The following is a 144,179-nucleotide window of genomic DNA, read 5'->3' on the forward strand; positions in this document are numbered from 1 at the left end:
TTAACTAAAATAATGATGAGCAGTAAAGCCACAAACTAGACTGAATTACAATGGTGAAACTCTAAACCAGTACAGTGTGTGTGTGTGTGTGTGTGTGTGTGTGTGTGTGTGTGTGTGTGTGTGTGTGTGTGTGTATGTGTGTGTGTGATACTTCATGTTGAGTGCCGTTTTAGTTTCTTCATTTCCTCAGAAATCTCAAGTCAGATGGCCTGAAACACGATCGCATCTTATTTCATACAATTGCAGCAAAGCTGAGCATTGTAACATTGGAAATATCTGTTAATGCTGAAGACTGTGATTCATAAATTCAAACAAGCCCTCACATTACCAGTGAATAAATCACTTTAGTAAAAGATGGATGCACAGCATCAGTTGCACTCAACAACTGAGGTTCTGATGCCTCAAAGTTCCATTAAACATCATGGGTTACACAGATCTGTAACATCACCTGTATTGTGCTGCACTTTGATTGGCTGACTGTTCTGTGTCGGCCAATCAGGATGACTCAGATGTGCTCTCAGTGGTGAGCAGCTACTGTGATGTCAGCAGAGGGGAGCGGGGCTTTGAGGACAGCTCCCTCTGGATTGTGAGTCCCGACTGTGACCTCTACCTGTGTGAGGGAGACGATGACCAGAGCTCTGACAGGTAAGACTGGAACTGCATTCAATACATGTTATGTAATGTGAATATTGGATTGATATGTTATGTTAAGATGACAATCAGTTAGTAGATTACATCATTTACATTGTATTATATACTACTTTTTTATATTTGATTGAGTAATTTGGTCTAAGAGTGTTTTGTTTTGCACTTTGTAGGTTGTCATTTTTTTAGTTCAGTTGTGATATCCTATCCTTTTCTTTCTCTCATTCCAGTCAATGTGACGATTCCATATACAGCAGTTCTGTCAGTCCTGAGGAAGATTCCAGCCTCCTTCATCAGCCTTCATCCTGACACAGAATGACCCGTTTGGATCCGCCACCACACCGGACGAGCCCCCGCAGTTGGACAGAGGTAGCCCATGGCCATGATAGTTTTGGGCAGTTCAGTTTTTCTCACGGTAAGGAGAACACTATATCCAGTTACCAATTGAGCAGTTCATGGTGTTTTTCAGATAGTTAGAGTGGTAGTTTGAGGTGTCAGGTAGTGTAGGGTTACACTGGGCTTTTCCAACACTTACAACACACACCTGAGGGTTGTGTCACAGTGCATGAGTGCAGTGTTTTATTTCACATATTAACATTAGACAGTGATCTCATCTCTCTCTGTTCCTAGGCAGCGTTAAAGACAGGAGGGAACGGGAAAGTGGATATTTCTCTCTGGGAAGAGCTGCAGGTAGCAGAGCATTCAGTGATAAAAGCCCTCCTGCTCCTTATCGGCATTCTGAGAGAGGGCACCCCCTACCCAGCAACAAAAGCCTAGAACCCAAAGCCAGCATTCCATTTCGGAACCCGGATTTGGGTGTCCCTTCTGAAAGGAGAACCTCTGAGATTCATAATCCTGAGTTACCCCCTATGAACTATACTCCAGAGCTGCTGGATCTCAATGTAGAGGTGGAAGCCCTTGCTGGTCCCAGGTCCCTGAGTCCCACCCCTTTCAAACAAGCTGAATCGCTGATTACCTCCAGCCGAAGAGGTGGACGAAATGTACACTCATCTCCTACCAGCCAGCCAGGAATGCTCAGCTCTTCTCACAGAGGTTCCAGTCTGCCACGGTCCTCTTCTCCCGGCCTTAGTACTTCACTATTCAGAGGGGCCGAGTCCAGCTCCTCTCTCAACATGGTTGGTTTTCGGCCTAGCAGTGTGTCATCTCCCACCCGTCAGCCAGGAATGCTCAGCTCTTCCCAAAGAGGTCCCAGCCTGGCGCAGTCCTCCTCTCCCAGCCGTAGTACTTCACCGTTCAGACGGGCAGAGTCCAGTTCCTCCCTCAACATGGTTGGTTTTCGGTCTAGCAGTGTCTCACAGGGACAGGCATCGAGCACTCCATCAAGGAACAGTTACTCTGGAGGTATGCAGAAAAACTTCAGATCATTTGCAAGCACCATGGGCACAGTCAGTAGTGTCAGTAAGTCACTGTCCCACATGGATCTGAGAGGCACTTTATGGAAATCTGAGGCCAACAGCTCTCTCATTGGGTCTATAGAAAACCGCAGTAGCACCTCAACTTCCAGGTGTGGTTATGATAGCCCTGGTCAAAATGCTGTTTGGAAAACGGAAACAAAAAGCCCTCCATACGAGCGCAGTCATAACAGACAGAGTTCATCCCCCTCAAGGAGGTGCTATGACACAAGAAGCCAGTCCCCAATGGGTAGGATGGAGACTAGTAGATCAGAGAGACAGATTCAAGAGGGTCGACGCAGTGCATCTCCAGTCAGGAAAGGCTATAGAACCCCAAGCCAATCAGAGATAAGATCCATGTCAAATGGGTGGAGTCATGACAGAAAAAGTCCTTCACCATCCAGGAAAGGCTATGAAGCTCAAAACCAACCGGGACTAAAGAAATCAGAAGCAAAGAGCTCCCTTCACAGCCACAACCGAGACAGCCAACACTCCTCTCCAAGTAGAGTTCTTTACCAAAACTCTGGACAATCATTGATACGTAAAACCGAAACAAGGCAATCCTCCTCAAGCCATGGACTCAAGAGCCACAGTCCCTCCTCCTTAAGGTGGGGAAATGATGCCCCTAGCCAATCTCTTCCACGCAAGTCAGAAAGTGGGCGAAACTCCTCTGTGTCTACACTGAGGCATGACCCTGCATGCCACACCCCTCTGAGGAGCACTATGAGTGACAGAACTGACTCCATCTCTTATGTAAGAAACACTATGAGTAACCAATCACACCGGGATTCAAATCCTTCATCAGGTCACTGGAGGGGCTCCACACACTCTCTCCTCAACCAATCAGTCTCACGTATTTCCTCCCCCTCACACCACAGCACTGAGAAGAAACAATTCAGCTCTTCTCAGAAATCCGCCCCTGTTATCCGGGAAACGTCACAAATCGGAAGCAGGAGGAGTAGTGTAAAGCAGGGCCAAGAGGTTCAAAACACCACCCCTAAAAACCACCGATCACTGACCCAAAATAGAAGCCCCTCCCCTCCATTGCAAAGACAGACCTCCTCTCAAAGCTCCATGGACACTGAGTCAAGTCATCTCTCAACTGGGTCTTCAGGTCTGAACCAGGAGGAATACACCATGATGGCAGATCTTCCTAAGGTCAAAACAGTCTTCCAAAGGGAGGATCAGAGTCACCTGGGAAGAATCGAGAGCCGACAGAGACGAGAACCTCTTTACAAACCGGCCAGGTAGAAAAAAATCTGATCACTGCTAGTTCAAAAGTTAGCATATCATCTCAGAATCAAAGTCTAAAGAAGAGTAACTAGATTTTTACAAATAAAAATGTGAGTGGTGCTTACCTGTGCAGAACCAATTCTGGGCTGTCAGAGAGGACAATCAAGCATTTTCCACCATCGTTAATTCAGCAATTATATCTTCAGAGCAGATGGGGATTACATGAGCAGGTAAAAAAAAAAACATTAACTGAAACTGTGTGTTTGTGTGTGTGTGTTTCCAGTCACTCTCAGACCAAAGCTCCTCACTCAGACTGGGATGAAGCAGAGGATGAAAGAGACAGTGGTACACTCTCAAGAGCTCACTCCTCCAGCTCCCTACATACACAGGTTAATAAACAATTAAACAGTTATAGTTAGTCACCATGAACAGGTTACAGGTCTGCTAGCTCCGTACTGACCAGCTTTTCCTGAAAGGCATCAAAAACCAATAAGCTTCTAACCTCCACCCAAACTGCTGAGACCATCAACATTCAAGAAACAGCTGAAGACACATCTCTTCCACGAGCACTTAACTAGAGCATAACCATCAACAAAGGCATTTCTCATTTTAAAACCCTGTTCTCTCTTTTCTCTTCTTTTCTGCATATCTACTTTTTCTCTAGCTTCTGTACTACTCAGGCTCACTCCTGAAACTTGGCAGTGCGATACTGCACATATTGTTGCTTTTGTATGATAAATTGCTTGTGATATTCCTCATTTGTAAGTCGCTTTTAAATAAAAGCGTCTGCTAAATGATTAAATGTATATATTAATGAATTATTTTTCCAGTTGAATCATCATGACCCTCCACCCCCAAACACAGAAACACACACACACACATCAGTAAGGGTAATTGGGATTGAGAGCTTATTAACCTGTGTAAACACTGCTGATGTACTGTATTTCAGTGGATATCTAGATTATCTTTATTATTATTTGTCAAGACAAACTTTGATGTTGGCTTAACAAAGCCTTGTCAAAAAAGTTTAAATTAGTTTTAAATGTAGAAGTTTGATGGTTATACAGACATTACAGTAAGACAAATCGCCAGCTAGCTAGCTAGACTGATAGTCAGACAGACTGTCACATTAGCCGTTTTTCCACTGTTGGGCTGAATGGTTCTGAGCACGGTACGGAACGGTTACAGTAGCATTCCCACTAGAGCACGGTTCAGCACGGCATGATTATAAACCGTTCTCAGCCCAGAATTCTCAGCATGGTTAGCTAACTGTACTCAACCGCGCTCAGCCGTGCTGGTAGAATGGGTTTAGAAGGCTACATGGCAACTCGTTTAGTGTGTCTTCATGATTTTATGATGATGTTTTTACTAGTATTGCAGCCTACACTTATTTTTCTACATGCATTTTTCATCAGGGAATTCAATTTCTAGCTCATTATATAACTCTAAATATATCAATATATTCTTAAATACTGTTTTCATATAATGTTTGGTCAATAAATATCCTTTTTAGGTAGTCTGGGAACTTTCTGCATGTTCGTGTCCGGTGGCAAACACAAGCCCTCACAAATGATAGTAAACCTCTCTCCTTTTTCTCTTTACATTTTTGCGACATGGTCCCTGTCTTTGCTGTTTGTTAACAAAGTAAAACCAGGGGAAAAAACTGTCCTAAAAACTGGAATATGTGATCATCCTCCATAGCATGCCACACTCAGTCCAGTGTTTACCTCTCACGCCACAGCACCACGGTGGAAAAAGAAACCTTAATCGTGCCAGCTGGCCCGGATCGGCACGGAACTGTACGATTTTGCTATGAGAACTGTTCAGCCCAGTGGTGGAAAAGCGGCTATAGATAATCAGATAAACCATCAGAAAGACAGACAGACAACAACTTAAAGCAGATCAAGGGCCTTTTGAGGGTTTGTTTACATTTAAATTTTTTGCCAGTTGGAGTTTCAATTTACGAACATTCCGTTGGTCCATTTGAACATTCTGTCAATGTACGTCTATGGGATTTTTCTTGATATTTGATCGTCCGCTGTGCGAAAACCATAATTCAGATCAGTTAGAAAAGTCAGAGCACACTATTCCAGAAACCTCTGAAGGTCTGTACCAAGTTTGGTGGATGTAGCTTGAAAGCTGTAGGAAGAGTTAGTGTTAGAAATGTTGGTCCTGGGGCCTGGGTAGCTCAGCGAGTACTGACGCTGACTATCACCCCTGGAGTCGCGAATTCAAATCCAGGGTGTGCTGAGTGACTCCAGCCAGGTCTCCTAAGCAACCAAATTGGCCCGGTTGCTAGTGAGTGTATAGTCACATGGGGTAACCTCCCCGTGGTCATGATTAGTGGTTCTCGCTCTCAATGGGGTGCGTGGTAAGTTGTGCATGGATCGGGAAGAGTAGCATGAGCCTCCACATGCTGTGAGTCTCTGCGGTGTCATGCACAACGAGTCACGTGATAAGATGCACGGATTGACGGTCTCAGAAGCGGAGGCAACTGAGACTTGTCCTCTGCCACCCGGTTTGAGGTGCATAACCGCGCCACCAAGAGGACCTACTAAGTAGTGGGAATTTGCCTTTCCAAATTGTGAGAAAATGGGATAAAAAAAGAGAAAAAGAAATGTTGGCCCTGGTTTTGGGATTTTGAAAAAACCCTAAACCAAGTTTGTAGAAGCCAACAAAATTATTGATGTTTGACATGACAGAGAGCGAGCAGTCCAACCACAGAGAAGATGCACACCTGCAGGAACCTATCCAGAATATCAGGACAGAACCAGGTACAGTAATACAACCTGAGTCTTGTCTGTCCATCTGCCGCTGAAGTGCTTTAGTTTGACCATGAACACTGCTCAACGTGTCTGTTTGTTCTGCAGAAAGCTCATAGACCATCAGTTTATTTCTCCTGCAGTGTGGAACAGACTGATGAAGAATCCATCCAACAGGCATGAACAAGCTAAACACTCACACAACATCTTTAACAAACTTTTATTAAGTAGAATTAGATTTATCTTTTGTTATATGTACTTATTTTTTTTAATCATAAATAATTAGATTGTATATGCCATATTTATTTTTAATTACCATTAATCACCTCTTATTGTCAATATTAGTTTGGCCTTCATCTATTTTATGTTTTACCTTTATGATTATTTAGAAGAGCATCGTCACTTGTTATTAAAGGTGCACTCAGTTATTTATTCCTCATTCCTCATCTTTATTCCTAAAGAAATTAATTGGAATTTGGAAACATATGTATTAAATAATGAGCACTCACTTGACATGAAGACTCCAGTCATATCAGTAACCACATAAAAGCTGTTTTATTCTACATGGAGAGGGTCCCCTCCAGGAGGCTGCCATGTTTGGATCACATGATCAGCCAAAAACTACTCGCTTAATCTCAGTAACAGCCATGTTATTAGACACTTTCACTTATGGATTAAAGATTTTTTTATAATGGCATTGGTAACTAAAAACTATTATTTTTGAATTGTGCTTTATCAAAGTCTTTCTAGCAAGTCAGTCCACTTTCGGCCATGTTTGGAACACTCTCGGGAGGTTATTTCCAGTCATGCCAGTGCAGCTCCTATCTACTTGAATGGGGAAAGATCGATATCTCAAAAACGGTTGGTCAAGATTACGATCAAAGAACATATTTCAAATCAACAATAAAATCTGACAACACTGGAATCATAAATTGTGCTTCTTTACCTCAGATTATGCTAAAAAAAAAAATTTTCCCACCGTGTATAGCTAATGCGCATGCACGTTCTAGAGTAGATGACAGGTGATGTCTGTACCTAAAAGGTGATTGGCTCTTTTACCTGTAAGGCGGGACTTCCGTTCTACATCCGTTGACCGTTGGGCACTTAGAGTTTCTTGGTTGAGCGTTCTAATTTCTCCCATTCATTTAAATAGAAGTGGCCCGTTTCTACCAAATAAATAGTCTCTGGCTTTATCCATGCCCCTAGATGTCAGTGTGAGTCCAAGATGACAAATTCAAAAAATATTGAGTGCACCTTTTAAATAATTATTTTTCCCCCTAATGATTTCAGTAAGGTGTTTGGAAAGTGAGTTTACTTCTATCAACTCTTTTACTATGAGCTGATTTGATTAGTTGTTGTGGTGCTACTGGACGGTTCCGATTGGTTGCTGCAGTGCTACTGGACAGTTCCAATTGGTTGCTGAAGTAATACTGGATGGCTCTGGTTGGTTGCTGTGGTGCTGAATAGGTTTCTGATTGGTTGCTGCGGTGCTACTGGATGGTTCCGATTTGTTGCTGAAGTAATATTGGGTGGCTCTGGTTGGTTGCTGTGGTGCTGATTAGGTTTCTGATTGGTTGCCGTGGTGCTACTGGACTGTTCCAAGTGGTTGCTGAAGTAATATTGGATGGCTCTGGTTGGTTGCTGTGGTGCTGATTAGGTTACTGATTGGTTGCTGTGTTGCTACTGGATGGTTCCAATTGGTTGCTGAAGTGCTACTGGATGGCTCTGGTTGGTTGCTGTGGTGCTGATCAGGTTTCTGATTGGTTGCTGTGGTGCTACTGGATGGCTCTGGTTGGTTGTTGTGGTGCTAAATAGGTTTCTGATTGGTTGCTGTGGTTCTGCTGTGCGGTTGTGATTGGTTGCTGTAGTGCTACTGGATGGCTCTGATTGGTTGCTGTGGTGCTGATCAAGTATCTGATTGGTTGCTGTGGTGCTGATCAAGTATCTGATTGGTTGCTGTGGTGCTGCTGGGCGGTTCTGATTGGCTTCTCGCTTCCGCTGAACTCTGATCGGGATCCGCCCCGGTAACACCGACAACAGCGCGAGCTCCTTCAATCTTTATCTCTGATTGATCGATTAAATATTAACATTATAATTTAATGTGATGATCTTAGTTGAAAGCCTTATCTTTTAAAGATACTCCGAAGTGTTTAACAATATCAAATGGAGTTTATTTGATCTGTGTTTGGCTGGACTCGAACATCATGACGGTGAGTTTCACTTTAATTCACTGTAATACGTGTGGTGTGGCTCTTAGTGTAAACACGATGTTTAAACAAAGTGCATTGATTCAGCGCAAAGTGTTACTTTCAGTGAGTGTTTCTTTGTTGTGTTTGTGTGTTTCTGCGCGCGCGACACACCCCGTACAAGGGCGCATGCGCATTAGTGAGACTGATGGTGATGCATGTTTATGAAAATATAATTATAATTGTGTTATTATTAGTGTGTGTGTGTGTTTGTATCAGACTGCAATATGTTCCTGTTGTGTGTTTGTCTTGTTGTAATGTGTGAAAGTGCTGACACATTCTCTGGTGTTTCCTGTGTTTTTCACATCTATCTGTTCCTGTCATGTTTAGCATGTACAGATGTGTGTTTGCTTTATTCACGAAACAAGCAGAACAGATTTCTGTGTTAAACACATAAATAATGTTGAATTCATTTCTGGGGGAAACATTCACATACAAGGGTCATTGACAAATCAGGTTGTCCCAGGTGCTATAAATGAGAAATCTTTTAGAAATCTAGTTAAAAACATGCATTTAGTTCTTAGAAATGTCATATTTGAGTCATGTTGGTTTTTATAATAAAATAAAAATACAAACATTATTGGCTATAAACATGTCAAGTAGTATAACCATCAAGTAAAAGGATTAAAATTAGGGATGGGCATTTTCGAGTAATTTTGTAGTCGAGTACTCTAACCCACAAAAAACGAGTACCCGATTATTTGTAAATTAAATTGCATGTTAAAAAAATAACACGTATGACATTTACGTGAATCTTATATTTTGTTTTATTCACAAACGTTACCAAGAACGGTTTCAAAATAAGGTAACTTCAACAAACTATGCTTGAAAACAAAAAAGATGTGAAAATACCAATTAGTAACAGTAACAGACAGTAGTGTTGTTACGTGCACCACAGCAAAAATATGCAATATTATAATGTGCTATTGAACACACCAGTTTAGTTATTTTTAATTATTTAATAATTATTTTAATATTTTCCAGAACTTTCAAGAACATTTCTTCATTTAATTTAATAATATCATCAAAACGGTGTCTAATCAATAAATTTTTAAACATTTTAATAAGTGAAAATAGAACTTTTCAACATGTCATTACATTTATTATTATTATTATCATTACAGTGAATATTACATTTTACTATACAGTTATTTCTGTCACAATTTCTTCAATTTCAGGCATCTAGATTTTATTTTGAATCGTGCTTTTATTATGACGTGTATTTTGAGGGAAGCTTCACTTTTCCAGATAAACAGTTGGCATCATGGTCCAGTGTGATCATTGAAGAGTTTTAAGTCACGTCTGAAATCTCTTTACACTGAACTTTGAGTCGACAAATGACAAGTAGGTCACCGTTTTGAAGTGTTTGTATTTTAGATTACTGGTGTTTGTGTATGTGGACATTTCAAAATTTTATGTTTTAAATTTTATTACTGTGAAGCACTTTGGTCAACTATGTTGTTTTAAATGAGATATAAATAAAGTTGAGTTGAGATTAAAACACAAATGCTGTGATATAAATATATAGTCTACATGTAATACGCGCTTTACAGTGGATGAGTGCTCTGCTATGTCATCTCGTTCAACATGAATGATTCTCAATGTCTGTGGAGTTTGAGTGGTCAGATTTATACATTAAAGTACACAGCTCATCTACACTAAGACTGCATTTCAGTGTACAAGTAGTAACAGAACATGCACTCAGAATGAGCATTTTAAAGCAGTCCTGTGTCAGTCATACTGCACGCTGGTATCGGATTGAGGCAGTGTTCGGTACTACAGGTACTGCAGAAACATGGGTATCGTTACATCTTTTTTGTTTTAGTATGGACTTGGTACCGAAGTACCGGTGCTTTTTACAACACAAACTGACGGCATGAGTGTATTGCATACTCGAAATGCTCATAGACTACATAAAGGCTATCACATATTTATCATTTCACATGTTATTATTCAGAAAATCAAGTGGTGAAAGTTTGCTTTTGTAAAATGCGCTCTGCCTGTGTTCAGAGATTTCACGCTCCTACACACATACTGGTCTGATCAGCTTCCGAGTTCACGCTGCATTTTGTTTCCACCAATAAAAGCAGATCCTCGTCTGTTGGTTCGCATGACTCCAACAAGAACTGAATACAGAGTAGAATTCAATAAGAATAAAAATATTACAAGTAATGCCTTGTTATATAACTTATGCTTTAGCAGCACCGTCATAGGAGAAAGGTGCCTCCAGCTGTTCCTGGCAGTTCCTTGTGGGGTTAGGGCATCTGCTGCCTGCCAGGAACAAACAGAGGCACCTTTGTACAATGGGCTAAAAGCACAGACACCATTACACGTCGTCTGCTTTTATCCAACACCTCGACAAGACCCCGTATCCACAGCGCCCCCAGTGGATTCCATTGTAACTGCGAGATTTGGTGAGAGATTCAGAGGAGCGCTGCTCACGGCAGGCAAATCAAAAAGGAAAATTCGAGTAGTGTTTTTAATACCCGAGTAGCTGGTGCAGAACGAGTACTCTATTACTCGAGCACATACCGTATTAAAATATTTTCCATGCACTTTGAATACATGAGAGAGTATCATTAATCATTAATTAAAAAAACGTTTTCAAACATTTTTCATGGTTAAAAGTATTTTATACAAATATCAAGGATTTTTTAGTCAATAATATCAAGAATTTTCCTTAAGTTTACAACACATAACCTGAACAAAATGTGCCTTTTCATAAAAACGTTAAAAATGTTGATATTTAGTGATATGACAGAATAATAATTTTTTTTTTCAAACTTCACACAGTCTTGAGGGTCTAAAGGCGCAGTCAGATTTACCTTCGCTTTGCAAAATTCAGCAGGTGAAATACAGTTGTTTCAATGGGAATCTGTGCGATCGTCAGTTTCTTGCGATGGACTTTCAGTGGCAAAAAATGTCCCCTCGCAGATTTGCCGTGGACTTCAATTTTGGTGAACCACGATGATGAACAGAAAGTTGTTTGGTTTGGCGGTGACCTCTGTGTGCTCGGTGCTTCGCACACAGCTTCACTGAATATTCACAATGGACAGTGATATCATTATAGCGTTGAGTTTCTTTTTAACGTAAGCCTAACGTAAGAGTATAAAGTGGAGCATTAAAAAGAGTCTGCTTGGCAATTCATTTTTTGCTGGTTTCACATACGCTCAACGTCCACCCACATCATCTTCGCCCGCTGAATTTTGCCATGCAAAGGTTAATGTGACCGTTCCTAAAAGGGTCTTTTTGTCAGATGACAACAGAATGCCAACCTTCATGTTTGTTACACCACTAGACTTCAATCTGGCGGACAAAAGTTTTTCAAATATTAATCATATTTAGGGGCCTGGGTAGCTTAGTGGTAAAGACGCTGGCTACCACCCCTGGTGTTCGCTAGTTCGAATCCCAGGACGTGCTGAGTGACACTAGCCAGGACTCCTAAGCAACCAAATTGGCCCGGTTGCTAGGGAGGGTAGAGTCACATGGGGTAATCTCCTCATGGTCGCTATAATGTGGTTCTCACTCTAGGTGGGGCGCAGGGTAAGTTGTGCATGGATGCTGCGGTGGATGGCGTGAAGCCTCCACACACGCTATGTCTCCGCGGTAACGCGCTCAACAAGCCACGTGATAAGATGCGCGGGTTGATGGTCTCAGACACGGAGGCAGTGAATATCCTGAATCACTAATGTGTACATGAATGCCAGCTTTAAACTGATGGACTCGTGTTCTCTGTCTGTAGCCTGATCTGCTGAACTTTAAGAAGGGATGGATGTCTAAACTGGATGAGAGTGGAGAGGTGAGAGCACGTCTGTTTGTGTAATCCTGTCAGTGTGTAATGATGATCATGTGTTTTCATTACTGATGGTGTGTGTGTGTGTGTGTGTGTGTGTGTGTGTGTGTGTTCAGTGGAGGAAACACTGGTTTGTGTTGACTGATGCTGGACTGAAGTACTACAGAGATTCAGCAGCAGAGGAGGTAAGACACGCATGAAACACACGTTACACACGATAAATACATAGATGCATCTCCACTTACATATTCCAGGTCATATTTCACCCCAAAAATCAAAAGAAAATCATGTCAAGTCAACCATGTGTTCTTGTTTGAACAGCGAGATGATGTGGACGGAGAGATCGATCTGAAGTCATGTGTGAAGGTGTCTGAGTTTGATGTGGAGAAGAACTACGGCTTCCAGATACAGGTCAGTACTCACTTCCTGTGTGTTCACGTCTGTACTTGCTGCATTCCTCCTGCTGATGGGAAACGAGCACGAGATTCAGATAGCTGATTGAAAGCTCTTCCGTTTGTCCTGTAGACGAGAGAGGCCGTGTTCACTCTGTCTGCCATGACGGCAGGAATCAGGAGGAACTGGATTGAAGTTTTGAGGAAAAGCGTTCGGCCGAACAGCTCTCCAGACCTCACACAGTCAGTCCTACACACACACACACACACACACACACACACACTATCGTACACACACTTCACTGAACACACCCTGATTGTGAATGTGTATTTTTTGTCTGCAGGTTACCAGACTGCAGCGGTGATAAAGAAAACGTTCACCATCGACTACACAGCCAATCAGACGCCTCCTCCACCGCAAACATCCCTCAGCGAAAATTTGACTATGTTGAGCTGTCACCTGTAGCCACGCCTTCCACTCCTGCCTCGGCCAATCAGAGAGAGTCAGGGGAGGGGCAGGTGAAGGAGCACAGCCAGTGGCAGGAGGAGAGGGCGCGTGATGACACTCACAGCCAATGGGAGGCGGTACTGTCACGCAAGGGGACGGGCCAGCTGTCGGAACAGAGACGAATAGAGGAGGAGATTGAGAGGAAATGGGCGGAGTTTGAGCGACTGCCACTCAAAGGGATGAGGTCACTTCCACTGATGGGGGCGCGGTCTGGCCCGTTAGCCAATCAGGCTCTGGAGAGGGAGGTAGTGCGTGAATCACAACTATCTGCTCTCTTGAGAGAAACTCGCTCTGAGTTTTTGAGAACTGAATAGAACACCTTATAAATGACGCTGTAAGCTTAATAAAGAGCTTCTGTACAGTCATTTAGAGTGTTTCTGCCTATGTTTGTGTATCACTAACAGCCTGTGTGTATATATGTGTGTGTGTCACACATCGCCTGCAGAAGGCTTTACTTCTATCCGTCTGTGTTTCCTCACCTGTAGGTGGCGTCTCTAAGGCAGCAGCTGGCGGAGTTGAGGGCGGGGCAGGGGGGAGAGAGGGGTCATGTCGTGGGGCGGAGTCTCGCTGCAGTGAGAGTTTGCAGCAGATAGAGCGCATGCACAGAGAGACGCTGCAGGAGCTGCAGAAACAACATGCTCAACAGATCAGCGCGCTGGAGAGAGAAAGAGATGTGCTGCTGCGTGAGGAGACGGAGGCCACCGCACGCGGTAACACACAGATGAATATGATCCTTTCACGTCTACATGCGCACAGATATTGTGATGTTGTGTATAACTGAGTGTGTTTGTGATGTCAGTGATGGAGGCGTTACAGAAAGCGTACAAAGAAGAACTGGAGAAAACCACACGACTCATAGAGAGACACGGAGTAGATACACACACACTCGACAAACAACAACAGTGAGTACACACACACACACACACTCGACAAACAACAACAGAGAGTACACACACACACACACTTGATAAACAACAACAGTGAGTACACACACACACACACACACTTGACAAACAACAACAGTGAGTACACACACACACACTCGACAAACAACAACAGTGAGTACACACACACACACACACTCGACAAACAACAACAGAGAGTACACACACACACACACTTGATAAACAACAACAGTGAGTACACACACACACACACACACACTCGACAAACAACAACAGTGAGTACACACACACACACACACACACTCGACAAACAACAACAGTGAGTACACACACACACACACTTGATAAACAACAACAGTGAGTACACACACACACACACACTCGACAAACAACAACAGAGAGTACACACACACACACACTTGATAAACAACAACAGTGAGTACACACACACACACACACACTTGACAAACAACAACAGTGAGTACACACACACACACTCGACAAACAACAACAGTGAGTACACACACACACTCGACAAACAACAACAGTGAGTACACACACACACACACACACTTGCTTGTTTAGACAGTGTTTGGAGGATTACAGCATAATTAGTTACTGTATTTTAATTATTTAAAAAAAAAAAAAAGTAGTGTAATGCATTACATTTTAAATTCTTGTAACCAGATTATGGAAATTACTTTTAAGTGCATTACTTGGGTTACACATTCTTCTAAAATAGTATGTTTAATATATTTTAAATATGAGTTCATATGTACATGTGTGTGTAACAGCTGAGTGTCGGTCTACCTGTAATTAGTGACGGGCCTCTGTTTAAAGTAACTTGCGCAACACTTGTGTGTTTGTGTAGGGCAGAGTTGTCGTCTCTGAGGAGAGAGTTGGACTGTTTGTCTGAGCAATACTCTCATAAGTGTCTTGAACTGAATCGGGCTCAACAACACAACACCGAGACAGAGAGACAGATGAGAGAGAGAGACATACAGATAGAGCAGCTCAAGAGAGATAACCAGGTGAGACAGACACATGATACACTGACCACACATGAACAACTGCTGCATTTCATCATCTGTCTGTCTCTCTGTAGGATTTACAGGCTCGTCTCTCAGAGGAGATCAAGGTCATTCAGTCTGTGGTCACAGGTCAGGGGTCAGATGCAGTGAGCGACGGAAGTGACAGGTCGTGGTGTGAGACGCAGGTGATGATTCTACACAAACCTTATGATTGTCTTCATTCACCCCCGTGAATATTTGGGTTAATCAGATCATATTTAAATCAGGTGTCAGGTGGTGTAACCAATGTGCAGATACCCCCCCCCCCCCATAAAACAAAGAAGACCCCTGTACACCTTCATGACTGTGTGTCATGTTTTATAAAATAAACGTACATGTTCACCACCACTTCACAGTTTCATCTGTTAAAGCTTTTAACTGTTGAATGACATGGACTGGTTCAACTAGTTTTTCTGCTATTCAGCCTAGAGATTTCATCAGATCGAAAATCAAAGTCCTGCTTTACATCATCTTAATGCAGTGTCTGTGATGTCACTATCCTTGTGTATTTATTATTGTGTGTGTTGTGTTGTTGTAGGTGCTGTTGCGGTTGAGAGAGAATGAACTGCAGTACTTACATAAAGAAATCAACAGTCTACGAAACCAGCTGCACTTCCTCACCATGGTAACAAACCTGTGTGTGTCAGTCAATGTTTCCCTCAGAATTATGTTTCTGCAGGAGGGGAAACGATCTAAATTGTTAATGCATAACTAATGTTTGCATATTTAGTGTAGATTTAATTCCAATAAAATGTATTGTTTCATTACTAGGGCTGTGTTTAACACTATAATTTAGTGCGATTAATTGTATGAAAAAACAACGTGTTAAAAAACAGAATTAATCATCCCCCTGATCCACACATCAGGTCAGTAACGAGGAATGTTCCTACCATTGGAGCGATGTACCACATTGATGTGTCAGTAAGGGGCAGTCAGCACGTCTCCATCTGTACAGACAAACCAACGAGATCATTAGTCAGCACAGCACAGATGATGTGCTCGACAGCTGGACCGAGCACATTAGAATACAGATCACCAGACATGTTTTTCAAACTTCTTTTGATTAACACAGCATGCTAAAAACACAGCGCTCATGACTAGTGTCGTGTCCGTGTGACACCCGAGGACATAAACCACCATTAAAAATAGCACAGAGGGAGATAGGACAATAATAAGGATATGTGCAATGATATGGAAATAAAATAAACAGCATTTTGACTTCTAAGACACTGTTTACGAGAGGGAAAAAAACGTTTTTTTGTGTGTTGTAGAGAGTGACTCATTAAAAGAATCGGTTCGTAACTGGTTTGTGAATCCGATGAACTGGCTCGTGCTGTTTTTGTCTGCAACCAGGACAACACAGAAAAGATGTGTCTTCTAGTAATTGTCTTTTTATTATTTTGTGGTAGCAAATATTTCTGTCATCACACTTTTGTCATGGTGCAGTGGATTTAACAGGTGTGTGTTCACTAATGGTAATCTCTTGTGTGTTTGTGTGTGTCAGGAGAAGAGCAGTGTGTGTGAGCGTTACCGTGAGGTGAGTGAGGAGTTGAAGGTGATGAAGAGCAGAAGTGAGAGAGAGATCAACACATTGAGAGAACATCTGAGACTGGCACTGAATGCACTGCAGGAAGAACAACACATCGACAACACCCTGCAGCACTGACACACACACACACTCACAGGTGAGACTCACACCGACAACACCCTGCAGCACTGACACACACATGACACACACACAAACTCACAGGTGAGACGACACACCGACAACACCCTGCAGCACTGACACACACATGACACAAACACACACACACTGACAACACCCTGCAGCACTGACACACACGACACAAACACACACACACACTGACAACACCCTGCAGCACTGACACACACATGACACACACACAAACTCACAGGTGAGACTCACACCGACAACACCCTGAAGCACTGACACACACATGACACAAACACACACACACTGACAACACCCTGCAGCACTGACACACACATGACACACACACAAACTCACAGGTGAGACTCACACCGACAACACCCTGAAGCACTGACACACACATGACACAAACACACACACACTGACAACACCCTGCAGCACTGACACACACATGACACACACACAAACTCACAGGTGAGACGACACACCGACAACACCCTGCAGCACTGACACGCACACACACTCACAGGTGAGACTCACACCGACAACACCCTGCAGCACTGACACACACATGACACAAACACACACACACTGACAACACCCTGCAGCAGTGACACACACATGACACACACACAAACTCACAGATGAGACGCACACACACACCGACAACACCCTGCAGCACTGACACACACATGACACAAACACACACATACTGACAACACCCTGCAGCAGTGACACACACGACACACACACAAACTCACAGGTGAGACGCACACACACACCGACAACACCCTACAGCACTGACACACACATGACACAAACACACACACACTGACAACACCCTGCAGCAGTGACACACACATGACACACACACAAACTCACAGGTGAGACGCACACACACACCGACAACACCCTGCAGCACTGACATACACGTGACACAAACACACACACACACTGACAACACCCTGCAGCACTGACACACACATGACACAAACACACACACACTGACAACACCCTGCAGCACTGACACACACATGACACAAACACACACATACTGACAACACCCTGCAGCAGTGACACACACATGACACACACACACAAACTCACAGGTGAGACGCACACACACACCGACAACACCCTGCAGCACTGACATACACGTGACACAAACACACACACACTGAAAACACCCTGCAGCACTGACACACACATGACACAAACACACACACACTGACAACACCCTGCAGCAGTGACACACACATGACACACACACAAACTCACACGCTGACAACACCCTGCAGCACTGACAGACACATGACACACACACAAACTCACAGGTGAGACGCACACACACACCGACAACACCCTGCAGCACTGACACACACATGACACAAACACACACACACTGACAACACCCTGCAGCAGTGACACACACATGACACACACACAAACTCACAGGTGAGACGCACACACACACCGACAACACCCTGCAGCACTGACACACACGTGACACACACGTGACACACACACACTGACAACACCCTGCAGCAGTGACACACACATGACACAAACACAAACTCACAGGTGAGACGCACACACACACCGACAACACCCTGCAGCACTGACACACACGTGACACACACACACTGACAACACCCTGCAGCACTGACACACACATGACACAAACACAAACTCACAGGTGAGACGCACACACACACCGACAACACCCTGCAGCACTGACACACACGTGACACAAACACACACACACTGACAACACCCTGCAGCACTGACACACACATGACACAAACACACACACACTGACAACACCCTGCAGCAGTGACACACACGACACACACACAAACACACACACACTGACAACACCCTGCAGCACTGACAGACACAAAGGTGACACACACACACCGACAACACCCTGCAGCACTGACACACACACACCGACAACACCCTGCAGCACTGACACACACACAGTTGACACACACATCGACAACACCCTGCAGTAGTGACACACACAACAACACCCTGCAGCACTGACACACACACAGGTGACACACACACACCGACAACACCCTGCAGCAGTGACACACACACAGGTGACACACACACACACACACACCGACAACACCCTGCAGCACTGACACACACACAGGTGACACATACACACCTACAACACCCTGCAGCAGTGACACACACACAGGTGACACACACACACACCGACAACACCCTGCAGCAGTGACACACACACAGGTGACACACACACACCGACAACACCCTGCAGCAGTGACACACACACACACACCGACAACACCCTGCAGCAGTGACACACACGACACACACACAAACTCACAGGTGAGACGCACACACACACCGACAACACCCTGCAGCACTGACACACACGTGACACAAACACACACACACTGACAACACCCTGCAGCACTGACACACACATGACACAAACACACACACACTGACAACACCCTGCAGCACTGACACACACGTGACACACACACAAACACACACACGCTGACAACACCCTGCAGCACTGACAGACACAAAGGTGACACACACACACCGACAACACCCTGCAGCACTGACACACACACACCGACAACACCCTGCAGCACTGACACACACACAGGTGACACACACACACCGACAACACCCTGCAGCAGTGACACACACACAGGTGACACACACACACACACACCGACAACACCCTACAGCACTGACACACACACAGGTGACACACACACACCTACAACACCCTGCAGCAGTGACACACACACAGGTGACACACACACACACCGACAACACCCTGCAGCAGTGACACACACACAGGTGACACACACACACACCGACAACACCCTGCAGCAGTGACACACACATGACACACACACAAACTCACAGGTGAGACGCACACACACACACCGACAACACCCTGCAGCACTGACACACACACAGGTGACACACACACACACACACCGACAACACCCTGCAGCACTGACACACACACAGGTGACACACACACACCTACAACACCCTGCAGCAGTGACACACACACAGGTGACACACACACACCGACAACACCCTGCAGCAGTGACACACACACAGGTGACACACACACACACCGACAACACCCTGCAGCAGTGACACACACATGACACACACACAAACTCACAGGTGAGACGCACACACACACACCGACAACACCCTGCAGCACTGACACACACGTGACACAAACACACACACACTGACAACACCCTGCAGCACTGACACACACATGACACAAACACACACACACTGACAACACCCTGCAGCACTGACACACACGACACACACACAAACACACACACACTGACAACACCCTGCAGCACTGACACACACGTGACACACACACAAACACACACACGCTGACAACACCCTGCAGCACTGACAGACACAAAGGTGACACACACACACCGACAACACCCTGCAGCACTGACACACACACACCGACAACACCCTGCAGCACTGACACACACACAGTTGACACACACATCAACAACACCCTGCAGTAGTGACACACACAACAACACCCTGCAGCACTGACACACACACAGGTGACACACACACACACACACCGACAACACCCTGCAGCACTGACACACACACAGTTGACACACACATCAACAACACCCTGCAGTAGTGACACACACAACAACACCCTGCAGCACTGACACACACACAGGTGACACACACACACACACACCGACAACACCCTGCAGCAGTGACACACACACAGGTGACACACACACACACCGACAACACCCTGCAGCAGTGACACACACACAGGTGACACACACACACCGACAACACCCTGCAGCAGTGACACACACACACCGACAACACCCTGCAGCACTGACACACACACAGGTGACACACACACACCTACAACACCCTGCAGCACTGACACACACACACACACACAGAGGTGAGACACACACACCGACAACACCCTGCAGCACTGACACACACACACACACTAATAATACCCTGCAGCACTGACACACATACACACACACACTTATAATACCCTGCAGCACTGACACACACAAGTGTGTTTTATACACACTTATTGTAATACTCTGTCTCTCTGAGCTCCATGAAGTTTTGTGTTTGTGTGTGTGTGTTTAGGGAGGAGGAGCCAGGACAATCATGTGCCTTTCATTTCAAACCAATCAGCAGCAGGGATTCATCTCAGCCAATCAGCTGCAGTACACTGGACTAGAAACGCTTCTGCACTTTTCATGAGTTTATGTGATACGAGTTTAACTTCCTGGGACCAGCTGGAACATTGTACTGTGTTTACTGTCAGAGGACTGATACTGGAGGAGAACTGGACCACAACATGTGTGTTTCTGTGTCACACACACACACACACACACACACACACACACACGGCTCAGCAAATTCACTTTTAAAGAGTCAAGAACATTCAACATGTTTAACACCTTCAGTCAATCAGTGTCTTTCATTTTACTTGCCAAATGATAGAGTTGAATCTGCTGCCCATGTGCCTGTTAAGAGTTTGACCAGATAATGATGACACACCTGTGATGAGTGATTGTTAAACTCTGCTGAAGGGTTTATTCAGAGATGTTTCTGATGTGTTTAACTGCCTTTGTGCCACAAAAATAAGAGAGCTTTGCGTTTATGAGCCAATGTTTTTAAAGATGTTTGTTTTTCTTTTACATATTTAATTGTGGAGTTTAAAGCAGATGTACACTTACTATGTTACAACCAATAAAAGCGGGGTTATTTGGTCTCCGGAGTCTGAATGTTGTAAGTCACTTTTATAATGTCTGGCTTGTAGCTGGGGCAGTATTCAGATGTGATCTTCAGGGGTGGGGCAACTGTGTATCTCTTTGTCGGACCGAGGGTGCTTCTCCTCGATCATTTCACGTGGGTTGGTCCCTCAAGATTCGGTGTTAGTCCAAAGGGCATCAGATTTTCATGTTGGCTTGACATGTCTTTTCTAATTTATTCGAATTATGGGTTCAAAAATCAGAAAAATTCCATAGATTAATGGTGCGTTCACGTCATGTCAGAATTACTGTAATTGTGAGATGACATCTATCTATCTATCTATCTACAGTTGTGCTCAAAAGTTTGCATACTCTTGGAGTATTGGTAATATATGTACCATTTTTAAAGAAAACATGAGTGAGCAGGCAAAACACATTTCTTTTATTTCTTATGGGATTCATATTCAACTGTAGGTTATAACAGAATGGCACAATCATAAAACAAAACATGGCAACAAAGAAAAAAATGAAATGACCCCTGTTCAAAAGTCTGCATACCCTTAGTTCTTAATACTGTGTATTGCCCCCTTTATCATCAATGACAGCATGCAGTCTTTTGTAATAGTTGTCTATGAGGCCCCAAATTCTTGCAGGTGGTATAGCTGCCCATTCGTCTTGGCAAAATGCCTCCAGGACATGCAAAGTCTTTGGTCGTCTTGCATGAACCGCACGTTTGAGATCTCCCCAGAGTGGCTCGATGATATTAAGGTCAGGAGACTGTGATGGCCACTCCAGAACCTTCACCTTTTTCTGCTGTAACCACTGGAGGGTCAATTTGGCCTTGTGCTTGGGGTCATTGTCGTGCTGGAAAGTCCAAGAGTGTCCCATGCGCAGCTTTCGTGCAGAAGAATGCAAATTGTCTGTCAGTATTTTCTGATAACATGCTGCATTCATCTTGCCATCAATTTTCACAAGATTCCCCGTGCCTTTAGAGCTCACACCCCCCCAAAACATCAGTGATCCACCACCATGCTTCACAGTGAGGATGGTATTCTTTTCACTATAGGCCTTGTTGACCCCTCTCCAAACATAGCGCTTATGGTTGTGACCATAAAGCTCTATTTTGATCTCGTCACTCCAAATTACAGTGTGCCAGAAGCTGTGAGGCGTGTCAAGGTGTTGTCGGGCATATTGTAACCGGGCTTTTTTGTGGCATTGGTGCAGTAAAGGCTTCTTTCTGGCAACTCGACCATGCAGCTCATTTTTGTTCAAGTATCGTCGTATTGTGCTCCTTGAAACAACCACACCGTCTTTTTCCAGAGCAGCCTGTATTTCTCCTGAGGTTACCTGTGGGTTTTTCTTTGTATCCTGAACAATTCTTCTGGCAGTTGTGGCTGAAATCTTGATACTTGGCTTGGTATCAAGAGATCCCCGAATTTTCCACTTCTTAATAAGTGATTGAACAGTACTGACTGGCATTTTCAAGGCTTTGGATATCTTTTTATATCCTTTTCCATCTTTATAAAGTTCCATTACCTTGTTACGCAGGTCTTTTGACAGTTCTTTTCTGCTCCCCATGGCTCAGTATCTAGCCTGCTCAGTGCATCCACGTGAGAGCTAACAAACTCATTGACTATTTATACACAGACACTAATTGCAATTTAAAAAGCCACAGGTGTGGGAAATTAACCTTTAATTGCCATTTAAACCTGTGTGTGTCACCTTGTGTGTCTGTAACAAGGCCAAACATTCAAGGGTATGTAAACTTTTGATCAGGGTGATTTGGGTGATTTCTGTTATCATTATGATTTAAAAAGGAGCCAAACAACTATGTGATAATAAATGGCTTCAAATGATCACTATCCTTAAATAAAAGACCATGATCAGTCATATTTTCAAAATCAGTGCCAACATTTCACAATTTCTGCCAGGTTATGCAAACTTTTGAGCACAACTGTATCTATCTATCTATCTATTTATCTATCATCTGTCTATCTGTCTATCTATCTACAGTGCATCCGGAAAGTATTCACAGCGCTTCAATTTTTCCACATTTTGTTATGTTACAGCCTTATTCCAAAATGGATTCAATTAATTATTTTCCTCAAAATTCTACAAACAATACCCCATAATGACAACGTGAAAGAAGTTTGTTTGAAATCTTTGCAAATTTATTAAAAATAAAAAACTAAACAAATCACATGTACATAAGTATTCACAGCCTTTGCCATGACACTCAAAATTGAGCTCAGGTGCATCCTGTTTCCACTGATCATCCTTGAGATGTTTCTACAACTTGATTGGAGTCCACCTGTGGTAAATTCAGTTGATTGGACATGATTTGGAAAGGCACACACCTGTCTATATAAGGTCCCACAGTTAACAGTGCATGTCAGAGCACAAACCAAGCCATGAAGTTCAAGGAATTGTCTGTAGACCTCCGAGACAGGATTGTATCGAGGCACAGATCTGGGGAAGGGTACAGAAAACTTTCTGCAGCATTGAAGATCCCAATGAGCACAGTGGCCTCCATCATCCGTAAATGGAAGAAGTTTGGAACCACCAGGACTCTTCCTAGAGCTGGCCGCCCGGCCAAACTGAGCGATTGGGAGAGAAGGGCCTTAGTCAGGGAGGTGACCAAGAACCCGATGGTCACTCTGACAGAGCTCCAGCATTCCTCTGTGGAGAGAGGAGAACCTTCCAGAAGAACAACCATCTCTGCAGCACTACACCAATCAGGCCTGTATGGTAGAGTGGCCAGACGGAAGCCACTCCTCAGTAAAAGGCACATGACAGCCCGCCTAGAGTTTTCCAAAAGGCACCTGAAGGACTCTCAGACCATGAGAAACAAAGATTGAACTCTTTGGCCTGAATGGCAAGCATCATGTCTGGAGGAAACCAGGCACCGCTCATCACCTGGCCAATACCATCCCTACAGTGAAGCATGGTGGTGGCAGAATCATGCTGTGGGGATGTTTTTCAGCGGCAGGAACTGGGAGACTAGTCAGGATTGAGGGAAAGATGAATGCAGCAATGTACAGAGACATCCTTGATGAAAACCTGCTCCAGAGCGCTCTGGACCTCGGACTGGGGTGAAGGTTCATCTTTCAACAGGACAACGACCCTAAGCACACAGCCAAGATAACAAAGGAGTGGCTCCGGGACAACTCTGTGAATGTCCTTGAGTGGCCCAGCCAGAGCCCAGACCTGAACCTGATTGAACATCTCTGGAGAGATCTGAAAATGACTGTGCACCAACGCTCCCCATCCAACCTGATGGAGGTTGAGAGGTCCTGCAAAGAAGAATGGGAGAAACTGCCCAAAAATAGGTGTGCCAAGCTTGTAGCATCATACTCAAAAAGACTTGAGGCTGTAATTGGTGCCAAAGGTGCTTCAACAAAGTATTGAGCAAAGGCTGTGAATACTTATGTACATGTGATTTTATAAATTTGCAAAGATTTCAAACAAACTTCTTTCACGTTGTCATTATGGGGTATTGTTTGTAGAATTTTGAGGAAAATAATGAATTTAATCCATTTTGGAATAAGGCTGTAACTTTACAGATGCACTGTATCATCTGTCTGTCTATCATTTATCTATTGTCTATCTAACATCTATCTGTCTGTCTGTCTATCTATCTATCCTCTGTCTATCTATTGTTTGTCTGTGTGTCTGTCTGTCTATCTATCTATCTGTCTATCATAGATCTGTCTGCTGTCTATCCATCCTTTTAGAAAGCGGACAGTTGAGAATATTAATAATCACAATTTACTGTAGTGAAATGTGTGGGACTGGAGCCGCTCAGCACATGCTGATTCTTTGTTGTTGTAGTATTTGTGTGTCTGTGGTGTTGAATTGTGTATGATTGTAGGTTTGTTTTGTGTTGCATGGTTGTATTTTGTTGTTGTTGGACTGTAAACGCCTCTGTCAGTTCCGCTCCGCGTCGGCAGGTGGCAGCGGGGTTTTTTAAAAGCAGGTGACGCGCATGCGCAAGGCAGTAGCCGTTCATGATGGCGTCGAGCGCAGCGACTCGTACCGGTGCCACCGCCGTTAAAGTCGCTAAACCGATCTTCAGCCGCGACCTGCTCGAGGCCCGGCGGAGGGTTCGAGAACTGTACCGGGCCTGGTACCGAGAGGTGCCGAACACAGGTACCACACGCGCTTATACACTAAAACACACACACACACACACACACACACACACACTGAACCACGTCAAGGTCAGAAACACTCACAAACACATAAACATGAACATATACACACAAACACACAAGAGAAATACACACAACTGCACAATCACAATGACACACAATGTAAAGTGTTTTCATCATGATCTGTTAATGACGTTCATCTTTGATATCAAAGTTTTGAGAATTGTGTTTTTGTGTTTCAGTTCACGTGTATCAGTTGGATATTTCTGCACGGCAGGGACGAGAGAAAGTGCGAGAAATGTTCGACAAGAACAAACACGTCACAGATACCCGTGTTATTGACATGCTGGTGATCAAGGTAACACAAATACACATATACACACTCACACACACTCATTAACACACTCACATTCACTAACACACACACTCACTCACTGCACACTCATTAACACACACTCATTCACTAACACACACTCACTCACTGCACACTCATTAACACACACTCATTCACTAACACACACTCACTCACTGCACACTCATTAACACACACTCATTCACTAACACACACACTCACTCACTGCACACTCATTAACACACTCACATTCACTAACACACACACTCACTCACTGCACACTCATTAACACACTCACATTCACTAACACACACTCACTCACTGCACACTCATTAACACACACTCATTCACTAACACACACACTCACTCACTGCACACTCATTAACACACACTCATTCACTAACACACACACTCACTCACTGCACACTCATTAACACACTCACATTCACTAACACACACACACACACACACACACTGAGTCGTGTTTGTTGTGAAAGAACACTACTCAGAAATAATAATTGTGGCATTATTTGTGTCAGTGATGTGATGTATATGAAGTTGTTCAAAGAACATTAAAAATGCAATTCATGACTTGAATCTACAACAATGAACATGTTTTCAATTTCCCAGTTCAAAGTCCTTAAAATATTTATTTTTCTGTGACTTAAAGTAAAAATGTCATGTGGTGTAACTGTCCAGTGTCTAATGAAATGTTAAATTGTTGTTATAACTAATTTATAATCATGTTTTAATTCTTACATAAGCAGTGAAACCGTTTTCATAAAAATATTATATTAAAAAAATTAACATGCTGGTAACGAAAGACTGTGTAAAGTAAATAATATATATGCATTATATTCCAAATCTTCTGAAGCCATACCATGACTTTGATAAATGAAGTCATTGATGGAGAACACGTTTGATGAGGTGTGATGTCACTGACGGTCATTCTGTGTCTCAGGGGAAGATGGAGCTGGAGGAGACCATCAACGTCTGGAAACAGAAGACTCACGTCATGCGCTTCTTCCACGAGACCGAGACGCCTCGTCCAACTGACTTCCTGTCCAAATTTTACCTTGGACACGACCCCTGACCCTGTAAATAATGTGTCATATTGCAAATACACTCGTGCTCAAACTCTTCACTCAGTGTGTCTGTCTTCTGTCAGCTGATCACAAGTCCAGCGTCGTAATGACATCATCTCTGCTGTACTGCACATCAGTCCGGAACAATTATTGATCATTTAATGCACACTCGATCATCATGTGACTGTGCATTAAAACATCAATAGACATATTTCATGTTTTCGTCACTTAAATGCTCATGTGTTGAAGTATCGAGCTTTGAAACCGCTGTTATTTGTTCAGAAAGTGTGTTGAAGTGATACTGAACACTAATGCAGTAGTTCAGTATATGAATAAACAGCACTGGATCATGTCCAATCAGAATCAACTATTCAACAACCCTGTGATAACTATATTCAGATCTTTACAGCTTTATCCAGGATGAATGTTCACTCATAAAAGTGCATTAAATGAACTAGTGTTTTCTATCGATGTTAAATGACCCAGCTGACAACGCTGCATATATCCATCTCGCTATCATATATATGAGGCAAAATAAACTCTACAGATGGAAATTATACTAGTTAGTTTTCTGTTGGCACATGTAATTGAACATTGGGGTGAATTATAAATAATTCCACTAGTTTGAGCGGATGTGTAGTGTGCATTGACATTAGTGCACTACACACTCTACTACTACTGCACAGAGAGAATTTATAGTAAAAAGGGCCTAAATATTGTTCTGTTTCTCACCCACACCTATATCACTTCTAAAGACATATATAGTGTTTGTGCTATCTATGTTGCAACACGTACAGTCACATGGACACGACTCTTAAGAAGTGTTTAATTACTGTCCATCACTTTTCTGCCTGTGAAAGCAGTGACATCATCCTCCAGGAAGTGACATCATTTTTGGTGGGAAAACAATGGCACAAACATCAGTATTAGCTATAGATTCGATTAATTCTGTAATGTTTTCTGGCATTAGATAGTTGTCTTGTTTCATATTGCATTCGGTTTGATTAAATCATTTTGATATCAGTATTTAAAAAGATGGTTAAAAATGTCAAAATGAACAGGAAGTGACTGACTTCACCTCTCTGTTTCCATCCTGTTCATTTGAATAATCAAGTTATAATTGTGTCTGAGTTTATAGGAATACTTATTTAAAATGACAACAGACTGCAGCATGACAGAACTGAGATTCTTCCAGTGTTTATTCAGTGCAGTTAGAGCAAACAGAGTCCAGCAGCAGAATCTGTGGGAAAACAAGAGACATTTAACAGAGAGTTTAATGCTGCAGTTAAACAGGTGATGATCTGAAGATGACATACTCACCTGAGATTAATCATCATCATCATCATCTTCAGGCACAAATATATCATGTTCCTCCAGAATAGCTGCAAAGTTTTTACTGATCAGAGTCCCAATATACAGGAATGGAGCCACAACCATCATGATCCGGACAACACCGAAAGATGTCTGTAAAACCCAGATATGATACTAAATATTACTGCACAATATTATTACTATATAAATATATAAACTCAGCAAAAAAAGAAACGTCCTCTCACTTTCAACTGCTTTTATTTTCAGCAAATGTAACGTGTAAATATTTGTATGAACATAAAAAGATTCAACAACTACGACATAAACTGAACAAGTTTCTAACAGAAATGGAATAATGTGTCCCTGAACAAAGGGGGGGTCAAAATCAAAAGTAACAGTCAGTATCTGGTGTGGCCACCAGCTGCATTAAGTACTGCAGTGCATCTCCTCCTCGTGGACTGCACCAGATTTGCCAGTTCTTGCTGTGAGATGTTACCCCACTCTTCCACCAAGGCATTTGCAAGTTCCCGGACATTTCTGGGGGGATTGGCCCTAGCCCTCACCCTCCAATCCAACAGGTCCCAGACGTGCTCAATGGGATTGAGATCCGGGCTCTTCGCCGGCCATGGAAGAACACTGACATTCCTGTCTTGCAGGAAATCACACACAGAACGAGCAGTATGGCTGGTGGCATTGTCATGCTGGAGGGTCATGTCAGGATGAGCCTGCAGGAAGGGTACTACATGAGGGAGGAGGATGTCTTCTCTGTAACGCACAGCACTGAGATTGCCTGCAATGACAACAAGCTCAGTCCGATGATGCTGTGACACATCGTCCCAGACCATGACGGACCCTCCACCTCCAAATCGATCCCGCTCCAGAGTACAGGCCTCGGTGTAACGCTCATTCCTTCAACGATAAACACAAGTCCGATCATCACCCCTGGTGAGACAAAACCGCGACTAGTCAGTGAAGAGCACTTTTGGCCAGTCCTGTCTGGTCCAGTGAAGGTGGGTTTGTGCCCATAAGCGACATTGTTGCCGGTGATGTCTGGTAAGGACCTGCCTTACAACAGGCCTACAAGCCTTCAGTCCAGCCTCTCTCAGCCTATTGCAGACAGTCTGAGCACTGATGGAGGGATTGTGCATTCCTGGTGTAACTCGGGCAGTTGTTGTTGCCATCCTGTACCTGTCCCGCAGGTGTGATATTCAGATGTACCGATCCTGTGCAGGTGTTGTTACACGTGGTCTGCCGCTGCGAGGATGATCGGCTGTCCCTCCTGTCTCCCTGTAGTGCTGTCTTAGGCGTCTCACAGTACAGACACTGCAATTTATTGCCCTGGCCACATCTGCAGTCCTCATGCCTCCATGCAGCATGCCTAAGGCACGTTCACGCAGATGAGCAGAGACCCTGGGCATCTTTCTTTTGGTGTTTTTCAGAGTCAATAGAAAGGTCTCTTTAGTGAACATTGTTTAAACCCTTTACAATAAAGAAATGTAAAGTTATTTGGATTTTTACAAAATTATCTTTAAAATACAGTGTCCTGAAAAAGGGACATTTCTTTTTTGCTGATTGATATATATATATACTGTATATAACAAAAGAAATATAACCATATAAATCACTAATACTAAACATTACTACACATTATTATTACTATATATATATATATATATATATATATGTACTGTATATAACCAAAGAAATATAACCATATATAATACTAAACATTACTGCACATCATTAATATTAAATATTACCATAGATCATTAAGAAAAACTGAAGCGTGTAAACAAACACAGCTGTGACACATTTATATATTTACATCGATTTGTTTGATTTCTAACAGAAGCGCGTGTTGATTATTGATTCAGATGATGATTGTAATAAATGATCGGTGTTTTATTGATGATGTCACTCACGCACTTTCTTGGGTTTGGGCAGAATGGCGCCAGTGGTGGATCTCACTGCGGTCCGGTACTGAGTCCAAACGAACGGAGAGCGAGGAAGCACCGAACCACCACCGACCGAACCGACGAGAGACACGAACCGTCGAACCGACACCGCCGCCATGATCACCGACAACCGCCCCAACACTGACTGACAGACGCGCGTGTGTGTTTGTGTGTGAGTGTGTGTGTGTGTGTAAGTGTTTGTGTGTGAGTGTGTTTGTGCGAGTGTGTGTGTGAGTGTGTGTGTGTGAGTGTTTGTGTGTGTAAGTGTTTGTGTATGTGTTTGTGTGAGAGTGTGTGTTTGAGTGTATGTTTATGTGTGTGTGTGTAAGTGTTTGTGTATGTGTTTGTGTGTGAGAGTGTGTTTGAGTGTATGTTTATGTGTGTGTGTGTATGTGTTTTAGTGTATGTTTGTGTGTGTGAATGTGTATGTGTGAGAGTGTATGTTTATGTGTGTGTGTGTGTAAGTGTTTGTGTGTGAGTGTGTTTGTGCGAGTGTGTGTGTGTGAGTGTGTGTGTGTGAGTGTTTGTGTGTGTAAGTGTTTGTGTATGTGTTTGTGTGTGAGAGTGTGTTTGAGTGTATGTTTATGTGTGTGTGTGTATGTGTTTGAGTGTATGTTTGTGTGTGTGAATGTGTATATGTGAGAGTGTGTGTGTGTGTGACAGCTGTGAAACCTCCCCGTGCAGACACTCAAACGTCCAGAAGTCTTCACTTTGAAGAATGCAGCACATACAGACTATATCTTTATTTAAATCACAGCCTTTTAAAGTTTAATAATCACATTAGGCCATATCACAATTCCTGTTTTTCGGTCCCCAAATGTAAGTATTTATATAAATGATAAATAAGACTTTTCTTATACCATACAAGATATTTAAGACTTTTTATGGTCTTAATTTTGAAAAGTGAATTTAAGACATTTTAAGACCGTTTAAGCACCCGCGGGAACACCGAATTCATATATACTAGATTATTATGGGACAGTAATTATTTCACAGCTCTCTGGAATACTCTGTTCTGATTGGTCAATGGCGCCATCTAGTGGTCTGATGTCTCTGAGTAACAACCGCACATCCATGGGTCAGACCACTCAGCCGGGTATTACGAATCATCTGTCCTGCTTTCCTGATAATAAAATAATTTAAACTCAAATCAATGTTTCATGTGCATTTATTTATTTATTTGGCAAGTCATCTTGTAATAAGCTGGAAAATGAGAAGTCAGACGTTCATTAATTACAGAATAAACCAACAGAAATCAGTCAGACCAAAACGTTTACATGCCATTTTAAAAAGACAAATTATTGGTCTTAAATTTTACTTTAAAAGTGCACGTAAACACTACTATAACAGATTTAACAGAGATCTCATTTATTATTTTCATCTCAGCACACAAATATTGAACATCCAGTATTTCAGTGTTAAGTGGAACGAAGTGTTTATTGTTCAGTGTATTTACATCCGTATTTCAGTCACTTATGCATCAAACACACAACATGTCCATTTCACTTCTATAAATACTGTACAGTGTGAAAGATATCTACAACAAACCCAATGTGTAAAGCTGAAAAACTCACTGTACTGGCCAGAGTGAGAATTAAAATCACAGAACAAGAGTCCCGCACATGTTCATGGAGTTCCTTTGTCTCAGACTTCTAATATCAAGTTTAAATTAAGTTAAAGTTCAAATAGATCAAGTATATACACATATTCCTTCAGTCATATTGAAGTCTTACTGGCCTATTTCTGGGAAAATGAACCTTCATGAACAGAAACAAAAGACATGCATTCAACTTTCAGGAACACAAAATCCACATGAGACTTCCGGCAGCAGCGGCAGGAATGAGGACGTGTCGGCACACGGAGAGGATCCCACAGGAAACAGACGTGTTCAGGTATGAGCGGGACAAACTCACTGCAGAGACAAACACACAACAGCGGCTACATGAACGCAACTCAAAACTGTATGATTTCAGTGACGTGTCCAGAAGTCTCCTTTTGATTTCCTTTCTGGCCCAGCTTGGCATGTTTTCTCAGACCTGTTTAAAGGACAAGCGTCTGAAGAACTTGTTGATGTGGAAAGCGCCGACATCTCTGCTCACGTCTCCCAGCTGGACGATCTGACCGGCCGCAATCGCTGCTTTCATACTGAAACTCTTGAGCAGTCGATTTCCAAGTCCCAGACTGGACGTGGGCCGAGATGACACACTGATGTAAGACGCGTCTTTCTGCTGCGACTGATAACTCACTGACACACAGACAGACACAGACAGACAGACAGACAGACAGACGGACGGTGAGAACAAGTGTGCTTTAATTCAGAATAATGCGCTTCAATTAACACACGTTACCAACACAAAACTAGTCAAAAGCAACTAACGTTGTACTAACGTTGTAAGGTAATGAGTTTAACACTAACAATCCCCCAACACTGATGGTGTCACCTGTTGCCGTGAGAACGGTGTCTGTGGTGCTGCTCAGCTGCAGGAGGATTGTGGGATAGTACGGATGAAGCAGGAAGAGTTTGCGCTGAACCGGTTCGGCTGCGGCCGCCTGTGGAAACACAATCGCACTCACTTCAGCTTCAGCTCTTCACTGAACACAGTAATTCATCATGTCACATCAGCAGAATGCTCTGTTGCCTTGGTAACGTTCTGCGATTGTGTGAGTGGATCTCCCGCCCAGAACAGGAACACCGATTGGCCGGATGTGGTCAGAACGGATGAGTCCTCCACTGCCAGACGAGGACACACAAACTCCGCCTCCCATAAGCTCCGCCCCTGAGTGCCGTCAATGATCTGCACCTGTGATGGACAACGACTGTAAGCGCTGACTCAACTCACTGCATCATGTGATTGTGTTAATGAGATGTTAATATTCACACCTTCCTGATGCCATTGGCAGACTGATCAATGAGCACATCAGGAACACCATCATCATTAAAGTGACCCGACACCGGACGACTGTAAACACACAGAAAAAAGACATTTGTGGAGTGGCGTTTGCAAATCTCTGCCATGATGTTAAGGTGATGTAGGTGGTTGCCTGCTATGTGATTGCTAGGGTGTTTTGGGTGGTTGTGATGGTGTTGCTATGTGGCTGCTAGTGTGTTTGGCATCTGGCTATGTGGTTGCTTGGGTGTTTTAGATGGCTACCATGTTGTTACTATGTGGTTGCTAGGGTGTTTGACATAATTTTTTGCATGTTGTGATGTGGTTACTAAGGTCTTTTAGGTGGTTGCCATGGTGTTTCTATAGTGGTTGCTAGGGTGTTTTGGGCGGTTTTCATTTGTCTATGTGGTTGTTAGGGTGTTTTGGGCAGTTATCATGTGGCTATGTGGTTGCTAGGGTGTTTGGCATGGTTTTTAGCATGTTGCTATGTGGCTGAGTGTTTTGGGTGGTTGCCATGGTTATGCTATGTGGTTGCTTGGGTGTTTTAGATGGCTACCATGTTGTTGCTATGTGGTTGCTAGGGTGTTTGACATGATCTTTGCATGTTGCGATGTGGTTACTAAGGTCTTTTAGGTGATTGCCATAGTGTGGCTATGTGGGTTTTAGGGTGTTTTGAGCAACTGTCATGGTGTTGCTATGTGGTAACTAGGGTGTTTTGGGCAGTTACCATGGTGTTGCTTTGTGGTTGCTAGGGAGTCTTGGACTGTTGGCATGATTTTTTACATGGCACACACACACCTGTGTATTGAAGTGAGGCTGAGCGTCCATGCAGCATGTGTGTCACTCTGTTTCAGTACAGACAGTCTGCTGTTTACTCCACACACCAGGATCCAATCACTGCGACTCGCGTTCAGCACCGACACAGTGTCTAGATTATTGTGATTATGACACAAACCAGCAACAAGAGGAAGCAAGAACTCCACCTGCTCTGCGCCACTGACAGACAGACACACAGACAGACAGAAGGGTTTCAGCAACAGTACACAGCTGTTGTCACTGTGTCAATCATCATGAGTTCTGGAGCGTTCACACCCAGAATGATCATCGAAGGGATTCACTCCTGTATTTACATGCAGTTAGTACTCTGAATGTGTAGTCTGAGTGTGTGTTGTAGTTGTGTGTGTTGTCACCTGCTGATGTGTATGAGTGTTGTGTTGTAGTTTGAGTGTGTGTTGCAGTTGTGTGTGTTGTCACCTGCTGATGTGTATGAGTGTTGTGATGTAGTTTGAATGTGTGTTGTCACCTGCTGATGTGTATGAGTGTTGTGTTGTAGTTTGAGTGTGTGTTGCAGTTGTGTGTTGTCACCTGCTGATGTGTATGAGTGTTGTGTTGTAGTTTGAGTGTGTGTTGCAGTTGTGTGTGTCACCTGCTGATGTGTATGAGTGTTGTGTTGTAGTTTGAGTGTGTATTGTCACCTGCTGATGTGTATGAGTGTTGTGTTGTAGTTTAAATGTGTGTTGTCACCTGCTGATGTGTATGAGTGTTGTGTTGTAGTTTGAGTGTGTATTGTCACCTGCTGATGTGTATGAGTGTTGTGTTGTAGTTTAAATGTGTGTTGTCACCTGCTGATGTGTATGAGTGTTGTGTTGTAGTTTGAATGTGTGTTGTCACCTGCTGATGCGTATGAGTGTTGTGTTGTAGTCTGAGTGTGTGTTGTCACCTGCTGATGTGTATGAGTGTTGTGTTGTAGTTTAAATGTGTGTTGTCACCTGCTGATGTGTATGAGTGTTGTGTTGTAGTCTGAATGTGTGTTGTCACCTGCTGATGTGTATGAGTGTTGTGTTGTAGTCTGAGTGTGTGTTGTCACCTGCTGATGTGTATGAGTGTTGTGTTGTAGTTTGAATGTGTGTTGCAGTTGTGTGTGTTGTCACCTGCTGATGTGTATGAGTGTTGTGTTGTAGTCTGAGTGTGTGTTGCAGTTGTGTGTTGTCACCTGCTGATGTGTATGAGTGTTGTGTTGTAGTTTAAATGTGTGTTGTCACCTGCTGATGTGTATGAGTGTTGTGTTGTAGTTTGAGTGTGTATTGTCACCTGCTGATGTGTATGAGTGTTGTGTTGTAGTTTAAATGTGTGTTGTCACCTGCTGATGTGTATGAGTGTTGTGTTGTAGTTTAAATGTGTGTTGTCACCTGCTGATGTGTATGAGTGTTGTGTTGTAGTTTGAGTGTGTATTGTCACCTGCTGATGTGTATGAGTGTTGTGTTGTAGTTTAAATGTGTGTTGTCACCTGCTGATGTGTATGAGTGTTGTGTTGTAGTTTGAATGTGTGTTGTCACCTGCTGATGCGTATGAGTGTTGTGTTGTAGTCTGAGTGTGTGTTGTCACCTGCTGATGTGTATGAGTGTTGTGTTGTAGTTTAAATGTGTGTTGTCACCTGCTGATGTGTATGAGTGTTGTGTTGTAGTCTGAATGTGTGTTGTCACCTGCTGATGTGTATGAGTGTTGTGTTGTAGTCTGAGTGTGTGTTGTCACCTGCTGATGTGTATGAGTGTTGTGTTGTAGTTTGAATGTGTGTTGTCACCTGCTGATGCGTATGAGTGTTGTGTTGTAGTTTGAGTGTGTGTTGTCACCTGCTGATGCGTATGAGTGTTGTGTTGTAGTTTGAATGTGTGTTGTCACCTGCTGATGCGTATGAGTGTTGTGTTGTAGTCTGAGTGTGTGTTGTAGTTGTGTGTGTTGTCACCTGCTGGTGTGTATGAGTGTTGTGTTGTAGTTTGAGTGTGTGTTGCAGTTGTGTGTGTTGTCACCTGCTGATGTGTATGAGTGTTGTGTTGTAGTCTGAGTGTGTGTTGCAGTTGTGTGTGTTGTCACCTGCTGATGTGTATGAGTGTTGTGTTGTAGTTTGAGTGTGTGTTGCAGTTGTGTGTGTTGTCACCTGCTGATGTGTATGAGTGTTGTGTTGTAGTTTGAGTGTGTGTTGCAGTTGTGTGTGTTGTCACCTGCTGATGTGTATGAGTGTTGTGTTGTAGTTTGAGTGTGTATTGCAGTTGAGTGTGTGTTGTCACCTGCTGATGTGTATGAGTGTTGTGATGTAGTTTGAATGTGTGTTGCAGTTGTGTGTTGTCACCTGCTGATGTGTATGAGTGTTGTGTTGTAGTTTGAATGTGTGTTGCAGTTGTGTGTTGTCACCTGCTGATGTGTATGAGTGTTGTGTTGTAGTTTGAGTGTGTGTTGCAGTTGTGTGTGTTGTCACCTGCTGATGTGTATGAGTGTTGTGTTGTTCTTTCTTAGTCGTTCCCAGTTGGGGTCCTTCAGTCGGACTCTAGACGAGGCTGTCCTGCCAGTGGCCTGACTATAAATATAACTGAGAGACACGGCCTCCACAGTGCCTGCACACACACACGCACACACACACACACACACACACACACACACACTAATTCAAACCTGATGCAGCATTTGTAAACTGAACCTATGAAGTAATAAAAGCGTGACACTCACCCAGTCCAAACAGGATGTAATACGCTCCAGTCGCCGTCTCGTGCAGCAGCGGACCAATCAGCTTCCCCTGTGCAGTGAGGTTAAAGTTCACCGGCCGGCCAATCAGAGCTCCAGACCTCCCCGAGATCAAGACGAGAGCGAGATCAGACACCTGCAGAGATCATCAGTGACAGTAATTCTTGAATTACTAAAAACCGTTCATGTCGACATTATGACAGTAGTGACGTCATGTAAAGACTAAAATCTCTTAATTACAGTCAGTGTTTCTGAATTCTTTAATGTTTTGCAGGAGAATTCGAGCTGAATGAAAGTCAAGTATCTTCCTGTCACTGACAACAAACCTGTTGCCATAGAAACAGATAATCTGTGAGTGTGAGCAGGTGAAGGTCAGAGGTCAGTGTGTATGACCTGGTCAGCTGGTAGTGTTGTGATCAGTAGTTCTGGAAATGCGTCTCCCTGCAGATCCGGCAGCAGAACAGCATGAGACTCCACGTTACCCACAGCTGCGGTCCAGAACGTCCTGCCTGTAACACACACAGCTTTCTGAATACGCCCCCTGTCTGCCGTTGGTCAAACAAAGAGACAGTCTAGGATGCAGTGTTTACAGTTTTCAAGTAAAGGAATCTATGAATAATAAAATATAATGCAAGTGAATGGTGACCAGAACTTTGAAGCTCCAAAAATCACATAAAGGCAGCATAAAAGTAATCCATAAAACTCCAGTGGTTTAATCCATGTCTTCTGAAGTCCTTTTTTCCTCTAAATGAAGCACCGAACACAAGATGAATGTCACTGGATCAGTGTGTGTGTGTGTTTGACCTGTAGATGCATTAACACTGATGATGTGACTGGAGCTGATCAGGATGCAAGCAGACGTCTCCAGTTCCCTGTAGTGAGGATCAGCACTTCCTGTCTGTAGTCCACACTGCAGTGAGATGAGCGGTTCTCTGAGCACCCGCCTCCACAACACCTGCCCACTGATGCCACTCACTGCCATCACACTGTATTCTACACACACACACACATGGTCAAGTCAGAAGAGTCACAGATGTTAATATTTTCATATAAAGTCCGAAACGCACTCAACGCAAGTACATGCGCGCAGATGTGAGCGCTTGGCTAACGCGCAGTCCGGTTATGTTATTGCGTTACAGTGCTGTTAACAAACCTCAGTCCTCAAGGGGGCGACAGAGTTCCCTTCAAACGTCAGTGCCGTTAAACTGGATGTGTTTTTATTATGGTGAGTTGATATAAATATTTTGACCTGATTTTGTCTGTCATTATGACTGTTGTGTGATGTCACTTTTAAAATCATCACTTTTGATTGGCCAGGCACTGATTGTTCTGGTCACGTGTTCTCTGTCGTGCGCTCACCTTTACTCTGAGAGCTCATTGGCTGACTGTCATTGGAGATGTTCGTGACACCAATCAAAACGTCGTCCAGTCCGTCTCCATCAACATCCCACAATGCAACAGGAGGTGATGTCACACCTGAGAGGAAGAGCACATTTAGAAGCTGGTCGATCAGTGAGATTATTTATGTGTTTGAGTGTCACTCACCGCCCACATCTCCGAGCTCTGTCTCCCACCGCGGTGTGTTGTGTAACGCCCCCTGCGGGCAAGGAATGAGAAATGCACACAGCAGCACCAGCACGGCAGCGCAGCTCAGCGGCAGCAGGAATGCAGCAGTCTGCACCGCCCCTCGCACACGCACCGCCTTCTCCTCAGAGTCTCCGCCCTGGCCCCGCCCTAACCCCGTCCCCTCTGGCTCAAGCCCCACCCTCTCTCTCTGGGGCTGCTGGCCCTGAACTCTCCACTCATCTTCATCAAACTCCTCTTCATCCACACACTGACGGCCCCTCAGCTCCGGACTCAGACCGTTACGAGGATAATTGAGAACCAGATCATCTTCTTCGATTTCGTCTTCACTGTCGGCCTGCGTCAGAGGATCATACTCGCCCAGATCTGTACCCTTCTTACCTACTCAAACACACACAAACACAGAGTTCTATAAACACTTAGTAAACAAAAACAAACTGAGACTAATCTTAGTGTATGAGCGACATTGTTTGATTCACCAACAAAACTCATTTTAATGGTCAGTTCAGGAAGAAATCGCTCCTTTTCACAGTGTAGCCATTTGAGAAAATGATTAAAGAACCATGAAAAAAACTATTGTGGTTATATTATGCTACTTTGACTTGTACTATGTTATTGATTGATTAACATATTCATATACTATAGCACTACAAAGCCTCAAAGAATACCATGATATTAACATAGTGTCTACAAAACATGATATTAACATAGTTTCTATAAAATATTATATTAAAATGGTGTCTATAAAACATCATATTAACATGGTAAGTGTCTATAAAATATTATATTAACATAGTGTATATAAAATATGATATTAACATAATGACTATAAAATATATTAACATAGTGTCTATAAAATATTATACTAAAATGGTGTCTATAAAACATGATATTAACATAGTAAGTGTCTATAAAATATATTAACATGGTACGTGTCTATAAAACATGATATTAACATGGTAGGTGTCTATAAAATATATTAACATGGTAGGTGTCTATAAAATATATTAACATGGTAGGTGTCTATAAATCATGATATTAACATAGTAAGTGTCTACAAAATATGATATTAACATAGTGTCTTTAAAATATGATATTAACATAGTAAGTGACTATAAAATATATTAACATGGTAGATGTCTATAAAACGTGATATTAATGGTACGTGTCTATAAAACAGGATATTAACATAGTAAGTGTCTATAAAATATGATATTAACATGGTAGGTGTCTATAAAACATGATATTAACATAGTAAGTGTCTATAAAATATGATATTAACATGGTAGGAGTCTATAAAACGTGATATTAATGGTACGTGTCTATAAAACATGATATTAACATAGTAAGTGTCTATAAAATATGCTATTAACATGGTAGATGTCTATAAAATATGATATTAATGGTAGGTGTCTATAAAATATGATATTAACATGGTAGATGTCTATAAAATATGATATTAATGGTAGGTGTCTATAAAATATGATAATAACATGGTAGATGTCTATAAAACATGATATTAACATGGTAGGTGTCTATAAAACATGATATTAACATGGTAGGTGTCTATAAAATATATTAACATGGTAGGTGTCTATAAAACATGATATTAACATAGTAAGTGTCTATAAAATATGATATTAACATGGTAGGTGTCTATAAAACGTGATATTAATGGTACGTGTCTATAAAACATGATATTAACATAGTAAGTGTCTATAAAATATATTAACATGGTAGATGTCTATAAAACGTGATATTAACATAGTAAGTGTCTATAAAATATGATATTAACATGGTAGGTGTCTATAAAACGTGATATTAATGGTACGTGTCTATAAATCATGATATTAACATAGTAAGTGTCTATAAAATATGATATTAACATGGTAGATGTCTATAAAACGTGATATTAATGGTACGTGTCTATAAAACATGATATTAACATAGTAAGTGTCTATAAAATATATTAACATGGTAGATGTCTATAAAACGTGATATTAATGGTACGTGTCTATAAATCATGATATTAACATAGTAAGTGTCTATAAAATATGATATTAACATGGAAGGTGTCTATAAAACATGATATTAACATAGTAAGTGTCTATAAAATATGATATTAACATGGTAGATGTCTATAAAACGTGATATTAATGGTACGTGTCTATAAAACATGATATTAACATAGTAAGTGTCTATAAAATATGCTATTAACATGGTAGATGTCTATAAAATATGATATTAATGGTAGGTGTCTATAAAATATGATATTAACATGGTAGATGTCTATAAAATATGATATTAATGGTAGGTGTCTATAAAATATGATAATAACATGGTAGATGTCTATAAAACATGATATTAACATGGTAGGTGTCTATAAAACATGATATTAACATGGTAGGTGTCTATAAAATATATTAACATGGTAGGTGTCTATAAAACATGATATTAACATAGTAAGTGTCTATAAAATATGATATTAACATGGTAGGTGTCTATAAAACGTGATATTAATGGTACGTGTCTATAAAACATGATATTAACATAGTAAGTGTCTATAAAATATATTAACATGGTAGATGTCTATAAAACGTGATATTAACATAGTAAGTGTCTATAAAATATGATATTAACATGGTAGGTGTCTATAAAACGTGATATTAATGGTACGTGTCTATAAATCATGATATTAACATAGTAAGTGTCTATAAAATATGATATTAACATGGTAGATGTCTATAAAACGTGATATTAATGGTACGTGTCTATAAAACATGATATTAACATAGTAAGTGTCTATAAAATATATTAACATGGTAGATGTCTATAAAACGTGATATTAATGGTACGTGTCTATAAATCATGATATTAACATAGTAAGTGTCTATAAAATATGATATTAACATGGAAGGTGTCTATAAAACATGATATTAACATAGTAAGTGTCTATAAAATATGATATTAACATGGTAGATGTCTATAAAACGTGATATTAATGGTACGTGTCTATAAAACATGATATTAACATAGTAAGTGTCTATAAAATATATTAACATGATAGATGTCTATAAAACGTGATATTAATGGTACGTGTCTATAAATCATGATATTAAAATAGTAAGTGTCTATAAAATATATTAACATGGTAGGTGTCTATAAATCATGATATTAACATAGTAAGTGTCTATAAAATATGATATTAACATGGTAGGTGTCTATAAAACGTGATATTAATGGTACGTGTCTATAAAACATGATATTAACATAGTAAGTGTCTATAAAATATATTAACATGGTAGGTGTCTATAAAACGTGATATTAATGGTACGTGTCTATAAAACATGATATTAACATAGTAAGTGTCTATAAAATATATTAACATGGTAGGTGTCTATAAAACGTGATATTAATGGTACGTGTCTATAAAACATGATATTAACATAGTAAGTGTCTATAAAATATATTAACATGGTAGATGTCTATAAAACGTGATATTAATGGTACGTGTCTATAAATCATGATATTAACATAGTAAGTGTCTATAAAATATGATATTAACATGGTAGATGTCTATAAAACGTGATATTAATGGTACGTGTCTATAAAACAGGATATTAACATAGTAAGTGTCTATAAAATATATTAACATGGTAGATGTCTATAAAACGTGATATTAATGGTATGTGTCTATAAATCATGATATTAACATAGTAAGTGTCTATAAAATATGATATTAACATGGTAGGTGTCTATAAAACGTGATATTAATGGTACGTGTCTATAAAACATGATATTAACATAGTAAGTGTCTATAAAATATATTAACATGGTAGGTGTCTATAAATCATGATATTAACATAGTAAGTGTCTATAAAACATGATATTAACATGGTACGTGTCTATAAAACATGATATTAACATAGTAAGTGTCTATAAAATATATTAACATAGTAGGTGTCTATAAATCATGATATTAACATAGTAAGTGTCTATAAAATATGATATTAACATGGTAGGTGTCTATAAAACGTGATATTAATGGTACGTGTCTATAAAACATGATATTAACATAGTAAGTGTCTATAAAATATGATATTAACATGGTAGATGTCTATAAAACGTGATATTAATGGTACGTGTCTATAAATCATGATATTAACATAGTAAGTGTCTACAAAATATGATATTAACATGGTAGATGTCTATAAAACGTGATATTAATGGTACGTGTCTATAAAACATGATATTAACATAGTAAGTGTCTATAAAATATATTAACATGGTAGATGTCTATAAAACGTGATATTAATGGTACGTGTCTATAAATCATGATATTAACATAGTAAGTGTCTACAAAATATGATATTAACATGGTAGATGTCTATAAAACGTGATATTAATGGTACGTGTCTATAAAACATGATATTAACATAGTAAGTGTCTATAAAATATGATATTAACATGGTAGTTGTCTATAAAACATGATATTAACATAGTAAGTGTTTATAAAATAGGATATTACCATGGTAGGTGTCTATAAACTGTGATATTAATGGTACGTGTCTATAAAACATGATATTAACATAGTAAGTGACTATAAAATATATTAACATGGTAGGTGTCTATAAATCATGATATTAACATGGTAGGTGTCTATAAAATATGATATTAACATGGTAGGTGTCTATAAAATATGATATTAACATAGTGTCTTTAAAATATGATATTAACATGGTAGGTGTCTATAAAACATGATATTAACATAGTAAGTGTCTATAAAACATGATATTAACATGGTAGGTGTCTATAAAACATGATATTAATGGTAGATGTCTATAAAACATGATATTAACATGGTAGATGTCTATAAAACGTGATATTAATGGTACGTGTCTATAAAACATGATATTAACATAGTAAGTGTCTATAAAATATGATATTAACATGGTAGATGTCTATAAAACATGATATTAACATGGTAGATGTCTATAAAACGTGATATTAATGGTAGGTGTCTATAAATCATGATATTAACATAGTAAGTGTCTATAAAATATGATATTAACATGGTAGGTGTCTATAAAACATGATATTAACATAGTAAGTGTCTATAAAATATGATATTAACATGGTAGATGTCTATAAAACGTGATATTAATGGTAGGTGTCTATAAATCATGATATTAACATAGTAAGTGTCTATAAAATATGATATTAACATGGTAGGTGTCTATAAAACATGATATTAACATAGTAAGTGTCTATAAAATATGATATTAACATGGTAGATGTCTATAAAACGTGATATTAATGGTAGGTGTCTATAAATCATGATATTAACATAGTAAGTGTCTATAAAATATATTAACATGGTAGATGTCTATAAAACATGATATTAATGGTACGTGTCTATAAAACATGATATTAACATAGTAAGTGTCTATAAAATATATTAACATGGTAGATGTCTATAAAACGTGATATTAACATAGTAAGTGTCTATAAAATATGATATTAACATGGTAGGTGTCTATAAAACGTGATATTAATGGTAAGTGTCTATAAAACATGATATTAACATAGTAAGTGTCTATAAAATATGATATTAACATGGTAGGTGTCTATAAAACGTGATATTAACATAGTAAGTGTCTATAAAACGTGATATTAACATAGTAAGTGTCTATAAAATATATTAACATGGTAGGTGTCTATAAATCATGATATTAACATAGTAAGTGTCTATAAAACATGATATTAACATGGTACGTGTCTATAAAACATGATATTAACATAGTAAGTGTCTATAAAACATGATATTAACATGGTAGGTGTCTATAAAACATGATATTAATGGTAGATGTCTATAAAACATGATATTAACATAGTAAGTGTCTATAAAATATGATATTAACATGGTAGATGTCTATAAAACGTGATATTAATGGTACGTGTCTATAAAACATGATATTAACATAGTAAGTGTCTATAAAATATGATATTAACATGGTAGATGTCTATAAAACATGATATTAACATGGTAGATGTCTATAAAACGTGATATTAATGGTAGGTGTCTATAAATCATGATATTAACATAGTAAGTGTCTATAAAATATGATATTAACATGGTAGGTGTCTATAAAACGTGATATTAATGGTACGTGTCTATAAAACATGATATTAACATAGTAAGTGTCTATAAAATATATTAACATGGTAGATGTCTATAAAACGTGATATTAATGGTACGTGTCTATAAATCATGATATTAACATAGTAAGTGTCTATAAAATATGATATTAACATGGTAGGTGTCTATAAAACATGATATTAACATAGTAAGTGTCTATAAAATATGATATTAACATGGTAGGTGTCTATAAAACGTGATATTAATGGTAAGTGTCTATAAAACATGATATTAACATAGTAAGTGTCTATAAAATATGATATTAACATGGTAGGTGTCTATAAAACGTGATATTAACATAGTAAGTGTCTATAAAACGTGATATTAACATAGTAAGTGTCTATAAAATATATTAACATGGTAGGTGTCTATAAATCATGATATTAACATAGTAAGTGTCTATAAAACATGATATTAACATGGTACGTGTCTATAAAACATGATATTAACATAGTAAGTGTCTATAAAATATATTAACATGGTAGGTGTCTATAAATCATGATATTAACATAGTAAGTGTCTATAAAACATGATATTAACATGGTACGTGTCTATAAAACATGATATTAACATAGTAAGTGTCTATAAAATATATTAACATGGTAGATGTCTATAAAACGTGATATTAATGGTATGTGTCTATAAATCATGATATTAACATAGTAAGTGTCTATAAAATATGATATTAACATGGTAGGTGTCTATAAAACGTGATATTAACATAGTAAGTGTCTATAAAATATGATATTAACATGGTAGGTGTCTATAAAACATGATATTAATGGTACGTGTCTATAAAACATGATATTAACATAGTAAGTGTCTATAAAATATATTAACATGGTAGATGTCTATAAAACGTGATATTAATGGTACGTGTCTATAAATCATGATATTAACATAGTAAGTGTCTATAAAATATATTAACATGGTAGATGTCTATAAAACGTGATATTAACATAGTAAGTGTCTATAAAATATGATATTAACATGGTAGGTGTCTATAAAACGTGATATTAATGGTACGTGTCTATAAATCATGATATTAACATAGTAAGTGTCTATAAAATATGATATTAACATGGTAGGTGTCTATAAAACATGATATTAACATAGTGTCTATAAAATATGATATTAACATAGTGTCTTTAAAATATATTAACATGGTAGGTGTCTATAAAACTTGATATTAATGGTAGGTGTCTATAAAACATGATATTAACATGGTAGATGTCTATAAAACGTGATATTAATGGTACGTGTCTATAAAACATGATATTAACATAGTAAGTGTCTATAAAATATGATATTAACATGGTAGGTGTCTATAAAACGTGATATTAACATAGTAAGTGTCTATAAAATATGATATTAACATGGTAGGTGTCTATAAAACGTGATATTAATGGTACGTGTCTATAAAACATGATATTAACATAGTAAGTGTCTATAAAATATGATATTAACATGGTAGGTGTCTATAAAACGTGATATTAATGGTACGTGTCTATAAAACATGATATTAACATAGTAAGTGTCTATAAAATATATTAACATGGTAGATGTCTATAAAACGTGATATTAATGGTACGTGTCTATAAATCATGATATTAACATAGTAAGTGTCTATAAAATATGATATTAACATGGTAGGTGTCTATAAAACGTGATATTAATGGTAGGTGTCTATAAAACATGATATTAACATAGTAAGTGTCTATAAAATATATTAACATGGTAGATGTCTATAAAACGTGATATTAATGGTACGTGTCTATAAATCATGAAATTAACATAGTAAGTGTCTATAAAATATGATATTAACATGGTAGGTGTCTATAAAACATGATATTAACATAGTAAGTGTCTATAAAATATGATATTAACATGGTAGATGTCTATAAAACGTGATATTAATGGTACGTGTCTATAAAACATGATATTAACATAGTAAGTGTCTATAAAATATGATATTAACATGGTAGGTGTCTATAAAACGTGATATTAATGGTACGTGTCTATAAAACATGATATTAACATAGTAAGTGTCTATAAAAATGATATTAACATGGTAGATGTCTATAAAACGTGATATTAATGGTACGTGTCTATAAATCATGATATTAACATAGTAAGTGTCTATAAAATATATTAACATGGTAGATGTCTATAAAACGTGATATTAACATAGTAAGTGTCTATAAAACGTGATATTAACATAGTAAGTGTCTATAAAACGTGATATTAATGGTACGTGTCTATAAAACATGATATTAACATAGTAAGTGTCTATAAAATATGATATTAACATGGTAGATGTCTATAAAACGTGATATTAATGGTACGTGTCTATAAAACATGATATTAACATAGTAAGTGTCTATAAAATATGATATTAACATGGTAGGTGTCTATAAAACATGATATTAACATAGTAAGTGTCTATAAAATATGATATTAACATGGTAGATGTCTATAAAACGTGATATTAATGGTACGTGTCTATAAAACATGATATTAACATAGTAAGTGTCTATAAAACATGATATTAACATGGTAGATGTCTATAAAACATGATATTAATGGTACGTGTCTATAAAACATGATATTAACATAGTAAGTGTCTATAAAATATGATATTAACATGGTAGGTGTCTATAAAACGTGATATTAATGGTAGGTGTCTATAAAACATGATATTAACATAGTAAGTGTCTATAAAACATGATATTAACATGGTAGATGTCTATAAAACGTGATATTAATGGTACGTGTCTATAAATCATGATATTAACATAGTAAGTGTCTATAAAATATGATATTAACATGGTAGGTGTCTATAAAACATGATATTAACATAGTAAGTGTCTATAAAATATGATATTAACATGGTAGGTGTCTATAAAACGTGATATTAATGGTACGTGTCTATAAAACATGATATTAACATAGTAAGTGTCTATAAAATATGATATTAACATGGTAGGTGTCTATAAAACGTGATATTAATGGTACGTGTCTATAAAACATGATATTAACATAGTAAGTGTCTATAAAATATATTAACATGGTAGATGTCTATAAAACGTGATATTAATGGTACGTGTCTATAAATCATGATATTAACATAGTAAGTGTCTATAAAATATGATATTAACATGGTAGATGTCTATAAAACGTGATATTAATGGTAGGTGTCTATAAAACATGATATTAACATGGTAGATGTCTATAAAACGTGATATTAATGGTACGTGTCTATAAAACATGATATTAACATAGTAAGTGTCTATAAAATATGATATTAACATGGTAGGTGTCTATAAAACATGATATTAACATAGTAAGTGTCTATAAAATATGATATTAACATGGTAGGTGTCTATAAAACGTGATATTAATGGTACGTGTCTATAAAACATGATATTAACATAGTAAGTGTCTATAAAATATGATATTAACATGGTAGATGTCTATAAAACGTGATATTAATGGTACGTGTCTATAAAACATGATATTAACATAGTAAGTGTCTATAAAATATATTAACATGGTAGATGTCTATAAAACGTGATATTAATGGTACGTGTCTATAAATCATGATATTAACATAGTAAGTGTCTATAAAATATGATATTAACATGGTAGGTGTCTATAAAACGTGATATTAATGGTAGGTGTCTATAAAACGTGATATTAACATAGTAAGTGTCTATAAAATATGATATTAACATGGTAGATGTCTATAAAACGTGATATTAATGGTACGTGTCTATAAATCATGATATTAACATAGTAAGTGTCTATAAAATATGATATTAACATGGTAGGTGTCTATAAAACATGATATTAACATAGTAAGTGTCTATAAAATATGATATTAACATGGTAGGTGTCTATAAAACGTGATATTAATGGTACGTGTCTATAAAACATGATATTAACATAGTAAGTGTCTATAAAATATGATATTAACATGGTAGGTGTCTATAAAACGTGATATTAATGGTACGTGTCTATAAAACATGATATTAACATAGTAAGTGTCTATAAAATATGATATTAACATGGTAGATGTCTATAAAACATGATATTAACATGGTAGATGTCTATAAAACGTGATATTAACATAGTAAGTGTCTATAAAATATGATATTAACATGGTAGGTGTCTATAAAACATGATATTAACATAGTAAGTGTCTATAAAACATGATATTAACATAGTAAGTGTCTATAAAATATGATATTAACATGGTAGGTGTCTATAAAACGTGATATTAATGGTACGTGTCTATAAAACATGATATTAACATAGTAAGTGTCTATAAAATATGATATTAACATGGTAGGTGTCTATAAAACATGATATTAACATAGTAAGTGTCTATAAAATATGATATTAACATGGTAGGTGTCTATAAAACGTGATCTTAATGGTACGTGTCTATAAAACATGATATTAACATAGTAAGTGTCTATAAAATATATTAACATGGTAGATGTCTATAAAACGTGATATTAATGGTACGTGTCTATAAATCATGATATTAACATAGTAAGTGTCTATAAAATATGATATTAACATGGTAGGTGTCTATAAAACGTGATATTAATGGTACGTGTCTATAAAACATGATATTAACATAGTAAGTGTCTATAAAATATATTAACATGGTAGATGTCTATAAAACGTGATATTAATGGTACGTGTCTATAAATCATGATATTAACATAGTAAGTGTCTATAAAATATGATATTAACATGGTAGGTGTCTATAAATCATGATATTAACATAGTAAGTGTCTATAAAATATGATATTAACATGGTAGGTGTCTATAAAACGTGATATTAATGGTACGTGTCTATAAAACATGATATTAACATAGTAAGTGTCTATAAAATATGATATTAACATGGTAGGTGTCTATAAAACGTGATATTAATGGTACGTGTCTATAAAACATGATATTAACATAGTAAGTGTCTATAAAATATATTAACATGGTAGATGTCTATAAAACGTGATATTAATGGTACGTGTCTATAAATCATGATATTAACATAGTAAGTGTCTATAAAATATGATATTAACATGGTAGATGTCTATAAAACGTGATATTAATGGTACGTGTCTATAAATCATGATATTAACATAGTAAGTGTCTATAAAATATGATATTAACATGGTAGGTGTCTATAAAACGTGATATTAACATAGTAAGTGTCTATAAAATATGATATTAACATGGTAGGTGTCTATAAAACGTGATATTAATGGTACGTGTCTATAAAACATGATATTAACATAGTAAGTGTCTATAAAATATGATATTAACATGGTAGGTGTCTATAAAACGTGATATTAATGGTACGTGTCTATAAAACATGATATTAACATAGTAAGTGTCTATAAAATATATTAACATGGTAGATGTCTATAAAACGTGATATTAATGGTACGTGTCTATAAATCATGATATTAACATAGTAAGTGTCTATAAAATATGATATTAACATGGTAGGTGTCTATAAAACGTGATATTAATGGTAGATGTCTATAAAACATGATATTAACATGGTAGGTGTCTATAAAACGTGATATTAATGGTACGTGTCTATAAAACATGATATTAACATAGTAAGTGTCTATAAAATATATTAACATGGTAGGTGTCTATAAATCATGATATTAACATACTAAGTGTCTATAAAATATGATATTAACATGGTAGGTGTCTATAAAACGTGATATTAATGGTACGTGTCTATAAAACATGATATTAACATAGTAAGTGTCTATAAAATATGATATTAACATGGTAGGTGTCTATAAAACGTGATATTAATGGTACGTGTCTATAAAACATGATATTAACATAGTAAGTGTCTATAAAACATGATATTAACATGGTAGGTGTCTATAAAACATGATATTAATGGTAGATGTCTATAAAACATGATATTAACATGGTAGATGTCTATAAAACGTGATATTAATGGTACGTGTCTATAAAACATGATATTAACATAGTAAGTGTCTATAAAATATGATATTAACATGGTAGATGTCTATAAAACATGATATTAACATGGTAGATGTCTATAAAACGTGATATTAATGGTAGGTGTCTATAAATCATGATATTAACATAGTAAGTGTCTATAAAATATGATATTAACATGGTAGGTGTCTATAAAACATGATATTAACATAGTAAGTGTCTATAAAATATGATATTAACATGGTAGATGTCTATAAAACGTGATATTAATGGTAGGTGTCTATAAATCATGATATTAACATAGTAAGTGTCTATAAAATATGATATTAACATGGTAGGTGTCTATAAAACGTGATATTAATGGTACGTGTCTATAAAACATGATATTAACATAGTAAGTGTCTATAAAATATATTAACATGGTAGATGTCTATAAAACGTGATATTAATGGTACGTGTCTATAAATCATGATATTAACATAGTAAGTGTCTATAAAATATGATATTAACATGGTAGGTGTCTATAAAACGTGATATTAATGGTACGTGTCTATAAAACATGATATTAACATAGTAAGTGTCTATAAAATGATATTAACATGGTAGATGTCTATAAAACGTGATATTAATGGTACGTGTCTATAAATCATGATATTAACATAGTAAGTGTCTATAAAATATGATATTAACATGGTAGGTGTCTATAAAACGTGATATTAACATAGTAAGTGTCTATAAAATATGATATTAACATGGTAGGTGTCTATAAAACGTGATATTAATGGTACGTGTCTATAAAACATGATATTAACATAGTAAGTGTCTATAAAATATGATATTAACATGGTAGGTGTCTATAAAACGTGATATTAATGGTACGTGTCTATAAAACATGATATTAACATAGTAAGTGTCTATAAAATATATTAACATGGTAGATGTCTATAAAACGTGATATTAATGGTACGTGTCTATAAATCATGATATTAACATAGTAAGTGTCTATAAAATATGATATTAACATGGTAGGTGTCTATAAAACGTGATATTAACATGGTAGATGTCTATAAAACGTGATATTAACATAGTAAGTGTCTATAAAACGTGATATTAATGGTACGTGTCTATAAAACATGATATTAACATAGTAAGTGTCTATAAAATATATTAACATGGTAGGTGTCTATAAATCATGATATTAACATAGTAAGTGTCTATAAAATATGATATTAACATGGTAGGTGTCTATAAACTGTGATATTAATGGTACGTGTCTATAAAATATGATATTAACATAGTAAGTGTTTATAAAATAGGATATTACCATGGTAGGTGTCTATAAAACGTGATATTAATGGTACGTGTCTATAAAACATGATATTAACATAGTAAGTGTCTATAAAACATGATATTAACATGGTAGGTGTCTATAAAACATGATATTAATGGTAGATGTCTATAAAACATGATATTAACATGGTAGATGTCTATAAAACGTGATATTAATGGTACGTGTCTATAAAACATGATATTAACATAGTAAGTGTCTATAAAATATGATATTAACATGGTAGATGTCTATAAAACATGATATTAACATGGTAGATGTCTATAAAACGTGATATTAATGGTACGTGTCTATAAATCATGATATTAACATAGTAAGTGTCTATAAAATATGATATTAACATGGTAGGTGTCTATAAAACGTGATATTAACATAGTAAGTGTCTATAAAATATGATATTAACATGGTAGGTGTCTATAAAACGTGATATTAATGGTACGTGTCTATAAAACATGATATTAACATAGTAAGTGTCTATAAAATATGATATTAACATGGTAGGTGTCTATAAAACGTGATATTAATGGTACGTGTCTATAAAACATGATATTAACATAGTAAGTGTCTATAAAATATGATATTAACATGGTAGGTGTCTATAAAACGTGATATTAATGGTACGTGTCTATAAAACATGATATTAACATAGTAGAGTGTCTATAAAACATGATATTAACATGGTAGGTGTCTATAAAACGTGATATTAACATGGTACGTGTCTATAAAACATGATATTAACATAGTAAGTGTCTATAAAACATGATATTAACATGGTAGATGTCTATAAAACGTGATATTAATGGTACGTGTCTATAAATCATGATATTAACATAGTAAGTGTCTATAAAATATGATATTAACATGGTAGGTGTCTATAAAACGTGATATTAATGGTAGATGTCTATAAAACATGATATTAACATGGTAGGTGTCTATAAAACGTGATATTAATGGTACGTGTCTATAAAACATGATATTAACATAGTAAGTGTCTATAAAATATGATATTAACATGGTAGGTGTCTATAAAATCATGATATTAACATAGTAAGTGTCTATAAAATATGATATTAACATGGTAGGTGTCTATAAAACGTGATATTAATGGTACGTGTCTATAAAACATGATATTAACATAGTAAGTGTCTATAAAATATGATATTAACATGGTAGGTGTCTATAAAACGTGATATTAATGGTACGTGTCTATAAAACATGATATTAACATAGTAAGTGTCTATAAAATATGATATTAACATGGTAGGTGTCTATAAAACAGTGATATTAACATGAGTACGAGTGTCTATAAAACATGATATTAACATGGTAGGTGTCTATAAAACGTGATCTTAATGGTACGTGTCTATAAAACATGATATTAACATAGTAAGTGTCTATAAAATATGATATTAACATGGTAGATGTCTATAAAACATGATATTAACATAGTAAGTGTCTATAAAACGTGATATTAATGGTACGTGTCTATAAAACATGATATTAACATAGTAAGTGTCTATAAAATATGATATTAACATGGTAGATGTCTATAAAACATGATATTAACATAGTAAGTGTCTATAAAATATGATATTAACATGGTAGATGTCTATAAAACATGATATTAACATGGTAGGTGTCTATAAAACGTGATATTAACATAGTAAGTGTCTATAAAATATGATATTAACATGGTAGGTGTCTATAAATCATGATATTAACATAGTAAGTGTCTATAAAATATGATATTAACATGGTAGGTGTCTATAAAACGTGATATTAATGGTACGTGTCTATAAAACATGATATTAACATAGTAAGTGTCTATAAAATATGATATTAACATGGTAGGTGTCTATAAAACGTGATATTAATGGTACGTGTCTATAAAACATGATATTAACATAGTAAGTGTCTATAAAACATGATATTAACATGGTAGGTGTCTATAAAACATGATATTAATGGTAGATGTCTATAAAACATGATATTAACATGGTAGGTGTCTATAAAACGTGATATTAATGGTACGTGTCTATAAAACATGATATTAACATAGTAAGTGTCTATAAAATATGATATTAACATGGTAGGTGTCTATAAAACATGATATTAACATGGTAGGTGTCTATAAAACGTGATATTAATGGTACGTGTCTATAAATCATGATATTAACATAGTAAGTGTCTATAAAATATGATATTAACATGGTAGGTGTCTATAAAACATGATATTAACATAGTAAGATGTCTATAAAATATGATATTAACATGGTAGGTGTCTATAAAACGTGATATTAATGGTACGTGTCTATAAAACATGATATTAACATAGTAAGTGTCTATAAAATGTGATATTAACATGGTAGGTGTCTATAAAACATGATATTAACATAGTAAGTGTCTATAAAATATGATATTAACATGGTAGGTGTCTATAAAACGTGATATTAATGGTACGTGTCTATAAAACATGATATTAACATAGTAAGTGTCTATAAAATATGATATTAACATGGTAGGTGTCTATAAAACGTGATCTTAATGGTACGTGTCTATAAAACATGATATTAACATAGTAAGTGTCTATAAAATATGATATTAACATGGTAGGTGTCTATAAAACGTGATATTAATGGTACGTGTCTATAAAACATGATATTAACATAGTAAGTGTCTATAAAATATATTAACATGGTAGATGTCTATAAAACGTGATATTAATGGTACGTGTCTATAAATCATGATATTAACATAGTAAGTGTCTATAAAATATGATATTAACATGGTAGGTGTCTATAAAACGTGATATTAATGGTAGGTGTCTATAAAACATGATATTAACATAGTAAGTGTCTATAAAATATATTAACATGGTAGATGTCTATAAAACGTGATATTAATGGTACGTGTCTATAAATCATGAAATTAACATAGTAAGTGTCTATAAAATATGATATTAACATGGTAGGTGTCTATAAAACGTGATATTAACATAGTAAGTGTCTATAAAATATGATATTAACATGGTAGGTGTCTATAAAACGTGATATTAATGGTACGTGTCTATAAAACATGATATTAACATAGTAAGTGTCTATAAAATATGATATTAACATGGTAGGTGTCTATAAAACGTGATATTAATGGTACGTGTCTATAAAACATGATATTAACATAGTAAGTGTCTATAAAATATATTAACATGGTAGATGTCTATAAAACGTGATATTAATGGTACGTGTCTATAAATCATGATATTAACATAGTAAGTGTCTATAAAATATGATATTAACATGGTAGGTGTCTATAAAACGTGATATTAATGGTAGATGTCTATAAAACATGATATTAACATGGTAGGTGTCTATAAAACGTGATATTAATGGTAGATGTCTATAAAATATGATATTAACATGGTAGATGTCTATAAAACGTGATATTAATGGTACGTGTCTATAAAACATGATATTAACATAGTAAGTGTCTATAAAATATATTAACATGGTAGGTGTCTATAAAACATGATATTAACATAGTAAGTGTCTATAAAATATATTAACATGGTAGATGTCTATAAAACGTGATATTAATGGTACGTGTCTATAAATCATGATATTAACATAGTAAGTGTCTATAAAATATGATATTAACATGGTAGGTGTCTATAAAACGTGATATTAATGGTACGTGTCTATAAATCATGATATTAACATAGTAAGTGTCTATAAAATATGATATTAACATGGTAGGTGTCTATAAAACGTGATATTAACATAGTAAGTGTCTATAAAATATGATATTAACATGGTAGATGTCTATAAAACGTGATATTAATGGTACGTGTCTATAAAACATGATATTAACATAGTAAGTGTCTATAAAATATGATATTAACATGGTAGATGTCTATAAAACGTGATATTAATGGTACGTGTCTATAAAACATGATATTAACATAGTAAGTGTCTATAAAATATATTAACATGGTAGGTGTCTATAAATCATGATATTAACATAGTAAGTGTCTATAAAATATGATATTAACATGGTAGGTGTCTATAAAACGTGATATTAATGGTAGATGTCTATAAAACATGATATTAACATGGTAGGTGTCTATAAAACGTGATATTAATGGTACGTGTCTATAAAACATGATATTAACATAGTAAGTGTCTATAAAATATATTAACATGGTAGGTGTCTATAAAACATGATATTAACATGGTAGGTGTCTATAAAACGTGATATTAATGGTACGTGTCTATAAAACATGATATTAACATAGTAAGTGTCTATAAAATATATTAACATGGTAGGTGTCTATAAAACATGATATTAACATAGTAAGTGACTATAAAGTATATTAACATGGTAGGTGTCTATAAAATATGATATTAACATAGTGTCTTTAAAATATGATATTAACAAGGTAGGTGTCTATAAAACTTGATATTAACATGGTAGGTGTCTATAAAACATGATATTAATGGTAGATGTCTATAAAACATGATATTAACATGGTAGATGTCTATAAAACGTGATATTAATGGTACGTGTCTATAAAATATGATATTAACATAGTAAGTGACTATAAAATATATTAACATGGTAGGTGTCTATAAATCATGATATTAACATATTGTCTATAAAACATGATATTAACATAGTAAGTGACTATAAAATATATTAACATGGTAGGTGTCTATAAAACGTGATATTAACATAGTAAGTGTCTATAAAATATGATATTAACATGGTAGGTGTCTATAAAACGTGATATTAATGGTACGTGTCTATAAAACATGATATTAACATAGTAAGTGTCTATAAAATATGATATTAACATGGTAGGTGTCTATAAAACGTGATATTAACATAGTAAGTGTCTATAAAATATGATATTAACATGGTAGATGTCTATAAAACGTGATATTAATGGTACGTGTCTATAAAACATGATATTAACATAGTAAGTGTCTATAAAATATGATATTAACATGGTAGATGTCTATAAAACGTGATATTAATGGTACGTGTCTATAAAACATGATATTAACATAGTAAGTGTCTATAAAATATATTAACATGGTAGGTGTCTATAAATCATGATATTAACATAGTAAGTGTCTATAAAATATGATATTAACATGGTAGGTGTCTATAAAACGTGATATTAATGGTAGATGTCTATAAAACATGATATTAACATGGTAGGTGTCTATAAAACGTGATATTAATGGTACGTGTCTATAAAACATGATATTAACATAGTAAGTGTCTATAAAATATATTAACATGGTAGGTGTCTATAAAACATGATATTAATGGTACGTGTCTATAAAACATGATATTAACATAGTAAGTGACTATAAAGTATATTAACATGGTAGGTGTCTATAAAATATGATATTAACATAGTGTCTTTAAAATATGATATTAACATGGTAGGTGTCTATAAAACTTGATATTAACATGGTAGGTGTCTATAAAACATGATATTAACATGGTAGATGTCTATAAAACGTGATATTAATGGTACGTGTCTATAAAATATGATATTAACATAGTAAGTGACTATAAAATATATTAACATGGTAGGTGTCTATAAATCATGATATTAACATATTGTCTATAAAACATGATATTAACATAGTAAGTGACTATAAAATATATTAACATGGTAGGTGTCTATAAAACGTGATATTAACATAGTAAGTGTCTATAAAATATGATATTAACATGGTAGGTGTCTATAAAACGTGATATTAATGGTAGATGTCTATAAAACATGATATTAACATGGTAGGTGTCTATAAAACGTGATATTAATGGTACGTGTCTATAAAACATGATATTAACATAGTAAGTGTCTATAAAATATATTAACATGGTAGGTGTCTATAAAACATGATATTAATGGTACGTGTCTATAAAACATGATATTAACATAGTAAGTGACTATAAAGTATATTAACATGGTAGGTGTCTATAAAATATGATATTAACATAGTGTCTTTAAAATATGATATTAACATGGTAGGTGTCTATAAAACTTGATATTAACATGGTAGGTGTCTATAAAACATGATATTAACATGGTAGATGTCTATAAAACGTGATATTAATGGTACGTGTCTATAAAATATGATATTAACATAGTAAGTGACTATAAAATATATTAACATGGTAGGTGTCTATAAATCATGATATTAACATATTGTCTATAAAACATGATATTAACATGGTAGGTGTCTATAAAATATGATATTAACATGGTAGGTGTCTATAAAATATGATATTAACATAGTGTCTTTAAAATATGATATTAACATGGTAGGTGTCTATAAAACATGATATTAACATAGTAAGTGTCTATAAAACATGATATTAACATAGTAAGTGTCTATAAAACATGATATTAACATGGTAGGTGTCTATAAAACATGATATTAATGGTAGATGTCTATAAAACATGATATTAACATGGTAGATGTCTATAAAACGTGATATTAATGGTACGTGTCTATAAAATATGATATTAACATAGTAAGTGACTATAAAATATATTAACATGGTAGGTGTCTATAAATCATGATATTAACATGGTAGGCGTCTATAAAATATGATATTAACATAGTGTCTTTAAAATATGATATTAACATGGTAGGTGTCTATAAAACATGATATTAACATAGTAAGTGTCTATAAAACATGATATTAACATGGTAGGTGTCTATAAAACATGATATTAACATAGTAAGTGTCTATAAATCATGATATTAACATAGTAAGTGTCTATAAAACATGATATTAATGGTACGTGTCTATAAAATAAGATATTAACATAGTGTCTGTAAAATACATTAACATGGTAGGTGTCTATAAAACATGATATTAACATGGTAGATGTCTATAAAATATGATATTAACATAGTGTCTGTAAAATACATTAATATGGTAGGTGTCTATAAAACTTGATATTAACATGGTATTTCCAGTTCCAGCAGCGTACTTGCCTGCACTAGTCTGCAATGCTGATTGTTATTCTATTGTTTATTTATAATATATTCATTATTGCCGTGCAGAGAGAGCATCGTTGTTTATAACAAGCGCGTTCTAGTCTTGACGCGTTGCGTCGCGCGGTCTATCTGTACATGCTCCATTTTAAACGTGGTTATTAGTATCAAACACTCAGATGAGTTGCAGAGTTTAAATGCTTTATATCGTTATAACAGCATGATAATAAATGAGCATCATTGACGTCACTAAACAAAACAACACGGCACGAGCACACGAGCTCTTCACTGCGGTCACATCTGGACCGTTTTATTGCTATAAATAATTTGATCGTTTATTTGCGATTAATGTTTGACTCACCCGGTAATTTTAGAGCGCGAGAGAGAGCCGCAGCCATTGAGTGCGATGATAACGGAGACGCGCGTGCTGCTACTGACGCTACACTCCGGAGCGCGTCAAACACCGATCTGAACAGATGCATCACGGGAAATGGAGTCTTCTTCTCCGTTACAGGCACCATGAAGATGAGGACATGCTCTGAACAGATGCATCACGGGAAATGGAGTCTTCTCCGTTACAGGCACCATGAAGATGAGGACATGCTCTGAACAGATGCATCACGGGAAATGGAGTCTTCTTCTCTGTTGCAGGCACCATGAAGATGAGGACATGCTCTGAACAGATGCATCGCGGGAAATGGAGTCTTCTTCTCTGTTGCGGGCATCATGAAGATGAGGACATGCTCTTAACAGATGCATCACAGGAAATGGAGTCTTCTCCGTTACAGGCATCATGAAGATGAGGACATGCTCTGAACAGATGCATCACGGGAAATGGAATCTTCTCCGTTGCAGGCATCATGAAGATGAGGACATGCTCTGAACAGATGCATCGCGGGATATGGAGTCTTCTTCTCCATTGCAGGCATCATGAAGATGAGGACATGCTCTGAACAGATGCATCACGGGAAATGGAGTCTTCTCCGTTACAGGCATCATGAAGATGAGGACATGCTCTGAACAGATGCATCACGGGAAATGGAGTCTTCTCCGTTACAGGCATCATGAAGATGAGGACATGCTCTTAACAGATGCATCGTGGGAAATGAAGTCTTCTCCGTTACAGGCATCATGAAGATGAGGACATGCTCTTAACAGATGCATCACGGGAAATGGAGTCTTCTTCTCCGTTACAGGCATCATGAAGATGAGGACATGCTCTGAACAGATGCATCACGGGAAATGGAGTCTTCTCCGTTACAGGCATCATGAATATGAGGATATGCTCTGAACAGATGCATCGTGAGAAATGGAGTCTTCTTCTCCATTGCAGGCATCATGAAGATGAGGACATGCTCTTAACAGATGCATCACGGGAAATGGAGTCTTCTTCTCCATTGCAGGCATCATGAAGATGAGGACATGCTCTTAACAGATGCATCGCGAGAAATGGAGTCTTCTTCTCCATCGCAGGCATCATGAAGATGAGGACATGCTCTTAACAGATGCATCGCGGGAAATGGAGTCTTCTCCGTTACAGGCATCATGAAGATTAGGACATGCTCTTAACAGATGCATCGCGAGAAATGGAGTCTTCTTCTCCATTGCAGGCATCATGAAGATGAGGACATGCTCTTAACAGATGCATCACGAGAAATGGAGTCTTCTTCTCCATTGCAGGCATCATGAAGATGAGGACATGCTCTTAACAGATGCATCGCGAGAAATGGAGTCTTCTTCTCCATTGCAGGCATCATGAAGATGAGGACATGCTCTTAACAGATGCATCACGGGAAATGGAGTCTTCTTCTCCGTTACAGGCACCATGAAGATGAGGACATGCTCTTAACAGATGCATCGTGAGAAATGGAGTCTTCTCCGTTACAGGCATCATGAAGATGAGGACATGCTCTGAACAGATGCATCACGGGAAATGGAGTCTTCTCTGTTACAGGCATCATGAAGATGAGGACATGCTCTTAACAGATGCATCGTGGGAAATGGAGTCTTCTCCGTTACAGGCATCATGAAGATGAGGACATGCTCTTAACAGATGCATCACGGGAAATGGAGTCTTCTTCTCCGTTACAGGCATCATGAAGATGAGGACATGCTCTGAACAGATGCATCACGGGAAATGGAGTCTTCTCCGTTACAGGCATCATGAATATGAGGATATGCTCTGAACAGATGCATCGCGAGAAATGGAGTCTTCTTCTCCATTGCAGGCATCATGAAGATGAGGACATGCTCTTAACAGATGCATCACGGGAAATGGAGTCTTCTTCTCCATTGCAGGCATCATGAAGATGAGGACATGCTCTTAACAGATGCATCACGGGAAATGGAGTCTTCTTCTCCATTGCAGGCATCATGAAGATGAGGACATGCTCTTAACAGATGCATCGCGAGAAATGGAGTCTTCTTCTCCATTGCAGGCATCATGAAGATGAGGACATGCTCTTAACAGATGCATCGCGAGAAATGGAGTCTTCTTCTCCATCGCAGGCATCATGAAGATGAGGACATGCTCTTAACAGATGCATCGCGGGAAATGGAGTCTTCTCCGTTACAGGCATCATGAAGATTAGGACATGCTCTGAACAGATGCATCACGGGAAATGGAGTCTTCTCCATTGCAGGCATCATGAAGATGAGGACATGCTCTTAACAGATGCATCGTGGGAAATGGAGTCTTCTTCTCCGTTACAGGCATCATGAAGATGAGGACATGCTCTTAACAGATGCATCACGGGAAATGGAGTCTTCTCCGTTACAGGCATCATGAAGATGAGGACATGCTCTGAACAGATGCATCACGGGAAATGGAGTCTTCTCCGTTGCAGGCATCATGAAGATGAGGACATGCTCTGAACAGATGCATTGCGGGATATGGACTCTTCTTCTCCATTGCAGGCATCATGAAGATGAGGACATGCTCTGAACAGATGCATCACAGGAAATGGAGTCTTCTCCGTTACAGGCATCATGAAGATGAGGACATGCTCTGAACAGATGCATCACGGGAAATGGAGTCTTCTCCGTTACAGGCATCATGAAGATGAGGACATGCTCTGAACAGATGCATCGTGGGAAATGGAGTCTTCTCCGTTACAGGCATCATGAAGATGAGGACATGCTCTTAACAGATGCATCACGGGAAATGGAGTCTTCTTCTCCGTTACAGGCATCATGAAGATGAGGACATGCTCTGAACAGATGCATCACGGGAAATGGAGTCTTCTCCGTTACAGGCATCATGAATATGAGGATATGCTCTGAACAGATGCATCGTGAGAAATGGAGTCTTCTTCTCCATTGCAGGCATCATGAAGATGAGGACATGCTCTTAACAGATGCATCGCGAGAAATGGAGTCTTCTTCTCCATTGCAGGCATCATGAAGATGAGGACATGCTCTTAACAGATGCATCGCGAGAAATGGAGTCTTCTTCTCCATTGCAGGCATCATGAAGATGAGGACATGCTCTTAACAGATGCATCGCGAGAAATGGAGTCTTCTTCTCCATTGCAGGCATCATGAAGATGAGGACATGCTCTTAACAGATGCATCGTGAGAAATGGAGTCTTCTTCTCCATTGCAGGCATCATGAAGATGAGGACATGCTCTTAACAGATGCATCGCGGGAAATGGAGTCTTCTTCTCCATTGCAGGCATCATGAAGATGAGGACATGCTCTTAACAGATGCATCGCGAGAAATGGAGTCTTCTTCTCCATTGCAGGCATCATGAAGATGAGGACATGCTCTTAACAGATGCATCGCGAGAAATGGAGTCTTCTTCTCCATTGCAGGCATCATGAAGATGAGGACATGCTCTTAACAGATGCATCGCGAGAAATGGAGTCTTCTTCTCCATTGCAGGCATCATGAAGATGAGGACATGCTCTTAACAGATGCATCGCGAGAAATGGAGTCTTCTTCTCCATTGCAGGTATCATGAAGATGAGGACATGCTCTTAACAGATGCATCACGGGAAATGGAGTCTTCTTCTCCGTTACAGGCACCATGAAGATGAGGACATGCTCTTAACAGATGCATCGCGAGAAATGGAGTCTTCTCCGTTACAGGCATCATGAAGATGAGGACATGCTCTTAACAGATGCATCGTGGGAAATGGAGTCTTCTTCTCCGTTACAGGCATCATGAAGATGAGGACATGCTCTTAACAGATGCATCACGGGAAATGGAGTCTTCTTCTCCGTTACAGGCATCATGAAGATGAGGACATGCTCTGAACAGATGCATCACGGGAAATGGAGTCTTCTCCGTTACAGGCATCATGAATATGAGGATATGCTCTGAACAGATGCATCGCGAGAAATGGAGTCTTCTTCTCCATTGCAGGCATCATGAAGATGAGGACATGCTCTTAACAGATGCATCACGGGAAATGGAGTCTTCTTCTCCATTGCAGGCATCATGAAGATGAGGACATGCTCTTAACATATGCATCACGGGAAATGGAGTCTTCTTCTCCATTGCAGGCATCATGAAGATGAGGACATGCTCTTAACAGATGCATCGCGAGAAATGGAGTCTTCTTCTCCATTGCAGGCATCATGAAGATGAGGACATGCTCTTAACAGATGCATCGCGAGAAATGGAGTCTTCTTCTCCATTGCAGGCATCATGAAGATGAGGACATGCTCTTAACAGATGCATCGCGGGAAATGGAGTCTTCTCCGTTACAGGCATCATGAAGATGAGGACATGCTCTTAACAGATGCATCACGGGAAATGGAGTCTTCTCCGTTACAGGCATCATGAAGATGAGGACATGGATTGAACATTTTTTCTGCAATATTTTAACTTGCAAACTTAAAACAAAAAATATCCAGAATAACAGATAACAGAATGTATATTCAGGGGTACCAAAGAAAAAAGATTATCCCTCTAATAGATTAAATGAACGTTTTCATCCAGAGTGAGTCCAGTAATACATTCTAGATTAATTGTCATTAATCACCGTGGTGGTGTTTTCTTCTGCCAAATCTCAAGAGATGGAGAGAAATCTATAATCAAGGAACCATAAATTGATAGCTGAGATTGAAAACTTCGGTAAACATGACAAGATCATGTATTACCCTCAAGAAAATTACGTGTTTACTATAAGACTATAATTTAACTACAGTTTATGTAGTCACCACAAAAATAATATATCTGGTTAATTCAGTAAAGTTGTGTTAGCCACTGGTTAATTGTGGTTAAGATTGGTAATAATTAAACAAACTATGGGGTGAAATTAGCAGCTTTTCAAATCTAACTTACACATTAAAAAATTATATTTTATCCTATTTTTAAGATTTATGCATTTCAGCATCAATTAATTATGTAATGTTTAACCAAATAAAATGAATAAAAATGTAAAATATTTGTTTTATATTATTAAAGATAACAACTCAAGCTGATGGAATTTTATGAGATTGAAATGCATGAATCTTTTTTATTTATTTATTTATTTTTGAGTGCACACAGACTGGGATCATGCTGAGTTTATAGAGCGATATACACGTTGTCTTTCTAATATTAACAATATTTGGGGTTTATGGGGGCAGATCCTGGTTCAGTCAAACACAAATCACATAATATTATGCAATGTTGTGATTGTTTATTATACTTTAACAGTATTTTGGGGGCGGATCCTGGTTCCACGTGGCATCTTATGAAGTAGGTGAGTCACCTGACAGACGGACCTGTTCCCGCTCAATTATTACTCTCGCGAGAATGAGCGAAAACACGGGCGTCACCCCGCGTTTAAGACATACGCAGTAGAGATCAACATCAAATCAGTCACACCAAAATACCACCAACATATCAGTTTCATCAAGTACATATTATAGTACACATGCACAGTAGAGATCAAGTACATATTATAGTACACATGCACAGTAGAGATCAAGCACATTACAGTACACATACGCAGTGGAGACCAAGAACATACTACAGTACACGTGCAGTAGAGATCAAGCACATACTACAGTACACATGTACAGTAGAGATCAAGCACATACTACAGTACACATGTGCAGTAGATATCAAGCACATACTACAGTACACATGCGCGATAGAGATCAAGCACATACTACAGAACACATGTGCAGTAGAGATCAAGCACATACTACAGAACACGCGCAGTAGAGATCAAACACATACTTCAGAACACATGCGCAGTAGAGATCAAGCACATACTACAGAACACATGTGCAGTAGAGATCAAGCACATACTACACAACACGCGCAGTAGAGATCAAACACATATTACAGAACACATGCGCGGTAGAGATCAAGCACATACTACAGTACACATGCACGGTAGAGATCAAGCACATACTACAGAACACGCGCAGTAGAGATCAAACACATACTTCAGAACACATGCGCAGTAGAGTTCAAGCACATACTTCAGAACACATGCGCAGTAGAGATCAAGCACATACTACAGAACACGTGCAGTAGAGATCAAGCACATACTACAGAACACATGTGCGGTAGAGATCAAACACATACTACAGAACACATGCGCGGTAGAGATCAAACACATACTACAGAACACATGCGCGGTAGAGATCAAGCACATACACTACAGTACACATGCACGGTAGAGATCAAGCACATACTACAGAACACATGTGCGGTAGAGATCAAGCACATACACTACAGTACACATGTGCGGTAGAGATCAAGCACATACACTATAGTACACATACACGGTAGAAATCAAGCACATACTACAGAACACATGCGCAGTAGAGATCAAATAAATACTACAGTACCCTTGCACGGTAGAGATCAAGCACATATTACAGTACACATACGTGGTAGAGATGAAGTACATACTACAGAACACATGCATGGTAGAGATCAAGCACATACTACAGTAAACATGTGCAGTAGAGATCAAGTACATACTACAGAACACATGCACAGTAGAGATCAAGTACATACTACAGTAAACATGTGCAGTAGAGATCAAGTACATACTACAGAACACATGCGTTTAAGTGTACAGTGATGGTGACTCAAACACGAGAGACTGGAGTGATTCATTCAATCAATACATGTTATTCAGAATCAGTACAAACATTACAATGACAAAACAATATGTCAAATACATTTAATATTACTGAAACATGCTTTTTATCATGTGAATGAGGTGTCCAGGCAGTGCATTGTGGGACAGTCCGTGACGTGACTGGTTCATTCTGAGCTAGTATTAAAAGAGAACAAAAATACGTACAATCCGTTAATTAAATTCTCTGAAATAAAAGAGCAAATTGCTCTTTTGTTTCAGAGATATAGATTTTTTTAAATCTATTTAATGCTTTAACTCCTTTATGAAAACAATTAGTAGCCTTCATTAGTATTGGTCGACATTTACTCAGAATCTACTATTAAATTATGTATTTTCCTTCTTTGTAAAGACCATTCAAAGCAACCGAAAACAACATGCCTAACAGACAGGATAAATCTAAATACTCTTAATTAATGTGTTATTAATATATTAATCTGTTTCCACATGAGCACGTGACGTCAGTGGTTTTGACCCTTCCCGCGGTCCGTATGAACGCTTCGCTCATGCGCAGTGTGTTCCGTCTGGAGGTGTCGCAGCGATGGCGGATGTGTCTCTGGATGAAGTGATCCGCCGCCGCAGTTTCAGTGCTCGAGGAGTCAGTAAGAGGTCAGTAAGAGCCATTCACCTCCACACGCGTTCAACAGCAGCGGTATGACGCGCCGCGGGGCTTTAGAACACGTTCTATCGAGGTGTTTAGACGCGCAGTCTTTAGGCAGAGATGTCCCGCCCTCTCTCGACGCGGATTGGTGGAAGTGACCATTTGTGTCGAAACTCGTGTTCTCATTGGCTGATGCGTGTGTCACTTAAAACCCCGTAATTTCACGGTATTTTACTCTTATTTCACCGCCTCGTAACACGAGTTCATTCTCTTACACACGGTTTACAGTTAAAAATTGTGAGATTATCAATAGTGCTCGACCGATATTAGTTTTTCATTAAATATCGAATTTAATAACAGCAAACCAGATGTACAAGACATTGATAAAGTGAAACTATGCAAAATATTTACTCAAATTTGCATGAGCTTGAAAAAAAAACAAACAAACAAAAAAACAACAGCAACACCAGAAAGTTTTGACTTTCACTGACAAATCTAGTGGCAGATTTCGGAACCGACACAAGGGTAAGTGACAATGATAATCGACAAATATCGTGCCGTTATATCGAGCTATCGCTAATTATTTTAAACTCGCGTGAACAGTTTCCCTTTTCAAACATATTGATATCACTATATGTGATATTTATTATGGATAATGAGCAGTCAGCCTGTCATGATCACAAAATAAAGTCTGAAGGGCTGCAGTTTATTTTACTATAATGACTGGCTGACTGTAAATGATCCCGCATATTACACAGCTTCTAAACAAAGAATTAAAAACGTTAAGATGAACTATTGATTTGCATTGAAATGATGTTATTATGTGAGACGAGAGAGACTGTGGATTCTGTAGAAAAACTGACATTAACGTTCTGCATCAGAGTTCTGATGAATTTGTCTGTGTTTATTTGGTGAAAATGACCATGTTACTTTTTGTTATTCCGCTTATTACACAATTACTTGCTAAAGAATGAATGAAATGGACATAAACATTGAGCTGACTTGTAGAGATCACAGAGTGACAGGAGAGATCAGGAACACAATCATAGGAACGATTACCCGGATGACCAGTCAAATATCCGTTTAAACCCCAATGCACGCTCATTATTCAGAAATATTTGACCACTGAATGGTGTGATTGGCCAATCAGAACGGAGTATTCCCTACTCTCCAGATATAAACAAACATACAGTATAAGTCGAGCACTAGTAGAAGCATTAGGATGGTCTAATGACAGTCGAGGCTTCACATATAGAAGTACTCGAGCGTCACATTCTGTATTGGGCTTTTGTGGTAATTCTGCCTATATTAACGCAGCAAGTTGTGATGTTGCTCATGTAAATAACTGACCTCAGAATCTCTACCAATTTACACATTTCTATAGTTTTATTGTAAGACCACCCAGTCTTTACTGCTCTAATAATTACCATACTGTAGATGAATTAATAAATGGTGTTTATCCTGTATTATTTATAGTTTATAACAGGCTGTATAACTTGCACGTTCACTGAAACAGTATGTTTAAACACTGAAGTACCGTCTGTCCCGCAGGCCTGTGTATGGCAGAGGGGCAGGGTCAGTGGGCAGAGCCTTTGATGCCCGTCAGAAGATTGGCACCGGTGACGTCAGACAGAGATTAGGAGTGGGCGGAGCTACAGGAGGTAAACACACTGAGGTTGACACTGAACTCTTGTGAAATAACGACTCTGTAGCGTCTTTATATCAGTCTGTCAATCTGTCTGTGTAGCGTTTCAGGTGAAGGATGCGCGGGAGAAACTGGGGCAGAAAGACGCTCGTTTCCGCATTCGTGGCAGAGGGGGCGCTGCAGGCGCGGTACAGGACGCGCGACAGACGATCAACTCTCGTAAACAGCAGAAGACGCCGTTAACGACGGCTCAGTCTCCGCCCGTCAAACCCACCACCGCAGGAATACCACACATACACATCCACAACACTGGACCAATCGGCACCGCCACCAGGAACTTCCCCACCAATCAGGTGCTGAACTCCCGAATGGGCGTGGCCTTGCAGCCAGGAGGAGGCATTACAAAAGTAGTCGATGCACGTGATAGGCTGAGCTTGAAAAGAAGCGTCCCGTCAACGTCCATTCAGAGCGCAGCACCACTGAAGATCACCAAAACCATCCAGGTGAGTGGAGAACATGAGAACTCCCAATCATGCCAATTAACCAACTAATAATTAAACAGCAGAGTGCACACCTAGGAACTGTCAGTCAAAGCTCTCGACGGTTACTAGAGATATAAAGGTAATTTATTTTGTGCTGTCTTTGCAGTGTTTCCGAGACGGCAAGCGTTCTCTCGCATGCTGATGTATTGTAGTGTCCAGGTTTACGTGCCTCTAAACATCACATATGCAGGCGAACTGTGATTGGTTGTTTTCATATGTCAATGAGACTGCTGCTCACCTGGTTCTTTTTGAGGAAAACACAGAGAAATCAGACTTGAGATTATTAAAATCTGATCATCAGGGCCGTTTCTAGGCATAGGTGAACTAGGCGGTCGCCTAGGGCACCACTAGCTGGGGGGGGGGGTGCCAGTGAGGAGGCTGCTGCCATGCCAACACCAGCCCCCACCCCCACAGGGGCGCCAATTGGGATCTCGCCTAGGGCGCCAACATTTTCAGAAACGGCCCTGCTGATCATCCAACAATGATTGAAAAATGAAAACGAAAGTAATTTTCTCCATGATTCTAATGAGTTTTCGTTCATTTTGCAGTGCATATTTATAGTTTCAGTTTAGTTTTATTTTAGTTAAGTCATTTTTATTTGTATAGCACTTTTCACACCACACATATTGTTTCTAAGCAGCTTTACAGATACTGTAAATCTATAAAGTCTTAGAGTCATCATTGTGTACGAAAATATGTTATTTTGCACTGCTAGTTTTCGTCTCGGTAATCGTTTTCGTTAATGATAATAACCTTGGACTGCACCTGTGATGCTGTATATTGGTGTTTTGAAAGACGACTCACTTGATTTTGGAACAGAGCCGGGGACGTCCTTAACCCTAACCCCAGAGATCACTATCACAAGAGGCATTCGACATCACCATAGGCCCCGTCCTGTACTAGCGACGGCCCTGAATAGAGCTGTAGATCATTTAAAACAATAACGGTGTAAAATCCACACGATCAACTTCTGCTACTGGAGGAGAATTTACTCAAACTGGTGTTTCAAGTTCCTGACCAATCAGAGAAGATATTCAAACTGCTAGTTTTGCCTCTAGTGGAGACACGGGTTTAATGTCTGTCTGTCTGTCTGTCTGTCTGTCTTTCTGTCTGTGTGCAGCAGAGGCCTGTGGGAATGACCAGTGGAATCCGGATTAATGTTCCGAGTGATGCAACTCAGGTCAGACACACACAGAAATCACAATGTTCTTTCACTGTCTGTGACGCTTGTGTACGACTGTCGTATTTCGCCTCTTAGTTGTGATGAACGGTCAGTTTGAATCTGTTGCGGTGGAGAAGACACTCGTGAATCTCGATGTCACATCAGCCATAGAGAAAAATTGAAAATGAAGTTGTAAATAAAGTCAGTAGAGTTGTTGATTTTGTGAGCTGTGATTTTACCAATACCGATTACTAAAGTGGTGGAAAAATGTTCTTAGACTTTCCTTACTGTGATGGCACAGACATAAAGGCTACAAGAGTCCAAAATTAATAAAACCACAGATGCAATTTATTGTTCACCCAAAATCCCAATAATAACCAGAAATGAATGAAGATTTGGAGCATAACTCATGACAATGAACAAGCTCAAAATACAGGCACTTACTTCTGGACTCTTATTTTAAATGTTGGAGACTCTGTTACAATACTCTGTATTTAAGTATTTACCAAATTAAAGTTTTTATTACCCATATATTCAATACGTTAAGCATTTTATATATATATATATATATATATATATATATATATATACACACACCAGTTGAAGTCAGAAGTTTACATACGCTTAGGTTGAAGTCATTAAAACTAATTTTTTTTAACCACTCCAAAGATTTCGTATTAGCAAACTATAGTTTTGGCAAGTCGTTTAGGACATCTACTTTGAGCATGACATGAGTAATTTTCCAACAATTGTTTACAGACAGATTGTTTCATTTTTAATTGACTATATCACAATTCCAGTGTGTCAGAAGTTTACATACACTAAGTTAACTGTGCCTTTAAGCAGCTTGGAAAATTCCAGAAAATGATGTCATGCTTTTAGACAATTACACAATTAGTTTCTGATAGGAGGTGTACTGAATTGGAGGTGTACCTGTGGATGTGTTTTAAGGCCTTCAAACTCAGTGCCTCTTTGCTTGACATCATGGGAAAATCAAAAGAAATCAGCCAAGACCTCAGAAAAAAAATTGTGGACCTCCACAAGTCTGGCTCATCCTTGGGAGCAATTTCCAAACGCCTGAAGGTACCACGTTCATCTGTACAAACAATAGTACGCAAGTATAAACACCATGGGACCACACAGCCATCATACCGCTCAGGAAGGAGACGCATTCTGTCTCCTAGAGATGAACGTAGTTTGGTGTGAAAAGTGCAAATCAATCCCAGAACAACAGCAAAGGACCTTGTGAAGATGCTGGAGGAAACAGGTAGACAAGTATCTATATCCACAGTAAAACGAGTCCTATATCGACATAACCTGAAAGACTGCTCAGCAAGGAAGAAGCCACTGCTCCAAAACCACCATAAAAAAGCCAGACTACAGTTTGCAAGTACACATGGGGACAAAAATCTTACTTTTTGGAGAAATGTCCTCTGGTCTGATGAAACAAACATTGAACTGTTTGGCCATAATGACCATCGTTATGTTTGGAGGAAAAAGGGTGAGGCTTGCAAGCCGAAGAACACCATCCCAACCGTGAAGCATGGGGGTGGCAGCATCATGTTGTGGGGGTGCTTTGCTGCAGGAGGGACTGGTGAACTTCACAAAATAGATGGCATCATGAGGAAGGAAAATTATGTGGATATATTGAAGCAAAATCTCAAGACATCAGCCAGGAAGTTAAAGCTCGGTCTTCCAAATGGACAATGACCCCAAGCATACCTCCAAAGTTGTGGCAAAATGGCTTAAGCACAACAAAGTCAAGGTATTGGAGTGACCATCACAAAGCCCTGACCTCAATCCGATAGAAAATTTGTGGGCAGAACTGAAAAAGTGTGTGTGAGCAAGGAGGCCTACAAACCTGACTCAGTTATACCAGTTCTGTCTGGAGGAATGGGCCAAAATTCCAGCAACTTGTTATAAATCATTCTCTCTACTATTATTCTGACATTTCACATTCTTAAAATAAAGTAGTGATCCTAACTGACCTAAGACAGAAAATGTTTTCAATGATTAAATGTCAGGAATTGTGAAAACTGAGTTTATATGTATTTGGCTACGGTGTATGTAAACTTCTGACTTCAACTGTACATTTTTATATATAAATATGTATGTGCTGACGAGGCATGTTTCCATATAGTCACATTTTACTTTTAATGCTCTCGCTTTAATTTAGAAGATTTGATTATCTAATCAAAATAACCAAACATGCGTTGAAGTGAGGATAAAAATATGGATGAATATTGTCAGTCAGTTGAGATAACTATAGCATCATCCAGTGCCGTCCACAGAGGAATAAAATTAAAATATCAACAATTATCGGCATAGATTTTTGCTAATAATTTCAAAAAGCAACTATCTGCATGGATTAATGGGTAAAAGTGATATATTGGTCTGCGTTTAATTTCAACATATATAAAGTGCAGATCACACACTCTTCATGCAGATGATCAGAACACACACACTTAGTTTGATTCTCCGTTGGAACGAATGACTTCAGGTTTGTCTGATAAAGCGGCTTTAAATCACAGTGACGGTATTTAATGCATTAGTTGTTTTTCTGGAAACTCAGTGGAAAAGGGTTCATTACATAACCAGTCATGGTAATGCTTATTTATTTTTTGGACGATCCCGTGAAACAAATACCTTGTCTTATTTCATTATTGTCTTTATAAGATAAGATTATTGATTGTGATATATCAATGTAAAAACAGCTTTACAACAAAACACTCACAAACATATCTAGTCAGTATAGTTAAATCTTGACAGTTTGACACATTTGTACAGTCGTCACACACAATCTGTGACGGTGTGAATCTGTTGTAATAGTTTCTGTGATTGTAGGATGTGTCAGATGATGATGATGATGATGATGATGATGGTGTGATGCCCAACAAACAGATGATCACAACAGCCCACAGCCTGCAGACACGAGTGAGATAAACCACACACACACACACATGCACAAACACACTCACAAACGCACTCACACACACACAAACGCACTCGCACACATGCGCACATACAAATGCACATGCACACAAAAGCGCACACACACACACATACGCACTCACACACACAAGCGCACACACACAAAAGCACAAACACACACATGCACATACACATGCACGCACACACACATGCACAAACACACAGATACACACACACTCAAAGAGTAATCATCATCTCTCTGTCTGTAGGCCGGATCTGTCTCTCTCTCCGCTCCCTTCACTAAAGTGGTGAAGAACGACTCGTACACACCACCGTCTGTCCCCGTGCCACCCTCTCGCCCGCCTGCCCGCCCCCCCACACAGACCCTTCAGCCCGTTTCCAGGGCAACAGCTGCTACACAACAGATGGATGGAGACGCCAGCGTTCAGTCTGCTGCACCACAGGTACACACGGAATACTGGATTGTGATTGGTCAGTCGTGTCATTCTGCTGTCAGATCCTCCATCACTGTTCTTTCTTGTGTCGTATCACTACACACATAATAAAGTCAATTAGACTCAAATCAATATTTGATTGATTGACAGAGTCCCTCTCTCTCTCAGCCGGTGTTCAGTCCTCTCGAAGGCACAAAGATCACAGTGAACAACCTTCATCCTCGAGTCTCTGAGGAAGATATAATGGTGAGTAACACACACACACACTCAAAGTAGTAAGAAATATATACAAAACAAATAACACAAATGATTTGATGTGTGCAGGAGTTGTTCTGTGTGTGCGGCGCACTAAAACGGGCGCGTCTGGTCAAAGTGGGCGTGGCTGAGGTGGTGTTTGTTCGTAAAGAGGACGCAGTCAGTGCGTACAGGAAGTACAACAACCGCTGTTTGGATGGTATGACAGTCTTTATAAACATTCAGTAACTGTTCACTCTTCGTCACTTCCAGTAATTACACAGATCTCGCTGAAGACATACTGTTTCCATCAATACCTCAACAAGAAGTGTGTTTGATCAGTGTTGAACCCAGACGTCAGTAAAGAGCTGATTTGTGTTTGTGCAGGTCAACCGATGAAGTGTAACCTGCACATCCAGGGAAACATCATCACATCTGAGCAGCCCATCTTACTGTGAGATCACTTCCTGTAGTTCTTCTTCTGTGTGATGGCTCACTGTCAGGCTGTATCTGACACGTGTGTGTGTGTTCTGTCTGTCAGGAGGTTGAGCGACACTCCCGGTGCCACGGGCTCGGTTCAGAAGAACACCTCCGGCTCGTTTCGCTCCGGCTCCAGAACCTCGTCCACCGCTGAAGTGGATCCACAAACCATCCTGAAAGCGCTCTTCAAATCATCCAATCAGCAGCCCAGCACCAGTGCCAGCGAGACGCCCGGCGCCACCGCCTTCCGCATCAAGATCTGACACACGTGTTACACACTAACCTCCGCCGAACTGATGTCACATGGTGTAAATCAGGACTGCTGATTGGCTCTGGGTCTGTTTTTATTACGGGGGGTTTCAATGATTGTCCTGGTTCACATTAAACACGTTTATTTCTGTTTCATATTTTAAATAGTTGTCATGTGGGTGAGACTCATTCACAGGTGAATAGTATTAATACTGGAGCAGATCTGTGAGTGTTTTTTTTCTCCAGTAAATATCTTGCTTTTTAACCCTGTCTGTTTATTGAGTTTTATATATACTTTAGAGTTATTATGGTACTTCATGAGTAGTGTTCACTAAGGCAAGCATCACTATTACTATTGCTCACACTGTGTGTCTTTCGCTGAAGTTCTACATATTCACCAGCCCATTACATGTTTGTTTAATAAATGTTTTCATTATTTAATGATGCGTTCAGCTACTAATAAGTATAGTACTCACAGCTTCATATAGACAAACACGTTTGACTATATTTAAGTACCTTGCACAGGAAACTAAGGGATTTCAGAGTAACTGAGTATTTCATGTAAAACAGACATCAATTATACAGTTATTGAGAGTGGATCTTTGAGAAAACATGATTTTCATGAAGTCTAATTTACACGCGGGGGAGCACAAAATTAGATCCGAACAGTAATTAATCTATACAGAACCCAAACCCCAAAATGTAGCTATAAACTGATTAATCGTCTGGAGTCAGATTAGAGTTGCTCCTAGGGGTGTAGATTCCAGTGGGGATGGTGGGGGGAGGTAACCCTCCAATAATCAAAACAAGCAAGTACAACCCCCCCCCCCCCCTTATTTAAACCATGATCAATGAAAACATGTAAATGCTTATCACTGAAACCACCCCCCCCCCCAATGTTCAAGACAAATCTACACCGTTGGTTGCTCCGATACCAATATTTTGGCTTTGCATACCAGCCCTGGTACCTCGGTATCGATACAGAAGCGACAGAATGTGGTCTTTATAATTTTGTTTTTGACACACAATCTATTTTTTCTAATAAGTCAAATGTTAATATGAGTGTACTATCTCTCTCCACATGGAATGTAAATGGGTTGGGGCACCCCATAAAAAGAAGGAAGGATATTTCTTAAACATAAGAAATATGATAGAGTGTTTCTTCAAGAAACACATCTTTCCCCACAGGAAGCTGAAAAATTTGGGAAGAGCAACATTGATGCTTCACAGGATGTGTAAAAATCTTGGTCTTACGGATATTTGGAGACTTTTGAACCCATCTGGGAGGGACTATACATTTTTTTTCATCAGTTCATAAGATTTATTCTAGAATAGATTATCTTTTTATATCTAAGTCCCTCATTTCATCTGTTGTTGATTGCTCAATCAAAGAGAATATTAAAAGTGCCGAGGCAGAGCTGAAGCGCTGTATGTCGGCTGATGGCCTCAGAGAATTGACCTGATTGAAATACAGATATAATACTATTTTGTCACGGAAGGTGGAGTTTTGGTTATTCAGGGCAAGACAGTCATACTTTGAGTCAGGGGACAAAGCAGGGAAGCTTTTGGCTAGATATATAAAGCAGAGAGAGTCTTTTTCTACCATTCCCTCAGTGAAATCTGCTGGTGGTGAAATATTTACCTCGGTCATTGATATTAATAATGCTTTTAAAGAATTCTATCTTGATCTTTATAGTTCCACGTCTTCGTCTACTGATGAAGATATTAGAAACTTTGTGGAACCATTAGAACATCCTAAACTGATGATTGAGCAAAAAAAACTCTTGATTCTGGGATAACCTTGGAGGAGCTTGGTGAGGTAATTAAGTCCCTACCTGCTGGCAAGGCTCCGGGGCCAGATGGATTTGCCGCACAGTTTTTTAGATCTTATGCTACAGAACTGGCTCCACTTTTGTTAGAAGTTTATAGAGAATCATTAAAGAATGGAAAACTTCCTCCAACCATGACACAAGCCCGGATCAGTCTGATTCTTAAAAAGGACAAAGATCCAGGCCATTTTACTTGATGCCGAAAAGGCGTTTGATATGTTAGAATGGGATTATCTTTTTAAGATTTTGGAAATGTATGGGTTCAGGAGTACATTCATTGGTTGGATTAAGTTACTTTATAAACACCCGGTAGCAGCGGTACAAACAAATGGATTCATTTCAGATTATTTTACTCTGGATAGGGGCACCCGGCAGGGTTGTCCTCTTTCCCCATTATTGTTCTGTCTTGCCCTGGAACCATTAGCAGCCGCGATAAGAAAAGATGATGATTTTCCAGGGGTGACAGCGGGAGGTGTGGCACATAAGCTTCTGCTTTACACAGATGATATTTTATTATTCATCTCCGACTAGACCCATTAGATCTATGCCTTGCCTCCACAGAATTATTAACTCCTTTTCCAAGTTCTCAGGATACAGAGTCAACTGGTCTAAAAATAAATAAAAATAAAAAAATAAAAAATAAACAAAACTTTTAAAAGTCACAGAAATGTCTTTATTAAATTAAATATTTCAGGGTGTTTTTTTAAATGTTTCAATGCCAGCTATTTATTTTAATGTTTAAAATCACATTTATACTGTGTGACAAAAATAGTGAATGTGATATTATAAAGACATGTTATTTACAAAATGGAATAATTTACTTTTATATTTTTGCACTTAAGACAAAATAAATGATTTAATATTATGTAAGGGATAATGTACAGTCAGCCGGTTGTTATCGCACAATAAACCCCGACGTGAAGCGGAGACTCTTGTATCATTCTCAAGGGGTTTATTTTGTGATAACAACCAGCTGACTGTACATTATCCCGCTTATTACATGACTACTAACCAAATAAATAAATACATGAATATAAAATATTGACTTGATTTGAAATTATGTTATTATGTGAGAAGAAATAAATCACTGAACAGCTGAAATACACCTCCGGTTTGCATCGGAGTTCTGTTGGTTTTTACTTTGTAATTAATTAACATCTTACTCATTTTCCAGCTTATTACAAGACAACGACAAATAAATAAATAAATGCACATGAAACATTGATTTGAGTTTAAATTATTTTATTATCTTACTTGTAGAGATCACACAGTGATCCGAGAATCAGGAAAGATGATTTGTAATACCCAGATGAGTGGTCTGATACGTGGATGTGCGGTTGTTCCTCAGAAATATCAGACCACTAGATGGTGCCATTGACCAATCAGAATAGAGTATTCCAGAGAGCTGCGAAATGACTAGAAATATTAATTCTATATTAAGACAGATATAATATTAGATATAACCCTGAAGCGAAACATTTTCAAATGTATTTGAACAGCGCTAAATTATCACAACGTAAGTACAATGAAAGTACATTACAGGAAGGCGAGATAAACACTTTCCTATTTATCAGACCGCTACCACTTTGTATGCAATAAGGTCCATTGTTTTTAAAAACAATTTAAGATTACTGTAAGATTAATGACTCATGTCTTTGAAGTTCATCCTGGATTAACTGCAGAAGTTCACATTGATGCATTGTCCTTTGTTAATCGGCTGATGAAGGGTTTTGATGGTAATTTATTGATAGTCTATGTATTCCATTATAAGAGTGTAGTCCATCAATAGACAAAGGTGATGCAGGCAGAGATCAATGAGATGCATCACAGTTCAACCGGCCGGTCATTTCGGTGAGGTTCGGTGAGGTCCATCCTAAATCCAAGGTTCAGGCAACATTGGAAATGTGATTTTCAAAGCACAGATTGGTATCAAATATAACACCTATGTTCTTCGCTGTTGAAGATGATGTAACAGTACATCCATCGAGAGTCAAATTATATTTTAGCGGTTTATTTTTAGAGGTATTTTGTCCAATCATTAGTACCTCTGTTTTATCGGAATTGTGTTGAAGGACATTTCAGGCCATCCAATCTTTGATTTCATTGATACACTCTACTAATGAAGAAAATTATGAAATTTCGTCGGGTTTCGAAGAAATAAAAAGTTGGGTATCGTCGGCATAACAGTGGAAACTTATTCCATGAGCGGTCCTAAAACTGATCCCTGTGACTGTCACATCCCTTCATGATCACATGATCTTAGTTTGACACTTTCATGGACTTTTATGTTGTAGTTTGTCCCCACAATACAATTCCCAGCAGGCACCATCATCATCACATTCACCTGTTTCCTATCAGTGTTCCCAGCTGTTCCTTGTGTTGTCATTTCCCATGTCAGGTCATTTTTATTAGTATAGCACTTTTCACAACACACATCATTACAAAGCAGCTTTACAGAAGATCATGCATTAACAGAAAATTAAACTGTAATATTTATAATGTCTTAGAGTCATCATTGTGTAGTTTGATTAAATATGATTGTGAATTGTGTTTAAAAATAAGTAATTAAATAATAATTGTATTTATAACTCCAGTGAGCAAGCTGAAGGAGACTCATATCTACACATAACAGATAAATTACACAAACTACACATAAACTACTCATAATCTACACAACACATCAATTACCCATAATCTAAACATAACTACACATAACAGATAGATTACACATAATCTACATAATCTGCACAAACTACTCATAATCTACACATAACAGATAGATTACACATAATCTACACAATCTGCACAAACTACTCATAATCTACACATAAATTACACATAATCTACAATAAACTACACAATCTACTCATAATCTACACATAAGAGATAAATGACACATAATCTACTCATAAGATACATATATGTTTTCTCAGTGTGTGGGTGTAATAGGTGAGAAACAGTTCAATATTTAAGTACATTTGTACTTTAAATTCTCCTCCATGCACAGTACGTGGTGATATGCATGAAGAATGCAAATCGCCAAAAACCAAAGAATGTGAAAGTAATAGTGGTGATTATACATCTTATATATACTATTTTTATTGATTAATGTGTATCTATATAGTGCGTATTGTATACTGTACAGTGTATGTTATTATTTGTGTACTGTTGAGTGTAATTATGTGCATATCAGATGTTTAAATTGTGCTGTGTTAATTTGATGTTATTGTAAATTGGTATATGTCTCATCACTGTCACGACTGCTATGTTGATCGGAACTGCACCCAAGAATTTCACACACCATTGCACTTGTGTATATGGCTGTGTGACAATAAAAAATAAACCTCACACCTATCATATCACATCTGAAGACATGGATTAAACCACTGGAGTCTTATGGATTACTTTTATGCTGCCTTTATGTAATTGTTGCACGTCCTTTCCAGGTTTAAATCCCGTGTTTAAATGTACTGTACATGAGGTCCATCATAGGCCACACAGCCTGCGACTCTGATATGACACGGGCCATGAGTAGAGGGTGTGCCCACAGAAATGCTATCCCATAATATCATCTCATGTACATTTAAACACGGGATTTAAACCCGGAAAGGACGCGCAACAGCTATAGTCGTGTCTGCGTGTTGACATGAAAACTGTCCGTGGGCAGTTTCTGACTCAACAGGTCTTTTAATTCTGTTTGCTCGGGAGTGATTAAAAACATTGACTCAGTAATAGACCTGGGTATCATCTTGTATCCTATTCCTACATTATTAATATGATAGCAACATCTCGAAGACGTACGTGTGCTTTCTGTGTATAGACGTCTTGCAGATGAGCAAACGATTGTAAAATAGTCTAACAAATCTAGACACGCACATCAAAGAGATGTCTGATGTCATTGTGCTCTCAGGGATCTCCATGTGAAACAGAAAATAGCCTTAAGTGCTGATGTTTGAAATATTCTTCGTATTTCCAAAAAAGATTCTTCTTGATCATCTGTGGGGATCATGCAGTCTAAAACTGTTGTGTTGAATTTAATATAACGTAGCAGCGCAGAGAGAGACGGAATGAACATTAAAAACACTGTAATATAATAAGCATATTATTTTTATCCATCACTATAGGCCTACAGTTCTGCTTTATTTTTAGCATTTCCCACGATCATTGGTGATACTTTAGCAGGCCTACAGAATCCATAGATGTGATAAATGCATAAGCTTTATGATAATCTATAAGGAGCTTCAGTGTAAAAAGGTTGGGAACCACTGCACTGGTCTAGCATAGAATAGTCTAGTAAGAATGTAACAAATGAATTAAACAACAGTGAATATTTGAGTAAAGCTGATGTTACATGAGAGCAGCGCTGTCAATCAAACACGCACCTATGTGTCAAACCCCTTTGAATAACTCAGCAGATATACATAAACATCATCATAACAGTAATGACTTAAAAATAATATTTTATACTGTAATAACTGCGTTGAAACGTCTTCCAGCGCTGATGAACTGCATTACTTCACAACTAACCAATCAAATCCTAAAGACTTGTCCCTGGAGCAGTTCTGGAGTAAGGACTGGAAATATCGATCTTGTTGACAGTGTCTTTGACAGTCCCTTAGGAAAATTAGTAACCACAATTTAAGCATGGTATGTATAGTTAAACCATAGCAACAACAAAATGAACCATGGTTACTGCGGTCATGATTAAATATCTCACTATAGTAAAAACATGGTAATTAAGACATGATCAAAATGTAGGTGACACATAATAGCCTACAGTGTTAAGTGTCATCAACCGAAGCATAAACATCAGCCTACATGTGATATAATGCCGATAGAAAAATGTATATTTTATTTAACAGATGTTCTAACAAGACAGGCCTATGTGTGACCTTGCAGTTTAAAACTTAAACAGTCCTACGATATAGTCTATAATGTTATGGAAGGGACTATACTGTAGGTTATTTCATGATTTGGTTCGATAAACAATATAAGCTTGATCTCAAACACATTTGGCATTCCTATGGAAAAATCATGTATCCATTAACAGACACAAGTGCAGGTGTTTGCAATGATCGGGTTACAAAATCTCCATGTGTGGGCTGCATTTTCCAACAGCATTGTATGCTGATGTTTAGATCTTTGGCACTGTTTCTGTTTACTTCAGATTACCATGTTTTTGCCTCGTTTTGAAACATAGCGCTGGATGTTAAGAGGTTAAATCTTGTTTTAGAAAGTTAATGGTTTTCCTTTACGATTAATTGGGTTTGTCTGAACAACTGGCTGTTTTTTTTGTCATTCACTGATAAAGTTTACTCTGATAAAACATCAATGAGATTTGATCATAATTAATATTAGGCCATTTCCAGGGAAGCAACAGAAGTACGGTTGCCACTTTTGAAGTTTTAAAATAAGGGACACTTAAAAGTTAATATGCGTTATTAATAAAAATTGTATATCCTTTCTTATATGCTAAAACGAGAACTTTCCTGACCCATGACTTATAAAAAAACAAACAAAAAAGACATTTATATGTTAAAAATATATTTTAATTTTTTCGATTATTTGTCTTCTTTATCTTATGTATACATTTTGGATGGTTTATACATATTTTTAATAATTTTTATTTTATGTATTTTTTCCTTCACCTGTACTTGTCTTTATGATTGTATTCATACATAGTTTGATTTAATTGAACATTTATACAGAAAAAAATCCAGTTTTTCCAGCATTTGTGGACTTTTCAGACGGTCCCTTACCACACCCTCTATGGTATTAGCACGTTTTAGCAAAATGTGTGGACTTTTCAGACGGTGCCTTACCGCACCCTCCACGGTGTAAGCGCGTTTTAGCACAATGTGTGGACTTTTCAGACAGTGCCTTACCAGACCCTCCACAGTATGAGCACGTTTTAGCAAAATGTGTGGACTTTTCAGACGGTGCCTTACAACACCCTCCATGGTATTGGCGCGTTTTAGCACAATGTGTGGACTTCTCAGACGGTCCCTTACTGCACCCTCCACTGTATTAGCATGTTTTAGCACAATGTGTGGACTTTTTAGATGGTGCCTTACCGCACCCTCAATGGTATTAGCGCGTTTTAGCACAATGTGTGGACTTTTCAGACAGTGCCTTACCACACCCTCCATGGTATTAGCGCGTTTTAGCACAATGTGTGGACTTGTCAGACGGTGCCTTACCGCACCCTCCAACCTTAAACAGAAGCGATATCAGCAATTTCAGTAGCACCAGAGCTCCTTACTCTGTAGCCTATAAGGAGACTGCCATCTAGTGATGGCAAAGTGGATCTTTTACGGATTGTGTAAGGCAAAACCAGTGGAAAGGAAATCCCAAAATTCAAATGAATGAAAGACAGTTGACACAAATAGACATTATAGAATATATGTGTGTCAGTTGATCCACAAATGTGCATTCATTTTCTGTTTGATTTAGAACATCTTCCTGTGGTTACATGCACAAATTGTAATACATTTATACAAAAGAGAACATTTTAATTCACTAATGTGTCTATTTTTGTTCAAACTGTGGCACGTTCATTCAATTCTGAATTTCACAGACACAAGTTGAAAGGCATTTGTGCGTGGATGGCAAGATACACGTGACATTTATCAAATGGATGGATAACTGTTTACACATGTTAATCATTTTGATACTATATTCTTTCCATATTATTCTTTCACACAACACGAGTTGAACATGTTTTCCCGCCCCCTTTTGATTGACAGGAAATAACTGACTGATTTTGTTTTTAGTTAGAAAATGTCCGGTAGTGCAGATAATTGCCCTTTATTGGTGAATACATCTGTGCATGGCTACTTTTGACCTTTTGTGGTAGCTGAAAATGTTGAGAGGGCAGGTAAAAATCTGAACCAGATCCAGACGTCTATTTGATGCGTTTTCATCTGGAAGACGTCTATAAGACGTTTTCTCTGGCTTGTCATAAAGACATTCCGATGTCGTCTTTGAGACGTTTATGATTTGTTTATCAGATGTTAATTTGATTGTGATGTTTTCCAGATGAAACGCTCTTAAACAGACATCTCGGAGATGTACGTATGATTTCTTACTGGACCAGCAGGAAAATTCCTTATTATTGATCCATGTGACCTTCTGACCATCACTTTGACAGATTTGTGAAAACAATTCACAACAATTAAAAGTAAATGTCTTCAGAGCAGGTTTTATTTAATTATTTCCACACACTGATACTTATAACAGAGATCAAGAGAGTTAAACACACACACACACACACACACACACACACTCATTGTCTTCATGTCTCCCAGCCTTTGCCGCCAGGTTGTGTCGGGAGTCGGAGCCCCACCATTTTGGCCACCTCGTTCGTTTGGCGCTCACCACGCTTGTGATACAGCTCGTGCAGCTGCAGGTGAAGACGTGTTGACGCCAGCAGACTCTGATACATGTGAGCGGCGTGAAGAGCGTCCTGATGAGCACGACAGTACTGCGCACCTGTCACCTGAAACACAAAAACACACCATTGTACAACAGCTGTGCGAGACTTCACTTTTGTGCCGCATGTGTGAGTGTCTCAAGCCCAAAGTATACTGCGTACAGGACGCGTCACACAAATCTCGTCATCAGCAGAGCGCTCGAGCACTGAATGCGCAGGAAGAGCATGCACCTGGAATTATTTGCATGAATTAGGGGGTCCACAAGGTGGCAACACTCACAGTTGAGCCTCTGATGTCACGAAGAATCGCTAGAAGATGTAATCGCCAGTTAATAACAAGAGATAAAGGTAAAAAGAACAACAGTAGATGTGCATGTCAAGAGCACGTGTGTGAGGGGTCTGGAGATACCTGCATTCATATAAATAGAGTCTTTATGTGTCTAAACTCCTGAAGAGAAATAGTCCGGTATCTTTCATGGCACGAGTATGTGCACACAGTCAGATGATGTATAATGTGAAAGCCTGGCATTCGACTACACAGATGCGAACCGTACGTTTCTACTGGAGTGGAATACGCTCAAAGCTGCTCACAATGCTAGGGAACAGCTTACTCCGCTGTCAATCCCACAATCCACCTCGCAAGCGTGGCACTAGGCTTCCATAGGAATGAACTGAAAACGCTAAAATCTAGAGTTCTGGCAAACTAGCTGCTAATTTATTTTCACATGCAAATGAGCTTGTGATTCGCGTAAATGTTTGCCAGAAGTTTGCAGCTCTTAAGCAGCTATGGTGAACCTGCAGCAAACCTTTAGTGACAATGGACAATTTCCCGCCACTGGCAAACACTTCTGTGGCAAACCTTTGGCAACAACAAAGAGTTTGCCGCAGAGCTCATTTGCATGTGAAAATATGTTTGCAGCAAATTTGCCAGAGTTCGCCAGCTCTCGATTTTCTTGCCACTGGACTGCACAATCTAAATCTAAAATACTGTTACTCGAGAATCATTTAACGTCTCACATTGCTGTTGTTTAGACTGCAAGAAGAACAAAAAGACAAACTCACATTCTGAAATATTTATTCCAGCTAAACTTCTGTTTTTCTGGAATGTATTTTCACTCATATTCTTTTATTGGTTTTGATGTTGTAACAAACTATGACATTGTAAAATTAATGTACTAAAATAACAAGCAGGGAGAATTTCTCACACTTTACTTTCATAAACACGATTTACAGCGAAACCAACCACACTAAAGTGCACACAGAGAGAGAGTAAAAGTACAACAGTACAAATAAAATCTTCACTTCATCACAGTGACAAACGAAATATTATTTTCAGTCAAACACATTCTCTCAAGGTCACATCACAACACAACACACACCCATACACACACACAACAACACACTCACACCCGTACACACACACACACACACACACAGTACACACACCCACACACACACCCACACCCGTACACACACACACACACACACACACACACACACACACACCCACACCAACACACTCACACACACACACACACACACACACACACACACACACACACACCCGTACACACACACACACAACAACACACTCACACCCGTACACACACACACACACACACACACAGTACACACACCCACACCCACACCAACACACTCACACCCGTACACACACACACACACAGTACACACACACACCCACACACACACACTCACACAAAACAACACACAACACACACACACACACGTTGGTGCAGTTATCATTATGAGGACTCTCCATAGACATAATGATTTTTATACTGTACAAACTATAGATTCTATCCCCTAACCCTAACCCTACCCCTAAACACACACACACACACACACACTAACCCTACCCCTAAACCTCACAAAAAACTTTCTGCATTTTCAATAAAACATCGTTTAGTATGCTTTTTTAAGTGATCCACACAACCAGAAATGTCCTCACAGAACAGGTTGATTCTCAATACTTGGTCCTCACAAGTATAGCAAAACCTGTACACACACACACACACACACACACACACACACACACACACACACACACACACACACACTCTCTCACTCTCTTTCTCACACACGCAGTGATGGCGCGACGCTTTACCTGGTTCTTCTTGAACTGCTCCAACACGTGTTTATAAATCAGAGTGTGTTTGTAATCGGGACCTTTACTGAAGCGGATCTCCTTTAATATCCCTCGACACGCGCGCAGAGGAGAGGTCACCATCACCGCCGCCATCATGACAGACAAGAGCAGTCGAACACCGAACAATACACCGGACAGACTGAACCAATCGAACACAGAACAATACACCGGACAGACTGAACCAATCGAACACAGAACAATACACCGGACAGACTGAACCAATCGAACACAGAACAATACACCGGACAGACTGAACCAATCGAACACAGAACAATACACCGGACAGACTGAACCAATCGAACACCGAACAATACACCGGACAGACTGAACCAATCGAACACCGAACAATACACCGGACAGACTGAACCAATCGAACACCGAACAATACACCGGACAGACTGAACCAATCGAACACAGAACACTTCAAGGAATAATCAGAGTAAATTGTGCTGTAATCTGATGTCAGTCGTGTCATTCCTACAAAACCTTTGCTATTATAATGATTCATTTCGATCGATTACAATTTTAAAATATATATATATATTTTAATAGAACAAAAACTGTATGTAATGTTACACACTCATGTGATCCTAAAAGTCTCATTTTCATTGTTTTAATTTATTACACTAGTGTCATTTTCTCGTGTGCACAAAGCTGCACGTAAATCATCTGACAATTTTTTTTACATATCTACACACACACACACACACACACACACACACACACACACACACACACATATATAAAGAGGAAAATAAGAACTAAAAGTGGAGTTTTTTTATTCATTGTCATCCTGTGATGTCATACTGTGATCTAGTATGTTATGACGTGAATTCACACAACCCAGAGGTGACTTCAGCCATTCAGCCATTCATGTAGTGTGTAATTCTTGTTTTATTGATGTTGTCCTATATTTTGTGATGCTAGTCAAATGTGTTAGGGTTACATGTAGATATAGGGAAAATTCACGTAATTTAAACACTTTAATATATTTATGTTAACAGAAATAAAATAATCACTACCCCTAAAAGCACCTGTCCATCACCCAGTTTTTACATCTGGATGTTAATAAGACATTCAGCAGATGTCTTTGAGACGTTTATAATAGAGAATGTTTCTTTAATGATGAAACATAAAGATACTTATAAAAGTATGAGTCATTTTTCAAAACATTCAAAGGCACCAAATAGTAGAAATGACCCAATTACCACAGTAAATAATGCAGATATGATCCGATCATCCCTTTGTTTAAAAAAAGCGAAAGAATAACCTGTACTACACTTGTAATGTAAATGCACATGCATTTTTAAAGCAGTGCTTTAAACAGTTTGAAACCTGTTGCTGTCAATAAGAGTTCTTATCCACAGTATTTAACCTACAATATCAAAATTCTTGTGCATATCAATGGACGTCAGATCGAAAGTTTATTATTTAAAGAACTTTTGAACTCTTGATCTCTCACGATCAACATACATCAGCACTGCACTTTATTAATCGTATTATCTCACACCGGACTGTCATAAGTTATATTCTCTCTTAACAACATACTGGCAACTGACTATCAACCGACAGCCTGAATGTCAATACAGCACAATACAACCTACTGTATATTTTATATATACTTTATATACTATTTTTATTGTATGTGTATTCTATATTATGTGTATGTGTGTTCTATATTGTGTGTATTGTATACTGTACATTGTATATTATTATTGTGTTGTGTAATTATGTGTATATTAGATATGAAAATTGTGTTGTGCAAATCTGATGTTTATTGTAAATTGGTATATGTCTTATCACTGTCATGACTGCTATGTTGCTTGGAACTGCACCCAAGGTTTTCACCCACTGTTGCACTTGTGCATATGGTTGTGTGACAATAAAAGTGATTTGATGGCCTGTGACTCAGCAAGTCTTAGGTCAGCAAGGCTGTGAAAGCAGTAACACCTTTGCCGTTACAGCTTATGAACACCACGCTGAGTTTCCCCAAAGCTCCTCAAAAAACCCAGTCACAACATTGCAGTCACGGAAATTTGTTCAACATCCTGGGGGGGGGGGGGGTCATGCTGGTGTTGCTGATGATGAAGATGCTGCTGCTATTGATGATGATGATCCACTGACCCCACATCAAGGCAGAATGCATCCTGCAGGAGCAGAAGTCAGAGAAAATTTAATTCAGAAAATGTTTGGGTACTTTTTTCATTTTAAATATAGTTTGGTTACTGTATTTTCTATTATTTCATCTTATTGACATAACTTGTGTTAATAAACATTTTGTGTAATTTCCTACTTTGGTCTATGTTTTTCCTCCCTGCAAACATTAATTGAAAGAATACTGCAAATACTTCTTGTTTGCAGTATTGAGTATTGAGTCATAACCAAAGCCTATTGAGAATATTCCATATTCTATTATATTCTACTTTTGTGAACACCTCACAATAAACACAAAACCACTTACACAGACATGTTATCCCATACAGAAATCAGATATATGGCCATACATATATATATTTCCACTATTATTGTTCATTTATTTGGGCATATTGGCTATATAAAATGATACTGTGATTTGGGAAATTATGTTTTACATATATGACAGTGTAATATTTTGAAATATGTAAATGAATGAATTTCACACTTACATAGCATTTTTCTGACACTATACACAAAGTACTGCAGATATGTTGCATGTATGAACAGTACAGATAACTTTTTATATCAGTGAAAATGTCTTTGGCAAGTGGAATTTGCATGCCACTCTCCGGCCCCAGACATATAGGTATAAAAGGAGATGGCGTGCACCACTCATTCAGATTTATGCTGAGGAGCCGATAGAGAGTCCTGGCCATGTCAGCAGCCGGTTCAGCCCCACGGCAGGAGGGACACAACGTCTCATTCCCTCCATCAGGGAACAGAGGTTACATCAGTAACCAAGACATTCCCTGTCTGTCACTCACTCGACGTTGTGTCGATGTAGTGACACTTGGGGTTCCTATAGGAAATGGCGCAGGCGCTGAACCATGTCACAAGGTACGCAAGAGTGGACATGGGCAAGCTGCTGCATGCCTCGCAGTGAGCACTCAACCACGTCGTGACCTTCCAGCGAGTTAGGTAAGGCGTCTCTCTAGTCCCATTAAGGGGGGGAGGCACTCACCCAAGTAGGCTACCGGTGGTTCCTTTCCTGATATGCTTTAAGCAATTTCCCACCGAGCACTTTCTAGAATAGCGCTGGGAAGTGCTCTTCCCTCTCCAGAAAGGAGAGCACTACAGAGACCACATCCTATCGGAGGGAGGTTAACATGTGGAGAATATCTCACATGGACTTAACAATGGGGAAGTTCACATATGGAATGATACCACCGGAGGACCCTATCTACAGAAAGGGTACGCAGCCACAGTGGCTGAGGCAGAGAAAGCTCTGGCGTGGGGAAACACAGGGTTCACCTAAGGGGAAACCGAACAGTGGAAACTCATCATACGGGATTACCCATGGGGAATCACCATGCAAGGAGCACTGAGCCCAAGCACACGGGCACACCTGAAAAGGGGTATACCACGAGTACGGGGCCTGGTGTTGTTACTCCTCTGCTGAGTTCGTCACCGAACAGTGCTTAAGAATTAAAGAGGTGTCTGGGGTTCACAAGATACGGGGAACTGTTGTGGACAAAATGGTGCACATCATCACCTTTGAAAAAAGGGGAAAGGTGCAATGCAAGTGGTACACTCAACCGGCCACCCGGTCTACCTGCTGTTACCGCGTAACACTTGGGCCGAAACCGGGTCTATGCGTAGGTTATAAAACCTCGCAAATGTATTGGATGTAGCCCAACCCGCAGCTCTGCATATGTCTGCTAGAGAGGCCCCCCTTGCCAGTGCCCAGGAGGACGCAACACCTCTAGTGGAGTGCGCCCGGACTCCCAAGGGGCACGGCAAGTCCTGAGATTGGTATGCAAGAGAAATGGCATCCACAATCCAATGGGCTAGCCTCTGCTTGGAGACAGCATTCCCCTTCTGGGGAACACCAGTTTGCGAAGAGATGCCACTTCAAGGCATACAGCTGCCTTGTAGGTCCTGCCTCAGGAGAATGCGCCAGGGAGGTGCTACTACCAGGAGCATCAGATCCGAGAACCAAGTCCGGTTGGCACAACGAACAGGACTTGCTGCTCGTCCTCCCTGACTTTGCACAGAATCTGTGCAATGAGGCTCACTGGAGGAGATGTATACTTGCGCAGCCCCCGAGGCCAGCTGTGTGCCAAGGCACCCATGTCGAGGGGAGCCTTGGACAGGCAGTGAGAGAACTTTTGGGAGGCAAACAGGTCTATCTGTGCCTCCCCAAATCTCTCCCAAATCAGCTGGACTACGTGGGGGTGGAGTCCCCACTCCCCATGGAGCATTACCTGCCATGAGAGCACGCCCAATGCACGGTTGAGGATGCCCGGAAGGTGAGTGACTCGCAGCAACTTCAACGTTTGCTGACTCCAGAGGAGGAGGTGGTGGGCGACTTGCGACATGCGACGCGAGCGTACGCCGCCTTGCCGTTTTATGTACGCTACATTCGCTGTGTTGTCGGTCCAGACCAACACATGCTTGCCCTGAATCAATGGCCGAAGCCTCTGCAGGGCCAGCAACTCTAAGCAGTTGATGCTCTGTCAAAGGAGTCGGGGCCCCGAGACTGCCTGCCCGTTGCACATGGTGCTCCAGCCTGAGCTCGAGCTATCGAGCATGTTCTCGCAATGAGAACATAACCCTTCCACAAAAGCTGCCTCGGCATGCTGGCACCCCAAGCACTCAAGACAGATTTCATGGCTGTCCGGAGGAGAGAGATAACGGCCACATCCAGTAGCGCAAAATGCGGAAGGACATCTTTAAAAAGACGGCAAGCGTTTGCGCAAGCTCTTTTAGAAGGAAATATACTCTTTTGAATATACTCTTTTAGTACCCATGGACTCAGCCGTCGAAGTGCCCAGGGGAAGCACAACACTCGACCGTGTGAGGGTGACCACTGATATACGCCGTAAAATCCAGCAGCGTAAGGTGAGAGGACGAACACAATACATGCATTTGGCTCCGAAGAAAAAATCTTAATGAGTGGTGCACGCCATCTCCTTTTATACCCGTATGTCCGGGGGTGACAACTTTAAGACAACTTTAAGTCTTTCAAAGCTCTCAGAGTGGATGGTGAAGTCTTTGAAAGCAATAGTGCATAAGGATAAGTCTGAATAATTAAACATATTATATGTGCTAAAGATGTCCTGTACTTTCAATTTTAATACAAAGCACTGCCAATCATACATTGAATTTTCTCCTTTTGAGGCATGTATGGACCAACCAATGCATTACCCTGTGATGTCCCACTTTTGAGGATGTCCTACTGGCCGGTTAAAAAATATTTTTTTGCACATTAAATTTTCTAGCCCTGAATACTCTGAAAGACGCATACAGTTTTAATATGAAGAACCTTATTCAGATCATCATTGCTTGACCTTGGTCCTGGAGATGCCCAACACTGCACATTTTTGATCTCTTCTTTATTTGACACCCAATGAATCCTCATGTAACAAGTTGATGAGTTGAATCAGGTGTGTTTGATTCAAGAGACATGCAAAATGTACAGTGTTGGGGTTCTTGAGGTCCAGGTTATTTGTCATAGTTTCATGAAGATTGTCATAGCAGGAAACATTTGAAATAAACACACCCATTCACTCAGGGTTGGACAGGATTGTTTCTCAATTCAATACATATCTGTGCTGGGAAGAGCAGAAAGAGAGAGAGAGAGAGAGAGAGAGAGAGAGAGAAACAAATATTCAGACTCACAGAAAACTGTGAACCAAATGACCAAACTGAACAGAAATGGACCAAATTGTTTATTTCACACTTCTGCTCACAGGTAAGCACATGCTTTATATATGTATTACTGTCATTGGTGTGATAATGAACAATCATTCAAGTGAAATATTCTTTTTCACAGCTGTCTTCAGTTTATCTGCATGTGTTTCACGGCAGTATTACTTTGTGAATCAGAAAAAGAGCTGTACTGAAGCTCAGAGATACTGTAGAGAGAATTACATGGATCTGGCCACACTCGACAACAAGAACGACATTGAAGAGCTGATGAAGAGTGTGAACAGTAATCAGGTCGTGGACGTCTGGATCGGGCTGATGAAAACAGTCAATTATAAATGGAAGTGGTCTCTGGGTGACCCTGTGTTCTACACACAACTTGATTCACAGTATCGAAACTGGGAACTGAGTCAACCAAATGGCAGCTCAAATGAAGACTGTGTTTACATGAATGGGGATGGAAAATGGCACAATAATTACTGTACAAATAAGTGGTCTTTCATTTGCTACAATGGTGAGTGCAGTTGAGTTTTAACACAGCAAATGCAAATATGTGGTACAACTATGGCTGGATATCACAATTGCAATTCATATGTAATGATGCATCACCTTATCATAATTGAATTGTGATTGTTAATGCTCAAACAGATTCTGAAATGATGTTACTGTTTAATTTTAATGAATGGACCAATATTAGAAAGCGTGTCCTCAAGAGAGTGAAACTGCACATGAGAGACTGAAATGCTTGAATTTGGTGTGAGTTGGGGGCAGAACTTTATATTTATTCGACCAATGGCAAACGGGTGTTTTCAGAAAACAATATTTATTTTTGCTATTTCATTCGGTGGCGCAGAAATGATACTTCAGCTTTAACTGTAATGAATTACTAGCAGTTTAGAGTGTTCAGACAAAACGCTCTGACAAACGTCAGCGGCAGATGTCACACAGTTCTGGGAGGTAATAGTACACAATCATTTTGATAAACATAAAAAACAGAAACATTTCAGATGCTATTGATGATATTCTTTGAGTGAATTATGTATTCACATGACTTTTTTGATGCACATCTATATTTCTCTACAAATTCTATAGGAATATATTTGTTAAATGTGATTCTATCTTAGTTTATGTCTTCTTATCGAATAAAACATTTATCCTCCTCAAGCGAGCGTCTACGCTGTTATGCCCATTTTGGAGATTTTATTCGCATCTTGGTGTTTCCAGCCAGCACTTTTTACACTATATCCCAAAATTCCCATAACAATATGTGGATGGAAACCCAGCTAATGATAAAGCTCTGTATATAATCAGACATTTAGTTTTGATTACACATGAATGCCTTAGATCATATAATTAACGCTTGTTTTGTTTTTGGTAAAAAATGGGAGAAAAAAACATTTATTTGGTAACACTTTACAATAAGGCTCCATTCGTTAACATTAGTTAATGCGTTAGGCATCATGAACTAACAATGAACAATATATATTTTTGTACAGCATTTATTAATCTTTGTTAATGTTGGTTAATAAAAATACAGTCTTTCAGTGTTAGTTCATGTTAAGTCATTATGCATTAACTAATGTTAACCTGTACAACTTTTGCTTTTAAAAATGAACATTAACCAAGATTAACAAATGCTGTAAAAGTATTGGTCATGGTTAGTTCATATTAACAGATGTTAAGAAATGGAACCTTATTGTAAAGTGTTTTATTAAAGACATTGTGAAGTTTAATGTAACTTTATTTTTTTTTCCTCTAACATTCAAAATCAATTAAAGTACATCCTTCTTTTCAAATACAGACAGCAGTAAAGGATACGTCCCTGTCCTCCAGACAATGGTTTGGAGAGATGCTCAGAGTTACTGCCGAGCGAATCACACCGATCTGGTCGGTGTGAGGAACCAGACAGAGAATCAACAGATCCAGCAGATCATGAATGATTGCGGGATCAATAAAATCTGGATCGGTCTGTTCAGAGACTTGTGGGAATGGTCAGATCAGAGCAAATCCTCGTTCAGAAACTGGAAACCTTCTGAACCCAATAATATTAATGGGAATGAAAATGGCGCAGTGCTTACGGTCAGTGTGAACCTGGGATGGCAAGACTGGCCATGTGATTCCATACATCCCTTTGTCTGTCATGAAGGTGATTAATTAGACAATTGGTAAAATGAGGATGTCTTTCATCATCAATTAAAATCCATCCACTTACTGCTGTGTTTCATCTGTCCTGTTTTCATTTCACTCAGATAAACTAGTTTTAATCCAGATGAATGTGACCTGGAATGAAGCTCTGAGATACTGCCGAGAGAATCATGTGGACCTTGTATCGGTTCACACAGAGCAGATTCAGCGTCGCATCATGAATGTGGTTAAAAAGGCCTCAACCGCTGCCGTGTGGATGGGTCTACATCACTACTGCGCCATGAACATGTGGATCTGGGTGAGGGGGGAGGTCGTGTGTTATCAGAACTGGGCTGCAGGTAATGGGACAGGAATGGAAGGGTGCAGGGACCAAAGAAGAGTTGGAGCTGTTCAGTCCAGAGGAGATCAGCGCTGGATCAGCCTTACTCAAACTCACAAACTCAACTTCATCTGCACCAACTCTCAAAGTAAGAGTGAGTGAGCATCTACACTAATTTTATCACAAAGTCAATGTCTGCTAAATATGTGTTGTCATTTTTCAGATTTCTGAGTCAAGCTGTCCATCATCTCTGGAGCTAGAAATGTACTTTGGTATGTCTGTTTTGAAATATTATGCATAATGTCTTATTCCTTAAGATAATAATTACAGAGCTTTTCATGAATAATGTCAAGTACAACATCAGCAGTACAGGATTATTAGCATTTCTTTCCTCCTCATAAAGACATTTGCTGATCATTTCATCTCAAGACATACATGCCATCTGCTTATTTTCCATGTCTATGGATGTTGCACTTGCACATGTGCTAAGAATATGTATAAATGCAGATGAATCATAGTTTGTGCATTCATTTCAGCAAGACTTTCAGGCTTCTATTTGGTGTGGTCAAAGTTTAATGTATGTATTAACCTTGAATATCTAAAATACATTGTGTGCTATACTGTATGTTAAAAATAAACATTACCAACCAAACTCCTCCAGTACAAATGTATATTATATTAGCATACACACTACTGTTCAAACGTTTGGAATCACAATGATATTTGAATGTTTTTGAAAGAAAATGATAATAGCAGCAGACACAATCAGTATGGTGTAGAGAGACAAGGAGTGGTGTAACATGTCTTTGGCTCACTGAAGACCAGACGTGCTGTTGCATTCTGGATCATTTGCAGAGGCCTGATTGTGCATGCAGCAAGACCGGCAATGAGAGCATTGCAGTAATCAGTAAACAGTAATATAGCAGTGATTATTTGAGCATGCTGTCTGCACTGGATTACTGCAGATCAGGTAACGGCACAAACGCTGCCACAAAAGTAATTTTTATTTGTATAGCGCCTTTCACAACACACATCGTTTCAGAACAGCTTTACAGAAAATCATGCATTAACAGAAATATTAAACTGTAATATCTATAAAGTCTTAGAGTGATCATTGTGTAGTTTGATAAAATATGATTGTAAATTGTGTCTAAGAATAAGTAAATAATAATTATATTTAGAAAATCGCTGCTGAATGCACTTTGCACGCGTAATTCAAATCTTACAGGCCGAAAATAACAGTGAAATAACAATGTCTAAAAAATCCAAAGCATGCATGGAGTATGAAGAGCAAATAAGATGAATACAAACTTGAACTGTGCCAAAGAGCAGGTTTATTGACACTATTGAAAGATATATTCTAAATCTGCACGGCAAAGACACGCTGTTACTCCCAGACATGAGACAAACTTCTTTAGTGTGTTTGTGCTCTAAACCACGAGTATTTTATTAATAAAAGAGTCACAGTAGCTACCATTTCTCTGGAAGTGATGATTTTGTTCTTTTGAACAGATGGGATGATAATACGGCTTTATTTGCATATAAATACAATTTGCGAAATGGATGAAAATAAGCCTATGGTGTTTGTCATGCTGTGGTCACTAAAGCTCTAGTTTAGGACCTGTGTGGATGTGGACAGTTATTCCATCAACGTGCACCTCCCCAGCGACATTCACTGTTGTGTCTCTTTAGTTTGAGGCTTTATTTTGTTGTTGTTGCTACTTGTTTTTTGGAGTGTGGCTCAGACCTCAGGATTCAGAAACTCTGCCTGACGCAAATGGGATGTATATCTGATCAGATTATCTGGAAGTCATTTGTTTAAGCCTTTATATTTCTTTATTACATCCCTGACCAACAAATGTGTCTTTGTTTGCAGTTTCACAGCAGCTCTTGCTTTCATTTTAGTCACAACACAGTCCAACACTGAGGAAACAATAATACATATTTTCTTTTTTCTTGTTTTAAATCTGGCTGCATGTGATTAATATCCCCCGTCATCATGACCATGTTGTAATAGTTGTCAAAGAAGAGTTTGAGAATGGCACTCAGACTTTATATGTGTTCCTTTAAAAGACAATTTTATCCAAAGTGACTTAGAAACAGTAACGCCTTACAGGTAAAAGAGCCAATCACCTTTAGATACAGACATGTCAGTCAACTCAAGAACACACATGTGCATTAGCTGGACCAGCCTGAAAAATGTTTTTTTTTGAGTAAAATCTGAGGTAAAGAAGTATAATTTATGATACGAATGTTGTCAGATTTTACTGCTGATTTTAAAAATGTTCTTTGATCGTAATCTTGATGAACTGTTTTGGAGATTTCCATCTTTTCCCATTCAAGTAGATAGGAGCTGCCAGGGAGCGTTCCAAAGATGACCAAAGAGTGGATTGACTTGCTAGAAAGACTTTGCCTATCATGCAGTCACCTAATGTGTGGTTAAGACCAAATAGCTTGTTTATACTTGTTTATTTTAGTATGTAAAAGACTGTCTAACTTGGACAAAGTCATGCAGTGACATAGATGATTCTGACATCTTTGCCTAGAAAAGATTTGTCGTATATATCTGTATGAGTCTCACTGCTGTGGTCAGTTAAACACATTCTGTGCGCAGCTTGTACGACACTACATACAGTAAAAAATAAATTTAAAAAAAGACAATTTTTTGAATTTACACATTTCAGTTTCACAATTTTTCTCTATTCTGCTCTACTCTGTTTTCCTCTACACTTATTTTACTCCTCTATTCTGTATTCTTTTCTATAATACTTTGTTGTGGAACATAATGATGCAGACAGATGGCGCTCCTGAGAAACATGAAAGACCGAATGTAAAGAGAGAGAGAGAGAGAGAGAGAGAGATTTGATTTTGAAAAACCCTTTTTATTACAAATATTTACATATCACAAACCAATAACACAAAATTATCAAATAATACCCATTTTAAACAACAACAAAATCATCCTAACCAAAAGGGGAAAAACAACTATTCTTCAACAATTTCACAAATGATCCCATTTAAGCACCAAATTGCCTCAAAAGATAAAAGGTCATGCATTAATCTATAATAACGATAATCAATCAAAATTCTAGATTCTACTAATTTTAAAAAAACAGCTTCTATACTACTTAAAACATTTTGTTCAATTTTCTCTTTCCTTGTGGTATATATTGCCATTTTTGCTTGACCTAACAGGGAATTCAACAACTGAGATTTATGACGATGTTTTTTCACATATTTAAAACCACAAATAAACACTTTCATCAAATAACTTTACATCAAAAGCAATACAAAATTTCTTCAAGATATTAAATAAAGGTTTTAACCTTTCACAATGCATAAACGCATGAAAAATAGTCTCTTTTTGTAAGCAAAAAGGACAACCTTCAGTAATGTCAGAATTTATCAATGAAACAAAAGCACTGACTGCAATGGCACCATGCAACACTCTCCACTGTAAATCCCGTTTTTTTGACTAATGGTGATTTATATAACGCTCTCCATTCAGGTTTTTCATTTACATCAAGATTAAGTACATTTCGCCATGGTGTATTGCACTTGTTATTCAAAGATTTTTTTTATTAAATGCTTTTATACAACTCTTATACATATCTTTACCAAGTGCAAAATTTGGACCCACAATTATTAAATCTTTATAATTTAACAACATGCTATTGCACTCACCCAAACTGGGAGACAGACTCAAATTCGGAAAAGGGTCTTTACAATCGGGATTAATATTCCCCTTTGAATATTGATCCAACAGTCCTGTTTCTTCTCCAGTGAGGGCTAATCTTCATTTTTCAGTTGCTTTTGTCACTATCTGGTATGATTTGATACCTAAACGCTCAGCAATTGCATTCACATCTTTAAAAGTAGAACCTGCTATTTGATGTAAGTGTCCGATTGTTGTTCACTTGGCATTACGCAAAGTCCTTTCCAGTATAGCAAACGACATCTCACGAAATAAGTCCAATCTTGCGCCAATGACCAATGGTTCTTGTAGTAACCAAAACAGGGAAGATTCATTGCTTTCCCTGCTTGTTTTAAATAAAGACCAGACTTTAAACAAGTTGCGATAAAAGACTGGAGAATCACGTAGTTTTAGCCTTTGAAGATCCAACCAGAATAAAGCTTTATCCAGTCCTAATCCTTCAATACTTTGAAGAATTGCACAGGCAGCACCCATCCAACTTGACTCTTCAGAGCACCTTAAAAGTCTTTGTACATATTGCAGACGAAATGCAGCCATTCTGCTCTGCAAGTGTATCAGACCAAGTTCCCCTTCATCTTTAGACAGGTACAAAACACTTTTTGGTACCCAATGCAGTCTGTCCCAGAAAAAGTCAATTAAAATTGACTGGATCTTCATTAATACTTCAACTGGGGGATCTATGCAGACTAAGCGGTGCCAAAGTGCAGAGGCTACCAGATTATTAATAATCAAGATACGTCCTTTATAAAACATTTTAGGAAGTAAAAACATCAACTTATCCAGTTGCCCTTTTATTTTTTCAATAGTACCTTCAAAATTCTTTTTCACAACATTTTCATCTCCTAAAAAAACGAGATATTTGAATCCACCTCTGGTCCATTTTAACCCATCAGGAAGCCTTGGTTCAGCTTTTAACCATTTCCCAACTAATATGGCTTCACTTTTTTTCCAGTTCACCTTTGCAGAAGACAGAGTTTTAAAATCATCTAAAATCTTCAACATCACACTGACATAATTAGAATCACTGATTAAAACAATAACATCATCAGCATAAGCTGATATTTTAAAAATATTACTACAATTTGGCAGACACAGTCCACGCACATTAGCTCTTAGTTTATTTAGGGTTCTATGGCTAAGGTATACAACATGCCTGACAGTGCACAGCCTTGTCTTACACCCCTATACACCCTAAACGGAGAGCATAAGTCACCATTAATCTTTAATATACTCTCAATGCCACAATACATAACTTTTACCATAGAAATAAAATCAGAATTAAAACCAATGTCTTCTAAAACACTCCATAAATAAGAATGTTTGACTCTGTCGAAAGCCTTCTCTTGATCAATTGATATCAATATAAAATCAAAATCCAAAAGTTTTCCACAGTCTAAAATGCCTCAAATGAGAGAGACATTATTAAAAATCCTTCTTCCTGGCACACAGTATGACTGATCTGGATGAACAATAGATCCAAGAACTTCACCTAATCTAATTGCTAAGGCTTTAGAGAGTATCTTATAATCATTGCATAATAAACTTACTGGCCTCCAATTTTTAATATCATTTAAATCTCCTTTTTTTGGTAATAGAGTAATAATTACTCTATGGCAGCTTTGTGGCAGTTGTCCATTTACCAAGCTCTCGTTAAAAACTTTTAACAATTCTGGACCCACCTCTAAACAAAAAGATTTATAAAAATCTACCGTAATTCCATCAATGCCTGGTGCTTTTCCACTCTCCATTGTTTTAAGAACATCTTCTAGTTCTCTTAAACTCTGAGTTTTACTGATTTCTTCATTAACATCTTTGGTTATTTGTGATAAATTTTCAAAGAACACATATTTTCATCTTTTGCCTCTGAAATTTCATTTTTATACAGGTATTTGTAGAATTGTACAGCTCTTTTTCCGATATCTAAAGGATTTGACAACACGACTCCAGTTTCAGTCTTCAAAACATGAATACAATTTTTCTGTCAATTCTTCTTTTCCAGGTTAAAAAAGAATTTTGAAGGAGCATCCATTAAATCATTAAATCTAATTATTGCACCTTGTGTTGTCAAACCTAATATATCAGCTAATAGATTCTTTTTCTTTTTAATGTTTTCTAAAAAAGTAACATCTTTTGTGGAGTCTGCAAGCCCTTGTAACCTCATTACATCTTCTTCCAACACACTCATTGACTCGTTTATGTCTCTTGTAGCATTGTGAGTATATTGCTGACACAACTGTTTGATTTGTACTTTCATAAAATCCCACCACTGCTGCAATGTCAAGAAAGAAGATTTAATAGCTTTGGCATTTTCCCAGATCTCTTTAAAAACTTCTCTAAAAAAAGAATCACACAATAAATTATTATTAAAATGCCAATAGGCACTTTTTGATTTTATATGATTTTTTGCCACAACACATTTTACCAAACTATGGTCAGAGAAACTTACTGGGATTATTGAGCATTCCATAAACATACTTAGTTGATGCTTAAAACCATAAAATCTATCAAACCTTGCCATTGATAACTGGTTTTCATAAGCATGAGCCCAAGTATATTGTCTCTGCGTGCCATGGAAATTTCTCCATATATCAATAATACTATGAGACTTCATCAATTGAATTAACTTCTTTCTTGATTGCATGTGTGGCTCGACATGATTTCTGTCTATACCATTTTCAGTACAATTCAAATCTCCTCCCACAAATAAAAACTCATCAACATTACAATCATTTAAAACATTATCCAAAGTATTCATTCAAAAAAATTATTCTTTCTAATGCCATAGTTGGAGCGTATACACAGACAAACACAAAAGAGCTATTTTCAAATGAAGCTTTAATCTTCAATACCCTTCCTTTAATTACTTCTATATTATAGGAATATGGAATAAAATTCTTAGAAAATAAAACTATAACTCCACCACTTAATGAAGTATGATGACTTAAAATCACTAAACCATCAAATTCTTTAGCCCATTCTGTAGCATTTGATATATCACTATGGGTCTCGTGCACAAACACATCAATTTTCTTATATTTCATTGTCTCAAATACTTGAGCTCTCTTCTTATAATCTCTCGCTCCATTAAGGAAGCTAGATTTATTTCCTCCATTAAAAAGAAAAGAAAAGAGCAACAGAGGCAATAAAGCCAAAAAGGATGTACTATGTTATCCATTCTTGTTGATTTCACAGAAAAATCTTGACCAATTACTTAACTTCGTAAGAATTTTCTTAAGACGGTAACCCTCCTGGTCAGTGAAACAGTTTTCATTTCTGAAAACCTTTACTTTTTCAATAAACTGCATTATGTCAGGGATATATTCTTCTACTTTTACCTTCCTCATATTTTTTGTCACTTTCAAGAAGGATTTTATTTCTTCAACAGTATACGTTTGGCTAGAGAAACCACTTTGGGATAAACTAGCATTAACGCTGCATTCTGACATATCAAATCAAATCAAAATCAAATCACTTTATTGTCACACAGCCATATACACAAGTGCAATGGTGTGTGAAATTCTTGGGTGCAGTTCCGATCAACATAGCAGTCGTGACAGTGATGAGACATATACCAATTTACAATAACATCAAATTAACACAACGCAATTTAAATATCTGATATACACATAATTACACTCAACTTAAAACATCACATTAACACAACACAATTTAAGCATCTGTTATACACATAATTACACTCAACTTAAAACATCAAATTAACACAACACAATTTAAACATCTGTTATACATAATTACACAACTTAAAACATCAAATTAACACAACACAATTTAAACATCTGATATACACATAATTACACTCAACAATATACAAATAATAACATACACTGTACAGTATACAATACGCACTATATAGATACACATTTTTCAATAAAAATAAAAAATACAAATATATAAAAAAAGTATATATAGTATATATAGAATGTACAGTATTGTACTGTATTGACATTCAGGCTGTCGGTTGATAGTCAGTTGTTAAGAGAGAATATAATATAATAATAATATAATTTATGACAGTCCGGTGTGAGATATAAGAGTAAGGGTAATAAAGTGCAGGGCTGATGTATTTTGATCGTGGGAGATCAAGAGTTCAGAAGTCTGATTGCTTGGGGGAAGAAGCTATCATGGAGTCGGCTGGTGCGGGTCCTGATGCTGCGATACCGCCTACCTGATGGTAGCAGTGAGAGCAGCCCATGGCTCGGGTGGCTGGAGTCTCTGATGATCCTCCGAGCTTTTTTCACACACCGCCTTGTATATATTTCCTGGAGGGAGGTAAGCTCACCTCCGATGATGTGTCTGGCAGTTCGCACCACCCTTTGCAGTGCTTTGCAGTTGTGGGCGGTGCTATTGCTGTACCAGGCGAAGATGCAGCCAGTCAGGATGCTCTCTACAGTGCAGGTGTAGAACCGTGTGAGGATGTGGCGGTTCATTCCAAACTTCCTCAGCCGTCTCAGGAAGAAGAGGCGCTGATGAGCCTTCTTCACAACGACTTCAGTGTGGATGGACCATGTGAGTTCCTCAGTGATGTGGACACCCAGGAACTTGAAGCTGCTGACACTCTCCACTGGTGCTCCATTGATGGTGATGGGACTGTGTTCTCTGTCTTTTCTTCTGAAGTCCACCACAAGCTCCTTTGTCTTACTGACGTTGAGGGAGAGGTTGTGCTCCTGACACCAGTGTGTCAGAGTGTGCACCTCCTCTCTGTAGGCTGTTTCATCATTGTCAGTGATCAGACCTAACACCGTCATGTCATCAGCAAACTTAATGATGGCATTGGAGCTATGTGTTGCCACACAGTCATGTGTGTACAAGGAATACAGTAGTGGGCTGAGAACACAGCCCTGTGGGGCTCCAGTGTTGAGGGTTAGTGATGAGGAGATGTTGCTGCCTATTCTAACCACCTGGCGTCTGCTTGACAGGAAGTCCAGGATCCAGCTGCACAGCGAGCTGTTTAAGCCCAGAGCCCGGAGTTTCTCATCTAGCTTGGAGGGCACTATGGTGTTGAATGCTGAGCTGTAGTCTACAAACAGCATCCTCACATAAGTGTTCTTTTTTTCCAGGTGGGAGAGAGCAGTGTGTATTGTAGATGCAATGGCATCATCAGTGGAACAGTTGTTGCGGTAAGCAAACTGCAATGAGTCGAGAGAGAGGCAATACAGAGCAGATGTAATCTCTGATTAGTCTCTCAAAGCATTTGCTGATGATGGGGGTCAGAGCAACAGGACGCCAGTCATTTAAGCAAGTTATTTTTGATTGTTTTGGTACAGGCACAATGGTGGAAGCATGTGGGGACTACAGACAAAGAGAGGGAAAGGTTGAAAATGTCAGTAAAAATGCCAGCCAGCTGGTTCGCGCACGCTCTGATGATGCAGCCCGGAATGCCGTCTGGGCCCGCGGCTTTGCGGATATTCACCCGTCGGAAGGATCGGTTTACATCCGCTACAGAGACGGAGAGTGAACTAACCTCTGTAGCTTCAGCTGCGAGAGCTCTCTCCTCGAGGGCGGTGTTATTTCCCTCAAAACGAGCATAAAAAGTATTTAGCTCATCCGGGAGAGAGGCAGCGGTGTTCATGGCGGAGTTTTTATTCCCTTTAAAGTCCGTGATGATGTTAATTCCCTGCCACATGCTTCTAGAGTTGGTGGTGTTAAACTGTCCTTCAGTCTTGCTCCTGTACTGGCGTTTTGCGGTTCTGATAGTTTTTCGGAGGGCATAACTGGCTTTTTTATGCTCCTCCGCGTTCTCGGAATTAAAAGCGGAGGTCCGCACATTAAGTGCCGCGCGAACATCGTTATTTATCCATGGTGTCTGATTCGGATAGATCCGTATTGTTCTGGTCGGAACCACGTCCTCCACGCACTTTTTGATGGAACACATTATGCTATCAGCGTAAAGCTCGATGTCGTCATCAGAGGTGGACCGAAACATCTCCCAGTCCGTGTGATCAAAACAGTCTTGTAGCGTAGAATCTGATTGGTCCGACCAGCACTGGATCGTTCTGAGGGTGGGTGCTTCCTGTTTCAGTTTCTGCCTGTAAGCGGGCAGAAGCAGAATGGAAGAGTGGTCCGATTTGCCAAATGGTGGGCGGGGGAGGGATTTGTAGCCATCCCGGAAGGGAGAGTAGCAATGGTCCAAAACCCGGTCCCCTCGTATGTTGATACTAATGTGCTGGTGGTATTTTGGTGCGACTGATTTTAAACTGGCTTTATTAAAGTCCCCAGTCACAATGAACGTGGCCTCAGGGTGCGCGGTTTCCTGCTTACTTATACTCCCATACAGATCCTTGAGTGCCCGGTCTGTGTTGGCTTGTGGCGGGATGTACACAGCAGTGATAATGACCGCTGTGAATTCCCTCGGTAGCCAGAATGGTCGACACAGAAGCATGAGAAATTCCAGATCAGGAGAGCAGAAAGACTTGATAGAATGTACATTCCTCTGATCACACCAGGATTTGTTGATCATAAAACATACTCCACCACCTCTGCTTTTACCTGAGAGGTCTTTCGCTCTGTCCGCTCGGTGCACGGAGAACCCCGCGGGTTCAATCTCCGCGAGTCTGGAATCTCCGCAGACATCCAAGTTTCCGTAAGACAGATAATGCAGCAGTCCCTCGTCTCTCATTGGAAAGAGATCCGTGCTTTCAGCTCGCAGAGCTTGTTATCCAGAGACTGAACATTTGCCAGAAGAATAGTGGGTAGCGGGGGTCGATTTGCGCGGCGTCTTACTCTGATGAGAACGCCGGCTCTGTTTCCCCTTTTTCTCCTGCGTTTCCGTGGCCGGGCAGCCCAGACAAAGGGCTCCGCTTGCGTGTTTGTAAACAGCGGGTCGGCATTGAGGAATTTGAAGTCCGTTTTATGGTGTGAAATAGCTGAACCAATGTCTAAAAGTGTTTGTCTGTCATAGACAATAAGGCAGACAACATCCAAGAACAGAAAACATAAGAATTGTGAACAAAACAAACAAAACACTACTATGTTGTGTCGAAGCTTGCAATGCAGCTGCCATACTCGGCGCCATCTTGAGTATATGAAAATGTGTATCATTTTCACTCTCTATGTCAGTCTGGTTCTCACAATTACCCTCCATTCTTTTTGCTTGTTTGTCAGAATGACATCCCAACAATTTCCTTTTTTGGGGAGTTTTAAGAAAACATTCTTTATCTCCTAACTCAGAACCCTCAACTTCTGGTTTCACCATCTCATTTTTCATAGCCTCATCTTCACTGTTACTACCCTCCGACTCATCTGATTCACATGCTTCTTTTTCCGTTCTCAAAACACTTCTGACTTCTTCCCCCCCACTTTTCCTTCTTTTTCAAGCATTTTTCCTGTTGGAAGCTCAGAAATATTCTTCAAATTTTTTGTAACAACCGGCGCCCTGCTTGGGCCTGGCATCTCTTCATCATTTGCGGCAATGTCGTTCCGTACTTCAGCTACATTTTCAGAAGTAACAATTAATGCAGTTTTATTTTGATTATTCACACTTCTTGGACAAGCACGGACAAGATGTCCATTTTCGCCACATCCAAAACATTTCATTGTGTTTGTTGTGGTGTAGATCACATAATTGAAACCTTCATGACTGAAATTAAGGGTCAAATCAAGTTTGTCCACATTTTCTTTCAAGACCATATATACCTATCATCTGAAAGACACCACATGTTTTAATAAATATGACTTGATTCCAACTGGAATCATCTTTATTGAATAGACCATTTTCCCATACCTAGAAAGCATTCCGACAAGAACCTCGTTCTTAATAAATGGCAGCACATTAGACAATGTTACTCTTTTGGAAGGAGTAGAAAGAGGGAGTACTGATGTAAAAATACCACCAATCTCTACAACACTCTCAACTAACAAGTTCGCTAAATCAGTCGTCTTAACAAACAGAACATTAGCGTTATTCATCCGCAATGCTGATAGAACATTTTCATGTCCAACAACCACTAAAACACACTCCCCTACACTTACAGTAGTATCAATTTTCACCCCATGGCGTCTTGACAGAAATTCTAAACTCTCCGCACCTGGAGTGGCCATACTCCCAGTAAACAGACTGGGAGTAAAAAAAAAACTCCCTTAAACAATCACTTACCTCTTACTGATACTACCAAAAAAACAAAACAAAAAAACAAAACAACAACAACTAAACACAATTAACAGAGATAGAAAAAGGAAGAAAAAAGATTTCAAAAACTCGTATCTTACTCTGCAGTCAAACACTCTTCATCCACGCTCCACACTCACTCAATGCATGCGCAGAGAGAGAGAGAGAGAGAGAGAGAGAGAGAGAGAGAGAGAGAGACTTTTACTTTTAAAAATCCTTTTAATTTACACCATTTTCCAAAACATTACACACACAAAAAAATAAAAAAATAAAATACAAATAAAAATATATATAAAACACAACAAAACACAACACAGTTTTACCAGTTAAAAACCATATTTCCAAACTGGCTCATTGTCACTAATGCCTCTCTCACGCCCCACATCATTTTGAAAAAAAGTACATTATCAATTTGTTTGTAATTTGCAAATTCAATAGCTACCCTAAAATCTACCAATGATTTAAAAAGAGACAAGTCAACACTTTGACCCACATTTTTACATTGATGTGTATTCAGGATGGCTAACTTGGCTTGGCCCATTAAAAAATTGGCAAGCACACACTGTTCACGCCACGACAGTTTATACTTACAACTAAAAATAAAAAGGGTATTTGTAAAAGAAAATCTCAATTTCATATTTAGTTTTTCCAATAGTACAAAAAGTGGAACCAGCCTTGAACACTCACAAAATAAATGAAACACAGTGTCAGAAGCCTTACAGAAAGAACATTCAGGTAAAACCATTCTATTAAATTTAGAAACAAAGGTGTTCGTAGCCAACGCACTGTGAAGTATTCTCCACTGTAGATCTCCGCATTTCTTGGAAATAGGAGGCTTATACAACAGCCTCCATGAGGGATTTACATCTCTTGACACAGAAAGGTAAGTCCTCCATTTAGTATCTATCCTTTCCTTCAACTGACCAAAGTGTGCTGATTTAGCACAATTATGACCGTTTTCTTCCCCATACTTTGGAAATCCAAAAATTCAAACCCCTTTAACAAAACAACCTTAGTGTTCTCTTCAATATCCAAATTTTTTGGGACAACTTTTAATGCAGGAAATGTCTGAGATATCAAGCCATTAATTAAAGCAGAATCTATAAATGAAGTGAATACTGGGGGGAAACAAGCTTTAAAGCTCTTAACTACCCCTTCCACTATTCTCACTGACCTAATCCCAGCCTGGTCAGAAAGTGACTGAGCCGTTCGCCACTGACCTCTTGTTATATCGAGCAGGTCCATAACTCTAGTTATTCCAGCATTTAAAAACATTTTGATTACAGAACCTGATAATGGAGGCTGTAGCTTAAAAAGAAGATTGAAAAACAAAGGTTCTGTACACCCATCATTTTCATCACCCACTCTTGAGAATTTTAACAAACTCCATGATTGAAAATTTGATACATAAAATTTAAAAAGAGAACAATACACATTTTCAACATAAGGCTTCTCATTAAAAATAACTCTTTGTCAAGGTCTGTTCCTCCAAGATCTTTAAGAATGTACAAACAATAATTAATCCATGGCACAAAATCAGAGCAGTACAGCAGTTTTTGCAATGTTTGTAGTCTCATTGCTGCAATTTTTGATTCAACATGTGTAAGGCCTTGACCTCCCTCTGCAACGGGAAGATAGAGCACCCCAGGAGGAAGCCAATGATGGTCACTCCAAAAAAAAATCAACAAATGCCCTTTGAATTTTTAATAGCATTTCTTTAGGGGGATCTAACACTGTAACTTTATGCCACAGAATTGAAGCTGCCAAATTATTAATTACCAGGCATCTTCCTCTGTATGAAAGCTGTGGGAGAATCCACTTCCACTTTTTAATTTTACCAATAACCTGGTCAACCACTCCTTCCCAGTTCTTCTCCATATACTGGTCAGTTCCAAAATAAATGCCAAGAACTTTTAAACCATCCCGGGCCCATTTACACTGCTTTGACAACTGAGGAGGTCCTGTGCTATGCCAGTCTCCCAACAACAAAGAGGTACAGTTTTCTCAATTTATACATGCAGAGGTAGCTTTCTGAAAAATATTCAAACAAGAAATTATACTATCAATATCATATGAATTCCTAATTATCAGAGTTACATCGTCTGCATATGCTATAAGTTTTACTTGGGGAACTTTAGGGCAGCCAGGGACACCAATACCACATAGTCTTTTTCTCAGCAGACTTAAAAAAGGCTCAATAGAAATAGCATAGAGTAAACCTGAGAGAGGACACCCTTGTCTTATTCCTCTCATCACTGAAAAGGGCCTTGTTAAAGTGCCATTTACTCTTAACATGCTATAAATATCACAATACATGAGCTTAATAAAGCACACAGAATGATGAACAAATCCAAAAGCCTCAAGAGTCTTAAATAAATAAGGATGGTCCACTCTATCAAAGGCTTTTTCTTGGTCCAAAGAGAGAAGACCTATGTCCAGGTTATGTCTTTTTGCCACTGTAATAATATCTCTAACCAAAAAAAGGTTGTCAAATATTGTTTGGTTAGGGATACAGTAAGACTGATCGTTGTGAATAACAGTTTCTATACAGCCCTTCAATCTGTTGATTAAGGCTTTTGAAAAGATTTTGAGATCAACACACAGCAAGATGATGGGGCTCCAGTTCTTTAAGCAACCAAGGTCTCCTTTTTTGGGGATCAAAGTTAAAACCGCTCTCCAACAGCTTAGAGGAAGGGTCTCTCTTTCAGTACTTTCCAACAAAACATCGTACAAGTCCCGACCAATTAAGTTCCAAAAAGCCTTATAAAACTCAGCTGGAAGACCGTCCAAACCAGGTGACTTTCCGGAATTCAACTCCTGGAGAGCTCTCGAAAGTTCAGCCATTGTTAAGGGGCTCTCAAGATCCATCTTGTCCTTCTTTGATAATTGTGGTAAGTCACTCAGAACATCAGCTTCTGCTCCATTACATGGCTCTGAACGGTATAAATCTTCATAAAAAGAAAGAGCAAAAGCATTAATTTCCGTTTGTGCTGTTGATACTCTTCCATCTGGAAGTTTCAGTTGATGAAGATGCTAATGCTCTCTTGGCTTTTTTTCAAGTCCAAAGAAAAAAGAAGTACGAGAATCCATGTCATTTAGAAGGGTGAACTTTGCCCTTAAAAAGAGATGTTTGCCTTGTTCTTCCGCTAAGCTGAGTAGAAGAAATGTATTCCTTTTCAAAGAGTCAGTGGAAATGAAACCTGTAGTACTATGACTGCTTTGTCCAAGGATTTCTTGTTCAAGAGCTTTCATTTTTTCTGCTAGGGCACCCCTGCTATGTGCAGTAAACTGCTGACAAAATTTTTTAATCTGCACCTTGCCCACATGCCACCACTGATTTAAAGATGGGAAATTTAATCTCTCCTCTCTCCAAGAATTCCCAAAAAGGTAAAAAGAGTGAATAAAGCAGTGATCCTGAAGTAACCTGTTCTCAAAGTGCCAGAGTGAATTATAAGATTTAGTAGACTCAGCAGAAACAGCCATAGAAATATAATGATGGTATGACAGAAAAGTAGGTGAAATATAATTTCTAAAAAACCTTCCCCTATTACATACTTCAGTGTAAAAAAGATCAAGCCTAGCTCCAGACATATTATTTGAGTTTACTTTCATCCAAGTATACTGTCTAAGCCCAGGAAATGTGTCTCTCCACAAATCAACAAAATTATAATAATCAACTATACCTTTAAGAGTCTTAGCTGAACAAGGATGGGGTTCATTATGATTCCTATCCAGTTATTGATTTAAAGTGCAATTAAAGTCACCCACCAGTATAATTCCGGGGACAGTGTGATAACACATCTGATAGTTTTTCAAAAAGAGTCATACGCTGCTGCCCATCATTTGGAGCATACACATTAAACAGAGAAAAATTTGTGTCACCTAAAGTAACATCTACTTGTAATATTCTTCCAGGTATTACCTCAAAACTCTTTAAAATACCACCAACCCAAGGTGAAAACAAAATTGCAACCCCTGCGCTAATATTTGTGCCATGGCTCAGAAGCACATTACCCTTCCAATCGCTAATCCTCTGTGACTGGTTCTGCAAATCTGTGAGCATTTCCTGAAGTAAAATCACATCAGCCTTTTTAAGAATTAAATAATGAAGAGATCTTTTCTTTTTACTGTACTGCGACAGCCATTAATATTTAAAGACCCAATATAAAAAAATGTCATGACAATAATTGCAATGGGGTATAAAACAACCCACCACATCTGCTTTTTAACACTTTTCATAACATTATCAATATTTTATCAGACACGAATTTAGACTTTTCCTAACCGTACTCACAATTTTTTTTTAAGCCTGTAACGTTTTGCATAGCAATAGCACCCAACTCAACAAAAAGTTCCAAATCAAGAAAATATTTTTCCAATTTGGGTTTTCTCTGATTCTTAGTGGCATCCAGGCAATTGTTTAGCTGTTCAACCGTGTAAAAAGGAGGCTTTAAATGGGAAGTAAGATGATTCCCCACAGAATTTCCTTGTGAATTTGCATCATGTTCTTCACAATGTTTGCAACATTCACATTCAGAGTCATTCTCAGATAAGTTATCATCAGTTCTCTGTGACAACAGATCCATGTCACCCTGTAACAGACTGCTGCTTTGTGCCTGCAAGTTTTCGAGCTCACTTTGCTTTTCCGGTTGCTTTGAATCACTAACCACCCCGGCAACAATGAGCTCCTCATCAACTTGGACTTTCTCACTTCCATTTACATGTGTACTGATGACAGAAGCACTGTCCGTATCTTCAGTGGGACTAACATTAGACCCCTCTCCACTGTTAGGTGAAGCAGCGGTTTCATCTGGCTGTACATTATCAATAGTTTCTGCATTATTATTATCCAGAGCAGTATTCAACTGTTCTGTTATGGAATTACACTCCTTCTCATTTTCAGCCTCCATATTCGAAGGACACGATTGTCTCACATGACCCTGTTTCCCGCAAGTGAAGCATTTCATTGAATCAGCAGTGATAAAGATTGTATAATCTTTCCCAGTAATTTGCCATAACACACATGAATGCGCTCAAGTGTATCATTTGGAATAAACGGAGGTACATTGGAAAGGATAACTTTTTTTGAGGGGTTAGACAGCGGCAGAACCGGAATGAATACATCTCTCACAGATAAACCATGTTCAACCAAATCATCAACCATAGATGTTTCCCTCAGAAAAATAACAACTGCCTTGTTCATTCTCGATGCAAACAAGATGTTCAACGCATCAACTGCATTACTAACAGCAATTAAACAATCTTCCACTGACACTGTCTCATCTGATAAACATTTGCACCCGTGGCGTGCGGTCAAGGATGCAAAGCCATCAGAATTTGACCCCACTGCTCCTCTCTTTTGCAGACAAAGTCAGCAAATAAATATAAAACTACCGTTGTTTTAATAAGCTCAACCAATATACCTTAATCTAGAAAGAGGAAAAAGGAAAAAGTTTGGAACTCACTCAAACACGCCGCTCAGTCACTCTCACACTCCTTCCAAACAGAGAGAGAAAACATCCTTTAATAACAATTGTCATATCAACTACATAAATATTATCACATCAAAAATTCACAAACCTCAGTGATTACAAAGATAAAACTAAATCCCCATCTTCATTTACATCACAAAGAACATTTCCCACTGCCCACATTTTCCCACAAATGCCTGTAAATTATTTGTTAGCTTGTGATAAGCATACTCAATTCTAAGAAGAGCAGCCAACAGCCCCAGAAAAAACAAACAAAAAAAACATTAACTTCCTTTGACCCTCTATTTTGGATCTTATTTTTCTGGAAAGCCATATAGACAATTTTGCCACTCCAAAGATAAAATTCATTAGAACATGTTTTACTTTTTTCTTAACAGAATACTTTGGTCCAAAAATAAATGAGTGAAAAGAAAAACATTCCCCCCAAACCAAGCACCACAGTTCTAATAAGTTAACCCTTTAAAGCCTGAGCCCAAAATTCTAAAAATTCCATTCTGTGCCAGAATATGATATTTATATCCAACTTCATATTATATTCATATATCACACACCTGAAATGTATATACCATACTGAAGAGAAGAACTAGGGATTTCAAATGATATAAATATATGTATGATTATTTAAGGCTAATCATCTTTTATTAATAAGATTTCACAGCAATTTTTACAAAAATCTTCCCAGGCCACCATACTTTAGACAGCTGCATTTTCAACCATTTTAATAACAAGCTAGAGAGAAACTTAGTGTATGAAATATACATAATTTTATGGGCAATGTAGAATAGCAGACAGATTAGAAATATAATCTATTGTTTAAAAGTTATGACCATTCTGGTGATTAGTGGGAAAATGGAATAAAACAAACATTTAGAATGTTAAGATACATTTCACATGACCACTCCTCAAATACTCCTTTTGAGCACCTGTAATAATAAATTGAGATTGCATCTGAAATTGAAGGAAACAAACACTGAAATATACATTTTATGTGTTCAATAAAACACACACTTTAATTTGAACATTAGAATTACACAACAAAATCAAACTTTAGAACCATCTACTGTAAGTACATTTTTAATAAAGAGTGCATGAACAGAATATATATATATAAATTCATAAATACTCAACAACTGCAATACCTGTGGAGAGAAGAGAGGGAGAAAAGAGGGGAGGGGGAGGACGACACCACCAGTTAACACAGCCCAACCTAGGCCTCTTCGTGAAACTGGTCACACTCAGCTGAGTGCCCAGACTGAAAACAGTTCCTATTGCCAACCAAGCAAAGTCTTTTGCCATTACATTCCAGCGCGCAACAAGCTACTTTAGTTTTATTTTCAGTCCTACTTTTCCGATAGCATAGCCAACATCTCTTAGAGGACTCTTCAAATTTAGGGACATGGGCTGTGTGGAGTGATGATGAAGGAGGGACTACTGGCTTTAGTGTATGCAAAGGGAAACTTGTGTGAATATCGATACCTCCCAGCTGACGAGCCAGGTTTTCTCTGAAATCTATCTGGGTTAAGTTCACCGGTCTACACTCATCCCCTGGTGCCACATGAATGTGTTACCATTCCTTAAACAATATGAAACTATTGACAACGGCAATGTCTATGAAGTGGAAAGAGTCTTCCACCACTTCTGAGTTTTTTGTAGGCTGTCGTAAGATTTTATCATTTGGTCTGACCTATCAACACCGCCCATATTTTTGTTATAATCGCTGATGACAGTGGGTTGGAGGGCTACTTCTTTTGTCCAGTCGCCATCATTTTTTACAAACCTAGTAATTTCGGTTGAGCCATTTGCATTGTGGAAATTGGAGAGGCATGTAACTGCACGCCTGTCCTTCCACTGAATTACAAGTATATTCCCCTCAATCCTGCACCACCTCATGTATCTCCACAAGCTGTCTTGCGTTCCCATCTTTTGATGTCTTTAAATTCTGCAGGAAACAGTTTATGATTCACCCTGCATGTCCCACAGGCATTAGTTCCCATTTCTAACAACTTAACCAGAAGAGCTGGAGACATGTAAAAGTTGTCAAACCAAACATTGTGGCCCTGGTCTTTGAATGGCTGCAGTAACGATTCAACTACTTTGGTGGCCAAGCCAGTGACACGCCCATCATGACTACCTGTGTAAACATTAAAGTCAAGAGTATACCCCGAGTCTGATAATTTAGTATACCCTGAACCCCATAATTTAAAACCCCACTGAGTAGGCTTGCCCTTCATGTATTGTTTAAATCCTGACCGAGCTTTAGACTTGACCATACGTTCATCTATTGCGAGATTTTGGTTAGGCTGAAAGAGCTGCTGGCATTTTTGTTAGAGGTGGTCCATAAGATAATGCAACTTCCTAAGGCGATCCTGATTATCCTCTGTGGTAGGGTCTACAACATTTAGAGCTGCTAAAAGAGCCTTGTAGCGGTCACGTGACAAATCCCCTCGCCCACGAGCCCTGAAGTGACTTGGTTCCCCAATGATGATGGGAATCAGGGAGAATTGAAAACCCCATGTAAATGAGCAACCCAAGAAATTTGTAAAATTCATCGGGGGTCACCTCCATCCAAGCTCCTTGGTAGCTGGAATATGACGGACAGTTTAGGATGAGCTCCCACCCCTGACGGTTTGTAAAGCTGCATATCTCATCAACTACAGCCTGAGTAAAAAACAGCATGAAAAAGTCAATTTCTTGCAACATCACATTGGAGGTTGACGGCACAGCCTGACGCACACTACCTAAGTCAATACCGAATTGATGGCTAGGCATAAATGGGAGAGGTTTTGATGCCTGTGAATCGATATCAGAGTACGAGGGATAAGAAACAGAGTCAGGGAAGCATTTACGCTTTCTAGCTGACTTGGGACCTGTGCGAGAATGGCTAGCCTTACCCAAAATAATAAGAGTAACAGTGTTAGTGTGAGTATCAGTCATATGAGAAATAGAAACAAACAATACATACACATTCATATATAGCCAGTTGATGGTCTTGGCTGGGGATCAGGTTCCATCTCATCCTCCATCTCCTCGTGGTCCGGGTCTTCCTGCAGTAGTTCCTGGTCCAACAGATCTTCCTCCTGTGTGCTCATGTCCTCCTCTGCTATGAACCTAAGCTCATCAGCAGTCAGCTGCCTCCAGCTGCCTCCAGGAGCCATAGTCTCTATCCATCTCTACAACAGATAAAAAGTACAACAATTGTTAGCCAGCAGTGTGTTCTTCACAAATCCGTACACTGAATAGTCACCAAAGGCTTGCAGACTAACCAGAATGTCCAACTGCAAACAGCCCTCTCACACTTTCCTTGTGAACAGGAAGCTACACACAATCTAAAATCATGTCTGTGTGATGGATGGGTAATGCTATCTGCTAGATTATAGAAAGATATCTACCATTTGTTTTATTACATGGGAAAATCAAGCTAGATAACTTATCTAACTAGCAGGCCAGTTTCCAGGCAGGTCTGAACAGTGTCTGCTCTCTGCCTCACATTACTGATATTTCAAAAGCGACAAAATTGGCCAAAAAATTTATTGATATTTAGTTAAAAATGTACATAGTATTGCTAGCTAATGTTTATTTAGCAAGTTTCACAGAAACTGCCAAAAAAAGGTTGATATAAAAAGAAGAGGCTCACTGATGACATCACGTCAATTTTTGCAGAAAAAAACTAGCTAGCGCAAATAAATGCTCTGTAACTAAAAAGGTTTGACTATCTTCCACAAGCGACAAAATTGGCCAAAAAAAGTTATTGATATTTAACTGAAATATACATAGTATTGCTGGCTAATTTTCACAAAAATTTGCTTAAAAATAGAGGCTAGCTGCCTGTCCATTGAACGCCATCGGTCATGTCATTTTTTCCAGAAATAACTAGCGTTACTCCTACAAATAAATGCTTCATTACTAAAACGTTTTGACTTTCAATTGACAATACTGACAACATGTTAAATAACTTGTCTTACCTCGAAAGTTTGCCTCAGTTTTCAATTTGAAGCAGTAAGTCCAATACTGGAGGTAATCTCTCGGCGTATCCTCTCTGGCTCCGCTCAGGCAAATGGAGGATGACGCTGATGACGATACATTTATTATTCACGCCCAGTAACCCTTTAACCAATCATATGTGCATTTAGCTTATATTGTCATGAGTATCTGGCAGTTTTCAGAAATAAAATCAGTGATTGGACGGTGAAGATATTGAGACAGGAACCATGGGAATAATTGTTCCCAAATTTGAACGCTCCGGCTGGTAAGGGTTAAACAGCAACCCCAACCTAAAACAACCACTAAACAAATGCACCAAAGTTTCATTCTGGGCACAAAATGGACACCCCACCGCCTGACTAGGATCCAAATGTGCCACATGCCTATTTGTGGCTATAGCCCCATTAACTATTCTCTGATACAGAGATCTCCAACAGCCTTTTGGAGACTGATCTGGGCCACAAAGATCAATCACTGATACTTTCATTCCTTCTAAAGAGTGCATCTGTGACACTTTGACACACAAAATACATGCCTCTTTCTTTCCCAGCTCCTCAAATGTATTCAGCTGTAAATTTGAAAAATAAAGAAAACTATCTTCCAATTCATTCCATTCCCCAACTCCTGGGGAAATGTCAAGAGATGGGAAAATATACCCCAAATCATCCTCCCACTGATTAACTATGCCACAATTTTCAGCAAACTCTCTTAGGGACTGAGGTAATGATGCACAGACCTCCTCTACAATCTTTTTCCATCAACCTTTCAGATCTTATATTTGCTAATTGCCTCAATTCATTTAAAGATGAATGCATAGCTCTTAGAAGATGGCCCAGCTTTGTACATCCTGCCTCTCACAGTGCTGAATGTACACTGGCAGAATTTAAAATCACTACACAAAAAAGTAATTATAAAACAGTGGCTCCTCAAATAGCCACATACCGGGCAACACCCTAGGATCTCTTGATAGTTTCAAAAATCTGCCATGCCTGTAAAACTGAAGAATAAAAAGGTGTCAAAACTGTGACCATTACTTCTTCAGGCTTTAGTAAAAAGAGATGCTTGCTATAACCCAGTCTCCCTACATGCTGTAAAAGCAACATTGCAGTTTCTTGCCATCTCAGCCCATAACCATATAAAAATCTTTGTGCTGTTTTCAATCTCAAAGACAAAATACAGGAGGATATGTCAATGAGTCCCTACCCCCCTTCATAAAGTGGAAGATAAAGTGCTGCAGCTCTTATCCAATGCTGCCCAAACCAAAAAAATCTACTATTGTCCTCTGCAAACTTTCAATTAATCCCTTTGGTGGATGTAAAACATAAAATTTATGCCAAAACATTTAGGCAACTAAATTATTAACTACTAAAACACGTCCTCTGTATGACAGTTGGGATAGCAACCATTTCCATTTAGACAGTTTTGCACACACTTTTTCCATTACCCCCTCCCAGTTCTTTTCTTGGTATTGTTGTGTGCCAAAAAAGACCCCCAAAACCTTTATCCCATTTCTTCCCCACTCCAAACCCCCAGGGTAAACAGGGTGCTGCTACCTCTCCCCATCGTCCTACTTGTAATACCTCACACTTTTTCACACAATTTACTTTCGATGAAGAAGCCTTCTCATAACGTTTTAAAACCTTTACAATTGTACAGATATCATTCTCATTTTTAATAAATATATTAATGTCATCTGCATATGCAGACACAACTAGAGGAGACTCAGCTATACAGCCTGGGATGTTAAAACCAGATTCCTTAAATAACATAAAAGAGGCTCAACAGCTAGGGAATAAAGCTGTCCAGAAATAGGACAACCTTGCCTATTAATGATGAAAAAACATAATAATCATATATCATTAAAACTAACCATCTCTCTCCACAGCCCCTCCCCGAGAGTTCCCCAAAAACACCAAGTAATTACCCCACTTCCTATCAAACAAATTCTGAACCCCCAGCCTTCTGCTTGACATCTCTTCAAAAACAGCCACCCTCCCCATCTCCACACACCACTCCAGAAATGAGGGTGCCCTATCCTACTTCCATCCCCTTAAATTAATTAGCCTGCCAACAATAATGCTGGTCAGAACCCAATTTTTTATGTGTTTATCTCCAAAATTTATGACCGCCCCATCGCCCAAAATACAGAGTCTGGGGCAGAGTGAAATTCGAGTGCCTAAAACATCACACAAAAAACTCTGAACCTTCAACCAAAATTCCTGGATCTTAACACCCATCCAAAAAACATGGGTTGTGTCTCCATCTTCTGACTGGCATCACCAGCAGGTGAGCATGTCTTTAAGACCAAGCCTATACAATCAATGGGGTCCAATAAAATCTATGTAAAATCTTGAATTGCCCCCTTAAATTCTTTGGCCAGTTTATGAATAATTTATGTGATTTGATATGATTTATTTGAAAGAATTAAAAGAACAGTTTCATGTCTATCCTTGTATTTTTCATCTGGACGAGGTTGATAAGGGTTTTAGAAAGTAATTAGTAATAAGTAATGCAATTACTTTTCAGACAGAGTAATCAGTACAGTAATCTAATTACACTACAGAAGATGTAATTATTAGTTAGTAATTAATTACTTTTTTTGAGTAACTTAACAACATTGGTATGTTACATTCTACTGTACTCTTACTGTAGCTTAACCATAAAATACATATCTTTGAAATTATTTCTTTTTCAAATATAGGTCCTTTTTATTAACTTTTTTTTTTCTTGTGGGTATGCCCGCATCTTTATGTGTTTTAATCAGGTTTTGCAAGTCTTCTGGAAAACATTTTTAGAAATGAAAAACCCCTTTCCACAGTTACAGTACTAAAGGACACACACATACACACACACACACACACACACTTTTGTTTTATCCTGTATCATGTTGTGAACTTCCTATTGAGTCCTTTTGTTCTTCAATTCGAATCTATCCAATAAGTAGTACAGACTTTAACCCCTGAAATTTCCTCATGATTTGATTTGTTCCCTTTATGAAGCTGTGTTCCTGGTGGTCATTTAGGGATAATTTGGGGATCGAGAGAATTCTAAGTGTGTGTGTCTTCATGTTCATAAAGCATCTGTTCCAAAGTCTAGTGAGCTTCCTCCAGAGGCAGCACTTTGAGGCATCATAGTCACGCTCTCAACTTAAGGGCTGTTCCAGAAGGAAAGGTATCTTAATTATTCTGCCTCCTAAAGCCCAAAGAATACTTTGGTTTTTATGTGTATGCATGCAGCCTGATTTTTCTAACTGCAAGAAAGTGTGTGTGAGGAGGTCAGGAGATAATTGAGACTGAAAGACTATAAAGACATCCTTATGTGTCTAAACTCCTTAAGAGAAATAGTTCAGCATCGCATAGCAGTCATAGCACGCATGTGTCAACCACACACAGTCAAATGGAGTATACTTTGAAGGGCTACAGCGTTCGACTGTACATATAAGCAAGCATTCATGTAAAAACCAAAGTATGCTTTGGGCTTAAGATACCCTCATTTTTACCAAATTTGAAAGAAGCATTGTACTGTAAATGTATTTAAATGGCCTGATTTTTTCTGGGACCTCTGGAGAAGTGTTTTTGTCACTTGGAGTTCTGCAGTAGTGTGTAGGTCTGTGCTTAATACTTAATATGGTTACAAGTTTTAAGCTTTATATTGCTAATTAAAAAGGCATGTTTGGCTGTTTTCACTCAAACACAGATTACACAAGAACTTAAATCAAAGCTGCAATGGCAGAAGCATCAGCACGCATGTGAATCCCTCCTGGTGTGAAGACTGAATTTGTGTAAAGAGTCCATCGAAAAAGGGTACAGACAAGGTACTTAAGTATCACTCTTATCACTTCTATTCCTCCTGTTTTTTATTCCTTCCTCTTTCTCTTCTATCCTGCTCCTCCACACATTCCCACTGTCACTCACAGTCGCCACTCACTCACTCACTCACTCACTCACTCACTCAGACAGAGGAGACTTGCGCTCTGTCTCCACTTCCTCCCTCAAACCTTTCTCTCTTTCTTTCTGTCGGCCTTTGGAATTGCCACTCAGCTGTAAAAAGCTGACTTCATTCCTGCTATTACTAGCCAATCATGTATCAACATCCTGGTCTTGGCTGAGACTTGGATTCGACCAGAGGGCACTGCCACACCCTCTGCCCTCTCTACCAACTTCAGTTTCTCCACACTCCCTGTCAGACTGGGAGGGGTGGGGAAATATGTTTGCTTATGTCCAGTACATAGAAGTTTACACCTCTGTCCTCTTTGCGTGACAAAAACTTCTTTGAACTACATGCCATTACTATCCTTCAATGTCCATTTTGTAGATATCATCCCCCAGGTCAGCTAGGAAACATCTTGGAGGAGCTGGATGTGTGACTATCATTTGTGGTCCTCTGTGATTTCAACATTAGCCTGGACAAATCTCAGGCCGCACAGACTCTGCTTGCCCCATTTCACCTCAAACGCATTGTAACATTTCCAGTGTTTTTCCACTGTTACTAGGTTGCTTTGTTGCTATCTTATTCACCACCAGGGGGCGGCTTCATATAGCAAGAGAATAAGGACGCCAATATAAGCCCAGAGTGAGGGGAAGGTAGTTAGCTTTGTTTAGCTTTTTTTTTATATTGTACACATATGTACATATGTTTCATCACTGTTTCATTCTCAAAAGTCTGTGGGTTTATTGCATTGACTCCCCTACATTACCAGATCATATATTGTGTTCATATACAAGCCAGTACTATAACCAGTGTTTTTGCATATTTTGAGTATACAGAATACAAAATGGCCACTGATCCTGCTGAGACCGGGAGTGAGTAGAGCTCGATTACAGCTCTGATGCATTTAGAATGCACCGTGAACCCTTACATGACCTGATTCAGTCGCTTAGTAGTATGTATTCAGAGGCTGAGTTAGAGGCTGATGATTTCCCGTTCCTGCCACCTCCACCTGAAGAAGACGAAAGTCTGATCTCTATGGTTATCGCAGCCAGAGTACACCTGGTTGAGAGTAAGATGGCTGAGTTAGAACAAAATTTTAACTCACGCCTTGCTGAAGTCAAGAGCCACTTTCAAGACAGTCTTAACACCCATCATAATCAGATACTTCACTTAGAGGCTCAAGTGAAAAATCAAGAACGATCATGAAGACAGCTAGAGGAGCTGATTCTCTCTGAGTCCAAGAAAGAGGGCCAACGAGTTAAAGGAATTTTGGAAGAGAGTATTCAAGACCTGGGACATGTGGTTATGGATTGCCTTTAATGGAGGGATGAGAAGTTAAAAGCCATGCTATTCCCACTCCAGATGTAACCTCAACTCCACTCACTGACACCTTCCCTCGCCCAGGCCATTACAAAGCCCCTATCAAAATAGAATTTCCCAAGTTTAGCAGTTTTGGAGGTGAAGATCCTATAACCTACTTAGAAAAGTGTGAGGAATATTTAGCCATTCAACCTTTAAGTAGTGCAGAGATCCTATCCATTTTACCAACAGTGCTTACTCACACAGCAAAAGACTGGTGGATTGCTGAAAATGTTCATGTTAGAACCTGGGATCAGTTCAAAACTGTCTTCTTACAGTCATTCCTGCCTGAAGATCATAAGGTAGAAGTGGAGAGAAGGATCAGGGAATGAAAACAAGGAATGGATGAAGATATACGTACTTTCGCTTTTCATTACAGAGCAATGTGTTTGAGACTGAACCAATCCATAACCGATCGGGAAATTCTACAAGCCACACTGCGGAACTGTAACCCCCATATAGCTAGCATACTGAGAGGCACAGTGTCCACAGTGGATGAGCTGGTGCAAGTAGGAACATTAGTTGAGAGTGATTTAAGTGAATAGAAAGCTTTTTGGAGGCAGAGACAAACAGAGCAGATGTCCAAAGCTGGTGGAGCTGGAAAACCAAGCAGAGGATGCCCATACAACCAACCCATTGCTTTATGTGCTGAATCCTGTCATCATCCCCTAACACCACTTATCTTACCTCTAGTCATACGCCATCATCACTTTGAAGCAATAAAAGACACTGGCAGCACTTATTCATTGATGCAAGAATCCCTCTGGAATAGTATCAAGCAAGACGGAGAATCCTGGCAAACCGGCAATGGTCAAACATTTTCCCTCGCTAATGGTCACATTCAGTATTCCTTGGGGAAGGTATCTTTACAATGTACAGTGCATGATCATGTCTACCATTTCAGTACTTTCGTGATGAGAGATCGTGATCTGACTTTTCCTCTAGTGGTTGGACTGGAGTTCTTGAACATTGCTGGTTTTATGTTGGACTTCCGTGTGGCAGCATATTCATTACCTGAAGAAAATGAGATGCGTCACTTCTACGCCTCTTCTCATAACAATACTGCTGACTCACACCCAACTGCTACCAGACTGTATTTAGCCCTGCCTAATACCCAGATTAATGAATTCACAAGAGTCGTCATTAAAGAATTGGTGAGCTCATCAGATGCCTCAGGTTCTCAAAAGCAACAGCTTGAAGGTTTACTCCTTGATTGGCCAACTGTATGCACTGACTCATTGGGTAAAACATCTACATTTTACATTTGGCAGACACTTTTATCTAAAGTGACTTACAGTGCACTTATTACAGGGACAATCACTCTGGAGCAACCTGGAGTTAAGTGCCTTGCTCAAGGACACAATGGTGATGGTTGTGGGGATTGAACCAACAACCTTCTGATTACCAGTTATGTGCTTTAGCCCACTATGCCACCACACCACGTCTAGCATCAAACATCGTATTAACACCATCAATGAGATCCCAGTGAAGAAGCGAGCATACCCCACACCAATTCACAAACAAAAAGTCATTGAGGATGAAGTAGCTAAGATGCTAGAAAAGGGCATCATTCATCCTTCCACCTCACCATGGGCTGCTCAGGTAGTACTTGTGCTGAAAAAAGATGGAAGTATGCACTTCTGCATTGATTACAGAGCTTTAAATGCCAAGACCCCGCTAGATGGCTTTCCAGTGCCACAAGTTCAAGACATTCTTACATGTCTCTACAGAGCCAATGTCTTCAGTACATTTGACTTGAGGAGTGGATACTGGCAGGTCTGCATGGACAAGGACAGCATCTCAAAGACTGCTTTTGTCACTAAGAATTCACAGTATCAATTTGTACGACTTCCTTTTGGACTTAAAAATGCCACAGCCATCTTCCAATGCTTAATGAACCACATCATGCAAGACCTCATTGGTAAATGCTGTTTTGTCTATATTGATGATATAGTTTTTTATTCATCTAGTGTCCAAGAGCACTATGGACATCTTAAAAATCTATTTGTTAAGCTGGAAACTGCTGGTCCTACCCTGAACCTGAAGAAATGCAATCTGCTCCAGAAATCCCTCTCCTTCCTCGGACATATAATTTCAGAACGAGGAGTAAGAACGGAGCCTTCAAAGGTTGAAGCCGTACAAAACTTCCCAGTTCCAAAGACCGTCAAGCAAGTGCAACGTGTCCTGGTACCATCGGTATATACCTTGTTTTTCTGAGCAGGAAGCCCTTCTACACACTCTAAAGAATAAAGATGTGGTGTGGGAGTGGACTCAAGGATGCCAGCAATCATTTGAAGGTTTGAAAGAAGCCCTACAAAATGCTCCTGTTCTTAGGCCTCCTGATTTCAATTGCTCTTTCAGAGTGCAAACTGATGCTTGCAACATTGGTTTAGGAGCTGTACTAACACAAGGCTCAGAACAAGGCGAGCATGTAGTAGCTTATGCTTCGAGACTTCTCCATGGTGCTGAAAAAGCATACTCAACAACTGAGAAGGAATGCCAAGCTGTGGTATGGGCTGTGGAAAAATGGAGGGAGTATTTAGAAGGAAGACACTTTGAAGTACTTACCGACCATTCTGCACTGACTTGGGTTTTCAATCACCCCAAACCTTCTTCTCGTTTGACGAGATGGGTCATCCGGCTACAGAGTTTTGATTTCACGATAAAGTACCATAAAGGCCAATGTTCCATAAAGGCCAAACTGGTTCTGGATACCTTGTCCCGAGAGATGGAAGAAGCTGTTCCTGGAACTATAGCTCTCTATCAAGATTTCGACGCACGGTGTGACCTTCCTGTGAACTGGGAAGACATCGGGTGAGGTCAGAAGGAGGATACTAATCTTCAGGCTATGTGGGATGAAGCAAAGCTTCCTAATCCAAATCCAAGCCATTCTCATTATGTTATCCTGAATGACTATCTATTCCGAAGTACCATCGACAAAAATGGAGGTCAAGGTTTACAAGTTGTCATACCAACCCAATTCAGAGAGCAGTACCTTATGTTTGCGCATGCTAATCTATTAAGTGGTCACTTGGGATGCATAAAAACATTGCGAAGGTTGTTGGAGGTTGCTTACTGGCCTGGGATCTGTAAGGATGCTTGGAAGAGCTGTAAAGATTGTCAAACGTGTCAAAAATACAAACCAAGTATCTCTAAACTCGCAGGCAAACTCCAATCCACACCAGTGGTTGAACCAGGGTTTATATTGGGGATTGACTTGATGGGTCCCTTTCCCAAGAGCATCTGAATGAACGAGTACCTATTGGTTATTGTAGATTACTGCAGCAAATGGGTGGAGCTGTTTGCCATTCGGTCTGCAAAGACCCATCTGATCACTAACATCCTACACAAAGATATCTTTACTAGGTGGGGAACACCAGCTTACCTTGTGTCTGATCACGGACCCCAGTTTACGTCCCAACTGCTCAATGACACCTGTAAGCAGTGGGGCATTGTACAAAAACTTACTACAGCCTATCATCCCCAGACCAAATTAATTGAATGAGTGAACAAAACTCTAAAGACCATGATTGCTTCTTATGTACGTGAAAACCACCGCCAGTGGGATAGATGGATCCCTGAGTTCAGATTTGCAATTAATTCAGCATGGTAAGAAAGTACAGACCATACACCTGCTGAGATTGCCCTTGGTTGTAAACTCAAAGGTCCCCTTGAGCATCTAGCCCACAAACCTCCTGACCCTAGCCAAGATGCCTATAGTATCACGGAGAGACAAGAGACCCTAAGGGAGCGTGTCAAGGAGAATGTGAGCAGAGCCAAGGAGAGACAGGCCAGGTATTATGACCTCAGGAGGAGATTTGGTCTGGGTACTCACTCATCCATTGTCTCGTGCAGGGGATGCATTCATGGCAAAGTTAGCTCCCAAATTACAAGTTTAAAATGGTTCAAAATCCAGACTGTACAGATGTATATCATGTTGAAAAGTTAAAACCCTTTTTTAACTTTAAAAAAAAAGGGGGGTATGTAACAGTTCCGGTGTTTTTCCACTGTTACTAGGTTGCTTTGTTGCTATCTTCCTCACCACCAGGGTGCGGCATCACATAGCAAGGGAATAAGGATGCCGATATAAGCCCAGAATGAGGGGAAGGTAGTTAGCTTTGTTTAGCTCAGGCAGTTAGAGGTGTGCTGAGTAAGTCTCAACTTTTTTACCCGGCTGAAACCTTTGTTTTGAGGAAACGTTTGGTGTTCTTATACTCATTGTATACCACATTGCTTTGATTTTTTTCTTTTGTGTGCTACCCGGAATCACTGCATTCTATACGGATGCCAAAATCATCTATTTTTCTGTTTGGATTACCATTATTTGGATCTTTTTTTGGGGCACTTTCATTCACGAGGATTATTCATTTTGCACGGACATCAAACCTAAAATCGTCACGATCGGACTGTATTTGTTCAGCAGATTAAAGACTATTTAAGCACGATCACCGCTGGAGGACAGGTTCTGTTTCATTTCATTTCATGTTATATCATAACGTCATTTCAGTATGGTTCATTACATTATTTCATGTCCTTATTCCCGGGATCATATTTTGGGTTTGGGTTTATGTATGATGATTTGATGTTTAATGAGTTTATGTTGGAGTAAAGTATTTTGAGTTTGAACTCTGTATATATTGGCACTTAGTGTATGGTTTGTTTCAAATATACTCCACTGAAAAGAGTTGGATGTGGTTCCCCCCTCATTTCTTATGTTGCATTCGGTCTTCTAAATAGGCCAAGTGTTAGAGCCTCACAACTGCAGCAACTCAGGTAACCAGCTGGACCTCATCTAAACACATAACCGTACCACTGACCATGTTTTGGTCACTTCACTGCACATATCCAATCATTTCTTCCTTAGGTTTAACATATTTCTGCCACACACTCTCCTCAGGTCTCATTTCAACGTAATCTCTGCTCTTTCTCACCTATCTTTCTTTCCTCTATGTTCTCATGCTTTCTTCCCTCCTCTAACCAATTATCCTCGCTTGATGCCAGTAATGCTACTAACACTCTATGCTCCACTTTAACATCTTTTCAAGATGTCCCCCCTCTTCCAGGCCAGCCCGCGCCACACAACCCCAACCAGAACAAACGGATGTTCTTTGTGAACATCGTTCCGATTTCAGGACTGCTGAAAGACAATGGCTCAAATCTAAAGACCCAGCTGACCTGAGTAAGCATTAGTCACTGCTCTCTTTCTTCTCTGCTAACTTCACCGCTGAAACATCATACTATCAAAACAAAATTAACTCCTCCCCCTCCCACATCTTCTCTAACAGCTGATGACTTTTTTCCACAGACAAAATAACAAACATCAGCACGCAATTCTCCACAACACAAACCCACAGACAACACATGCCAACATACAACCCCCTGCTCTTCTCTTTTTCTCTCCTTTCTGAGGATGAGGTCTCAAAACTTCACCTCTCCAGTCGCCCTACTACCTGTCCCCTTGATCCTATTGTTACGTCATAAGGCGTATTGCTGTTTTGTGTCTCTCTTGCTTGTTCTCTTTCTCACACTCACAAATTGCTCTGCCCTAATTGGACATGATATACAGTGAGTGTGTTGACTGGTCTTGCTGGGTCATGCATCGATTGAAATACACCGGACCAGAGATGCCGGAGCAGAGAGAGTGTGTTGATAGCTATGTGGTGGTTGATGAGAAGTAGAGAAAATTGTTAGAGTGGTGGTGTACTGTGTTATTGAGTGTGAATATTGGAAATCGTTGTTATCTTTCATTTTCTTTTCCTGTATACCTTTTGCCCTGTTTGAATTTGTTATTTATCTGGATTTTGTTTAAACCTTGTATATGTGGCTAGTGGACACCCATAATTTTAAATAGTGTGTATAGATCCGTTTCTTCACCACAGAAGCCATAGGGGTTGGGTTCTGTTTATATCTTTTTCTCCTGTTTATTGGTTTAGTTGGGTAGAAAGGCAAGACCTCTGTTTTATTTATTCATTTAATTTATTTTTTTACTTTTTGAGAGGCAATTTAGTTATTTTGGATACAGTTAGCTTGTGTTATGTTTGTTGTTTTGGCCTTGCCCAACCCTGAAGTCTGTTTTGCTTGTGTTGTGGTGTTTTCTAAATAAAAATAATAAAAGAAAGAAATGGAAAACTGAAGTTAAGAAATCTTTATTTATGTTACACCTTGACCCTAGAGCAGGGTTATAACACTGTTCCCTCCCATCTCTTCAAGGCCATGTCTCCTTCAATCCTACCTGGGCTCACACACACATTATTAACTCTTCTCTCCTCACTGGTACCTTTCCCACTACATTTAAGCAGGCTTGACAAAGTCTACTGCTTAAGAAACCCACACTAAACCCTGCACTCTTAGAGAATTACAGATGGGTCTCTCTCCTCCCATTCATAGCGAAAACACTTAAACGAGTCTTGTTCAATCAGGTCTCCTCTTTTCTCTCCCAGAACAACCTGCAAGAAAGCAACCAGTCTGGCTTCAAAAGCAGACACTCAACTGAGACCTTGATGTCCGTCACCGAAGCTCTGAGGCTGGCGAGAGCAACATCCAAATTGTCTGTTCTCATTCTGCTGGATCTGTCTGCTGCTTTCGATACGGTTAACCACCAGATCCAGATCCTCTACACCACCTCGACAATGGGCATCACAGGAACTGCACTCTGCTGGATTGAGTCTTACCTCACAGGTTAGTCCTTTAGTGTGTCTTGGAGGGGGAGTGGTGTCAGACAGTCACACCGACTAGCTACCAGTGTACCTCAGGGTTCAGTGCTTGGGCCACTTCTCTGCTCCATATACATGACATCACTGGGATCTGTCATTAAGGTACATGGCTTATCATTGCTATGCTGATGACACACAACTCTATCTCTCATTTCAGCCTGACAATACTACTGCAGCTATACAACATAACTTCAACATTCAGCTAGACTCGTCAACGATTACACAATCCAGGGCAGCCAGAAATCTTGGGGTAGTGTTTGACGATCATTTGAACTTTGCAGACCACATCAAGACAGCACGATCATGCAGATTTGCACTGTTCAGCATTAGTAAGATCAGACATTTCCTATCTGAGCATGCTACACAACTTCTTGTCCGAGTTCTTGCCACATCTAGACTGGACTACTGCAATGCTCTTCTGGCAGGACTTTCGTTCATGTACAGTCAAACTTCTGCAGTTGATCCAGAATGCGGTGGTCCATTTGGTTTTCAACTAGCCCAAGAGAGCGCATGTCACACCTCTCTTCATCAAACTGCATTTGTTGCATCATTGATGCTTGTACACAAAACAACCCATCATCATCTCACTACTTCAAGTCTATGTGCCCTCCAGAAGCTTATGATCAGCAGGTGAGTGGTGCCAGGTGAGTGGTGCCCCGGACTTTCATTTCAACTGTCTCTCGCTGGTGGAACGACCTGCCAAACTCCACCTGAGCAGCTGATTCTCTAGCCATGTTCAATAGACATCCTGTAGCCCTACTGGTAGATCATGGCGCTAGCAATGCCAAGATCATGGGTTCGATTCCCAGGGAACTCACAAAATAACGGATAAAAATGTATACTTTGCACTGTAAGTCGCTTTGGATAAAAGCATCTGCCAAATACATAAATGTAAATCTTAAGACACATCTCTTTTGCTTGCACCCAGTCCTACCAATACAAAAACTGTCGTCTTTCTTCTTCTAAAAAAAAAAAAAAACAGGTCTGGTGTGATTAGGCCTTTAGCAGACAGCTGCCTATGTAGTGAGGAAGCAGCAAGGCAGCTCAGTAGGTTTTCGGACAGAACCCAACAGACACATTGACTTTAATTATGTTACACTGCTCATCCACTAGAGGGAGACATTCTACTGCTAATTTCTGTTCATTGCCACTTCACACCTCCATCTCTACTCTTTCTCTTTCACTCTCTCCCTCTCATTGCATACTAATGCTGACCCCCTAGCAGGATAGAGAGAGGGCTGATAGAGAGAGGGAGCGTTAGATCTGTCTAGTGCTTTTCTCTCTCTCTCTCTCTCTCTCTCTCTCTCTCATACAGGCAGCAGTGAAGTGTGTGTGTTTTGCGCAGCGGTACAGATGCAGCGTGTGTGTGCCGACAGCGGCGTGTGTGTTGCGAGCAGGTGTTTGTGTGAGGTGTCAGAGGGAGGGACACACACACCCTCCAAAAGAGCAGCACAGACGGAGGCGGTGCAGTTTTCGCTTTTTTCTTTCGTTTTTTTGTTCTTTTTCTTCCTCGTCGTGATCGTGGGAGGTGCACTCTCTTCTCATTTGCTCTCTCTGTCCATCATCTGCCTGCTCGTCTCCTTCTCCATCTATCTCATCTATAATTTCTTGTATTGATGAGCGGCGGAGGAGTGTGTGTTCTGACCTCTTCTTGAGTTTCTGCTCTCCCTCCATCATTCCTGATGCTGGTGTGTTGTGGTTGTAGGTAGGTTGATCTGTGTTCCCCGTTGTGTGTTTCTGTGTGTGTTCTGTTTGAAAACCACACACATGAACACACACATGCAGTATGTGACAGAGAGAGGGACGTGTGTCTTACCTCAATCAGTGTTTGTGTGTGTGTGTCTATACTGTACCATTACAACCTCATATAGATCCTCATACACTCATCCTTCACCTGTCTCTTTCCCTCTAGTCTACTGCTCCGTCACATGTGTGTGTGTTTGCACACATCACTCTCATACATGCCTCAGCTGTGAATCCATACATAATCCTATCTAATTGTGTATATAATCCTATACATCCCATATTCATAATCCTATATTCTGTCTATAAGGTTCATTAGACTTTCACCCCACATGTCTCTCTCTCTCTGTCTCTCTCTGTCTGTCTTTCATCTTTATGTGTGTTCTGTCGTTACTCCTGATGCATTTCATTCATTTACCTGCAGCTCTTTCTTATTCATGCATCAGCGCTCATAATCAGTGTGTTGATTAGAGGAAGAGTGATTAATGTGTTCAGCTGCTGTACAATCACACCACATAAAGTTGCATTGTTTCAGGTGTATGTGTTAGTGTGTGTGAGTTTCCCTCCATCATCCATCCGTTTTTCTGTGGGAATGTTGATCATTGTATTTGCTGGTGATCTCACTGGATGACACGTCTGGACCCAGCTTTTGTGTCTTCTTTTTTTCCCCCCGAGGAAACTCAGTTTATTCATGACACTGAACTGCAACGCTTTTCCAGATGAGCAAACACACGCCACTCTTTCTGCTCTTTTACAATCGGACTAAATGTGAAGTGAAACCGTTTCTTCATTCAGTGTGAATGGGACGCTGGATTCATACAAGGACTTTAACACGGATGTTCACATTGGCTCTGTTTGGTGAGTGTGTGCTGTGATCTGTGTGTGTATGTTCTCGTTTGACTGCTGGTATGTGTTAGATCTAGAAGTTATCAATCACCCCTCCTCACACGTCTCAGCTGTGTGTAGAATAAATATATTGTGCAGTTGGGCTCATTGCAATGCATTCTATCATTTATCGAGTGATAATTCTGTGTGAATGTTCTCTGGCAGTTCAATTTAATTAATCTCAACATGCTTTATTAGCATGTCTTGCCATAACAAATCAATATTAGTGTTAAACAGAACAAGAGAAACATCTTAATTGAGTGCAGTACATACATGAGGACACAATAAACATACAAAATTAAATCAGAATGATTAACAACTATAACACAAAATGATGTGCTGTCAGGGGGACCGTTTATAAGTCACACATTCATTTATTGTTTCTCTCTCAGCACTGCTTCTCCTTCAGGGTTTTTGGCAGGATACTGCAAGTCTTACAGCTATCTGTACATTTAGATTTACTTCAAGAATAAAACATGTTTTCTACAGAGCCCCTTAAAGGGATAGTTCAACCAAAAATGTCAATTCTGTCATCATTTACTCACCCTCATGCCATCCCAGATGTGTATGACTTTCTTTATTCTGCAGAACACAAATGAAGATTTTTAGAAGAATATTTCAGCTCTGTAGGTCCATACAATACAAGTGAATGGTGACCAGAACTTAGAAGCTCCTAAATGAGATAAAAGCAGCATAAAAGTAATCCATAGGACTCGTGGTTTAATCTATATCTTCAGATGTGATATAATATGTGTGCGTGAGAAACAGCTTTTAAAACAATATTTAAGTCCTTTTTTCTTTAAATCTCCACCTTTGAACAGCCTTGACCAGTAGGTGCTGATATGCACGAAGAATGTGAACTGCCGAAAAACAGAAGAAGAATGTAAAAGTGAAAGTGGAGGTTTATGGGAATAGCCACCCAAAAATGAAACAGTTTGCTCTCTAGTCATTCCAACCCCATATGACTCTTCTGAATAATGGCACAAATTAAGGTCTTTTCATCTTACGAAGTAATCATGTGAATCACATGACTTCAGAAGAGTATGATGCAAGAGTCATGTAGACTACATTTATGACACTCTCGGTTGCATTATTAAGCGTGAAATTGAGTCACTGTACTGCTATTATATTAAGTTTAGCCAACGGGACATTCATTACATTATTTCCTTTTTTTTTCCACATAAGAAAAAGTCATACTTGTTAGGAATGAAGTAAGGGTGAGTAAATGACTGTTTTCATTTTTGGGTTAATTGTCCCTTTAAATAAGTGTAATTTAACCACAAGGAACAACTTTCTTGGCATCTATAGCACTTGTACTGTGACTCACAGTTCTCTGCCTTTTATTTTTAATGTAGCATGCTCTTGTAACGGGACAGTCAAGTGTTTCAGTTAATGCACACGTTAGAATCTCGGCAGATGCAGCAGGTCAAACATCCCACTAATTTGATGTACTGTTTTTTGCATACTATATAATAATAAAGTATGCACATTGAGACATGAGCTTGTCAGAGTGTAAACAGTTTGTTCGAATCTGTGAGAAATACTTTCACCTCTCTTAACCGCGCTAAACATTTCACTGTGTGTTTATGTGACTGTGAGCAATTGAGGGTTCGACTTCTCACACACATTTGTGCATAAAACACACACACACAGTTTTCTCTCAGCGGAGAGCTCAGGTAGTGGAGCGCAGTCCCAGTTTAAGAAACTGGGCCGACCCAAATGGGCCGAACTCTTCCCTCTGGTCTCTGTTGTACCCTACAAACTCTGGATCCTCCAACCTATATTTGTCAGAGCCAACACTGAACACACACACACACGGTTGTGGAGTAAGGGAATACATGTAACGGGATTACGTATTTAAAATACAAAATATAAGTAACTGTATTCCACTACAGTTACAATTTAAATCATTGGTAATTAGAATACAGTTACATTCAAAAAGTATTTAGATTACTGAAGAGATTACTTTGCATTTTATTGTCATTTGTTTCATTTAATATTTAGTCCTTTCAGATGGAAAACATTTATACATTTAAATGATGCGATCCAAAGTGCATTTGAACAGCGGTGAAACACTTTCTTATGATGTGTTACATTCATACGAGCAGACAGAGAAGTAAGTTTGAAGTAAGTTTGGAGCAGAAGAAATAGAAGTAAACCTTGTGTAAATTGTCAGCTTTACGCTAAGTTCAAATGCTATTTCTAGCCATTTTACATGCACATGTTACCAGGTACAATCATATTTATTTATCAAGAAAATTCACGTTAGATCATCATTTCTTTTTTTCTAGTAAGATCTTTGATATTAGGGCAAAAATCATATTCTTGATAATATTTTTGTATTGTTTTCCTGTAAAAATATCTAAAAATCCTTAAAACAAGATCAATTTGATTTATCTGGTTTTAAAAACAACATATTTGGGTTTTTCAGAGAATGTATTTTTAACCTGTATTTTGTCTTACTGTACTGGCAGAGTTTTTATAGTCAAAACAAGTGAAAAAATCTACCAGTGCTGAAGAAGTAATCCAAAGTATTTAGATTACATTACTGACCTTGAGTAATCTAACGGAATACGTTACAAATTACATTTAACAGCATGTATTCTGTAATCTGTAGTGGAATACATTTCTAAAGTAACAATCCCAACCTGACCACACACACACACACACACACACACACACTGAATAACCCACTTTACATCACACACACACACACACACACTGAATAACCCACTTTACATCACACACACACACACACACACTGAATAACCCACTTTACATCACACACACACACACACACTCACACACTGAATAACCCACTTTACCATCACACACACACACACAATATAGCCCACTTTACCATCACACACATACACACACGCACAGACACAATATAGCCCACTTTACCATCACACACATACACACACGCACACACACATTGAATAACCCATTTTACATCACACACACACACACTCACACACACATTGAATAACCCATTTTACATCACACACACACTCACACACACACACACACTGAATAACCCACTTTACATCACACACATACGCACACACACACACACACACACACACACACACCGAATAACCCACTTTACATCACACACACACACACAATATAGCCCACTTTACCATCACACACACACACACACACACACACACACACACGCACATTGAATAACCCATTTTACATCACACACACACTCACACACACACTCACACACTGAATAACCCACTTTACATCACACACATACACACACACACACTCACACACACACACCGAATAACCCACTTTACATCACACACATACACACACACACACACACTCACACACTGAATAACCCACTTTACATCACACACACACACACACACACTCACACACTGAATAACCCACTTTACATCACACACACACACACACACAATATAGCCCACTTTACCATCACACACACACACAATATAGCCCACTTTACCATCACACACACACACACATACACTGAATAACCCACTTTACATCTCACACACACACACACACACACACACACACACACAATATAGCCCACTTTACCATCACACACACACACACACACACACAATATAGCCCACTTTACCATCACACACACACACACACACACACAATATAGCCCACTTTACCATCACACACACACACACACACACACAATATAGCCCACTTTACCATCACACACACACACACACACAATATAGCCCACTTTACCATCACACACACACACACACACACACACAATATAGCCCACTTTACCATCACACACACACACAATATAGCCCACTTTACATCTCACACACACACACATACACTGAATAACCCACTTTACATCTCACACACACACACAATATAGCCCACTTTACCATCACACACACACACATACACACACACACACACACTCACACACTGAATAACCCACTTTACATCACACACACACACATACACTGAATAACCCACTTTACATCACACACACACACACTCACACACTGAATAACCCACTTTACATCACACACACACACACACACTGAATAACCCACTTTACATCACACACACACACACACACACACACACACACACACACACTGCTCTTAATAGCCCCTCAGATGAGTGGTAGTGGTCTTAAATTGATTGAAGTAATTAGAGATTACAGTGGGCTCGTCAGTAATAAAGCTGTAATTGGCTCAAGCTGACTTCGGACACACTCTTCAACATCCTCTTCATTAACACACTCTCTCGCACTGATCCAACAGTGTCACGACAAACTCAGAATAATTCATACAAGATAACCAGTTGGCAAAATCGTAAGGTATTGTATGCTAGGGCTGCACAATTAATTAAATAAATAATCAAGATTACAATTACAGCTGACACAATTAACTAACCGTGTCAATTACAGTAGTCCGTTGAGGTTACTCCAGTTGTGTCAAAAACAATCGATCTCTGCGTATTATATTATTAAAAGTTTAAACAGATTTGTTTTGTTTTTGTTTATTCAAAATGAATCGCAATTACAACATAAATAGAAATAATTGACAATTTTGTTGTAATTGTGCAGCCCTATCATAAAAGTTAAGCTTGTATAAAACGTACAACACAATTACGAAACAATCAAATACCATTTGGAAGGAATACATTTTTAGGAAGCTTGCTATCCACGCCTTTATATTAAGTATAGAAATTATTCCCTATAACAGTAAACTCATTTTATTTAAAACATTCTATTTTTATTTACAGTATGCAAACACATTACAGATGTCAATAACCAAATCATGCAGCCAGTGAAAAATCATTTTCTCACACACATGAACATGAAACATAGAGGACGTCTGGTTCATTCTTGCATGTTTTGGGGAACTCTTATTTTGCCACTGAAACACGTTAGTCAGCTCGCTCACGGTAATGTAATTTTGGTCCAATATGTGCTACTTTCTGTAGAAAAGAAAATGTGCACTATGCATCAAACGGTTACTAATGTACGTATATGTTTATGACAGAAATAGCATGCCGATAACAAGGCAGCTGCATATACAAAAATGAATAAAGCATCTTTCTCTACCGAAACTGTAATATCCTCTGTCATGTTGAACGTTTACGTCTCCTCTCAACTCTAAAACACGGGTATAAAAATGATCTCCATGTTTCCCAGTCATAATTACGACTTGAGGGGGCATTCATGTGCAACTTCCAAGCAGGGCCAGCGCTGGCCTAATTGTTGCTCTAATGAGTCCCGTGATTGTCGGATGGGGATGTTGACGGATGTTGACGGCCAGGGCGTCAGAGAGAGAGAAAGCAGAGAGGGGAGAGAGAGGAGAGAGAGACGGGCTCGCCGGCCCCGGACACGCCATCGACTGGCCCTGCTTTCGTCTGCTCCACCTGCACACCACAGCGTCCATCATAAATGCACCAGATTTGAATGCTATCGTACAGCTTTGAAATATAGCACACGAATCACAAGGATTACTTTTATGGTAGTTTTTGTCCTTTTTGGTGCCTGAGAGCCCCAGTTCCCATTCACTTTCACTGTTTATCATTTTATTTATTTTTGCCATATTTTGGCAAAATGACAAGATACTTTGTCTTGTTTTCAGAGAAGTCTAACAACATTAAGTAACGTTTATGCTTAGAATAAGAAAAAACTATTTTCCAATTCAGAGGGAAAACAAGTGTGTTGGCAATCAGTTTTTTTCTTTTCTTGTTATACGCATAAACCACACCAAATTTTGTTACATTTCTCTGAAAACAAGACTTAATATCGAATGCCTTTCTGCTTCTCAAGCACTTTTGTCTGGTTTTAAGGACGTGTAGATAAATATTCCCAGAAAATAAAACAGAAATACTTTAATACACTAATATTGCTTTTTGCAGTGTGGAAAAGAAAATCCTGAGGGTGAGTAGATGCTGACAGAGAAAATTATTTTGTTCTCAATATATTTTGTTCATGTTGCTGGTTACGTGCTTTGAAGCATATTGAGCTTGTTCACATTACAGTCTCAGTTCTCTTCTTCTGATGTTGAATTGTGGATCTTAACAGACATTAGGGATAGGGTCGGGGGTCAGGTGATATGGGTTAGGGTTAGGAGTCAGGGTTAGGAAAGATCCATTTGTATTGATTTGAGATTTTCAACAAAGAAGTACAAATCTATTCAGAAAGTAAATTTTTCTTTTCAGCCCACTTGACCGTTTACTGATAAACTTGTACACACAAACAGATTTGGAGTTTTTGGCCCTAATTTAGCAGAGAGACCAGAGGTGTAGTCAAGACCAGACCCTGCAAGACCCAGACCAATACTTGACTCTCTAATACCTAGACCAAAACGAGACACTCTAATACATAGACCAAGACTAGACCCTCTAAGACCTAGACCAAGACTAGACCCTCTAAGACCTAGAACAAGACTAGACCCTCTAAGACCCAGACCAAGACTAGACCCTCTAAGACCTAGACCAAGACTAGACCCTCTAAGACCCAGACCAAGACTAGACCCTCTAAGACCCAGACCAAGACTAGACCCTCTAAGACCCAGACCAAGACTAGACCCTCTAAGACCCAGACCAAGACAAGACCCTCTAATACCTAGACTAAGACTAGACCCTCCAAGACCAAGACTAGACCCTCTAACACCTATACCAAGACTAGACCCTCTAATACCCAGACCAAGACTAGACCCTTCAAGACCAAGACCCAGACCAAGACCTGTCGGCCCAAGAACCAGGCAGTACATTTTAATGAACCAAGATTCTGAATTTATTGCAGCAATAATTTATGATATTAAACAGTTACACCGATCAGCCACAATATTAAAACCACCCGTCTAATACTGTGTAGGTCCCCCTCGTGCCACCAAAACAGCACCAACCCGCATCTCAGAATAGCATTCAGAGATTATATTCTTCTCATCACAATTGTACAGAGTGGTTATCTGAGTTACCGTAGACTTTATCAGTTCAAACCAGTCTGACCATTCTCTGTTGATCTCTCTTATCAACAAGGTGTTTCCATCCACAGAACTGACGCTCACTGGATGTTTTTTGTTTTTGGCACCATTCTGAGTAAATTCTAGAGACTGTTGTGTGTGAAAATCCCAGAAATACTCAAACCAGCCCATCTGGCACCAACAATCATCCATGCAATTATGTAATCAGCCAATCATGTGGCAGCAGTGCATAAAATCATGCAGATACGGGTCAGGAGCTTCAGTTAATGTTCACATCAACCATCAGAATGGGGGAAAAATGTGATCTCAGTGATTTGGACCGTGGCATGATTGTGGCATAATACACAAACATTGTTGATTTGTAACACTTTTGCGTACCCAGCAGTATTGCCACAATGAATGTGTGAAACCATCATTTGAATTCAGAAATATACATGATGATCTGATTAAAGCACTGAATCCAGCAGAAACCCCAGTATTGAAGGCATATTTGAAGCTCACAGTGATTGGCTGCCACCTGCTGTTTTTCTTTCTCATTTGAATAAAGCCGAGAAATCTAAATTTCTCCGCACTGCTATCAATCCTACAATGCACCTCGTGAGCATGGCGCTTGATTTCCATAGGAATGAATTGAAAACGCTTGCTCACCTTCACTCAAAACGCACCGGTGGAAACGTACAGTCACCGGCACAGAAGAAATCCATTCAGCGCGCACTCACAGACTGAGTTCTGCTGCTGCACTCTAGCAGATGATGTCATATTAAAAAACAAGGTGTAGAAACGATGTAAATAAGATATTTATTGTGCAGTGTAGACAGCTTCATTGATTATAATGGGAGTTTTGGCGAGAGTGCAGAACTCAGTCAATGAGTTCATGCTGAACTGAAGTGATTGACAGCTTCAGTGATTACAAAGGGAGTGTTCTTTGCTCGCTTTCTGTATACAGTATAATCACAACTTGAATAACAGTTGTTTTTCATGCTGCTAAGAGGAACAATGTGAAGTCTTGATTTACTGATGCAAAGAACAGCAATGAACAATTGAGGAACACAGTTCTCAGCTTGTTTGGGAGCTGTGTAGCTACATAAATAATACGGCATGCAATAAATGTATTAATTGAAATGATTAATAGTGAATACAATATCAAGGGAAATAATCTTGAATTATGATTTTAGTCACAATCCTGCAGCACTACACTCATAAGAATACTGGCCACTCCCACTTACAATTCCTGCAAATTAACAATTGGGTCCAGTGACTACCGTGAATAAAGTCATGGCCATTATCACCATAAATCACTAATGATTGCTTTGTGTGTTAGACCTTAGTTCTTGCACTTACGTTCATGTGATGAGCGAAACAGTGCTTGTCAAAACATGTATGATGACACAGAGACAGAAGTACTTGCAAATTTACAGTAATGGTGAAGATGCCATGTCAACTAGTTGTTGAAATAATTATAAAATTTAGTGCACTGGTAATACACTGTGGTCTTGACAGACCATAAGCCGAGACCCAGATACAGACCAAAACTTTAAGTGTTGAGACCTAGACCAAGACACTGAGTAACGAGATCCAGATCAAGACAAGACTGCATTTTAAGACCACAAGATCAAGACTCCAACTCTGGTAGAAACTGATTTTAAACAATGTCTGTTCAACAACCCATTTGCATGATCATGATTACTATTTACTGCTTCTGAAAGGAAATATTTGAACAATCCTCACATTGATTGTGACATAAAAATAAACCTGTAATAGAAATGTCTTATCCGGACACCTGAATGATGCGTGCTGTTCTGCCCCCTGCAGGCTGCTTAGACTCACACATTCACACCTGTTTATCCCTGCCAGACTCACCTCCAGCAACACCAACACCTACAAGACACGCAGAGAGAAAACACATATAAACAAACAATCATCCTTTAACGTGTCAGTTTGTTCAAGTGTTCATGTTGCTCAAAACCAACAGGAACGTTTCAGTACTTGCAGCAGTTACACCTCAGGTATTCTAGCAATCCGTTTATTAAGATCTTCAGGTGATGTTTCATCACATGCTTTCTGAGGCACTTCCCAAACATGTCATTAGTTTGTAGGACAATTGTTATGGACCTTATGAATGATCAGACTCTTCTAACCAAAGCTCAACACCTCCAACTTAAGTTCATCCATAAATAGTACTAATTTCTAATCATATACCACTCAGTCTTTTAAGTTCTTTTGCACCTTTTCTGTCTTTTTTTCCAGTTGAAAAAGTCTGCCTGAAATGCCATCATCCCAGAGTTTTCTCTTCACTGGTGTAGATGGTGTTTGTCGTGTTCTGGATCGTTTAGGAGCTGTGAAGAGTCTTTTTCTCAAACTAGAGACTGATGATCCTGTCTTCTTGTTGTTGATAAAAGAACAATAGAACAACACATTTCTAGAGAGATTTGGTTCTTTTTGGCCATTCTTCAAACCAAAGGTTGACTTGGAAGTGCAAAGTGACTTGTAGAAAAGTGTTCTGAATACAGCAACTGGAAAAAGACTTAATTGGATAGCACAACTGTTTTCCACTGTTCTTGCAAAAATAATTTGTTTCTTGAGTACAAGATTAGCACAAGAGAATAATGTCTTAAGGATTACATGACATGAGTATTGACTGCTAAAAATGGGGCTTTTTAACATCACTTTTCCAAATAAAACAGTGATAACTTTTGCAGCATTACTAATGTTTAAGGCTGTGTTTCTGATCAATTGAATGCATCTGATCGAAGATCAGCATCAATTTATTTCAAGAACAAAAATGTTTTAGTGACCAAACTTTTGAAGGGTAGTGTAGAGTATGCTGCTGCTCAATAATTGACCCTTTGTGTTTCCTTTCCAAATTTGACACCAAATAGCAAACAAATGGTGTTAAAAACTTCCCAAAGAAGAAAACTCTGACTGTGTGTCGCTTACATTCACCACAGAAACAGGAACATTCGAGGCAGATCTTCACAAGCTGCTCTTTTTCCTCGTCTGAGAGAAGTTTGTTTGCTTTAGTACCTGTGGGAATCTTTCATGGCAGTTCTGTGATCTCTCATCTACATCACTCAGTTCTTGGTCTTTCTTGATTTGGAGCTTCATGTCTTTCTGTCCTGTGATTGAAAGTCTCCATTCACAAAATCCAAACCCTGAAGGCTGCTGTGCGATTTGTTCAATGTTTAATCAATATGTCAGTATGGGGAATTTACACTTGGTCACTACATGTGTTTGTACTGATCAGATAGCTCATAAAACGCCATAAACACACATCTGATATTGATAGCTATTAGATTGATTGACATGCAGTTGTTATTTTTGTAATTCCGTTTGGTGCTGCTTGTTGTGCAGAAATCTTAACCTTAAAGTTGCACTATGTAAGATTTTTTGGTTAAAAATGAACAAATTGCCATTATTGATTGAGTACATAATCGGTGTTTAAAACAATGTTCTTACCCCGATTCACTACGGTAAGCCTATAAAAATGATTTGTTTTTTGAGCTGTCGGGTCAGATTTGGTATGAAATCGCTGGCTTATGTTGTTCCTCTTTGCATCATGACGTCACGTCTGTAAACATAGGAAAGAAGTGTCAGCTGTCACGTGTTCCGGCTGATGTTCAGGACAGCATCACTGCAGTCTGGATGGATGTTTATCCCTTTGATGAAGTTGTTTACCTGCTATAATGCTGGATACAGTATGTTGTCTGGTAGGGTTGTCATGCTTTTATGAATCGAACATTACTTGTGTGTTTACCGATCGTGGTCTATGTTGAGCTGTGAAGTTACTGTGCAAATTTACTAACACGTATGACTTCTGAAACTGACTTCTTGTACATATTATTTTCATGTTAAATAAAGTATATTTTATCCCCATCATTGCTCGTTTTATGCTTTTAGTTTACAGTGTTATTACAGTTTCACCTTTTCTCCCAATTTGGAATGCCCAATTCCCACTACTTAGTAGGTCCTCGTGGTGGTGCGGTTACTCACCTCAATCCGGGTGGTGGAGGACAAGTCTCAGTTGCCTCCGCTTCTGAGACCGTCAATCCGTGCATCTTATCATGTGACTCGTTGTGCATGACACCGCGGAGACTCACAGCATGTGGAGACTCATGCTACTCTCCACGATCCATGCACAACTTACCACATGCCCCATTGAGAGCAAGAACCACTAATCACGACCACGAGGAGGTTACCCCATGTGACTCTACCCTCCCTAGCAACCGGGCCAATTTGGTTGCTTAGGAGACCTGGCTGGAGTCACTTAGCACACCCTGGATTCAAACTCACGACTCCAGGGGTGGTAGTCAGCGTCAATACTCGCTGAGATACCCAGGCCTCCATAGTTTGTCTTTGATGAAAATGTCCTTTACAAATAGTCAATATTTCATCATGTCATGTTCATTCATGTTAATCAGTTTTACTCCGACAAAAATGACATAAAAGTTTAGTCAATGAAAATCTTTTACTTGATGATGTCATGCAAAATGGACAAAAAAGTGTCAAACTGTAACAGACCAAACTTTAATCAAATAAAAAAAAAATTATAAACATTTTCTATTGTAAACATGTATCAAACATACAGTATAAATGTACATACTGTCCTGAAATAATAATGAATAGACTGAAGTATTAGCTACTTATTAGAAGTTAGTCTACTGTACTCTGAATTCTTCATGCTTTTCATTTCCATGAAAGGATATTACATTGCGTGTAGCGTGTTTCTTATGGAAACCATGGATTCACAACGTATATTCTGACATGCGCTTCCTTTAGTTCGTTCACCTGTTCATTCCCTTCACTGTGATTGAAGTTGTTCCATAAATGTTGTTGATATATTGATGAATCTCATGTATAAATAGGATGCGTTTGAATGAGGTATTTATCCCATTTTAAAGCGGTTAATTTTGCCGGTGTTAACATGTTAAACTCAATCCCCAACATACTGGATTATTGGATTAGATGAATCTATATCTACTATCTTCTTCTTTTTACAGATTCTCAAGATGTTTCTTTTTCTGTTTATATCTTACACTGTTAATATATTGCAGTATAATTTTATTGTCATATTTTCATCAACAGTAGCCTATGCTTTAATAAAATCATTTAATTATAGTATAGATCATAGCACATTTTTCATCTTATCGTTGACGAAATCAAAAAACCCTTTGTCAACAAATGTTTTCGTCAGTGATTTTGTTGAGGAGATTAACACTGAGCTGTAGGGTTATCAGCCATAGTGTAAAAATAATAAAGTCTTCCATTGAACTCGTATCAGTCATATCTTAAGTTTCACCCCTTAAATGGATAAGTATAATACAATACAAACATTAATAGTCGATAAAACACTTGAGTAATCATATGAAAATATGCTGGTAACTGTGGTGATTGAGGAGAGTCCCCTGTTCTCTATGTAAAAGTGCTTTGAGTGTCGTGTCAGAAAAGTGTGCAGTTCATTAATTCAAAATATGAAAATGAAAGTGTTATTTATCTTCATTAAAGCAAGTTATTTTAGTTTTAAATGTTTAATTGTATTATATAATATCAACATGAAAATATCACATTATCACTCCGACTCTGAATTTCTCCCAGTCATGATCACACAGGTGATGTTCAGATAAACTCAAATCATGAGATTCATCTGCCAGAGGAGCAGTGCCGAAACACGACTGACGTAAAGTGTTCTTCCACAAATTGCTTGCCGTTTTAAATTTCAACCACAGATATCGCTAGAGAGCACAACGTTACGTAGTGCATCTTAAATATTCATCTAAAACACAAACTCTTCCATACCGTTTTTAACACAATGTTTTATCAGCAGAGACTTGCATCCTCCTGCTCAAATAAGTCCATAGCAAGAGAAGTCTCACTCCAATATCTCATCTGTAATTAAAGATGGCATATTTACAGGATGAATGTTCTGGCAGGAATTACAAGCGTGAAACCAGGAGGTTGTGTGTTCTTCACCACAGCAACAGACCAATTAACCTTCAGTAGCTTATAGAGTCCAGATATTAAAGCTGAAGTGTGTAACTTCTTCCGTGTTAAATATCCCAGTTTAATATGCAGAGACAACTAAAATTAAGAATTTGAAGATTCATTTTCTTTATAAACTGTAAACACTGTGTCTCTGTGGCGCTATAAGTATTCCTCTGTTTGTTTTGAGCAACCCGTCCAGCCCGACACAACAACATCAACTCGACCAATGGTGTGAGTTGTGGGCGGGACTATCTGTTTGTGTGAACATCACAGACGGGGGCGTATTCAGAAATCTGTTTGAAAACAATGTTTGTTTTTGCTCTTAGGATTAGTGGCCCAGAAATAACACACTTCACCTTAAATAAATGCTAGATAGCCCTAAACACTGTAAATAATTGTTTTTATTGATTTATTTTTTTTTTATTTTAATTGGTATATATAATTAATGTATAATTTAGTGATTTAATTGCATAATTAGATTTCTCCATATGTTTAGAATTATTCTGAAAATGATCTCGTTTTTGTGTGTGTGTGTGTGTGTGTGTATGTGTGTGTGTGTGTGTGTGAGAGAGAGAGAGAGAGAGAGAGAGAGTTCTTTCTAAATATGAAGGTCTTTTTTCTCCCTGCAGACCCTCTGAAAACCAGGACGCTGAAGAGGACAGCAGCTCCAGAGGACAAACACACACTCAAACACACTCATGAGGAATGAGAAAGAGATGCTACAGAGAGAACACTGTAGACCGACTGCTAAAAGCGTCCACAGGAAACACACAACAACACACTCACTGTCGACAGACAGACAGACAGACAGAGTCAGGACAGTCTGAAGGTCTGTGGTGAGGTTGGTGGATGTGTTATTAAAGCTCTATCAGGAGTTACAATTGATAATCTTGATCTTTAGAAATTAGAAAAACTCTAAAACATGTCAGTAAAATAACAGTAATGTGGTGTTCAAAACAACATAATAAATACATGTGTGAATGTGTGTGTGTGTGCTGTAGGGTATGAGAGCGCTACAGCATCATGCGGTTTCTGAGATGGAGGAGTAAAAGTTCGGCTGCACACACACGAGGTGAGACACACACACACACACACACACACACACACGGTAATCTGTGATAATCTGTGATAAAGCCGCTGCTCTCATAAGAGTTTCTTTTTGTCAATCTGTTTAACAGTGTTCAGCTGATCAACTCAACACACACACACACACACACACTCACACACAAATAAACACACACTCACACACACACACACACACACACACACACACACACACACACACGCACACACACACTGTTATTGAA

At 38.8% G+C, this 144,179-nt stretch overlaps 9 protein-coding genes and 1 long non-coding RNA gene across 17 annotated transcripts in view; 5 read left to right on the forward strand and 5 right to left on the reverse strand.

Annotated features, from left to right (window-relative positions):
• The first annotated feature begins 8,061 nt into the window (after positions 1-8,061).
• Positions 8,062-21,460, forward strand: triobpb (TRIO and F-actin binding protein b). Of its 2 annotated transcripts, none has more exons than XM_051713452.1 (14): positions 8,062-8,262; positions 12,041-12,097; positions 12,208-12,276; positions 12,413-12,502; positions 12,617-12,726; positions 12,828-13,239; positions 13,477-13,499; positions 13,547-13,701; positions 13,791-13,893; positions 14,768-14,927; positions 15,002-15,112; positions 15,505-15,591; positions 16,471-16,651; positions 20,824-21,460. In XM_051713452.1, exons 1-13 carry the CDS (start codon positions 8,257-8,259, stop codon positions 16,630-16,632), a joined length of 1,545 nt encoding a protein of 514 aa, XP_051569412.1. In that variant the 5' UTR covers positions 8,062-8,256; the 3' UTR covers positions 16,633-16,651; positions 20,824-21,460. The 2 variants fall into 2 exon arrangements, with proteins under 2 accessions (XP_051569412.1, XP_051569413.1); XM_051713453.1 differs by having other exon boundaries at positions 12,828-13,236.
• Positions 16,662-20,815, reverse strand: LOC127449881 (keratin-associated protein 10-4-like). 3 transcript variants are annotated; one of them, XM_051713502.1, is made up of 2 exons: positions 20,035-20,815; positions 16,662-18,525 (listed from the first exon to the last, which is right to left on the reverse strand). In XM_051713502.1, the coding sequence occupies exon 2, from the start codon at positions 18,311-18,313 to the stop codon at positions 17,396-17,398; it is 918 nt and encodes a 305-aa protein (XP_051569462.1). In that variant the 5' UTR covers positions 18,314-18,525; positions 20,035-20,815; the 3' UTR covers positions 16,662-17,395. The 3 variants fall into 3 exon arrangements, 2 of the variants coding, with proteins under 2 accessions (XP_051569462.1, XP_051569461.1); XM_051713501.1 differs by having other exon boundaries at positions 19,148-20,815; XR_007898825.1 differs by lacking the exon at positions 16,662-18,525 and adding an exon at positions 18,812-19,086 and having other exon boundaries at positions 19,148-20,815.
• Positions 21,461-25,415: 3,955 nt separating the features above from the next.
• On the forward strand, positions 25,416-27,081 carry ndufa6 (NADH:ubiquinone oxidoreductase subunit A6). The gene is made up of 3 exons (XM_051715283.1): positions 25,416-25,583; positions 25,828-25,943; positions 26,899-27,081. Exons 1-3 carry the CDS (start codon positions 25,442-25,444, stop codon positions 27,028-27,030), a joined length of 390 nt encoding a protein of 129 aa, XP_051571243.1. The 5' UTR covers positions 25,416-25,441; the 3' UTR covers positions 27,031-27,081.
• Positions 27,082-28,274: 1,193 nt separating this feature from the next.
• LOC127450862 (essential MCU regulator, mitochondrial-like) lies at positions 28,275-30,974 on the reverse strand. The gene is made up of 2 exons (XM_051715284.1): positions 30,260-30,974; positions 28,275-28,486 (listed from the first exon to the last, which is right to left on the reverse strand). Exons 1-2 carry the CDS (start codon positions 30,404-30,406, stop codon positions 28,349-28,351), a joined length of 285 nt encoding a protein of 94 aa, XP_051571244.1. The 5' UTR covers positions 30,407-30,974; the 3' UTR covers positions 28,275-28,348.
• Positions 30,975-31,451: 477 nt separating this feature from the next.
• fam234b (family with sequence similarity 234 member B) lies at positions 31,452-59,341 on the reverse strand. Of its 2 annotated transcripts, XM_051715110.1 has the most exons (13): positions 59,213-59,341; positions 38,238-38,657; positions 38,052-38,168; positions 37,497-37,685; positions 37,086-37,201; positions 36,678-36,828; positions 36,430-36,565; positions 33,975-34,172; positions 33,170-33,248; positions 32,928-33,089; positions 32,730-32,838; positions 32,325-32,533; positions 31,452-32,200 (listed from the first exon to the last, which is right to left on the reverse strand). In XM_051715110.1, the coding sequence occupies exons 1-13, from the start codon at positions 59,331-59,333 to the stop codon at positions 32,198-32,200; spliced, it is 2,010 nt and encodes a 669-aa protein (XP_051571070.1). In that variant the 5' UTR covers positions 59,334-59,341; the 3' UTR covers positions 31,452-32,197. The 2 variants fall into 2 exon arrangements, with proteins under 2 accessions (XP_051571070.1, XP_051571069.1); XM_051715109.1 differs by having other exon boundaries at positions 31,452-32,533.
• On the reverse strand, positions 34,697-35,440 carry LOC127450769 (uncharacterized). The gene is made up of 3 exons (XR_007899029.1): positions 35,317-35,440; positions 35,170-35,267; positions 34,697-34,749 (listed from the first exon to the last, which is right to left on the reverse strand). It is a non-coding gene; the product is annotated as an uncharacterized LOC127450769 (long non-coding RNA).
• Positions 59,342-66,443: 7,102 nt separating the features above from the next.
• On the forward strand, positions 66,444-74,508 carry LOC127450772 (polymerase delta-interacting protein 3-like). 3 transcript variants are annotated; one of them, XM_051715115.1, is made up of 10 exons: positions 66,444-66,553; positions 68,097-68,206; positions 68,293-68,693; positions 69,853-69,912; positions 72,739-72,828; positions 73,095-73,289; positions 73,431-73,526; positions 73,605-73,734; positions 73,902-73,968; positions 74,056-74,508. In XM_051715115.1, exons 1-10 carry the CDS (start codon positions 66,486-66,488, stop codon positions 74,255-74,257), a joined length of 1,419 nt encoding a protein of 472 aa, XP_051571075.1. In that variant the 5' UTR covers positions 66,444-66,485; the 3' UTR covers positions 74,258-74,508. The 3 variants fall into 3 exon arrangements, with proteins under 3 accessions (XP_051571075.1, XP_051571077.1, XP_051571076.1); XM_051715117.1 differs by having other exon boundaries at positions 73,449-73,526; XM_051715116.1 differs by having other exon boundaries at positions 69,856-69,912.
• An 8,749-nt stretch (positions 74,509-83,257) lies between these two features.
• fmc1 (formation of mitochondrial complex V assembly factor 1 homolog) lies at positions 83,258-85,797 on the reverse strand. The gene is made up of 2 exons (XM_051714772.1): positions 85,630-85,797; positions 83,258-83,570 (listed from the first exon to the last, which is right to left on the reverse strand). Exons 1-2 carry the CDS (start codon positions 85,765-85,767, stop codon positions 83,367-83,369), a joined length of 342 nt encoding a protein of 113 aa, XP_051570732.1. The 5' UTR covers positions 85,768-85,797; the 3' UTR covers positions 83,258-83,366.
• Positions 85,798-91,421: 5,624 nt separating this feature from the next.
• LOC127450625 (macrophage mannose receptor 1-like) lies at positions 91,422-94,597 on the forward strand. Its single transcript, XM_051714862.1, has 5 exons — positions 91,422-91,561; positions 91,643-92,029; positions 93,317-93,661; positions 93,765-94,127; positions 94,203-94,597. The coding sequence occupies exons 1-5, from the start codon at positions 91,525-91,527 to the stop codon at positions 94,208-94,210; spliced, it is 1,140 nt and encodes a 379-aa protein (XP_051570822.1). The 5' UTR covers positions 91,422-91,524; the 3' UTR covers positions 94,211-94,597.
• Positions 94,598-128,823: 34,226 nt separating this feature from the next.
• The window catches only part of grin2ba (glutamate receptor, ionotropic, N-methyl D-aspartate 2B, genome duplicate a), a 76,675-nt gene continuing 61,319 nt past the window's right edge, over positions 128,824-144,179 (forward strand). The window contains exons 1-4 of one of the 2 annotated variants that reach the window (XM_051713784.1): positions 128,824-128,999; positions 129,713-129,895; positions 143,502-143,713; positions 143,874-143,944. The gene's annotated coding sequence lies outside the window, so the exon portion shown is untranslated. The remainder of the gene's footprint in view (positions 129,000-129,712; positions 129,896-143,501; positions 143,714-143,873; positions 143,945-144,179) is intronic. The other variant, XM_051713785.1, reaches the window with a different exon arrangement.

Source organism: Myxocyprinus asiaticus, chromosome 13, assembly GCF_019703515.2.
Source record: "Myxocyprinus asiaticus isolate MX2 ecotype Aquarium Trade chromosome 13, UBuf_Myxa_2, whole genome shotgun sequence".
In the NCBI taxonomy this organism is placed as follows: Eukaryota; Metazoa; Chordata; class Actinopteri; order Cypriniformes; family Catostomidae; genus Myxocyprinus; species Myxocyprinus asiaticus.

Coding starts and splice junctions, on each gene's coding strand:
- triobpb (XM_051713452.1), top strand. Junction 12,277..12,412: donor GAGATTCAGCAGCAGAGGAG/GTAAGACACGCA, acceptor TTGTTTGAACAG/CGAGATGATGTGGACGGAGA. Junction 12,727..12,827: donor AGCTCTCCAGACCTCACACA/GTCAGTCCTACA, acceptor TTTTGTCTGCAG/GTTACCAGACTGCAGCGGTG.
- LOC127449881 (XM_051713502.1), bottom strand. CDS start 18,313: ATGTGTGTGTCAGTGCTGCAGGGTGTTGTCAGTGTGTGTGTGTCACGT.
- ndufa6 (XM_051715283.1), top strand. CDS start 25,442: ATGATGGCGTCGAGCGCAGCGACTCGTACCGGTGCCACCGCCGTTAAA. Junction 25,584..25,827: donor CCGAGAGGTGCCGAACACAG/GTACCACACGCG, acceptor TTTGTGTTTCAG/TTCACGTGTATCAGTTGGAT. Junction 25,944..26,898: donor TTGACATGCTGGTGATCAAG/GTAACACAAATA, acceptor TCTGTGTCTCAG/GGGAAGATGGAGCTGGAGGA.
- LOC127450862 (XM_051715284.1), bottom strand. CDS start 30,406: ATGGCGGCGGTGTCGGTTCGACGGTTCGTGTCTCTCGTCGGTTCGGTC. Junction 28,487..30,259: donor TTCTGCCCAAACCCAAGAAA/GTGCGTGAGTGA, acceptor TGGGTTTTACAG/ACATCTTTCGGTGTTGTCCG.
- fam234b (XM_051715109.1), bottom strand. CDS start 59,333: ATGCATCTGTTCAGATCGGTGTTTGACGCGCTCCGGAGTGTAGCGTCA. Junction 36,829..37,085: donor CAACACTACCAGCTGACCAG/GTCATACACACT, acceptor TGATCTCTGCAG/GTGTCTGATCTCGCTCTCGT. Junction 33,249..33,974: donor AGCCTCACTTCAATACACAG/GTGTGTGTGTGC, acceptor GTGTGTTTACAG/TCGTCCGGTGTCGGGTCACT.
- LOC127450772 (XM_051715115.1), top strand. CDS start 66,486: ATGGCGGATGTGTCTCTGGATGAAGTGATCCGCCGCCGCAGTTTCAGT. Junction 69,913..72,738: donor TTCCGAGTGATGCAACTCAG/GTCAGACACACA, acceptor CTGTGATTGTAG/GATGTGTCAGATGATGATGA. Junction 73,527..73,604: donor TCTCTGAGGAAGATATAATG/GTGAGTAACACA, acceptor TGATGTGTGCAG/GAGTTGTTCTGTGTGTGCGG.
- fmc1 (XM_051714772.1), bottom strand. CDS start 85,767: ATGATGGCGGCGGTGATGGTGACCTCTCCTCTGCGCGCGTGTCGAGGG. Junction 83,571..85,629: donor AGCAGTTCAAGAAGAACCAG/GTAAAGCGTCGC, acceptor TTTGTGTTTCAG/GTGACAGGTGCGCAGTACTG.
- LOC127450625 (XM_051714862.1), top strand. CDS start 91,525: ATGGACCAAATTGTTTATTTCACACTTCTGCTCACAG. Junction 91,562..91,642: donor TTTCACACTTCTGCTCACAG/GTAAGCACATGC, acceptor TCTTTTTCACAG/CTGTCTTCAGTTTATCTGCA. Junction 92,030..93,316: donor GTCTTTCATTTGCTACAATG/GTGAGTGCAGTT, acceptor TTTCAAATACAG/ACAGCAGTAAAGGATACGTC.